Genomic DNA, 144,179 nt, shown 5'->3' on the forward strand with positions numbered 1-144,179 from the left:
GCCAAAGCCAAAGATCAGTCATGATCTTACTGAATAATGGAGTAGACTCAGAAGGCCATATGATCTACTCTTAATCCTTGTATTTTTAAATTACTCTCCCCATTTGTCCAAATTTTCTGTGTGAAACAACACAGCCCTTCCTCCAAATCCAGATTTCCTCACCTTTCTCGCCACAGTGCCCTACAAGCCTGACATCAAATATTATTTCAGTGGATGAAAAAGGAGAACTGAAGGTGCAAAATAAAATCTTTCTTTAATTGGAGTTCAAATGTAGTGAGCAGATTGAACAGTTTTTACTTCTTTTAAGTCTCATTGTCTCAAAATAATTAGAGATGCAATCTGTTCCACAGACAAATCATGGTTTAATGGGAGTTGAGTGCATATTGTTGAAATATATGTACTGCAGAATGAGCAATCAGATTAGATTATATTAAAAAAATGAAGCAAGAGAAATTTGCCAAGGTACATCAATTTTCTTTATCTCTTATGTTCTGACAGATCTGGAAACTGAATTACATATGCTCTAATTCCTCGTACCTTGGCATTTATTTCTGCTTAACCCCCCAAAGGAATAAGCAGATTTTGCAACAAAAAGCAAAGCTGGGATCCAAAAAAAAAGCAGTTTTTGTTCTGAAGCAAAACACAAAATAAGAATTAAAAAATACTTGTAGATAATAGGCGAGATTTCACTTTTCCATTGTAAGTTCACCATTTGATTTTCAGTCTTTAGTTTCCATTTCCTCAATACATATTTACATAACTTGCTCTTTCATGTGGTGTCAAATCATTTGGGGTTTTTTTTGTGACCTAGGCATTGAGATTCACATGAACTTTTACATATTGGATAACTGGGTCCCCACTGAATTCTCAAACTAATTATTTTTGTGTAACATTAATGTAATGTAATGCCATTTCTGTCAAAATTATACTTACAGGTGCTGTTTATGGCAGTGTTTTTTTTTTATTGTTGGCCTGGCTAAGGATTATTATCCTGCACGTTGATCAAAGCTCGTCTTTTGTCAGTCCCAAATTCTGTCCCACTCTAACGCGCGAATTGCTGAGAGAACAAAAGCACAGCTACTGTGGTAATGAAAATGGCCACCACTTCTTGATAATTGGCACTCTCCCCTCAGCACAGCTGTCGTTTTATTCCCATTTCCATTGGTACCAATAGGATAGGGTACTGCACTGATTATGTTACTGGACTCATTATTCAGAGGCTACGGATTCAAACCCATTCGAAGAGTTTGAATTATGGCATAACGATGATTATTGCGTGATTCTCAACCTGTCTGGTTTTGCAAAGCCCAATCAGTTCATTAATGTGTGTCAGGGATAGTTTTTTTTAAATTCATTCACAGATGTGGGTGCTGCTGGCAAGGCCAGTATTTCTTGCACACCCTTAATTGCCCTTGAGAAAGTAATGACGAAGTGCTTTCTTGAATCGAGGCTGCCAGTGTAGTGAAGTGTTCTCTGGGTGCCTTTATACAGGAAACTCTGAGACTCCGACTCAGTGATGAGGAAGGAAAAATAAAGGGCTGGGCTGAATTTTCCTCCTCCTCCACCACTACCCCAATCTCCTCCATGTTCCCTCACTGTGGATGGCTCACCATTGGCTACCAGCCATCAGTCCCACCAATGTCTATGGCATTTTTTATGGGGAGGCTTACCTGTTCAGCTTCCGGGGAACCCAACATTGGGGATTGCCTTCAGCCAGTTGGACAGGAAGATTCCACCAATGGAAAGGGCTGGAAAATCTTGCCCAATGTATAAAATAACTCCATTTTCCAACATAGGCATGCAGCCAGATTTTGGATTTCCTATATACCTTAGTGGCCAGGATCTATCTGCAACTTGCACCTCCTGCCATCTCGTCCCACAGAAAGGAAAAGCTGGATACTAATTCCTGGTGTCAAAAGATTCAAGTATCTAGTATCTAAATTAATTTCAAAACTGGTGAACAAGCTTCTGCATGCTGCACTCAGCAGAGTCTGTGTTCTATTTTGGGAGACTTGCTGATGTACTACTTCCTCTGCAGCATTTGCTTGCCATGTTATCCAGTACATTTTCAGATTTTTTTGCATTTGGTAGAGGTGGGTTTCTACTAAATTGCAACCCAACATTGTGGGATAATTCGATCAGTGAAGTTTACAATCCAAGCAGCAATTTTTCTCGCTTTCCACAGAGAGAGAATGGGATATTAATCCATCTGCGCCAAATAGGACAGAGGTTGTGGGGGTGTGAGAGGATCACATAATGAGCAGCATGTTCTTAACCCTGCATTCGTGTCCTTTGCAGTTTATATGTGGTGGGGGTTGTGTCATATGAGTGCACTGTATTTGAGAAGCAGGATATTTCTTTAACATATTTTACATCAAATTCCCACAGTACAGTTAGAGCCAGATTTAAATGTAACAGTCGTCTGTGTTTCCCAGGGCCCAGGAAACCTGAATGTGAAATTTGGGGGAGGAAAGTTCCTTGCTCCAAAAGACAAATACATTTTACAGCATTGCCTGTGGAAAGTTCAGCCATATGAACTTATTGTGAAAATCCCCTAGTTGCCACACTCTGGCGCCATTTCACTGAAGGAGAAGTTAGCATGGCCAATGCACCTAACTAGCATGCCTTTCGGACTGTGGGAGGAAACCGGATCACCCAGAGGAAACCCAAGCAGACACTGTGGGAACGTACAGACTCCACACAGACAGTCACCCAATCCAAGAATTGAACGCAGGTCTCTGGTGTTGTGAGGCAGCAGTGCTAACCACTGGGCCACTGAATCACACCAAGGGAAGGGTCCTCTTAGGCAGAAGCATTCCAGAACCAGTTGCAGACATGCTGCAGTTCATAGATCCTTGTAAATAGTGGAGCAGAAATGCTCCACTCTGCCAATTGTAGCCTCTATCTCTCCCTCTGCTACAAAAAAAAGTCCTTACCTTCAGTCCCTGATCGTTCACTCCTTCCCACGATCGGAGCCTTTGTCCTCTTCCTACATGTCTAAATCTCTCAGTCGTTACTCCCCATTGCAGATTGACCTCAAGGACCCATGGCTGTGCCCTCCTGCTGACACCCTGTGGTGTCAGGGCCTATACGCCAGTTACCTGGAGGAAGCCTCCCAGCAGACTGGGTGGGCAAGCACCTCAGGCAGTCTTCAAGGCCTCTGCTACTGCCTGGCCACAGGTCACCCACTGCCTGGGTGGTTCCTCCCTTCACAATGGTGGCCTAGCACCTATGCTTTTTTTTAACATTTTAAAGGTTGAAAACTCACTGTGAAGGCATCTTGATATGAAGTGTTCCTTCTGCCTCTTAACTGAGCTGCACATGCTTCCTGCTGAGGACCTTCCATCAATCCTCTAGCTTCAAGAACTTGCCCTGCTGTCCTTAAGTGGATGGTGAACAAATCTGTTCACTCCAAGGCCAATTCAGGGAAACTCACTGGCCGGTAACTGTTTGCCACACAGTAAGGGGACAGGACCCAAAATCCAATAATCTGTCCTTTGTCACTAGAAGAGTGATTAATACCCAAAGTGGTTTTCTGGGTGGGATCCTTGTAATGATGCACCTTCTGAGACTTCATTCATTAACAACAAAGGATTTATTTACAAGGATCTACAAGAACTGCAGCATGTCTGCAATTAGCTCTGGAATGCCTCTGCCTAAGAGGATCTTCCCCTTGGTGTGATTCGGTTGTACAGTGGTTAGTGCTGCTGCCTCACAGCGCCAGGGACCTGGGTTCAATTCCCAGCTTGGGTCACCGTCTGCACAGAATCTGCACTTTCTCTCCATGGCTGCGTGGGTTTCCTCTGGGTGCTTTGGTTTCCTCCCACAGTCCAAAAAATGCACTGGTTAGGTGCATTGGCCGTGCTAAATTCTCCCTCAGTGTTCCCGGACAGGCACCAGAGTGTGGTGACTAGAGGATTTTCACAGTGACTTCATTGCAGTATTAAGCGAGCCTACTTGTAACACTTACAAATAAATAAACTTTAACTTTTTCCCACAGAATCCTGATTGATCACCAGACCAGGTGATCTTCACACTGCTGTGATGCCCTTAAAGTGAGAATCACCACAGACCTGAAGGAAAGACTTTCAGAACACACATGAAACAATCACTATACGGGGCGGGGTTGCAGAAGATCATCGTAGGTTTTGAAGGTAGGATGAGCTCAGAGTTAATTGACTCCCTTCAGCTAAGCCATTCTTAAGTTTCAGCATGTAACCATGAGGAATATGACCTGCTTGAAGTTTTAAGTTATTACTTTTTACCATTACAGAGTTGGAATTGGAGGTGGGTTAGAAGTTCACATGGCTGTACTTTTCAACATGCGCATGTGTTGAACCCTTCAGACATTCATTGTCCTCAGCGGTACTGGAAGATCCCACTGGCAGGAGGGGCTGGGTATATTTACTGGCAAATTAACAAACAAGGCTAATGATGCTGACCTTCATTTATTGACAAATGCTACAAGCAAGGACAGATAGGAGATTAAAGGCAGAATCCAAATTTCCTGTCAGGGCTGCTCCGTTCCAACTTTAGCTACACAAACCTGCTTACTCACTGCCTGGCTCAACACTGGAATGCATGGAACAGCAGAAAAATAGCATTATCTGCAAAGTTCAGACTTGTCCACTTCAGCCCAGGTAGTATTTTAATATGCGATATATGTTAATTACTTAAGAGTCAGCTGGGCGGGATTTTCCAGTCCTTCCTACAAGCGTTACCTTTTGGTCCCTCTGAAGGTAGTTCCCCACGGAACTGAGCAAAACACTAGACATCAGCAAACTGGAAGGTCCCTCTGGTAACCAACTGATATCCAGAAAACAAGCCACGGCGGGTACTGGCATATAGTCCCTGACACCACAGGGTGTCAGCAGGAGGGCACAGCCATGGGTTCATGGTGACAGTCTGCAATGGGGAATAACGACTGAGATTTAGATTTGTAGGAAGAGGGTAGAGACTCCAATCATGGGAAGGAGTGAAAGATCAAGGACTGGTGGGGACTTTTTTTTGTAGCAGAGGGAGAGATGGGGGCTATACTGAAAACTACACTGTGCTGTCTCGTTCCTTAAAGTTGTTTGAGATTTTTTAAGATAGCAACTTTTAAAAAAACTTTTCCTCTGTCTGTATTTTGTCTCCCTGTCTGTCTAATTATTCTTTTCCTATTTTTATTTTCCTCTCTGTCTTGATTTGACACCAATTCTATCCTCTCTAACCTGCACTTATTTCTGTATCCTCACCATTCTCTCAAAAAGGGCAATGGTACTGCTGGATGCTTACTGTAGACCCACCCCCAAACAGACAGAGAGAGATCAATGAACATGTATGTAGGCAAATTGCTGCAAAATACTGAAACAGAATGGTAATTTCAGCTGACTTAATATTAATTGGGATAAATTCAAACGGCACAAAATTCTTCAACTGAATTCAATAGAACTCTTCAGTCAATACGTAAAACAGCTAATGAGAGAAGGGGCCAACAAGAGAACAGTTTTGGACTTTTTAAAGGGAAGCATCTGGGCAGATGGGACGGACATCAATAGGGGAGCATTTTAGTGGTACTGATCATAATGTAACAACGGCAAAGGATAAAGATAGATCAAGGGTAAAATTTTAAATTGAGGAAGGACCTATTTTACTAAGCTGAGATATAATTTGGCAAGAGATGACTGAAAAGAGCTTCTTGAAGGGTCAAAGCCATTCAAGGTGAAGCTGAAGAAGGTTCAGAATAAATAAGTCCCCACAAAGAAAAAAGGTGGGGCTCCCAAATCTAGAATCCCTCTGAATGTCAGAAAGAATACAGAGCAGCATAAGGCAAAAGAAAAAGAATGCTTATGTCAGGTAAGAGCTCAATACTGCAGAAAATCTAAAAGAATATAGCAATTACAGGGGTGACATTAAAAGAGTTATTAGAAAATCAAAAAGGGGGCATGGTAATATATTTATAAGTTAATTCAGGAAAATTCAAAGATGTTCTATGAATACATGAAGAGCAAAAGGATAATTAAGAGAAGAATTTGATCCCAAAAGGTCATTTGTGTGCAGAAGCACAAGAGGTGAATATAGTTTCCGATGTATACTTGCATCCCTTTTCACAGCAGAGAGGAACAAAGTAGATATTGTAGTTAAGGAGTGTGAAATATTACATGGGATAAACGTAGTAAGGAAGGAAATATCAAGAAGTTGAGCATTCTTGAAAGCGGGCAAATCACCAGGCCCAAATAAAATGTATCCCACGTTTAAGTGAAGTAAGAGGAAAAATAACGATTGCTCTTACCATAATTTTCCATTTCTTCTTGATCATAATGTAACATTAGTATACCTTTAAGAAATGTTTTTTAATCGTGCTCTCTGCAGCTCTCCCAGCCTCAGTTTATATTGTTGTTACTGAGTTGTCTGTAGAAATCCTTTTATTGTTACTTAAATGGGATTTGTTTATTTTAACTTTGGGATCTTTTATGACCTTGCGTTGTGAGGAGGAAGGCCATGTGTTCTGGACAGTCTTTTTTTCTTTCCTAGTGAATTTATGGTTTCATTTTCTGTTTGAATAGCAGCAGTTTAGTTTAGAAGGAACATCAAGCTGAACAAAATTGTTTCTCTCTTTCCCTGGTTTTGGAAACAGCTGATTAGCTGAAAGCAAGGCCTCTTGCCTTCCTGGAGTAGAAAATCTGCTGTTGGTGTCTTGACCAAAGTCTCTCCCTGGAGTTCTGGGAAGCTGTTCTGGCTTCAAACTATTCTGGGCGTATCCAGAGGGTTGCTAGCAGTTACAAGGCTGAGAAGTCAGGGTTTCAATTCTCCAATCAAAGGTCTCAGTCTGAGTATAATGTGAGTCTTTGCTGTGTTAAATCTATGGAAAGGATTCTTTTGTCCATGGGAACTTTTTGTTTGATTGGAACATTTTAGATATATTTGTTATAACATTATCTTGGTTGTTTCATTTTTGTTTGTAATTTATAAAAGTTATTGCTAATTTTCTTTCCATACATGTTAACTGTATTCTTAATTAAACTTTGTTTGATAAAAGCTCCCTAGTGGGTCAATAGAATCATACCTGAAGAGAAACATATCATGCTCAAATTCAAGGTGCAAAACTGATGATCCAGACGGGTTCCATAAAGTACTTTGGACTTTTTCACCTGAACCGTAATAATGGACATGCTGTCAGAGGACTAGAAGATCACTAACATTGTACCAGTGTTTAAAGAGGGAGTGAGGCCAGACAGCCCAGCCTTGGTAATGAGCAAATCATTAGGAACATTTCTGAAAGATGACATAATTGTCATTTAGATGGGTATAATGAATGATGTACAGTCAGCATGGATTTGGGAAGAAAAGATCATGTCTGACTAACTTGATTGAATTTTTTGAGAGGTGACAAGGAGAGTTAATCTTTTTGATCTAGTTTTAACAAGGTCCCAGAAGGAAAAAACACAGTTCCATCCAGTATTCTTATTTCTCTGTTTTATTGTTTTTTTCCCTTGTGGAACAGCAGATAGATTGGTAAAATACAAGCTCATGGGCTCCAAGGGAAAGGGGCAAGTTGTAAGGTTGTTTCCAGTGGGTTTCACAGGGTTCAGTACTGGGTCTGTTGTTGATCGTGGTGTACATCAATTAATTAGACTTAGGATGTAAGGGGCATGATTGAGAAGTTTGCAGCTAATGCAAGGATTGAAATTGTGATTGAGAGTGAGAAAGAAAGGCGGAGATTGCTGATTGAATAGACTGGTCAGGAAGTAAAAAAAAGTGGCAATTTTGATCCGTCCAAAGAAGTGTGCATTAATGCATTTGGGGAAAGCAAACAAGGCAAGGCATACACAATAAAAGGTAGGCTTCTGAAAAGTGTAGGGGAGACAGAGGGAACTTGGAATGAATATTTACAGATTTCTGAAGCAGGACAGGTAGATGAGGTGGTCAAGAAGGCATAAAAGAAACTTTATTTTACTGGCCTCGGCTTAGAGTATAAGAACAGTAAGGTGATGATAATACAAATGAAACACTAGTCAGAGCACAGCTAGAGTAACGTGTGCAGTTCAGCTCACTACATTACAAGAAGAATGTGATCACAGAGGAGAGGATACCAGAGGAGATTTATGACTTCTGTTGCCAGGAATGAAGAACCTTAGTTCTGTAAAATGATAGATTAGGCTGGGCATATTTCATCTGGAACAGCGGAGCCTGATAGGAGATTCAGTTGAGGTATATAAAATTATAAGAGGGGCCTAGACAGCATGGCTAGGAAAGGATATTTCTGATAACAGAGAGGCCAATGAGCTTAGATTTAAAATAATTGGTGAAAAGCTGATTAAAGGGGAGTTGTGAAGCAACGTTTTTTCAACTTGAGGGTGGTGGAGATTTGAAATTCTCTGCCTTAAAGAGAGGCAGAAACCCTCAATACATTTAAAACATGCTTGGATATGAACCTGAGGTGCCATATCCAACTGGGCGACGGAACAAGAACCAGAAGGTTGGATTAGTCTCAAACCAGCCTGGGTACAACGAGTGAACAGCTCCTTCTGTGCTGTGGATGACTCTCTAAGAGCCTCGCAGTTACTTGCTTTGTTCCCTTACGTCCCAGACTGCCAGTTTCCCTTATTGTGACTTATCAGCCGACAACTTTCAGCAACTTGTCTTGTAAACACTTTTAGAACCTCAAGCTGCATCTACAGAATGCACTGGAGCTGCTTTCTAAAACGTATTTGGCAGTATCTGTCAAACCTTCTGGTTGGGATTTTCTAATCCTTCCCACTGGTGGGCTCTTCCACTCCTGCTGAAATCAACCAGGACGGGATCCTGGCAGTGGCCCGGGCATGTCTTGTAAATGCCCTTTGGTGGGAGCGGAAGATCCTGCCGGTGGGCAATCCACCGTGGGAAGGCCTACTATGGGAGGAACTGGAAAATCTTGGCCTCATTCTCCACTCACCTGGAAGGACAAAGTATCACCTTTCAAGTCACACATCGTATTGACTTGGACATATATATCACAATTTCTCTTTGTCACTGGACTCCATACTTAACAGTGCTGTGGGAGTAACTTTACCACATGGACTGTATTATTCAAGAAGGCAGCCCACTGTCACCTTCTTAAGGGCAACTCACAACTGACATTAAATGCTGGCATTCAGTGGTGTTCACACCCAAATAATAAATAAAGTAGCCAAAACCAGCCCAATGATCAGACAGAGCAAAGACAGAATAGGGCCAAATTATGTCCAGGAATAAATACTGCTGCCAATTCAATACTTTCTATGACAACAAGGATTAAACAGTTAGCAATTTAATCATCTGTCAATTTTAAGGACTATGACCTAGTTTAACAAAAGTTTGTAGACTGCAGTGAGACAGGTAAAAAGACTACCGTGACATGATGAATAATAATTTTGGCATTGCCATCCTGCGATTTTTGTCTCCAGTCCACATGCAAAACACTTGAAAAAAATGATGCAATGTTTGAGCCAAGTAGGAAGAGATGGAGGCAAAGGAGCTGCAGGACTACAGTTCAAAACTGGGGCTGAGATTGTAATGGGAAATTCCCAGCTGGAGATAGGAATCAGGATGAAGAGAGCTACAATACTATGGTTGGAAAGAACTGAGCAATTGTGTTAATCTGCGAGAGGTCACTGCTGAGATTGAGCTGGATTTGACCCAGTGTGCCAAATGTTCAGTAATTGTAATATAGCAGTGGCAGGGCACAAGAATGAGTTGACACACAACTGGACAGCGGGACTGATTTTCCCAACAGTACCAAGGATATTCTTGCTGTTTTCAGCAAGATTTCCCTGCAACAATTACTAATCATAACCATGACATTCTCCATGAAGCAGGGTGACTGAGTGTGAGAATGTGTTTCAGGAGGGGGTGTTGTCAGACAGATACTGTAGATTGTTCAGTAACCAACTGGCTCAGCTTCCCTCACTTGGAAAATTTCTCAAAGCAGAATCAGGCTCAAATATTTGATTCATTTAAATGGATGCTTGCCTGGGGCTTGACTAGAGCAGAGAACATGAAACACATGAAGGGATATGTGTTAAACAGAATGTGTTGAGTTGCACTTGATTGATGAAAAAGTCAAATTAAACATGCTCATTAAGTTATTTGTGACGGAGTTTGATCTGATCAGAAGACTGGTGTAGTTCAAACACAATCAATGCGTACTGCAAATGCTGGATGAATGCAATAAATCCACTTTGGGATGGAAGTATGCCATGTTCCATACATTTAAGCCATCAACCTTAAGTGTCTGCAATCAATCATAAATGACAGCTTTTACCTTTTGAAATTTTCAGCTTCCCTCCCCAACTCTTCACATTTTCCACATATCATAATATGCTTGAAAGATAAAAGGATGAACCAGCTTTTTATGTGAATAAAAAGCAGACAGTTTAGCCGGATGAATCAGTAGAGTTAAATTCCCAAAGTTTAACTCTCTGGAACATTTAGTATCAGAGCCAAGTTCTGACAGATTTTCAGCATTAGACTTCAATTTGAAAATAAGCCAAGCTACACATGTTGGGGCCTTGATCTTTATTGGTTTAGTATTATGTTATAATTATTTAAGATTATCATCTAGTTATCATTCTGGCTTGATATTCAGATCTATGGTTAATGCAAAGTATTACGCTTTTGATAGCTTGGTTTCAATACATTGAAATGCCAAACCACAAATAGCAAGACTATTGCACCCTAATTTTAATTCTAGTGTTTGGGCTTAAATCTAAGCTATTCTGATTGTCAAGAAGGAAGAAGGGGGCTAATTTCCTCTTTTGGATACTTGTAAGAATTCTACATAAAATGTGTTTGGGAGGGTCCCAGTATAGTGGACGCAACAAATAGATGTTCAGATTTCTGAATTAGCACAGCATTATCAATAGGAATGATCACAAAAATAGTTAACGCGAGTTAAGTTTTTTTTATATGTTGGACATGGACACCACTACCTGGCCAGCATTTATTGCCCATCCCTAGTTGTCCCTGAGAGTCAACCACATTGCTGTGGCTCTGGAGTCACATATAGGCCAGACTAGGTAAGAATGACAGATCTCCTTCCCTAAAGGACATTAGTGAACCAGATGGGTTTTTCTGACAACTGACAATGGTTCCATGGTCATCAACAGGTTCTTAATTCCAGATAACATTTATTGAATTCGAATTCCACCCTTTGCCATGGCAGGATTTGAACCTGGGTTCCAGTAACATTAGCTGATTTTCTGGATTAATAGTCTAGCGATAATATCACTCAGCCACCGCCTCCCCATTGTTACAATTTAGAGTCATAGATGTCCTACAGTGCAGAAGGAGACCATTCAGCCCATCGAGTTTGCATCAAGCCACCTTTTTTAACTTACTCAGGCCCTATTCCCTGTAACCCCATGTGTTTACCCCAATAATCTCTCTAACCTAGTGTCTTGAGACACGAAGAAACAATTTAGCCTGGCCAATCCGCCTAACCTGCATATATTTGGACTGTAGGAAGAAACCAGACCATTCGGAGGAGAAAGTGTGAAATCCACACAGACAGTGGCCCAAGGCCGGAATTGAACCCAGGCACCTAGTAATGTGAAGCAGCAGTGCTGACCACTGTGCCGACCCTGTGTGAAAAACTGGCAGAAAATGTAGAAAATTAATGTGGAGCTAACTGAGGTGTTTAAGATGATGGTGTCAATTGTTGCTTGGATAGATAAAGAGAAATTATTTCCTTTGGTGAGGGAACCAGATCAAGGGGTATAGACTTACATTTGGAACTGGGACATTGAAGGGTGATATCAGAAAACGCTTCACACAAAGATCACTGGGGATCTAAACACTCTCTCCCAAAGGCTGTCAAGGCTAGCTCAAGTGAAAATTTCAAATCTTGGGTTGATAATGTTTCACTAGATCTGGACATTAAGGGATATGGAACCAAGACAGAAGTTGTGATGCGGAGCAGCCATGATTTAACTGAAAAGCAAAACAGACTTGAGGGGCTGAATGGCCTATTCCATTCCAATGGAGAAATGAGAGAAAAGGAATGGAGATACCAATCACATGGAAGCAGTTAAGAGGTTAAGGGGCCTGAGTAAATATAGCTGGATGTCTTTTTGTCCTCCTCATCAGTGACTAACCTGCTGTATATTCCTAGCATTTCTTGCTTCTGTTTTAGATTTCCAGTTACTCCTTCTAATTTTGCTGACTCCAGGAAAGCACAGCATATCTTTTGGATTTTTCATTGATTTCAAGTTTCCCACCATCCCAAAAAAAGCAATTTTCCCATGGGGTCTATGTTATCCCACAGAGTCTCGTCCAGCCAGATGGATGGGACAGTCTGGACTGGGGACAATGACTAAACTCTCATCAATACAACTTCACCACCAACTGACAGGAAATATGTGCAAAGAAAGCCAAATCTGCAGTATCTCCTCCCTCCTGCAGTTTATTCACAAACAAAATTGACGGGAATTAGGGTTTTCATCTAATCCTGGGAATTCAATGACTTCACAAGTAGTTCCTCACTCACATAACTGGTGTGAAACTGTGTTGAACTCCACCGTGCAAAAATGATAAACACAGAGGCCGTTACCTCTTACCGATTAGGAACTATGATGCCAAGCACAGAGACGGTAGTTAGAGTTGTGGGGATGATTTTAACTCAATTCACCAGCAGAAACCAGGCAGATGGACAATGCAATCCCATTCCACCACTCCCCACACCCCCGATAACAGTCACAGCACCCCCATCCCATTCAAACCCCATTAACCACTACACCACTACCCCTGCACAACCACACTCTGCCACCACGCCACCACGCAATCACAATGACACACATCCATCTCCTCATCACACCCACCACCCAATCGCACCCCTGACACAACACACACACACACTCTCACACACACAGACAACCACCACCATCACCCAACTGCCCCCCCTCCCCCAGCACACACAACCACCCCACCATTCCCCACCACCCAGCCGCAACCCCCCGCACACGCACAACTACCCCACTATACCTCAACACTGAACCGCACCCCCCTACACACACACGACTGCCCCTCCCCCCCCACCACCGCCCCCCCCCCCCCCCGCGCACACGTATACACACACACACACACACACACACACACACACACACACACACACACACACACACACACACACACACACACACACACACACACCACCATCCCACCACCTCTAGGGGATTATGAAACACCTTTGAAGCTCATTCCCCACAAAGACCGTGAATGTTAGGTTTCTCGTAAGCCAATAAGCAACTAAAATAAAAACAAAATACAGAGGATGTTGCAGATCTGAAATAAAAAAAAGTGCTGGATATACTCAGTGGGTCTGGAGAGAAAAGCAGAGTTCATGTGGAGTGGAATGTGACTCTCCCTTGGAAAAAACAACCAACACCCAGTGTGTTTGGAAGACACTGGCCTCCAGCACTTAGCCTGGTGGTAAACAGGAGGAATAAAATTCCTGAGACAAAACGTAAAAAGTTAGAGTTTATTTATTTGTCACAAGTAAGGCTTACATTGACACTGTAATGAAGTTACTGTGAAGTTCCCCTAGTTGCCACACTCCAGCACCTGTTTCGGTCAATGCACCTAACCTACACGTCTTGAAACTGGCGCACCCGGAGGAAACCCATGCAGACACAGGAAGAACGTGCAAAGTCCACCCAGACAGTGATCTAAGCCAGGAATCGAACCCAGATCCTGGCACTGTGATGTAGCAGTGTTAATCACAGTGCCACCGTTGCACCCCAGACAGAGATATGAGTAATCAGTCAAATCATCAAAGATAAAGCTGCAAAGGAAGGCTTCAACCAGGCCCAAAAGTTTAATATGCAAGATAGCAGATAGAATCAACTTTGTTTATGAAAAGCAAGATAGCCTTCAGAAGTTCAAAAGTGTGGTGCGTTCATTTTTACTCACTAGCACACAGACAAGTTGCACTGATAGTCCTTGGGTGGCACGTTGGCACTGCTGCCTCACAGCGCCAAGGACCCAGGTTCAATTCCAGCCTTGGGTCACTGTATGTGTGTGGGGTTTGCACATTCTCCCTGTGTCTGTGCGGGTTTCTTCCAGGTTCTCCAGTTCCCCCACAGTCCAAAGATGTGCAGGTTAGGTGGATTGGCTGTGCTAAATTAACCCTTAGTGTCAGGGGGATTAGCAGGGTAAATGCATGGGGTTAAGGGGACAGGGCCTGGCTGGGATTGTTGTCAGTGCAGGCTCGATGGGCCAAATGGCCTCTTTCTGCACTGTTGGAATTCTATGGTTCTAAATGAATCTGTTACTTTGCTTATAGACTAACTGTTAAATTAAGCCGGTTAATGATTCAACGCTGGCCTCAACCACCAGTGTTCCTCGATCTGCCTTTAATAAGATTAGAGGAGCACACAATTCTTGACCTCCATAATTCAAAGGTTAGGGACAGCAGGTGTTTGAGCACACCACCACCTCTAACTGTCTCTTAAGTGGTACACCATCCTAACTTGGGTGTGTATGTTGCCATTCCCTCATTGTCACAGAGCCAAAACCTTGGAACGCACAACCTAACAGCGCTTCACCAGTTGGATTGCAGCAGTTTCAAAAGGTGAGCCACCATCAATGCCTCAAGTGTAATTAAAGATTGGCAATGCCAACCTTGTCAGCAATGCCCACATTCTAAGACTAATAATAAAGGAAAACATGAAGAAAAATGAAAATTACTGTGGATGCTGGAATCTGAAACAAAACCAGAAAATGCTGGAAAATCTTAGCAGGTCTGACTACATCTGTGGAGAGAGAATAGAGCCAACGTTTTGAGTCAGTGTGACTCTTCATCAGAGCTGGCTCAAAACATTGGCACTATTCTCTCTCCAACAAAGAAAAGCATTAGGAAATATATGAGTCAGAAAAAACAGTTAGAGCTAAAGGGATGCTTCTGATTAGGAACTGAAGTTGATAGATAACAATGTCATATCTACTAATAGGGTCATCTATTGACCAAGAAAAGATATTCACAGTTGATGCTAAGCTTGTAATAAATACATTAGGCTAACATCAGATGATACCAACAAAGTTGGTACTTATCTCCTGAAAATCAATAATTCAAATAAAGAATCTGTTTCTGATTTCATCTTTTAATATATATTTTGGAAAGAAGATGCCCAGATTAGGTGGCACAGTTTTAGCCATTCCTTGCCAGTAAGGGTGAAAAAAATTGATTCATATTCAACAAAAGCACAAAAAAAATCCGCTCCCCAATTCAGAGACAATGGGTGACAAAGGATATGGAAAGATCTGTCAGTCACATGATCTTTTGAACTTATTTTGAGACATCTCACTTGTGAAAGCAAATAAAATACAGCCTCAGTTATTTAGGGGTTTGCAATTTCTCTCACTTTGATAGCAACATCTCAGTCCTTGACTAACCTGCAGTGGATCTCCACCACAATATTAGTCCAGCAAATTGAAAATATAATTCTAAAACAAGGTAGATAATGCATTGCTGAATAGTCTTCCTGGATCCCTTTGGCCAATTCACTTGGATATGATGGTATAGCGGTGTCAAAATTATAAAACATCCAAGTTTCTATTTTCTTTAGATAGACAGCTGGGACAATCATCTGTGGCTTGGGGACTTTATCACTGGAAGACAGGTAATATTATTAAAAGCAACGGCTATACAAGTCTAGGGCGATAGAAACATCAAAACGTAGATCACTGAACTAGTTATAAAAGTGAACAGGAAAAACAACTTCCAGCTTGAAAAAGAGGTGAGCGGGAAGAGATTTTGTACTGCCATAACAGATGGTTAACAATTGAAAAGGTGAATCAAATAATAGATGTGTAGGTCAGATGGATTGGCAATGTTAAATTGCCCCTGAGTGTCCCAAGGTGCGTAGGTGAGGGGGGAATTAGCTGGGTAAATATGTGGGGTTATGAGAACATAAGAACATAAGAACATAAGGAATAGGAGCAGGAGTAGGCCATCTAGCCCTTCGAGCCTGCCCCGCCATTCAATAAGATCATGGCTGATCTGTCGCTGCTCAGTTCCACTTTCCCGCTTTCTCCCCATAACCCACAATCCCCTCTCTTATCAAAAACCCATCAACCCGCGTCTTAAAAATATTTAGCGAGGCAGCCTCCACCACTTCAACGGGCAGAGAATTCCAGAGATTCACCACCCTTTGAGTGAAGAAGTTCCTCCTCAACTCCGTTCTAAACCGCCCCCCTTTTATCTTGAGGCTGTGCCCCCTAGTCCTACTGTCTTTTTTGAGCGAGAAGAGTCTCTCCACCTCTATCCTATCCATCCCATTCATCATCTTATACGTCTCAATGAGATCTCCCCTCATTCTTCTAAACCCTAACGAGTACAAGCCCAGTTTATTCAGCCTCTCCTTATAGCTCAACCCCCTCAACTCCGGTATCAGCCTAGTAAACCTCCTCTGCACTCCCTCCAAGGCCAAAATGTCTTTGCGCAGGTGCGGTGCCCAAAACTGCACACAGTACTCCAGCTGCGGCCTCACCAATGCCCTATACAGCTGCAGCAAGACCTCCCTACTTTTATATTCAATCCCCCTCGCTATGAAGGCCAGCATCCCATTCGCCTTCCTGACCACCTGCTGCACCTGCAAGCTGGGTTTTTGCGACTCATGCACAAGGACCCCGAAGTCCCTCTGCACCGTCGCCTGCTGCATGAGGATAGGGTCTAGGCGGGGTGCTCCGTTGGAGAGTCAGTGCAGACCAGATGGGCTGAATGGCCTACTTCTGCATGGTAGTGTTTCTACGATTTCTATGACACAATTGGATGTGGGACACATATTCAAACCTGCAAAAGGAGCTGAGACTTCTGGTCACACACAGAATAGGTAGAATGGAGTTGCAGGAGACAAAAGCACACCAACAGTCCAATAACCTGACCTGTGACACTGCAACTGAAAAGATATCCTTGATTGTTTCCTAGCCACATTTCAGTTCAATGATGCCAGCAAAACACACTGGGAGCCGGAAACTCCAAAATAAAAGAGGTTAAAATTGCGCCAAGTAGCTTTATAGCTACACACCTATGGTGGAATGACTTGACGCCACACCATTGCTTAGGTTCTAGTTCGAGGTATGCAAGCCATCACATTTTTCACTTAGTGTCACATACCTATGGATTTCTAAAACATGAAGCTTCATTCTGCTACATAGTCAACACATATACTGGTATCTAATATTGTGACACAAGATGATTCAGATATAATGGCTGCAAGATTAGACGGGGCCAGGTCTCACAGTGCAGGGTTCCTGCTTGTTGCAAGATGCTAAGTATGTTGCAGAGTGACTGAAAAGGGAGGCCAGGTTTGTATGAATTGAACACCACTCAAAGCTAACCTACACTACATAAAGCCAACTGCGCCTTTGAAAGAGGTGGTGTATTTTAGCTGGAGCAGGTGCTGAACGTGGTTACGAAAGAATGTATAAAAACAACATTCAATTCTGGTTCAATGGCAGAACAAGTGCTCCAATATTCTTAGACACACTCTGGATGCTTTGCTAGAGGATTTGGATTGGAACAGAGGGGATCTCTACCCACAAGCGTTGGAGAACTCATGTGGAACTCTGAGATACCATGGGAGCAGATAACAGTGGTGGTAAGTACCAGGAATTTATGTTTGAGGACCTGCCGCAGGAAGATCAATGACCTCACATGAGTAGTCAAGGTCATTGAATTTATCTTCAAGTGCCACATCCCACCAATAGCATGACTAGACTCTCGGACTGTTCAATTCACCACTCATATCCCACATTCAAAATTTATCTCACCCTCACACATTTAGCTTTGCTGCAAGCCTGTCTCCCACATCACAAAGCTTGCACACATTGCCATCTATTTAATCATCATCATAGCTACAACAGCCAACCATATTGCAGCAAGTTTGCTGACATACTTCACTCTCCCTCCCTGGACAAAATGGTGCTGAAAAACAGGTTAACTCAGCACAACTGCATGTCCTCATTCTGATGAAGGAGAAAGAAATCTGTACATGGTGTGACACCGGAGATGCCTATTCTGCAGCAAGGGCAAGTGACAAGAGTAGGTGCCAACTCACCAAGGGCAGGGTCACACACGGGTTTTATTGCAGAGAACTTGGATCAGAAGTTCAATGGAAAGACCCATGGAAAAGGCTGATGGGGGAGCATAAGGACATGTTGGATGCTTTCACAGGCCTGCCGGAGACCATGTAATCAATGTCAAGGAACATAGAGAAGTCATACACCAACTTGGCACAGGGTTAAGTGCGGAGCTTGGAGCTCCATTCATTCCAGTATGGAAGTGGTGACCAATTCTGTGGGAATACTTGCAGGTCCAACCCTGATGGCTGATGTCTCAGATTCCATTGCAGAACAAGCAGAAGCCACCCAACATTTGAATACCGCTGTGGAAGCAAAGCCAGCTCTCAGATTGCTACCATTTTAGCCCTGGCTAGCAGTGTACAAAAGAGGTTTGCAGGGTGCCTGTTCTGTATACTTCTGGTCGTTGAGATAATTCACCACCAGCATGGTGTACAATACAAGAAGTGTACAATTATGCAGCCAAAGTAACATTCTGGTCAACCCTGAACCAACCAACAGACCGTAAGATGTAGGAGCAGAAGTAGGTCATTCAGCCCACCAGCACAACAGATCATTTATAGTATTGCTGCTCATGTTTTATATAGCTGTACAAAAAATTAGCACTTGTGGGTAGAGATTAGGAACAGCAAAGGGAGGAAGACGCTGGTGGGTGCAGTCTATAGGCCCCCCAATAATGATCTGGAGGTGGGGCGGGCTGTTAACGCACAAATAAGTGCGGCGTGCAGGAATGGGACGGCCGTAGTTATGGGGGATTTCAATCTGCATATTGATTGGTCGACCCATGTTGGACGCGGTGGGCTCGAGGAGGAGTTCTTGGAATGCTGCCGGGATAGTTTCCTCGAACAGTGTGTGTTGGAGCCGACGAGGGAGCGAGCTATCTTGGATCTGGTGCTATGTAATGAGGCGGGTAGAATTAGGGAACTTGCGGTGAAGGATCCTCTTGGGGAGAGTGATCATTGTATGGTGGAGTTTCTGGTGCAGATGGAGGAGGAGAAAGTGGGTTCCCGGACACGCGTCCTTTGTTTGAACAGAGGGGAGTACGGTAGGATGAGAGAAGAATTGGCGAATGTGGACTGGGGGAGCACGTTGGAAGGTAGGTCTGCTGAGGAGCAGTGGAGGATCTTTAAGGAGATCTTTCTTGGTGCTCAGCGGAAATTTATTCCTATGGTCAAAAAGGACCATAGGAGGAGAGGTAATAAGCCGTGGATAACGAAGGAGGTGAAGGAAAGTGTTAAACTAAAAGTGGAGGAATTTAGAGTAGCTAAGAGTAGTGGGCGAGAAGAGGATTGGGAGAGGATTAAATGTCAACAAAGATTGACAAAGAAGTTGATAAAGAAGGGTAGGAGAAACTATGAAGCTGGGCTAGCGCTTAATATAAAAAAGGATAGCAAGAGTTTTTATAAATATATAAAAAGGAAGAGGCTGGCTAGGGTGAATGTTGGTCCCTTAGAGGATGAGAAGGGGGACTTAGTGGTAGGGGATGGGGATATGACGGAGGTCTTGAATAACTTTTTTGTTTCCGTCTTCACGGAGGAGGACGCGAATAATTTGCTGGCTGTTAGAGATGGAAAGGTGGTAGGACTGGAGGGTCTCGATGACATTACTGTTACTAGAGAGGTGGTGCTCGACAGACTGGAGGGGCTGATTGTGGATAAGTCCCCAGGACCGGATGAAATGCATCCGAGGGTCCTGAAAGAAATGGCGGAGGTGATAGTGGATGCCTTGGTGGTTATTTTCCAGACGTCGCTGGATTCCGGGGAAGTGCCGGAAGATTGGAAAACGGCTAATGTTACGCCGTTGTTTAAGAAGGGTGCCAGGCAAAAGGCGGGGAATTATAGGCCTGTTAGTTTAACGTCTGTTGTAGGTAAAATGTTAGAATCCGTCATCAAGGAGGAAATAGCGAGGCATCTTGAGGGGAACTGCTTGATAGAGCAGACACAGCACGGTTTCCTTAAAGGGAAGTCGTGTCTGACAAATTTACTGGAGTTCTATGAGGATGTGTCTAGGGCGGTGGATAGAGGAGAGCCGGTGGATGTGGTCTTTCTGGATTTTCAGAAGGCGTTTGACAAGGTACCTCACAAGAGGTTATTACAGAAGGTCAGGGGGCATGGAGTTGGGGGTAGGGTGTTAGCGTGGATAGAGGACTGGTTGTCAAATAGGAGGCAGAGAGTGGGGGTCAATGGGTGCTATTCGGATTGGCGGATGGTGACTAGTGGAGTGCCCCAGGGGTCGGTGCTGGGGCCTCAACTATTTACCATTTATATAGATGATCTGGAGGAGGGAACCGAGTGTAGGGTGTCGAAATTTGCTGATGACACCAAAATTGGTGGAACGGCAAATTGTGCGGAGGGTGTGGAGAGTCTACAGAAGGATCTAGATAGGCTGGGCGAATGGGCCAGGAAATGGCAAATGGAATTTAATGTTGGTAAGTGCAAGGTGGTCCACTTTGGTAGGAATAATGGTAGGAAGGATTATTACTTACGTGGAGAAAAACTGCAGCATGCGACGGTGCAGAGGGACCTCGGGGTCCTTGTGCATGAGTCGCAAAAACCCAGCTTGCAGGTTCAGCAGGTGGTCAGGAAGGCGAATGGGATGCTGGCCTTCATAGCGAGGGGGATTGAATATAAAAGTAGGGAGGTCTTGCTGCGGCTGTATAGGGCATTGGTGAGGCCGCAGCTGGAGTACTGTGTGCAGTTTTGGGCGCCGTACTTACGCAAGGATATTTTAGCCTTGGAGGGAGTGCAGAGGAGGTTTACTAGGCTGATGCCGGAGTTGAGGGGGTTGAGCTATGAGGAGAGGCTGAATAGATTAGGCTTGTACTCGTTAGAGTTTAGAAGAATGAGGGGAGATCTCATTGAGACGTATAAGATGATGAATGGGATGGATAGGATAGAGGTGGAGAGACTCTTCCCACTCAGAAAGGATAGTAGGACTAGGGGGCATAGCCTCAAGATAAAGGGGGGGCGGTTTAGAACAGAGTTGAGGAGGAACTTCTTCACTCAAAGGGTGGTGAATCTCTGGAATTCTCTGCCCATTGAAGTGGTGGAGGCTGCCTCGCTAAATATTTTTAAGACGCGGGTTGATGGGTTTTTGATGAGAGAGGGGATTAAGGGTTATGGGGAGAGGGCGGGAATGTGGAACTGAGCCACGACAGATCAGCCATGATCTTATTGAATGGCGGGGCAGGCTCGAAGGGCTAGTTGGCCTACTCCTGCTCCTATTTCTTATGTTCTTATGTTGTCTTACCTTACATTGCAGCAATGACTACAATTCAAAATACTTCATTGCCAACAATATACTCTGAGGTTTTGAAAGGCTTGTTTCTCTTAATATTGTATCCAGTTCACATTAGACAGTGGGGAAGTTGCAGGAAGCATTTACCCAAGCTGTACAAAGCTGCTTTGTGCAATTTTCATCCTGTTCTGGAGTTATATTACTGTTTATTTCTGGCAATTAATTCATTTGCGTTTTGCAGATTTTTTAACAAAATAGGATTTGAAATTAATACTAGTCAGCTCGATCAACCCGTTGAGCAGTACAGAATTTAAACGGGGAATGTTACTTGTGAGATGGATCATGACGTAGTATATTCCAGTGCTAATGCACACACTACGCTTCTGCAGAAAGCATGCATCTTAGGCAACCTTCTTACAATCTGCTTCCACCTGTGCACACAAACAGCATCCGTAGTTTCCACTCCATCTGTAAGGTTGTGGTTTTCTTTTATTAATACAAATAAATAATCTGTCACTCATCCATTCCACTCTCTAATGATTTTCACTTACTTTAACCCTGTGATTAAGTTGCTACCATGTATTTACATTCTTTGCCCAGTTTCAGTCTCCCATTAATTAGGATTGCTATCATTTGGATGTACTGTAGTTCAGCAGCCTGAGTCTACCTAAAGCAGTCAGCTTTTCCCCCGATAGGGGTTCGTGCAACTTTTGCAGCCTCCATTAGCCGGGACTGAGTGCCAGAACTCAATGAGCTATTGTGGCCAGATCAGCAATAACATTTTAAATATAGAATCATAGAATCCCTACAGTGCAGTAAGGGATTGAGTCTGCACCAAACTCTGAAAGAGCATCCCACCCAAGCCCTCCCCTATCCTGTAACTCTGTTAATTAACAATGGTTAATCCATCTAACCGTCACGTCTTGAGACACAAAAGGGCAGTTTAGCACTGCCAATCCACCTAACTGGGGCACCTTGAAGAAACCCACGTAGACACGGAGAGAACATGCAAACTCCCCACAGACAGTGACCCAAGGCCAGAGTCAAACACAGGTCTCTGACATGGTGAGGCAGCAGTGCCAACCACTGTGCCACTGTGCCAGAATCCTAGCATTTCTTGGTATCCCTTTCCTGAATCTGAAAGCTGAAGAAACAATGGAGTGTCTGTTTGAGAATCATTTTACATTGATCAATTCAGTACATGGCCTTTAAAATGGGAATGGATCTTCTGAAATTGGCCCCCATGCATTGTGAATCTTAGAAACGCAGTACATGAAAACACGCATAGGATACCAAATGGCTCCTTGCTGCTAGTGATGATTTTTCAATGCCAGTGAAAATCAGAAATTTCGTGAGCGAAGTGACTATTCATTTCAATCAACAGAAAACGGTGGACAGTTCATTCTTAATTTCTCTCCAAAATTATGAACTTGTAAAAATACCCTGTTTAGATATATTAATTCCTTGTGCTTGTGCACACCTCCTGTCAATTTTTCTATGATATAAATCCCACCTTGTGCTGCTTTTATCAACATAATCCAGCAGAAATCAACCAAACCAATTTTTAAATGTCAAGAATATTGAGTTTCAGTTATCTTTAATAAGATTGTGCTATATAACAGCCCCAACCACAAAGCTGGTCACATCCCCAATTAAAACAATAAGCAAGGTATGTTTTCCACTGCTTGTGGCTATTCAGGGAGAATCTCAAAATTCAGGCTTTTCTGTTTACTATAGCAGCAGAAAGACATGTTGTCAAAGCTTTATGTCTGGCACACGCCAGGACAGTTTGCAAGAATACCAAATGTAAAAGAACAACAATTTATATTGCATGAGAAGAGGTTGGCAAGTGGACTCCAATTGGTAGAGCTACTGCCATGGAAAATGTTAGCTGACGACTTAACTGTACATTCTCTATTGCAAGGCCTCTACTAATCAGAGCCTATTGCCAACAAATCAACACTGACTTCTCAAGCGGTATAAATAGTTGTTTATTTTACAATTGGCATTCTTGCAAATTATCCTGTTGAGTGCAAAATGAAAAACTTTGACAACATGTTCTTTTTTCAGCAATAATCAAGTTCTGTACTACCAAATGACTGCTTAAGTGCAAAGTCACATGTTAAATGTCATTAAATATTTAATTTGCTAAGAACCTGACTATAGTGCTGCTATAATTAAACAAGAAAATAGTCCAGCAAGGTTTTCAGTTGCGTTCTTAAGTGTTTAAAATCAGATGATGCAAGAGATATTGATGAAAATGCTTATTTTTTATGATAAGCACAATTTAAATTGTATTATTAAAACAGCACTCAATCACCACTCATAAGTATATCAATTATGCCTGCACATCCTGGTCTAATCAACTCCAATCTTCGAACAGCACTTACTCTAAATTTCACACCTGGTTTCAACAAGCCATGTACGGCAATATTTTTGATTCAAAGGCAAGATGCGCTGTGCAGCACACATATTGCTTTTCACAATAAATATTTCCATTTAATTTTCAAGAATAAATAAGCAAAAAAAATCCATGTGGTGACCATACCACTGATATACAAGACTTTTGTCCCATTCCAGAATGAAATGCCCATTAGTACAATTCAAGGCTATATTGGTTATTGCAATAGAATTCAGTTTTAAATACATGAAGACATCAATGTTTGTGTGTTTATGCTGGGTTCTAAATGCCCCTTATCAGATCCTTGGAAACAGCTGCAAATTCTTTTTTATTTTTGCGTTGAAGCATTCCCCACCTGTGATGGAGGTTGATTTGGGTTAGTTATGTATATAAGAACATAAGAACATAAGAAATAGGAGCAGGAGTAGGCCATCTAGCCCTTCGAGCCTGCCCCGCCATTCAATAAGATCATGGCTGATCTGTTGTGGCTCAGTTCCACTTTCCCGCCCTCTCCCCATAACCCTTAATCCCCTCTCTTATCAAGAACCCATCAACCCGCTTCTTAAAAATATTTAGCGAGGCAGCCTCCACCACTTCAACGGGCAGAGAATTCCAGAGATTCACCACCCTTTGAGTGAAGAAGTTCCTCCTCAACTCCGTTCTAAACCGCCTCCCCTTTATCTTGAGGCTGTGCCCCCTCGTCCTACTGTCTTTTTTGAGCGGGAAGAGTCTCTCCACCTCTATCCTATCCATCCCATTCATCATCTTATACGTCTCAATGAGATCTCCCCTCATTCTTCTAAACTCTAACGAGTACAAGCCTAGTTTATTCAGCCTCTCCTCATAGCTTAATCCCCTCAACTCCGGTATCAGCCTAGTAAACCTCCTCTGCACTCCCTCCAAGGCCAAAATATCCTTGCGCAGGTGCGGCGCCCAAAACTGCACACAGTACTCCAGCTGCGGCCTCACCAATGCCCTATACAGCTGCAGCAAGACCTCCCTACTTTTATATTCAATCCCCCTCACTATGAAGGCCAGCATCCCATTAGCCTTCCTGACCACCTGCTGCACCTGCAAGCTGGGTTTTTGCGACTCATGCACAAGGACCCCGAGGTCCCTCTGCACCGTCGCCTGCTGCAGTTTTTCGCCACGTAAGTAATAGTCCTTCCTACCATTATTCCTACCAAAGTGGACCACCTCACACTTGCCAACATTAAATTCCATTTGCCATTTCCTGGCCCATTCGCCCAGCCTATCTAGATCCTTCTGCAGACTCTCCACACCCTCCGCACAATTTGCCTTTCCCCCAATCTTGGTGTCATCAGCAAATTTCGACACCCTGCACTCGGTTCCCTCCTCCAGATCATCTATATAAATGGTAAATAGCTGAGGCCCCAGCACCGACCCCTGGGGCACCCCACTAGTCACCAACCGCCAATCCGAATAGCACCCATTGACCCCCACTCTCTGCCTCCTATTTGACAACCAATCCTCTATCCACGCTAACACCCTACCCCCAACTCCATGTCCCCTGACCTTCTGCAATAACCTCTTGTGAGGTACCTTGTCAAACGCCTTCTGAAAATCCAGAAAGACCACATCCACCAGCTCTCCTCTATCCACTGCCCTAGACACATCCTCATAGAACTCCAGTAAATTTGTCAGACACGACTTCCCTTTAATGAAACCGTGAAAACCGTGAAAATAACCACCAAGGCATCCACTATCACCTCCGCCATTTCTTTCAGAGCCCTCGGATGCATTCCATCCAGTCCTGGGGACTTGTCCACAATCAGCCCCTCCAGTCTGTCGAGCACCGCCTCTCTAGTAACAATAATGTCATTGAGACCCTCCAGTCCTACCACCTTTCCATCTCTAACACCCGGCAAAGTATTCACATCCTCCTCCGTGAAGACTGAAACAAAGAAGTTATTCAAGACCTCAGCCATTTCCCCATCCCCTACCACTAAGTCCCCCTTCTCATCCTCTAAGGGTCCAACGTTCCAGTATCTTCTAGCCAAATAGCACAAAGCACTAGGTTTCCAACAGAACCACAAAATGATAGGATACAATCTGCGCCCCAGCCTCCCCATATATAAGGCTGCCTTCTTCAGACAGGATTTTAATGAAAGAATGGTGCACTTGTATCTCACCTCCATGATTCTTTACAAGGCTTTTGAAGCACAGGCACTGTTATAATGCAAAACGGTTCTTCTCGGCTGAGAGATTTTAACTGCATTCCCCACTTGATGCTACTTTCAGGCTAATTTTTATAGCCAGTTAATGGCAGCTGAAGTTCCATTCACAGAAGAACCAGGAATTGGTTACTTTTATTTTACATGCAGATGTTGTTCAGCATGAGAATGGGAAAGTAAATGGTGCAATAACTGTGTGAGTTGATACATTATCAGATATAGTACAAAACATGTTGAAAAGTACCTGCTTGCAAACATCAGGTAATATCAGTTTGTATTGTGTTGCTCCCACAGGTGGACCCCACTTTGGTTTGCTCGTTTTGCCCACCATGTGATGATATCCTGCCGGCCACAAGATTATTATCAGTGATGGTGGCATGAGGCCATTCCCATTAAGTGGGCATTTAAGACCCTCAACTGGTGACGTGTTGGGAAAACCATCATTGGGCCTTCCTTGGGAAAACAATCTTTGCACTTTGGGACTCAATTGAGATGAAGGCAGGAATGCATCAAGGCCCCACCATCAACCCCCCACCTGATTTAATGCCCTGAGGTAACAACTGCACCATGGGGGAGGTTACAAGATTCCACACACAGTTCCCATCTGTAATAAGTCTTCGGAGGCAGAAGTCAATTCACCAAAATCCTGTTATTTACAATTCCAACAACAGTACACTGAGTGCTATCAGTCAGCAGTTGACCTTCAGGAGTGGCAGAGGAACTGACACTCTCGGTTAAATACGAGGGAAAGATTCCCTAATTGTCCATCACTTTACTCCTTAATTAGGGAGTTCATTTTCCAATAGGCCAATCTCAATGGCCTGATTGGAGTCATTACACCATCATTTATTGATGTATTCAAGATCTAGAATTAATGTTCTGATTTTAAGAAGTTTGTCACTTTTTTGCACTGCTGCTTCATCAATTATTTACAATCTTCTGCAATCTCAGTACTTGCAAAAGATTGGCATTAAAACTGTGGGCGCGATCTTGCTGCCCATTCACGCTGCACTCCCACCGCAGCAAAGATGGTGAATTTGACAACAAGCCAAAACTCTGGTCACTGCAGAGGGGTGGGCAAACCCCATTGGCATGAACGGACAGAAAATTCTGGCTGCTGGCTTTCTGATCTGAAAATGCCTGCTAACGGGGCTTTCTGTATTCGGCAGTCTGGATAATTTGAACTAAAACCTCGAAAAGGATAACCCATGAGCCATCTCCTTCACTAAAATAAGGTTTCAACAACTAGCCTTCCATTTGGATTTAGCCAGTTAGATTACTGGGGTGCAAGTTATTCTGGCTAAGGAAAATGTTGGCCTGCCACAGTCATTTGAGGAGGAACTTCATAATCTGCTGAGAAGGAGAAACATTTAAAGCCATGGAGAGCTAACTGAGAAAATATTTGAAAAGAGAATATAAGAGGATTGCAGAGAAAGGTCAGGGAAATAGGATTTGGTTAGATAGCTCCAATTTATGGGTTAGAGTGAGCACAGGCATGATGGAATTAGGTTTTCTGAATGACATGTCATAGGTAAACATGGTCTCTTGGCTGGAACTTGCTTTGGAGTTGGGAAGGCTTTCCTGGAGTTTTACAAAATACTGTTCAGTTTCTTTCCCTTGCATTTTGGTTTCTCCAGGAATGCTAATGCATAGGGATGACACAATGGCTAGCAATGCTGCCTCACAGTGCTCGGGACCCGGATTTACTTCTGGCCTTGCGTGACTCTCTGTGTGAAGTTTGCACCTTCTCCCCATGTCTGTGTGGATTTCTTCCAGGTGTTCTGGTTTCCTCACACAATCTGAAAGATATGCGGGTTAGGTTGATTGGTCATGCTAAAATAGCCCCTTAGTGTCAAGGGAGTAGTAGGGTAAATGGGTGGAGAGACAGGAATAGGGCCTGGGTGACATTGTTGCCAGTGCAGGATTGACAGGCCAAATGGCCTCCTTTGGCATTGTAGGGATTACATGATTACCAAAACTGGAGGAGAGTGGGGAACAAGGTTGCCCCTTCAAATGGAAAGAGGCAGTACTGATGGTCCAAAACTTTTCTTGTTCCTCTTTTTAGGTGTACCATAGTTCCCACAGACTTACTTAACTAGAGCTATTTCCCTTCCCAATGTCCTTTTATAGTCATCCTTTTCAAGTGCTTAACAAACTCCCTTTTAAATAATGTTACAATTCCTGCCTCAAAAGCCACATTTGGTAAAGTACTGCATGTTCTAGTCTAGTACACCCACTGCTGGGAAAACATTCTTTCTGTTTCTCAATCCTTTGCTCCAGTGTTTTCACGTGCATGATAGCTACTGATTTAAAAAGCAATGGAAATATATTTTGACTATTCCTCTCTCTAAACCTTCTATAATCTGGAAAAACCTAGGGGTCCCACTTGTTGAAGTAGGAGAAGTAACTTTTTTCAGAATTATAATATCTCATTCTTATATAATTCCAGTGGTCTTTCTAGGTTTTGCTTAATGTGATACTCCATTAGACACTTAATAAACATTGTATGCAAATAATAATACCTGCTTTTATATCCCACTCAACCCATATGATCCCATCCCAATCATGTATTCAGTCTAGAACATATTTTCTAATTATTGGCCCTGTTACATATAAGATTATAGTTAACTATCTACATAGTCCTCGATCTATCTACTCCATCTGCTCACAGCATCTAAGGTATCCTTTCTTCACTATTTCTTTTCCCTAATATATTGTTACAACCGGTCCCCAAGTAAGGTCCCCCAAATTTGTTAACATGGCGAGATTCCTCAATTTATTGTCATCCGGCTGGGGTCTGGGATATACCCAGATTGTTATGCCCCAGGTGAAGAGGGATGAAAGGACTCCCTTTTTTTCTTCAACCCCCTCTGCTGGTCGCAACAAGATTAATCTTGTTTCGCGGGTTTGCAGATCCCTTTCCCCAGTCCCAATATTTATGTTTTAACAAGAGTCAATTTAACCTCTCTTGAATTAAATATAGCATAAATAAAGGCAAGAACATGATAAAAACATAAGCATATACGTTCATACAGATTGGAAATGAGAATTGAGTCCAAAGTAAGTCAGTATACAAATAATTCTTGACTCATGAAGAATAAATGATTGAGTGTTGCGGCCATTGCAATTTGATTTCAGTAGCGCTGACTCCAGCATCTGAAGTGGGTTTGAGATTCTGGTGCTCTGCAGTTTGGTAGAGAAGCTTCCCTATTTCCATTTCAGCTGTGGTCACTTTGGCTTACTTCAATGATCAGAGAGAGAAATAGAGATATACCTGCAAAATGTTTTTGTAGGGGTGTTGACTTCTTCTGTGTCACACATTCTGACACCACAGCACTGGTTCACCCCCACACACACACACACACACACACACACACACACACACACACACACACACACACACACACACACACACACACACATTGGGACAGCTTTTCTGCTGGCTTCTATCCCAGTCTATATTCTTGGAAGGCAAATTCCACAGAGTCGTCTGGACAGGATATTTTTAGATGAAATAATACTCATCTCCTATGATCTCCCATTGTCCCCACTGGAGATGACAATTAATTTCTGCATGGTTCAGAAGTATTTTTTGCTGTAAACAAGCTGGTGTTCTATTGAGTCTCAGAGTATAAGCCATCAGAAATTCAACCAGTAACTGGCTACACCCTCAGCATTTTTTTACTTGCATGCCTTTTTTTTAAATCACAGGTCTTACTTAAAATTCAATATTTCTGGATGCAATTTGGTGTTTTGCATAAGCTGATTCTTTCCCAATCATTACTTTCAATTTCTCTGTATCTGCCACATAACTGCCTCTTTTGTTACATTACCCATGTCCTTCTGTAATCCACTTCAATCATTTTCACAGTTAGCATATCTCCCCAAATTTGATTAATCAACAGAGCTCAATATCATTCTTTTATGTTTACAGCAAAGCAATTTATATAAATAAAAAACAAAACAAGACCTGACACAGCACAACTTCAGCATAACCCCCATCTACCTACATACAAATAATTTACTCCTTCACTGTCTTCCCTACATTACTGTAGCCAGCATTCGGCTTATCTTTTGATATCAAGTAATTTCATTTTCTTAACAAGCTTCTTATGTCATACCTCATGAAATGCTTTCCTAAACATTGATACTACCGAATTTATTTTACATTCCCTGGCTTGAACCTCACTGAGGTGACAGGGGCTCCTATTTGCCAACTGGATAGCTGGTGAAATGCCCACACTGCCCCTGTTTGAGAAGGTTCATCTAACAGCAAACTCATCAGGCATTGGTGAGGCCACTTGCAGGTCTTCCCTGGAATCAAGACCCCGAGGGTGGTAAGTCTTGCCTACTGAAATGTGCTCAGCAGAATACATGGAGAGTGTGGCTGCTGCTGGAAGGGCGGGCTCCGGAGTGTCAGGATCACTGAGCAGCCCAGACCATAGGTAGGTAACGTGGTGCAGTCTACTGGGGGGAGGAGAGGGGGGGAGAAGGAGAGGAGGTGGTTTTACAGGGTGGCAGTCATAGGGATATAAGTGCATGGGGGGAGGTTTTTTAATGTTCGTTCATGTGAAGTGGGTGTCGCTGGCTTGGCTAACATTTATTGTCTGTCCCTAACTGCCCTCCATTTCAGAGGGCATTTAAGTATCAACCACATCGCTGTGGGTCTGGAGTCACATGTAGGCCAGACTCGGTAACAGTGCACAGGTAATGTTCCTTCCCAAAAGAACATTAGGGAATCGGGTGGGTTTTATGGCAATCAACAATGGTTTCATGGTGATCATTAGACATTTAATTCCAGATTGTTATAGGATTCAAATTTCATCATCTGCCATGGTGCGATTCGAATGGGCTCCCCAGAACAACACCCTGGATCTCTGGATTATTAGTCCAGTGACAATACCACTATGGCACTACCTCCCCTGGCAGCAAGGAAAGGAGTTGGCTCTCAGCAAGCTCTCCCACTTCCTGATACACAATCCCCAAATGCCTTTGATTAAGGAATCCCTGACTCCACCCCACACATCCAACTCCAATCCCAGCCAAAGTTTACAAGCTGAGCGTATGAATTTAACTGCCACGCACAATGCATGATGAGAGGCCTGCCTGAAGCTAGATTAATACCAGTGGCAGAGTGTGGCGATTAGGGGATTTTCACAGTAACTTCATTGCAGTGTGAATGTAAGCCTACTTGTGACACTAATAAATAAATTTCAAACTCCCACTATGAATCTTAACAAGCAGATGATGATGAATGGCAGCTTAAGATGTCTTGGTGGATAAGTTAAGTTTTCCAATCTGGTGTATCCAGGATCCACTGTTCATGCGATTAACAACCTTGTTCTAAGGCCGTATTGGTGTCCTTCATCAATTAGTAAAGCTTCTTCTCTCTGTTGCTTCTCCACCCATACAAAAATCTTATAAAAAAATGTTTGGTTCTGAGGCTCACCCAATTGATATCAAGTTGCTACTACATGTGTCCTCCTATTCTAATTAATCCTTCTTGTAATCCAAGTTTACTTCCTGTGCTTTGTACAGTCATGTATAGACAGAACAACCCTGACTATTTGAAGTTCTTCACTATTCCCACTGTACATCTACTTCACTGTACTGCTTCTCTACCTTTTTAAATAATTTTCTGGATCATCCTTTTTTTGTACTTCTTCCACTTCTTTGAGGCCTATTTTTCTTGAGCTTCGAACATTACATTGCTATACATCTTAAGGGCGGCACGGTGGCACAGTGGTTAGCGCTGCTGCCTCACAGCACCAGCGACCCAGGTTCAATTCTGGCCTTGGGTCACTGTCTTTGTGGAGTTTGCACAGTCTCCCCATGTCTGCATGGGTTTCCTTCTGGTGCTCCAGTTTCCTCCCACAGACCAAAGATGTGCGGGTTAGGTTGATTGGCTATAGTAAATTGTCCCTTAGCATCGGGGGTGGAATTAGTGGGGTAAATAAGTGGAGTTACAAGGATAAGGCCTGAGTGGGATTGTGGTTAGTGCAGACTCGATGGGCCAAATGGCCTCCTTCTGCACTGTAGGAATTCTATGATTCACAATATCCTCAGCTCTTCCTCTCATGCAGTTTAAGATTCCCTCCTCCCTTCTGCCTCAACCTTGGTTCAATGGAGAGTGTAGGAGGGCATGCCAGAAGCAAAATCAGGCACATCTAAAATGAGGTGACAACCTGGTGAAGTTACGACAGAGGACTACTTGCATTCCAAATGGCAGAAGCAGCAAGTGATAGACTGGAATCATCAGATCAAATCTAAACTCTGCAGTTCTGCCACATCCAGCTGTGAATCTGGCAAAGAAATAAACAATGCATTGGAGGAGAAGGCTACACAAATATCCCCGTCCTCAATGATGGGGGAGCCCAGCACTTCATTGCAAAAGATAAGGCTGAAGCATTCACAACAATCTTCAGCTTCAAGTGTTGAGTGGATGATCTATCTTGGCCTCCTCCAGAGGTCCCCAACATCACAGATGTCAGTCTTCAGCCAATTTGATTCACTCTAGGTGTTATCAAGAGATGGCTGAAGACATTGGATACAGCAAAGGCAATGGGCTGTGAGAATATTTCAGCAATAGTACTGAAGACATATGCTCCAGAACTTGCTATACCCCTAGCAAAGCTGTTCCAGTACAGTCACAACACTGGCATCTACTCAGCATTATGAAAAAGTGCCCATGCATATCCTGTATGCAAGAAACAGGACAAATCCAACCCGGCCAATTAACCCCCCATCAGTCTATTCTTGATCATCAGTAAAGTTGTGGAAGGGGTTATCAACAGTGCTATCAAGCAGCACTTGCTCAGCAATAACCTGCTCACTGACACTCAGTTTGGGTTCTTCTAAGGTCACTCTCTCCTGACCCTATTACAGCCTTGGTTCAAACATGGGCAAAAGGGTTGAACTCTAGTGGCGAAGTGAAAGTGAATGCACTTGATACCAAGGCTGCATTTGACTGAATATGACATCAAGGATTCCCAGCAAAACTGGAGTCAATGGGAATCGGGGGAAAACTTTCCACTGGTTGGAGTCATACTTAGTACAAAGGAAGATGGCTGTGATGGTAGGAAGTTAATCAACTCAGCTCCAGGACATCACTGCAGGAGTTCATCAAGGTAGTGTCCTAGCCCTGAGTCTGTGTAGGTTTCCTCCAGGGGCTCTGGTTTCCTCGCACAGTTCAAAATTATGCAGGATAGGTAGATTGGCCATGCTAATTTGTCCCTTAATGTCCAGGGATGTGCAGGATAGGTGGAGTAGTCATGATCAATGTGCAGGGATACAGAGATAGGGCGGGGAGTGGGCCAACGTAGAGTGCTCTTGTGGAGTTCCGGTACACACTCGATGAACTGAATGGCCTGCTTCTGCATTCTATAGATTCTATGACTCTTATATCAGGCCAACTATCTTCAGTTGCTTCATCAAAGCCCCTCCCTGAATCATAAGGTCAGAAGTGGAGGTGTTGGCTGAAAACTTCACACTAATCAGCACCATTCACGACTCCTCAGATACTGAAACAGTCTACGTCTCAATGCAGCAAAACCTGGACAATATCCAGGTTTCGGCTGACAAATGGCAAGTAACATTTGCACCAAACAAGTGCCAGGCAATAATCATCTCTAACAAGAGAGGATCCAACTTTCACCCCTTGACATTCAGTGGGGATTACCATTGCTGATGGCCCCAGTTTCCTCATCTTGTGGGTTACAATTGAGCAGTCATATAAATACTATGGTTACAAGAGCAGGTCAAAGGCTAGGAATCCTGCGGCAAGTAACCCACCTCCTAACTCCCCAAAAAAACTGTCCATTATTTGCATGTGTGACAAAACTGTGCCTTTAAGAAATGTAATTGTGTCGTGTTTCTTGTGCAGAATTTGTTTTAGCAGTTTGTTTTATTATTGATGTCATTTTGTCTGCACTCAGCAGCCCCTATTGTTACTGCAGCAGTATAATTGGTCCTAATTGCTAAAAAGTTTATTTTAATCTGAACAAATGCAGGGTTGTTATTGAAGTGTTTTCCCCTGGAGTTTTTCAGGGTGAGGTTTGATTCAGGTTTTGACAGGAAAAGTCATGTGAAGAGGTGGGGCTAGGCTCACAGAGAGGAACCCAGTTGAACTGCTGTTTGGGAGATGTAGAGAGAAGAAACAGTTTTCTTCCTGTCTCCTTCTCTCTCTGGAGATTGGTATTCGACAGGAAATAGATCTCTTTCTCTAGGGTGTTATAATTTAACCAATGAGACTATTAGGAATCTGTTATAACATAACCAATGGTGACATGCTGTGAGAGTCAGCAGACCAAGTAGATATGTAACCAATGGCAAAATGATGTGGTGATCAGCTGACCAACTGACCTGGTATAAATAGAAACCAGTTGGGGACTGTAGGAAGCTTGTGTAGCTCAGAGTATGGTAGAGTGCTGGTGTAATGAAGGTTCTTTATTAAACATTTTTCTTTGCTTTATTATATGAAAGTACTTCTTTTATTTCTTGTAACTGAGGTATCCTGACTGCCTGGTAAATATAGGGTTCTGCTACTTGAAAGTAGACCCTTTTCTGGAAATGTCTGGATGGGAGTCAGAAGGCAAGTGTTTGTCTGTATCTTTTCAGAGGGATTAAAAGGCTGGAAATCTAGTATCCATGTGAGCATAATTGCTTTGGTGCTAATTGGTTCTGAAGAAGGATGTATGTCTTGGGGGATATTTCTTAAATTGGAACTAGTTAGATAACTTATAAATTATACTTTGTCATGATTTAAGTGTTTTAATTGGTAAAAATTATGTTAAGTTTTTTGTTTATATTCTAACTGCATTATTAAAAATTTTTTAATTAAAAAAAGTGAGGCAATAGAATCACACCTGGGGTGAATCACTTTATGCCCACGTTAATGCCAAAATCAAATAAAGTTGGGGTCTAGGCTAACTCCACAATATACTTTGGAGTATATTGCTCCCAAACACAAGGCATAAGTCAGGATTGTAGTGAAATACTGTCCAATTGTATAGTTGAATGCAGCTCCAGTTCACTCACCATCCTGACTTGGAAATATATCTCTGTTCCTTACTGTCACTGGGTCAAAATCCTGGAATTCCCTGTGTAATAGCACAGGGTGTATCTACATCTGAGGACTATAGTGATTCAAGGAGACAGCTTACCACCAGTTTCTCAAGGGCAATTAGGGATTGGTAATAAATGCTTGTCTATCCAGCAATACCCACATCCCAGGAATGAATTTTACAGAAGTTCAATCTTCTCCAATTTCAACCCAGTTCCTGACAAACAACATGCTGCCTCTGACTTAACACTACTAGACATTCTCATTCAGACTGGTGTAGGGAATGGAAAATGTTATACTTGCACAGCAATGATTGAAGGATATAATTAAAGCAAAGAGGAGGAAGCTTCATCATTCTACTTTGAGCTAAAGTAAACGTGATGTGGAGTCGCTTCGTATTAATCAATGTCCTAAGTAGAAATATGTTCTTCCGTTCCTTGTTCTTACTAAGCACAAAATTTGACTGCCTCATACCACTAGGTAGATGGGTCATGTGTGGCCTTAAGATAGGGAGTCTTGCACCCAACTGAGTGCAATTCTGGCATTGACAAAAAACATACAAAATCATTGAGGAAGAAGTTTCCTTTCAATTCTGCAAGCACCTCGGGCAATATTGCCAAGGAAGGTGTGCCAGTGTCATTAACTATAGCAATAACGGTGGCATAATTATGTAATGGCACATAACCTCATCCTGTGGCCTCATTGCTTCATCACCAGAGATTTCAAAAGTGCAGCACAAATTGCAGATTGGAAAATGTGATAAGTTTAACGTTTTGAGTTAAAACAATAACTGCAGCCGCATTCACCCGCTGAGGGGATGGTTCAAGTTTATTTTTGCCCCCACCCAAAACGAGCAGAAATCTTTATAACAAAGCAAATAACTTTGTCTGGATCCACACCGGATTTATGCTGTCATTGTGATATTTGCATTATGAATAGCTGTTGCCCACTGTTATTTAAAACAGCGTGGATAGGATCTCCCCTAACTGGCACAGCCACTAGAATGACATTGTGTTACAATGATGACCATTGGTGGAAGTCTTGAGTAACACCCTTGCCTCTAAGGCTGTGTGCTCACTGTTCCTCTCCAACAACTTGAGTATAAGCTCTAGGCTCAGCCCCTCTGTGCAGTAGCAAGGTCACTCTATAAAGGAGCATCTTTTGATAGAGATGTTAAACCAAGGCTCTATCTTGTCTTTTCAACTAGATGTAAAAAAAATCTTATGGTACTATTTCAAAGAACAAGTTTCTCCCGTGTCCATCCAATATATATCTTGCAACAAACACTACCCAAAGTAGATTTTTCTGGCTACCTATCTCATTGCTGTTGTGGGGTCTTGCTGTGCATGCAAAATTGACCACTGTGTTCTGTATATCAAGAATGGCCAAACTTAAAGTACTTCATTAGCTATAATGTGAGGTCGAATGTCCAAAGGCTGTGAAATTATAAAGATGCTTGTCTTGTCTTGTCTTTTCTTTCCAAGGCATGCTTGCTGGTTTGGGTTGACTTAGCTCATCTGGGCACTGAGCACAACTGGCCATCGGCATGGTAGAACAAAGCCAAACACACAGCCAGTGTTCTAGTTTCTGACTTCAGATGTCGACTGGGAAGGTCCACCTGAAGACAGGTTTCCAACCTTCCTGAACTGAACTGCAGGCTCCACCCTTCCCCAAACATGGACGTGGCCTGCTATTGATGAGGACCAATTTTATCTCCTCTGTTAAGAGCTGTGCCCCACCCACCCTGCCCCATTTCTGGAACTCACTTTATGAGCCAGTTAAATGGTGACAAAGGCCCCTACCTTAGGAGTCCAGGATGGAAGTATCGCCTTGATCCTCAAAGGCAAAAATGCTCATTTGTAAGAACATTTCTTAATTTCAGCTTCCTTACAACTACACTACCCTCCAATAAAATTGCAATCAAATTCAACCCGTAACCTAATGACCTTAAAGCAATTTAAAAATGTAAGACTCCTGGGTTGGTGAATAATATTTTACAATGCAATGATTATATATTATACGATCTCATTTGATTTAATCCAGATTGCAGTTGAGTTTTCTGCTGTTTGAAAGTTATGAGAGTTTAGGATTGGGTTGATCAATCCCGCTCGTTCTGTCCGCAGGTTAGCCATTCATAAGCCAACAACAATGACGTGAAAAGATAGTCACTGTTATACCAGTTAAGCTGTTCATTCCTCCTCCTCTGACCTCTGCCTAATGATGGCTTCAGATCCTTTCCCAGCTAATTCCCCTGTCAGTCTAACTCCCACACAGTCATTCTTCTGCGGGAAAAAAGAGGCTTGGGTTGGGAGGATCTGCATGCCTTCAATCTTCCAGTGTGGCCAATGGAAGAAAAAAATGTCTCGCTTAAAGATTATCAGCTGAGCCAATGGCGTGCATCAATGTGTTTCACGTGACTACATTTCCCCCGTCTTTCACATGGGTATTATATAGTTCAATTCAGTGCAGCAGATAGAAGCAATACTAGAGCACTGGGATGTCTGCACACAAGTGCCCGACTAAAGTGACTTTAAACTGAAGCTTGTTTCTTTGTATAATTAATGGAACTTCCTGCTTCCTTTCCTTCTCAACTTGTAGTAAAACTAAACGCGGCACTGTACAGCTTGAAGAATATTCATAAGAGTCTATTCTAGCATCTGAACTGTAAGTATTTTCTTTTAATACGCTTGCCTTGAGAGACTGCTTCACCGCACAGCTCCAAAAGATTTGGCAATTGTGTGATTTCTATTTAAATGACAAATAAATATCCTGGAGGAACATTTGAAGTTTGAAAACGACTCACGTACTATACAGTGACCTTAAATCATTCTTTTTGGGGAGGGTGGTGACGGTTGGGGGGGTGGTGTCGTTGGTTGCTTGGTGGTGCGGGAGAGAAAGTAGACAGCCCGAGGGAACTGTCTGTCTGCTGACTGCAGCACAGACTCCTTTAAGCAGCGGCAACCCTCTGCATTATTCAGGGAGCAGGACGAGATGAAGTATGCTGCTTGTGATAACACATTCACCGTGTCCAATCAGTTCCACTGCAAGCACTAAGTAGAACAAACTCGGCTGACCCCATGACGAGGGGGTACGGCCCTGTCCAGCCAACTCAGAGTTTAGCTTGTACAATGAGTAGCTGAAAAAGCCCAGAGCTTTCAAGGGGCACAGCTGAAGAGCTTTGAAATTCAAACAAAGGGCAAGCAGGAGGGATTTTTTTTGTTTACATTAATTAATCTTTCCTACATATTTTTGCATGCAGCCCTGAGCAGTGCTCAATAAATCCTGAAGCAATCTGGACTTCTTTACACAGACGATCTTAAATCTGCCTTTCGTTCTTGGGAGACATATCAAATACATACATTCATTTAACATGGGAATATGTTCGTTTTTTTTCCTGAGCTGAGCTTTTTTTCTGTCTTTTTCTTTGTCTGCCATCATGTCATCCACAGCTCCTCCTCCGTTCCCTGCTCTCCCCCCACCCTCCCCATTCAACACCACCACCCACTGTGAGCTAAGACACCTGAAGGCTAGACATAATGATCAGAGCTCTCGCCTGTCTGGCCTGCAGCCAGCTTTTTTCTACAATCAAGGAGCCTGCACGCAATGCATGACGAGTCTGTTCTACTGCACTAAGAGAGCGGCAACTGTGGGCTTCCATATGCCACAGACAGCTAACTGAAGCAGTAAACGGGAGCCAGCCCTCCCTTTGAGCATTTTATTTTAATGCACAGATTAATTTAATTTTTGAGGCGTCCACACTCATAACGCCGGTAAGCTCGCCCCGCCCGTTATAACTATCGCCATAAACTTTGTGCAGAGTTTGACCAGACCAGATGGCCGTGTGTCCTTTTCTTATTTAGATGAGATTCTTCCTTTCAATAACATCATTCTTCCTGCTCATAAGGCCCTGCTTAAAATTTCCAGCAGAAGGAATCAGCTGAGTATTTTCAATACTAATTGACCATATGCAGAGGAAGGGATCGTGTGGCAATCACTGGGACCATTGTAAGGCTAACGGGATCAAGCCGGTCTTTGTCTCATCTGCAATAGCCGCGGCGGAAAAAAAACTGTACAAAAATTTAAATATTTTTGCAATGCTGACGTACTTTATTTCAGGGCTGTTTCATTGCTGACGACTCGTTTACACTGAAGTGCTTGGGGGGGGCAAACTGATTGGGAATGTCTGGAACAGACCAGTGAATTCATTCACTTGTTTTCAGTATTGCGACAATAAGATAAAATCCTCTTGTCCTAATGAGCTATTTGTTCTGGACATGCGGCTTTTAGCTTCAAAACTTTGTCAGCTATTTGATTTTGTTTCAGATGGGGGTGGGCACAGGGGTTGGAAGGGAGGGTATATGTCTGCGCGTAGAGAAATACTTAATAACCGCCAAATACAAACACTCGTACTGAGTGAAGCGTGCGATCGTAGTGCTTTCCAGTAAATTGATCCCCGCCATACACAGAGTGGTGTATCTCCACTATTTGCATTTTATTTAAAGGGTGTCTGGAATAACCCAAGGTTGACACTATCAATAGTGGACCTTTTAGAATTGCTGCTACCTTAGCAGGCATTCCATATCACCACTGCCAGACAAAATACCTACTTCACTGGCTAGCCTGACTGGGTCTTTGAAAGCAAATGACTCGCACCAAGGAATGAATTTAACCTCTTCTGTGGCGAACAACTGAATCTTGCTACAGCTGTGCTCAAGTGCACACAGACAATTTGGTCTTCAAAGAACACGGCGCTGCCGCAACTTATGGCCTTTTTTTAAAAAAAAGCCTTACAATACAAGTGTCTATTACCAGGACCCTTCCTTTTATTACACCTTCCTCCGCTACCTGGATTTGAATGCCTGTCAGACAGACGAGTAATTTGCTGGGCAATAGATTGTTTGTTTGATTTGAAGTGATAGGGGGGTGGGGCAAAGATACTTCATCTATTGTGGAACGTAACAAGGGAAATGTCACCGAGAAGGAGCCGTCATTTACATAACCTTCAAGCAGCCAGGTGTGCCCGAAGACGTTGGAAGGCACTGCACGTTGATTTATCGCAAGGTGGAAATCAAACAAAAGATATATCCCTTCAAGAACTCCTGCAACCAGAGTCGGCTTTAAATGATAAAAAAAAGTATCTTGACAGCTGAAACAAATCATCGCCATGCCCGAAGAGGAGCTGTGCCTTTTTCACTGTATTAGTTCTGCTATCAAAGCACCAAAGAGCATCTGCAATCTCTCCAGACTCCAGCTTCTAATAATGCGGATTTAGATCGGTTTGATGGAATTAGGAGGTAGTCATAACAAGAGGTTCCTGTGAAATCTAATCTTTGTTTTGGGAAAAAAAAAGCACTGCCTATTAATGCTCGGAATTCTTCCAATACTGAACGCGATGGGGAGATGGTGGGGGTGGGGAATGAGAAGCTGGTGGATAATTACGCTGCTGGTGATCTTAAGTATATTCTTTGGATTACCATGTCTGGAAAAGAAGAAAGGCGAGTGTCGCATGATGAATCCACAGGGGTTGTCTGGACCTTTCATACAGCGCAAAGTCTGTGTAGTCAGTGCCCTAGCCAGGGTCAGCCTTTTGCCCTTACTTACACGCTGCTCTGTACTCCAGGTGCAGCCACTTGCTTGCTGCCTTTGCATACACTGAGCAGGATTGTGATGCTAAGGCATGGGTTTCAGCCACCGAATGATGGTGCGCGGGCCGTCTTAGAGGTTTACAGCTGTACAAACCCCCTACGCAAACAACGTTAAGCCAGACGCAGTGCACGATGCTGCCATAGTTAAATCTGCTCCGCAGAGGGTCACATCGACCTGTTATCAGCCCATGCGTCAAATATCATTTTACTATTAGCTCAACTTTTTGTTTTCTCTCCACCCTAGGAGTTTAATCGCTGGAATTTTAACCAGCTATTTTTTTTCAGGCTAGGAAAGTTACCTTCGCTGCCCTCGCTAGTTCATTTCTTTATGAAAACTCAACACTAAAGCTACATAATTTTGCAAAGTAATTCCATTAGAACACAAGCCACAGTTCGCAAAGGGTTAAAATTATCCAGTGCCGCCTCCCATCCCCTTCCCCCGTGGGTAGGAGAGGCCAAACTTGGCTCAGAATAGCATGGAGGTTGTTACCATGGCAAATATTCTGTTCAGTTAAATCAAACATGGCGCTGGAAGGAGTCATCATCACTCATCACCTAATGTTGGACAGATCAAGTGGAAGATGTCCATTGCATGTCACCAGCGTCTGGAAAAATCCTTGTTGGGATTGGAGTTTTTTTTCATTTTCTCCACCAGTCTCAAACTATCTGGCCAGAACTTTCTAGATGTTCTATAAATTTTAGATCAGCCTTTTGTAAGAACTCACGCTAAGAGTGCAACAATGTATGAATTTCCATATTACTTCATCAAACAGCTCCCAATGAAGTAGACTTCTTCAATCTCAACCCCCTGACATGGGGCAGTTGCACAAAAATAGACCTACGGAATTTGAACAAGAACATTTTGAATCTGCATAGAATACCTTAGACAAAAATTGGTTACCTTGGCACTATTGAATTGTTTCCTATTTCCAAGCAACACCCACTCCCATCCACCCATTTCCAACAATTCACAATGATTAATTTGATGCCATTAATGGGCATGTTTCAAGTCAATACGTTTTTACCACGGATTTGATTTAACAGCAAATCTTGATGCATTTCTTCCTTAGAAATGTGTTCCTTGTAATCCATTTTGCCACCCTCTGTCTGGAAGATGAAGCCAAACCTCGTGACAATCAATAATTGAGCAGCCAGCAATTGAATTCTGTGAAGAGATGCATTTAAAATCAAAAGTTCAGACATGCTGTGAGCCTGACTGTCTGGTTGGATTGTGGCAGACATGCGGACCTGTCTAGAAAGCTTTTCACCGAAGCTCTGTCATTCCATCTAAACCTAATGTCAGAAAATTCCTCCGTCTAGTGCATTAATCCCATGCCTTAGTGCAATAATGCACAGCTTTTTTGCTGTCACTGATATGGAAAATATACTGAAATGGGCAGATAGAAATGAAAAATGCTTAACTAAAATCAGATTTAGAATTTTTCTTCAGGGCAGAATATGTGGATAGTGTGCTGCACCAGGGACACAGTCAGTTTTCCCAGTCAGACAACGAGGGTTACTGAATAACCTGCCATTAAACCATTAGACGGTGTATGTTTTTATTCATTGTCCCAGTTTAAGAATACATAATTAACATTTCAGTTCAATGGGTTAAAGTTTTAAAAATATATATAAATCTCAAGAAAATCAAAACACACATTCCTGACAATTCAAAAAAACTTGCACTCATTTCTCAACTGAATTTTGTAAATTACAAGAGCAGTCTGTGGCAAAATGTGGTGATTTCCCTCAGCTTGAGGTTTTCCCTATTGCTGGTTTATGTTGTGGAAATGCAAGGTAATGAATAACTTGGGTTGTGACTGAGGGGCATCCTGTATAGCTCGACCCATTTTCATTTGCACGTTAGTTCCACTCCTGGTCACGTAGTCTTTTCATTAGCCTTTCTACCAGGGTATTCAGTTTCCTGTTTGTGGATCATAATTTATTTTTTGAGGTTGTACATTACAAGAATCAACTTTTTGGGTACCCTGAAGCTTTTGGCCAGAAGCAATGCTTTTTTTAATTTGGCTTTTAAGTTGCAGAACTGACTGTGTGCAGGTACAGGCAAAGTTAGTGTTTTATTTCAAAGCAGGAAAGGGAAGGCAGTGACATTGAGGGTGTTCTGAAGAGCTGATGAGTGTGCCCAGGCTAATTGAAGAGCAAGTTCATCAGACATCAATACACTTGCATTGATGTCGTAAGATATAAACTCAATCTGCTTTTAATTTTTACTCCCTTTTGTCTTCTGAACAAGTCAAATCACGCTTAATACATTCAGAACAAGCAAACAGCCATTTCCCAAGTGATCATCATCCCCCACAAACTAGCGCATGGATTGGGTTTTTGTGCACTATGTAGCTAAGGGAGCATTGCAGTTAACCTGCCCTAATTTGCACACCATGCTGATGCAGGATAGTAATTGTGGGCAGGGATGCCAATATTGCTTTCCTCCCCACCAAAAGGATATTGGTGTTTATTTCACAACTACTCCACTGAGATCAAGGACTATATGCCAATGATTTTCCTCATCTATTTCAATAGGCAGGGCATATCTCCTGCCCCCCTCCCCTAATTGAGCCATCCATGGGGCAATAGTAACAAGTCCTAAAGCTTTATTTTAATCATTCATGGGATGTGGGCATCACTGGCTAGACCAGGATTTACTGCTCACTCCGACTTGCACTTGAGAAGGTAGAGCCACTTTCCTGAACTGCTGCAGTCTGTGTTGTTGGAACCTAATGCTGTTAGGAACGGAGTTCCAGGATTTTGACCTGGCTGTTTATAGTTTTTCCTCAGAGAATTCTTGAAATTCAAGCCCTTTTTTTAAAAAAAGAAACAAGAATTTGAAAAAAGGTTTGAATGAACTTCAGTTATATTTCCAGTACAATCAGTCTTCACTCCTGAGTGAAAGGGTAGAGACAGATGAGAAGATGTCCACTCCAACCAGCTCACTTCACTGTGCAGCCCAAGCATCTGCATGAAAAATTTCACCTCGTCCTGTTTAACACTCTCTCATCCTTTCCCACTTTTTATATTGTTCAGCTGGGTGAAGAGAACTGTCTGAAATACCATAGTATGTCACTGCATTGCAAAAATAGTAGCCAAAGGCATACAGGATAACTATAATTTGTCACATTCTTTAAATTAAATATCCTGATACAGAAAGCAAACGATTAAGAGAAAAAGTTCCAGATATGGACTGTCATACTGTAGCTCATACTCGACCCTTTATTTGACACCCGTATTTATTTTAGAAAAAGTGAAGTAAAAACATCAAGCATGACAGCAACCATATCAGTCAAACTGACCTCTTTGTATGGCAGTTTTATTAAAAACAACAGGAAATGGCTGGCTGGAAGGAAGAAAATTAAATAAAACTGTACCATCTAAGCATCTTTTAAGAAATCAAATTAAAACTGCAGTATTAGCTTTCATTGTACCATCCATTATATTGCAAAGGATTTCTAAAGCTGCGTATTGTCTTTTTGTTCAACAATATGTAGTGGAACCCACTAAACCAGTGTGGATCTCAGTTCTCTAATCACGGGCCACTCCATTCGTACTTGAATACTGCGACAGAAATTTAAGTAACAGTATAGAATTACCACACTGACTTTTCATCAGACTTCATGCCAAAAAGGCTACTAAAACTATGGCTATTAGATTATTCCGTAGGAAGTCAACTTAAAATAAATCTTAATGAACAGATTTTGATATTAACCACAAATTGCTAAGAAGTCTCATGCTAATAGTCAAAAGTTTGCTTAATTGATATATTGGATTCCCATCGCTTTTAGCCAAGACATCATTGTGGGAATAAAGTATTGAATATCAACTGAGCAGTAAGCTGGGTCAAAGCTTTGGCTCAGATCTTCCTGTAATCTGCGGAACATGCAAAACTTTCAGAACCGAAGTCGTCGTCATGTAACAAATTTTTCCATCACCAGTTACGAAGACAATAGTAGTTTTTCAAATTTGCAGCGCTCTGAAGTTTTCCTTTTGCAGATTTGTAGCGTGCAATTTTCCGCCCCTTCAATGTGGATGCAAATCCCGCTCAGGTGCTAACTCTACCTAGAGGGCTGAAACAGGACTTGAGCGGGGAAATCTCGGATTGAGACCTTCCCCCAACCCATCCTACTTACAAAATCATCAAGATCATGCCCAGGGCATGAACCTGATTTCCAACAATTTAAATTCAAATGCGCAGAAAGGCTTTATGCTGTAACTTCCGTGCTCCCCATGTGTTCCTCCCCCTGCATTGTGACATCATGCCAGTGGGAATCGTTACTGCTCTTCAGAAACACAAACCAGTCGTGATGGCCGTGCCGAGGGCTCGGGTGAGAATAGCCCCGGGGTGATACCACTAGCAAGGTCTTCAGGGAACCCTACTGGGGGCTTCCCGTCATTTAAAAAAAATGGTGCCCAAATTTCTGGACTCAGCCTTGTCCTTCCCGCAGAAATGGTGCAAAACCCGCCCCCACCCCCGCCTTGTTTTCTTTACAAAGTGTCAGAAGATCTGGAGGAGAAGCTGCCTGGGAGAAACGTGATGGTTTTCAGACAGAATCTGACTTTTTTTGGGGCGGGGCTGGTGGGAATTGCATTCCAAGTTCAACATACCCAATTGTTTTGTCTAAAGTGAAATATTTGCAGTGTTTCAGTCCACTGTTCACTCTTGCTCATTGACAGCCATAAGCTCAAGCTATTGCTGAAATGTACTGCCATCTCCCACTGCAGTGGAGGAGCAGGGGTCGATTGATTCTGCGATGGTTCCTATAACCAATCTTTTTTACAAATCAGATAAAGGATAAAAGCACATCCTCCTCCTGTTCTTCCTAACCTTCCTGATTAATGTTAATGAACTTGGTCAGAACAGCTTTCTAATGCCACAAATTGCAAACCCTACACACTCAACCCTTACAATAGTTGCCAATATCACCAAATCTTTGAACTACGAATTTTGCGTTAAAAATAAAGGAACTGATTTAGGGTGGATTTACCAGCACTATGGCGGGGGGAGGGGTGCAGGGGAACTTGATAGTCATCCCACTGCATTAGTATTGATTTCTGTCCATCAAGGCTGTTCCATTTATTATGTGGGAAAAGGGCAGGGTCACTTTTTTGATTTAACTACAATGCCAGGTGCAAGGCCATTACCAGGATTTTTAAAGTAAATTAATCCAGCAGGTCATCTTGGATTCATCTTTGGAATTGTGGCATAATTCTTCGTGCAACTCTTCCAAGATTGGAATTGCATTCCATCCTTTTGTGTATCTCATAATCGAAAACAACAGTCTGCAAAATTATGCAAATTATTACTTAAGCCAGAGGCAACCAACTGCCAGTCTTTTACCTGGGTTTTTGGTCACATTGAAAAGTACTGTAAAACGCAAGTTGTTGAAGGAACATTACACAGAATGTTACATGACTTTGACTACATTAGTCAATACAGTCCTTTTTTTTCCAAAAGGATTCTTCAGCCCAGAAGCTTAAACTAAAACCAGCTATAACCACACAAAGCTACCTTTCATTGGTTTGGGGCTGTTGCTGAGATGAAAAATAAAAGAAGGCTGTCAATAATGCATGGAACAACGCGTGCTTTCTCTGTCTAACAGCTTGCAGCCGAAAGGATAAATTTTACACAGTTCAGTGAAAACAGCAACAGTGAGAAGGAATTCTGATTTTTCAGGACTTTGCTTTCTCCCTCCTCCATACCATTTTGCAGTTATTTGAAAGCACTTGTAGATCCAGAGCTCTTTTAAAAAGTACAGAATGTCCTTCACTGGTTTCAGGATAGCCACATGTTTCCTATCAGACAACATCTGCAAAACTTGACTCTATGCTTAACAGTGCAGAGTATTGCAAAGCTGAACCAGAAGAATGTTTGAAACCAAAAAGGAAGACTTTAAACATGGTATTCTACAATGAAACTAAACATTTTTTTTAAATTCCCCCTTCAGTTCCCAAGAGGTTAATAAAACTATATGTTGGGTCACAGTATAATAACTCCTTTCTTTCTCAGCCAGTGTTCTCATGAAGCAGAACGCCATGAATTTGGATTAAAAACTGTTCCAATACTTGACCTTTGGCTAACTGAAGATGTGAGAAATCTTTCTGGACTATAAGGCAACATTTCATTTTAAACTTAGCCATTATGTACATATCATAGTCCTGTGTACTGCATGGGCACATCCTAATAAAATAACTCCATCTAATTAATCTCAGGACAGACTAAATCCCAGTTACATTTACTGTGCTAAAATGTCTTTTTGTGTGTCATCAATTTGACACGGATCACAACTAATTTTGGCTAAATTTTAGTCTAGAAATGAAGAGGAAAGTTCCTGCTGAGTACAGCAAGTTAACCCTTGAAATAGATTTCGTAGAATGTCACCTCATGCTGTTCTTTCACTATTGTCATACTTGGTCCACTGTTTAATCTTTGATTACTTAGAATAGGTCCAGTGACCATTTTAGCCAGTATTAAAAGCTCAGGATAAATCAATAATGTATTTAGAATAGAAGCTTAAGCAAGATTATGTAAACCAGCGTGACACAACATTCTTCCTTCTGAGCATGGACTTATCATTTGATCTGCAAAGGCTATAGGTGTGTGATGAGGTAGTGGAGCAGGTTTCTTGTGCACACCATTACCAAGCACTTCAGCATGGAATGAATTAACTGGCATTATATAACACCAGTTTAGTGCAGAATTAATGGAACTAGTATCGTGTAACACTAGTTTACACAATCAAGTTTCAGGTCCTCATCTAAAGATCAAGAGGGAACAAACGGATTTGACATGTGAAGAGGATTGAAACTGCACAAATAAATCGAAGTGAAAAGATGATAAAGTTTGGAACATATATTTTTACAACACATAACTAGGCCCTTTGACCCAACTGCTGATGCTGGTTTTATTGTTCCAGTCAAGCCTCTACCTATTTTAGAAGGAATATTAATCTGTTTCATTTCAATTAAATCTCAAGCATTTTAAGTATTAATTTACAACATCTGACTAAGATGAGACAACAGTGGTGTATGAGGGAGGTCACAAATGAGCAGTCTGTGGATGTAAAGCAGTAAAATATTGTTGCGATACACGAGCCTAAGAGACCTAATCTTTCACTCTGATCATTTAGCATTCACAGTAAGAAGTCTCAACACTAAGCTTATTTAGTAGCACAAGCCACTAGCTTTCAGAGTGCTGCTCCTTCATCAGGTAAATGGGAGAACCAAATAAATCTGTTGGACTTTAACCTGGTTTTGTGAGACTTCTTATTGTGTTTGCCCCAGTCCAACACCAGCATCTCCACATCATTAGCATTTACACATGCTTACTTCTGAAAATTCAAAGGTGACTTTTTAGTTTCAAATCCTTCAAGTTTTTGTAATGCTATCAATGTGAATAAGGATTTGTGCAAGTTGCTCCTGCCTTCAGTAAAGATTACGTGGTGGATCCTGTCAAAGCAAAGTATCTTGCACCTTATTTAGGGTGGCGTTTGATTTTTTTTTTCCATTTGCAGATCACTTTTGCGTAATGCCTACGTTCTATATTTAAAATAAAGTTTATTGCAATGGTTTTAGTTTGGTCTGAGTGACTGACTAATTGGAATGCTGATTACCCTTGATCATGTAGTTAATTATGCCTTATTTGAATGTCTGAGTGTCCATTTTTCCCTCCCTTGTCATTAGTACGGCTAATGACATTTTGAAGATATATAGTGTAAACTCATCTGGTAAACAAGGACAAAGTATGTGGAAAGGAATATCTTTCAATGTGACTAAATAGATTGCAGACTAGAAGCATGCTGTCTAGAAAATTGATTAGACTTGAAGATTGATGGACTTGACCTTCAGGCTTTTTCCTTAACCATTGAACCTGTAGTTAGTTAGGCAAGACAATATCCAAATGTCAATTGTCCCTTACTGATAAGAACAGTGCTGAATAGGCCAAGACATTCTAGTATGGAACAAGTACAAATATGACCCTGAGTATCAGGCTCCTATTACTTTAATGTGGGGGGAGCTTGAAGGAACATTAGGACTACAATTACATGCTAGGATTCAGTTTGGATTTTTTTAAATATCCACCAAATGGTTGTAAATTTAGAAGCATAAAATTCAGCCTATAAAACAAACGAGATTTTTTCATCCTTCTGAGATACCCTACCCTCAACGTACCAAAGTCCCTCTCCATTTCCAGAATTTAGCACAATCCTGAATTGTGCCATCATAGACCCCAAACAGCTGTGTGTGTGTTATTACAATATTATTTTAAACCGCTTCATTCTACACTTCAAATTAGTGTTATTCATGATGTTGGTGTTTCTGAGCATTTCACATTCTGAATTGATGTGATGTATAATCACTAACTTTTTCCTTAGGATGTTTTTTAATGTTAGACTTAAGATAGCTCAACTGCTGTGTAAATGCAAATTAATTTGATTTGATTTGAAAGTTGCCCATGGTGACATTTGGTTATTCTTGGTGGCTGTATATAGCTGTTTTGATTAGTGATGATCACATCTGTAAGGAAGACAAATCCTCTTGCATGCTTTCCATCCTTCACATTTGCTACTACATCATTTGACAGTACACTCATGTACTTGTTGGCACTAACATAACTGCCACTTTCTAAGCACTTCAATGTTATCTATAAAGTAACTTGGTTATGAAGCAGTGAGTTGGTTTTGTGATCCAGTGGGTAGCATCCCTGCCTCTGAGCTTGAAGCTCCCAAGTTCAAGTCCCACTTCAGGACTTGATGGCCAAGGAAGCAAGTTCGTAACACAGCCAAACAGTTTGTGTGTCAACCAGGAAAATCCTTCCTCCATACACCAATGGCAGGTAGTAAAAGTAGGAGATGTCCTAGTCACAACATGATGATGGAAAGGAAATTGGAGCTTTTTCCATCACTGTCCCTAGGTCCAGACTACATATTGCAAGTTTATCTTAGGAACTTGGACCCACTTGGATCAGATTGGAACCAACAGTGGGGGGGAGGGCGTTTGATCCCTGTTCTGGCTGGGGTGCCTCCTTGCATTACCCATGGTGTTCAGATTTGCCTTTGGACAGAGAATTGAAGAAGAAAAGTGTGTGTGTGTGTAAAAAAAAAAAAATAATAATAATTTTGGGTCCAACACAATTCTTCATGTGGTGCATAAGACAAAACAGCACAAAGAACAATCTACTCTATCTAATTGGAGAATAAAAAAACCTTTGCCAGTATATCTGACACTAGTGAATGGATGAACCAATTCTTCTACACTATTCAGTTTACTGTTGTGTGATGTGTACAGTTAAAAGTACTAGGTAAAGAGATTTGGCAGGACCAGAAGATCCTGCCATGGTACACCACCAGCTGGGGATTCCCTGGGAAATACCATTGACAGCAGTGGAACCAGAAGGTCCCACCATCCATGAATGGCATGTTGCCTCCTGCTATGAGAAACAAATGGGGAGGCCAGAGAATCTCACCACGCCCCACTCCCCCCCCCCCCCCCCCCCGCCCAACCATCATTTTCATCAGCAACTTTGACACGGTAAAGAATGATTGATTGATTTGGCCCAACTTAACTAAACTGATCTAATAATGTGACTTAAATTGATTTAAAATATTGTAACAATTACTGAGAATGCACTGTCAAGATTTATCTATCAATGTAATGTGGTACCACTAGTCCTGCCCATGTCGATTTTACAAGGATTTAATTCTATCTGACATGCTGTTGGCTTAAGATGGTATGTTGCTTTCAATATTAATGCTAACTCATCTAATGAGAAGCCAGATAAGTATACACTGGAGAAAGAAATAGGAGGATATGCTGAGAGCATCAGATGTGGTGGTAGTAAGGTGGCTTGGGTGGAGCATGTACCAGTTGGACTGCATGGTCAGGCTCTGCTGCAATTTCTTTGTAATCCTATGTATGTTTTTTAAAAAAAAAAAATTTGGGCACAGAACATGATGGAAATATTGCCATCAGGTTTGGAGTCATAGATGGAAGATCATGAGCTGGGCATTGGCTGTTCCACCCTAAGTGATCAGCTACACCACTGGGCAATAAGCATGGCCTGTGGATAACATAACACAAACCCAAGCACTCAGTGACTACAATGACAACCACTCCAGTTCCACATTATCTGATTTCTAATGCTCACATTGCATTCAACACTTAACGTTTTGCCCCCTTCCCCCCCACAATCGATAAAGTACTCCACTGATTTGCTAGGTAAGGCTGGAGGCTGGGCAGGGCATTTACTAGTTTTATTTGAGCAGTTTTAAAAAAAATTCTTATCCGGTCATTAAATGTGACCTTTAATAAAATGACATAAGGTAATAAGGCAACCAACAAAAACTGCTGCTAACCACAGGCATGTTTCCATCATAATAAGTAGCTGCACAGTGTAATCAGGGTGCCTAGGAAAAATATCCCGAGGACTTTGAGAAAGACAACCACCAGAACAAAGACATTTCGCTAAAGCAACAAAGGAGTTTCACTGGAAAACCATTGAATTCAAGGAAATCCATATAATCAAGAAAACACTCATTTCACACTAACTCAAAATTTTGGAAATGAAAGTTTGTTATAACTAAAGTAGGCTCGTGAATGAGAGCCCTTCCATTGGAATTAGATCTCTTTGGGGGTTTCTACAACTGATGATCCCGCATTTCCTATGGAGAGCCCAACAGATCAGAGAAACCTTCTGTAAAAGCAGTTTTCTGGAGATCGCTGGGTATCATAAAAGACAAAAGATATTTCTTGGGTGTCACCATCCTGCTGCAAAAAAAAAAGGAACCACTTGAGTCCATATTTCCAGATCAGATTGCTTTTAATGGTGACTTCCAGCATCAGCTAAACAGGTGCCAGGAACAATCTTTTTGGGAGTGTTTCAGAAAATTCCATTCATAGAATCATAAGTTATGTTGGCCACCTGGGTGGTTCTGAAAGAAACCAAAGAACTTGCTGTGAACTGTGGAAGGTTATGTTATCTGTGTCAGTAGAATAGCTGAACAACTAAAGACGGATGCCTTTAACCTGCCTGCAAGTAAACTTGCACCAGGCTCTCTTTTTTCACGTTTAAAATTGCATTTTCAAAACAGCAACATGCTTCCATTTTCTACGTTGCCCCGAGGACCATAGTATGAGGTTGCATCACGGGTGTTCATCAGAAGGAAACAATTGAACAGTGTGGTGGACGTGACTGTTTAACAGAGGGGGAGGAAACTTGGATTCTTCCAAGTATCTGCCACTCCCAGTTGTTAATTATTTACAGGGAATCATTTTCCCTACTTAATGCACTGTGAACCTAAGGGATTCCATTTCTGGGAGCGGGATGTGACAATAACCGTTCATTGACCTGTTGCATTAAGCAGTCAATCAATTCACCTCCAGACCGAAACAGCCCAAAAGTGGGTGGCTTTACTGTGGCCGTAAGCTGCAGGGGTCTCGCCTTTGCCCTGTGAGATGTTGGTGTGCAGAGTAGAGACACCAGGGATGGAGGCAAGGAAATCTGAAGTAAAAGCGGAGACTGGAGATATGGGATCAAGGTGAGGCCCAGCAGGTTGGAGGTGCAGTCACAGTCAAGCTGGGTTGGTGGGATATATTCCCACTTTTATTAGCTCATTCTTGTGACTTTCCCGAGAAGACCTTGATTGATGGACTCCCACAAGTTTTCTCAGAGGTTTCCAGATGTTTTCAGCGCCGGCTGTCTTAATTAAATTACACAGAAGATAACATTTCTGGATCAGTAATCTCATTATTACTCCTCCTATCTAAACAGATCGAAAGGGAGCGTTTCTGGAAATTATGATTCGGGGGTGACATCATCAATTCCCCTTTGCTCGCCCCTCAAATGGTGCTGAGTTGACAGAAATTTCAAGGTTGAGAGAGCTTGACAAATGACTGCCTGTCCCCTCCTCCACCAACTCAAGCAGCACTGAGCTCTCGTCAAGACATGCCTGAAAGCTAATAGTGAGACAAAAGCAAATAGACTGAATTTTTCCATGAATATGAGTGCACTGTTGCCAGCAAAATCCCACAGGGAGGAGGAAAGCAGGACAATTCTCCTTTGAACAACAATGGCCGCTGAGAGCTAAAATTCAAATCACTACTAAAAATCCATTTTGTGCAGGTTGAACGCTGAGGCAAGCATCAGTTCGCTCTTTGTCTTTGACTCTCTCTTTATTGTAAAACTTAAGTGCTTGGAATATCATAGGTTTTTAAGTTTATGCGTTACACTAATTACTAGCTCAATAGTGTGATTGTACATTCAGCTTCAAGTACAAATGCCCGCCTGCAATATTTATGGGATGCTATTTTCACCCTCGGTTTTAAAATGATGAAATTACAGAAATATGTTCTGACACGCAATTCCACTTGTTTGTCCTCCAGGCCACTCAAGTCGCTATGAGTTTGGGTCAGCGGTTAATTCAAGCAGAAGAACAACGTGACCGAGGACATCACTGTCAGTCCCACATTAAGTAAGTGGGGCATATTATCCAGCATACTCGCCCTGGAGGCACAGACGCAGATTAGTATGTTGTGTTGGAAAAGCGAGAACTGACTGAGCTCAGCCCCTTTATCCCTGACCCAAAGCTAAAGCAAATGGAAGGTAGAATCTTGTTCCCCTCTTATTTACTTTGCATCTGCTGTAATTGCTATTTACCGTCTAACAGACAGAACGTCTGCCATAAAACAGGTGATGTGAGTCATGGGCGCCTCCGAAAGAGAACGCATTGGAGGTGTCTGGCATTCCAGCAAGAGGGAAAGATATTCCACCTGCCTGGACTTCTGCCCCATGCGGCATTCTTTTCTATTTAGAATCATGAAAAAAAACAAACCTTTCATTAGAACATCTGTCTGGCTGGAACTTTTTGATCTCTTGCTCCCTTCTGGAACACAACACAATTTAGGCAGTATTATTAAAGGATTCATTTTACAGCCACATTAAATTGGACTCCAAGCTGTATGTTGAAAGGGTGCAACCTGAAAAGAGAAGAGAACATTTTGCCTTTATGTATTCAGCCTGCTCACTCAAAATATTGTCTGGAGACATGCTTTTATATCCATCCTGCCTGCATTAAATGTGAACATTTTTAAGCTGCCAGATACAAGTCAGATCATTTAGAGGCACTCTGACCATTTAGGGACATGAAGATTCTAGGTACAGGGGTAATAAGAGGAGTTGGATATTTCTGTGCTTGAAGTATACCTGGACCAACTGCTGCAGCTTCACCTGCTCTCTGGGAACAGAGAATGGCTGAACTCTCAGCCAGCAAATCCTGTGTCCCATTTTAAGATGCACAAAGTGTTCAGGGTCCTGTTTTTACAAGCTTCACACCCTCCAGCTGCTTTACATCCTGTCTCCTCATTCACAAAGCGATTCCACTTGCTGCTTCTGCCTTCCCCACTCCCCCCGTTCCGCCTCCCCCTCCCAAGCTTGTTTTTTTTTGTCCTCCTGATTTAACAGCGATTTTCAGCCTTTGACCACTGTTCCGTGCTGGGAGTTTCCAATCCTTGGCAAACAAAAGAGGATGTTTTAAAACATGAAAGAAAGAGGATGTGTAGACATCCACTTTACAATTCCAAGCCCCCTTTGGTCCAAGTTCCTGAGCATGTTCAAACAACTTTCCTCATGGCGGCAGATACACCAGCAACACACTGCTCAAATCAATCATCCCATCTCAACCTGGGCCTTCACTACCTTTTTGTTTAATCAGGAGGGGCCTTTCTTCACTGATTCACTTTTTTTTTGAGAGCCTGTTGACTTTTCAACCCTTCCTGAACCCAATCCTCTCTGTGGTTCACAGAATGTAAACTAAGATAATATGCCTTTAATTCATCAAAATATGTTGCAATTGTCTCCTTCAAAAAACAATTCTAGCTATGTAGAAACAGATCATTTTTAAGAATGCCTCCAGGTTCATTTAGGTGAGGTTCTCTTGTTGGGAGGGGATGTGGTTATTTCAGCAATCATTTGTATGAAAGTGGCTCAAATTGACTTTACAAGTATTTAAATGTGACTGGTTGAAAATAAATTTGTCTCTTGTGTATCCAGGAATAATACAGACAAATGCTGTGCTGGTTAACAGATGTAACTTTAAATATGGCAATGGTCTCTGTTAGATGTTTAAAATCAATGAAGGGGTTGCTAGCATGTTAATTCATTGACAAATGTTCTTCCTGATCCTCAATATTAAGGATGAGCGCAAATCTGGGCCCAAGTAGATCAGATCCAGAACTAATCCAAATCTGGTCCATTTGATTAAATTGGAATTTAAAAAAAGCTTTACTTGGACCCACCCTAGAGAAGGTTTTGATTTATTCATCTCATTATATGCTAGACATTTTAAATGCTAGAAACATCATTTTGATTTAGAGTTGGCATTTAGCTTTAGATAATGACTATTTAGTAGTTTACTCCTCGATTGTAAATTAAAAGAGATTGGGTTTGTTCAGAGTAGATTTAAAATGAAAATCTAATCCAGGACCAGTACATCATCTGTACTTAGGGAAAATTAAAATGGGAGCAGGTGCACTAAGATAACACATTTTATCTACAGTTCTCAACACCTATGGTGCAAGCAAGTACTTTGCTCCAGTTATTACAGATTGCTCTCAAACACTAGAGTTGAAGGCACACAAACGTAAGGGTGCAAATGCATAATTCTTACAAAGAGTGCTCACAAAATCATAACTGGGAGCATCTTGGCTTTTTGCAGAGCAAAGTGAGGTAACAGATTTATATGGAACACTGGCTGAGAATCATCTAAACTTTGTGCCCGGTTAAAGGAAGAAAATGACAACTGTCTAGATTCCTCAGGATGTGGCCATGATGAGAACTTACAGGAGAAAGACTGGAGATAGTGGGGTGACTTCTACTGCAGGAGAGAAGGCCAAGGGGTGATTTTTAAAATTTTATTTTCACTGGATGAATAGATTAGACCCAATTGTTCCTCTTTTTGAGTAGTTAAGAGAAAAGATTGTCAGTTTAAGGTGGTCATGAAGAGTGAGACAAGCTGTTGAGAGAAATGTACTTATGCAGAGACTTGTTAGGGCATGGAATAATAGAATCCATAGTATCCTCCAGGTGCAGAAGAAGTGCATTCGAACCATCAAGGCTGTACTGACTATAATCCCATCTAGGCCCTATCCCCATAACCCCATGCATTTACCCTAGTTAGTCACCTTGACACTAAGGCGCAATTTAGCATGGCCGATCCACCTAACCTGCACATATCTTGGACTGTGGGAGGAAACTGGAGCACCCATTGGAAACACACGCAGACACGGGGAGAATGTGCAAACTCCACACAGTGACCCAAGCCATGAATCAAACCCAAGTCCCTGGTGCTGTGAGGTAGCAATGCTAACCACTGTGCCCTCAGAATGCTTTGCCACAGGATGCAGTGAGGCAGAAGGAGATAAATACTTCACAATGATGTAGCAGACAGAATAGGCATTGGTGTAAGTCAGATTGCTTGAAATAAAGAAGTGGCACAGACATGACAAGTTGAATGGTCAACTTTTTTTGTGCTGCCTACTTTTATGGTATGATTTTGTTCTACTTCAGCTTTCTGCTCAACTTCAATAAATTTTGCCAATTCATTCATTCCTAATCTTTGCTGACCATGACCTTCCAGCTAGGGGTACAGGTAAGTGTAACCCAGCTTCAACGCTACCTCCATTCACGAGTCAGCCAGTAGGCGGTGTGTATATTTGCGTGAGTGTGGCAATGGGTAATTAGGAAACCTGTCAATTTTTCCCCCGTTTGGAATGCCCCCGACCAGCAGAGAATCACCAACACTCATCAGATTTCTGGTTGACGAGTTGAAAGGCTGACAGCTCAAGTCAGTAGCTAAGGAGCGGAGATGAACAGCCTAACTCTTCACCATCAAAGACGCTCAACAAAACTAAATCTTTTAACACTTTTTGAACAGTGAGGTCCAGCCTGCAGTCTGCGTAAGCATCTGCACACGTTCTGATGAATTGCAAGTAAAATGACACCATTTGCAAAACTTGAGAATCTGATTAACTTGAAGTTGTGTCAAGACAAAAGAACTGCTCAAAACAGGGACTGCACCTAGACCTACCATGCAAAGAGGAAGTTACCTGACCTTTCCAGATTCTCTCTCTTTTCAAAAAAAGAGTTTGAGTTCAGGCTGGTTATACTCAGGATGAAATTTTTACCCTTTTGTTGTTAAAAGGTGTAATTTAGGATGTTCATTTTACTACTGTAATCAACTTGAATTCATCATGAACAATTTGCCACCAGCAGCTCCATAATTTATATACTCTTGTGTGCCTTGGAAGCAGTGTTGAACTGTTAAATGCGCTGTGCAATAAAGAATTCAGCGAGACCCAACCGATTTATGTCTGTAACCTTATTGGACCTAACATGGAATCACTCCCAACTTGATTGCATTCCTTTGCTTTGAGTCTCCATTTTTGTATTGGGGTTCAGTCTCAATCAGTCATTCGACCATGCAGTCCTCCAAACTGAGGCCAATTCCCTCACTAATATTTTTATTTGGCTTTGTTGGTCTTATTTGGCAAGAGTTGAAGAAATTGGTTCTAAGATCAATTAGCACCTGCCATGTGCCTGAATCTGAGGTTCATTGTCACTGGCGTTTTATTCCAGCAGCATTTCATGTCATGCTTTTCATTGCCGTTGCAATCAATAGTCAGCTAGCACACTCAGTTCGAAGCCATCTCTGGGAGGGGTACTTTTTGGAGCTCTTTCCCTCTTGTGTATAAGGCTCTCTAATGCCTGACATCTGACGCAACCGTGATTATAGTTTTTGGGGAAAGTCTGGTGAAAGATGTGGATCTTGCCCTCTAATCCCTTTTTCAATAGACCTCACAGCTGCTGATACTTAAAATAAGAAAAGGAAGCCTGAGGAGGATAAACATAAGTCCTTAGGCCTCAAAAATTATAGAGTATGCAGAATATGTCAGGTATAAACTCCAATTACAGTACTTACAGGAAACCTAACTCTCTGAGCAAGAAATGAACTCAGCCAAAGATGATGCAGTACTGTCCATCAAAAAATTACTTTTTGGTTACACGTTTAGCTTGGTGCATGCTGGCTAAAAGTATTTCTTATGGTGCATCCATTCAGTCCCATACAACTCAATTGTTTGTGCCACATAATGTCTAAAACAGCATCAATGTGGGGATATCTTAATCACTTCCTGTGGGAGACCGTTTTCCATCTTATTGACAATGGGCAGGAATCTCCCAAGCCTCAGCTGCCAGGTTCAGTGGCAGGCATGGAGGGAAAATATGGCGCGAGGCAAGAAATCAGTTTCACGTTGTGTGCCTGTCATGGCCGATCAGGAAACCCACTGGAAGCCAGCGTGAAACTCATTTGCATCCTGCTAATTGAATGCAGATGAACATCTGACCACCCACATCAGATTCTCTGCAACATCAACGGAAAAACACATGGTTGTGAAACATGTTTGGAACAACGTGGCAAGTACATGTCGTGAAGCAGCTGAACAGCACCAGGGCTGCCTCCAGAGGTCTGGATGGAGGTCATTGGCAACTCTAGAACCTGGAAAACCCATGACAAATGGTGGCCACTGGGGGGAGGGGGAGCATCCATGAAAAGGCCCGTCCTTATTAAAGGTAGCAAGAGCCCAGATTGAGATGGGATGATTGATCTGGACATTCCAGATTTGGCGTCCCGAGGACATTCCATCTTTTGGTCTCAGGGTGCTCCTAAAGATCTGTCTATCTTTTTCACGAGATCCACTTGCTTTGACTACTATGGAAGGATTGGGCACCTTTTTTCAGTAATATGTATGGGTAGTGCATAGTCTGCTATCCCATTAGGACTACCCTGATGTGAAAAGCGGTGCCAAACATTCAGTTATATGGGTTGAGGCCAGAAGACTTGGCATATTTTCCCACAGGCCTCTGCACAATGCGAGACATTCCACATTCCCACCCTGCCATAGGATGGAGTCTCCAGATGGGAGAATTCTTCTGCCCAGTGCTACAGAGTCAAAAATGTTAGCTTAAACCTTCGTCTAAAAGACCAAGGCCTTGTCTTACTTCTTGGATGGACATTAAAAAAAAAACTATGATCTTTATTCGGTGAACAATGGTGGGGTTCTCTCCGATGTCCTGCTCAACATGTGGTAAAATACATTCGTTAAAGACCTCTGACCTCCCCTGAAGCTGGGATTCTCCAGTACTGCAGCAGTGAACGGAGTTTTGGCAAAGCACCAAATTCTCCATTCTCACTGGCAGCAGATGTGGTTATGAATGAGAGTGGAGAATCCCGCCTCCTTGTCTTGGCTTTGATCACAATGCTTGTTTGTGGGATCTTGCTGTGTGAAAATGGCTGCCACATTTTCCCTGTGTACAAACAGCCAGTACACCACAATGACTGAAATGCTTCTGTGAAAAGTGCTTTGGGACATGATGAGTTTGGACAAAGTGATGTTCATTCCCACTAGCACAGGAAGACTGAAGATGTTGTAGAGCTAAGTTTTTAAACCTTAAGAGTCACAGAAATACATGGGCAGTCTGCTGAACCATTTCTGCATTTATCACAGTCAAAAGGAGTTCCAAAGTTTCACCAACAAAGAGACCCTTAAGCAAAAGTCCCCTTATTTAAGTATACATGATCAAAGCTTTTGTGTCACAGGCAGTATACCCCTATAAATGATTGCTGGCTTTTAGCATGCTTGGGAAGGCTCAAGGGAGCACATAGTGTCTCTGGGCCATTTTAAGAAAATTCAGAAGAACAAGTTTTCTCGCTGGTGATTGTTAGTAACTTTACAGTCAGCTGATGTGGGTATGTGTGTGCTAAAGGAAATACCAGTGAGATTCATCATTTAATTGGTCACGTCATGTAAGTCACTTGGGACTTTTTACTTAATAAAGGCCTAGCCAATCAATGTTGAGAGAATAAGCAGTTACTGTACTGAACTCGATGACACTGCGTTCACATTCTTCATTCGTTCCTGAATGAGCACTTCTGAACTCATTCACCCCTGTGGTGTTCACGAGATATGGATCTTTCACACTACAGACAATGGGACCAGTGTAGTATTCAGCACAGTGTTCAAAGGATAACTTAAGCCCCTGTTTAAAAAAATAACTGGCTATAATAGTGACAATTTGAAACTGGAATATTAAACTCAAGATTTCACATCCATGTTGTGGATAAAGGAGAGACTTGGAAACCGAGGACAAGTTTTGTCATTTGCAGGACAAATTAAAAGCAAACTAATGCTGCCCAACTATCTGTGCTGAGTCTGACATAGTGATCAGAACTGAATTAATCTGCTTCAACAATCTGATTTCAGCGTTTCTTGTTGATGAAGCTACTTTGCCCTGTGGGCTCAGCGTTTTGTCTACCCGTTTCCCTAATACTGCATTAGTACCCTAATTAAATATTACTTAAAAAAATCAAAGGAATTAAACAACTGAACAATATCTTGAGTGCTGCATTTTATAAAGGCTCCTTGCCGATGAGAATTGTGGTTTCACATTAAACAAGAATGTGATATAAATGTAGGGTGGGATTTTCTACCCACTTCACTCCACCCTACGTATTTTCCAGCAATGGTCGTGGCTCAACCTTAGGCCTGCTGAGGTCCAAGCCATTTTGCATGGCTCATCCATCTTACATCAGGGAAACTGCCACGGGGTGGGGGGAGTGGGGGTCATCTTCAGTAGCACCAGAAAATCCTGCCTGTAGGGGAAAAGGGCAAAAGGTTCACTCACAAATATCGCGGGGATGCTTGGTTCATTTTGCACCTTGAGGCGAGATGGCCAAGGGAGATGGGAGTGGTAGGGGGAGGGGGTTGTGAACTCTCTGCTTGAAAAGTTCCAATAATTATAATTTGATTTTTTGGGGGGGGGGGGGAAAAAACCCACACAGAGGAGCGTCAGAAAAATAATTTTAGAAAATATATTTTCAGGGAGAAATTTGGCAGATCCTTCAGCAGAAACATGCCTGAGCCTCATGTCTCATTTATTAATTTGCTTGCTGAAAGGTAGAAATGAAAGCACTCGTGTTCTTTGCTAACACAAATACATCATCATTATAAAAATTGAACCTTTGGTTTCTCAACTCACTGAAAACAAAGACAAGTAAGAGATGCCAGCGGATGTTACTTAGCAGGATCCAGTAATGAAGGTCACTCCTTCACCAAGTTTTTGGCCCCAAATAATTTTGATTGAAAGGAAGAACAAGCAAGAAGTTGTTAATTCCATCCAATAGCCGATGGAGTTTGCTGGTAATATATAAACAAAATTGATCAATTTTCTTAAAAATCAGTGTGATTTTGTTTAAAAGTCAATAATTTACTGTCTGGTGATCATTTTAATTACATGTGGAAAGGATTGGCAAGTAACAACATTAAGATTTGTTTTCTCATGATATCTGATTATTAGATTACTGTTTGAAACTACAATATTTCAGAAGAAGCAAATGACAAGATGCTGGAGGAACTCCTGAAGCTTGAAACTGACATGAAGAGATTTAATAAAAAAACTTAATCTATCTTTTAAACAAAAGACATACAGCATATTATGGATAATGAAGGAATTAAATAAGTGAACAATATCTTGTAAGTGGTGCATTTATAAAGACTCCTTGCTGATGAGAACTGTGGTTTCAGATGGAACAAGAATATGATATAGAAGTAGGGTGGGATTTTCCACTCCCTTCACCCCGCCCTAAACATTTTCTGGTGACGGAGGTGGCTCAACTTTGGCTGCTGGAGGGATCCTCCAGTCCTGTTGACTCTGCCATTTTGAGTGGCTCGCCCATCCTACTTTAGGAAAGCTGCCATGGGATGGGGAGCTGGAGTTGCCTTTGGTGGCAGCAGCAGAAGATCCTGCCAGAGGAAATGTGCAATGACCTTGGCCTCACTAATGATACTCACATCCCAGGATCAAATAAAATAAATATAACGGTAATAACCAGCTTAGACAATCCTGTTTCACAAATGTAGCAGTGAGAGAGACTTGGCCTGTAAGAGGTGTAAGCTACTGCACCACTGCACCCACGTAAGATTTGTGTTGTAAAACTCTTCATCAGTATTGCTGTCAAGGCAGTGTTATATAATGTCATGGACTGGATTTATGCTTTTCCTTTCATTGCCCATTATCAGCATGTTTTCATGAGGTGAATATTTTCTCATCCTCAAAGTTAAATAATTCCAGCAGCAGCAAGCTTTTTGAGAGTTTAAAATAAATGGGTATTTATTATTCTCCACCTAGTTTGAATTTGGCACAACATCACACTCACTAATCCCACAAAGATTAGATACAGATAGTGGTAATAATCAGCTTATGAATATCTTGGTCTCTTTCCTGACAGTTTTGAACTTTCTTGGATGAAGTTGATGCTTTTATTGAAGTTAAGTTCTTGGTAAAGCAAATAATTGTCAGTAAGCTGTTAGATTTCCTCTAGGTAGATTTCCAAGAGGTTGGATCGCAGGTGATTCTAAAGTTGAAACAGACTAAGGATTCTGTCTCTGTCAGAATCTCCCACTTTCAAGGTTTATTGCCTTGGCTGCTTAAATGGCTTACAGCTAGTTTGATGACTTGCAGTGGAATTTTCTGTCTGCAAGCAGCTTTTTTGCTGCTTTTAAAACCAACAACAAAATGGTTCCCTTGTCATGTGATTTACTGAAGTTCAAAGTACTTTTCTTTCCCCAAACAAAGCAGGGTGTGTATGATGATTCTAAAAGTTTTTAGTGCTGTCATTTGACAACTTGAAATTCACTCGGCCTGACTTGAATGAGAAAACCATCATGATAGAATAGAAGGTTGATAAGATGAATGAAAACGGATCTAGAGCCCACATTCACCATCTGTGCAGAGGCCAGGTCTGAAGATCCAGAAGTTGAAGGTCTTGCTGGTGTTATCACCAATCTCAGATCTCCCTCGCCCCTCACTGGTGACATCATCAAGTTCATGCCCATGTTGAATGTGAACCTGTTTTACATGAATGTCAATATATTTCCATATCCTTAACCTGCCCCTTCACCAGATAATGACACCCCCCCCCCCCCCAAGCAGAGGGACATGGCCAGGTAGTGCCCTGGCACAGGTTTTCACCATGCTGATGCCAACCTGGAAGTGCCAACTTGTGCCAAGAGGCAGGCCCATGGGGGAGGAGGGAATGATGCTAGCTGAGAGTGGATGTAGGAGCAGGGGATGCTGGTGGTGGGAGGCGGAGGGTTGGGGTAGGGGAGATGATACCAGCTCCAAACTGTGAGGAATGGATGGGAGAAGGGACTCATGATCAGTTGGGGGGAGGGGGGCATGATGAGTACCAACTTCAATTGGTGTGGGAAAGGGAGCCCCTGAGACCTCTGTGGTAGGCTGGACTAAAGATTTACATATGTTCAGATCCGGTACCCTTTAAAGGTGGTATACCAATCTCAGTGCAGCCGGATTTTGCCATGTTGAGACCCCACTCCTGGCATGAAACATTTCCCCACCCCACACCTCCATTGGTTTTATTTTCTTACAAGACTCTGCCTAAAAAAAAAATCTGTTTCTGTGGAGAGAAACAGACCAGTTTCCTTGCCAGAAACAACACTTTGCCATTTTTTTGGGGTAAGATCCACATACCACCGCTCCCCCCCCCCCCCCCCCCCCGAGTTTCTGTGTCTCCTTTTGTCCAGGGTGAAACAGAGTCAGCTTAGCTTAAGTTCTATAGTCCTACTTCACTGATCCATCCATAAACAAAGGAAAGTGTACATTTCCTGAATAACTGTGAATGTCCACATTTAACTAAATATTCACTTGAAACCTAGTACTGTGAAGTTCACAATGCTCAAGGCTGTACAATTTGCATCAGCCATTTTAACAGAATGTTTGTCCAGCTTTTAAATACATATGAACTTTCAGTCAAATGCACTGGGACATGACAATAGCTGCATTTTACTTTTAAACCACCAACATCTATAGAACAATGTATGTGCAGTATGTATCACTCTGATGCAGTACTGAAGGAATGCTGCATTGTCAAAGTTGGCCTTTTTCCCAAGAAGTGTCTAAACTATGGCTCTATTTCCCTGTTGAGCTAGAAGCAAAAGATCTTATGGCATTACTAGAAGCTATTTATTTGTTATAATATATTTTCAGTTACCCTTTTCCCTCTGAATTATTTTCTGGGGCATGTTACAGCGTAGATTTGAAATATGCTTCATTTTGAGTAGTTGATGCGAACAGCCTGAAATTGTGAATGCTTTTTTTTTTGCAACATCATTGCGTTCCTTTTTATCACAAAGTTAATAATAGGGTGGAAATATTCCTTTGAGTGAATGATATTGTTTATTTTTGATAATGTTCCCAGTGAATCTATTGACTGCATTGATAGCGACAGGTCCTTGTGTATAACACGAGCATTTGATTTATTTGTGTTAATTGGCAATTTCTTCAATCAGTTTATTTTCCTGTGTGATTCATATGATAGAAGCTGATTTCAAAAGCAGGAAGTTCTCCCAATTTCTCGAGGGATGGCATTTGTCAATAATTTGTCAGATCCCAAACCAGTAGTCGTATACTACGACCTCTGCCCATTAAATAATGGGCATCATAAGTGTAGTATCACAAACATAACATTCACCTACAGGAAAAATTTTAAACTGAACTTGAGGCAAAATTCTTCAACAATGGTACCATTGAAAGCATTTTGCAGCTTCAGTTTGTCAGTGATGGATGATACAGCAAATGATGAGTCTGGGAAACTTCTGATCTGGAATACTAATCCTTTGAATATACTAGAATCATAGAATCCTACAGTGCAGAATAAGGCCATTTGGCCCATCAAGTATGCACCAACCACAATCCCACCCAAGCCCTATCCCCATAACCCCATGCCTTTACCCTAACTAGTCCTCCTGACATGAAGGGGCAATTTAGCATGGCCAATCCACCCAACCTGCACATCGTTGGGGCTGTGGGAAGAAACCAGAGTGCCCAGAGGAAACCAACGTAGACATGGGGAGAATGTGAAAACTCCACACAGACAGTGACCCAAGTTGGGAATCGACCCCAGCTGATTCTAATATCAACAGACTTTTTTCTACTGCGCATTGAAATTGCAGCTCAACCACAATCAGAATCTCTATCAAAAAAAATCTGGCTTTGTACATATTGCCAATTAACACCTATTAATCAAATACTATCTTAAACGCACGACCCACTCTTATCAAAGGAGCTCAAACTGTATAATTCACTGGGAACATTCTCACCAATGAGTTATAATATCATTCACAATGGTTCAATAACAAGAATACCTCCTACCCCATCATTAACTTCCTCACAAAAGAACAATTATCTTTTTAAGAAAGAATAAACAAATCTAGCATTCACAATAATTGACTGCTTGCATCAACTTGAACAAAACTTCCAAAACTATTGCTGTAATGTACCCCAGAAAATAAGAAAGCTGTCCAACAGTGAATGGATATAATGGGAATTAAATGACTTTAAAATAGATTTTCAGCAAGTACTTAGTGGGTACAGGGCAGCCCAGTGGCATCCATCACTGGCTCGCAAATACAAGATTAAATTGCACGCAAAGTCTTGTAAGTCTGCCAGAAAGCTCTTATGTGTGCAGTGTACAGTAATTACCAACATTACCTCCAATAAATGTGATATGATAACATCAGGACCTGACGAAGGTTTTAAACATTCCATCCAATTCCATGGCCATTTTCAAAAGATCTGACACAAAGACACTTTTAAACAAGGTATCAAATGGTCCTCCCAGAAGTACAGCCTAGACTCGATCTTTCACGCTGAATGTGCCCTTTCTTTGTGTCTAAATTCTCCTGTCTCAGCATCATCTCCATACTGCCTGGGTTTTCAAAAACCCAGGCTCAGCAAACTTCAACCCGTATCAATTATAGACAATTGTTTAAAAATGTGTACTGAAAAGTTAGCCTGTGCTTCTAGCTATTTAACAAGCAATGCATAATTATGAGTCGTAGTGATAACTGTTAAATCAAAATTTCCAAGAAAAACTAAATTTAAGCAAATTGCTAAAACTAATACATTTGTTTCATTATTCTCATCTGAGAAGTTTTTAGACAAGCAACCAACATTGGAACAGACAATGAATTGACTTTAAAAGTGGTTATGACCTAATATGTCTGTGGAACTTAGTGCTCCCCTGATACAACAGCAGAAAACAAAACTGATGACTTTACTACTACACTCAAAGCTATAAAATGCTTACTTAGAGACAATTCTCAGAGCTTTCAGACATTGCTTATTCATCATTGTCATTTCATTAGCACGCATGAGGTTTTCATACAATAAACCACATCATCATCTTTAATCAGACTGAATGCCAGGAGATGGGGCAAGATAAATTGTTTTTTTTTAAAGGAGAGATACTTTCTATACAGTCTCAATTCAAGGGCCCAGAATCTCACTGAGGGTGACTAGGCTAAAGCAGCTGTTTGCACACTTGCCTTCGAGTCTGAAGTGTTGGACTTGAACCCTGCACCGATTTGAGCTCATAATCGAAATTGACACGTGGAATGCTGCGTGGCTGCAGTTGCTGATTTTTCAGATAATATGTTACATCACGACCCTGTCTTCTAGTGATAATTAAAAGATCCCACACCACTTCTGGAAGGAGAGCAGTGACCTCCTCCAGGTGCGCTGAGAGATTCCTTCCTTTGCTAAAATCACAAAAGACAGTCAGTTTAAAGTTTAGTTCATTTATTAGTGTCACAAGTAGACTTGCATTAACACTGCAATTAAGTCACTGTGAAAATCCCCCACTCGCCATTTACTGGCACCTGTTCGGGTATATTGAGGGAGAATTTTAGCATGGCCAATGTCTTTTGGATTGCAGGAGGAAACCGGAGCACCTGGAGGAAATCCACACAGACACGGAGAGAGTGTGCAGACTCCACACAGACAGTGACTTGAACCTGGAATCGAACCCAGGTCCTTGGCACTGTGAGGTCGCAGTGCTAACCACTGTGCCACCCAATCAGCTGATCATGGACATGTTTGTTTATGGGACACGGTAACGTGCAGTTTGGCTGCTGCAAATGGCTGCATAATAACAGTGACTGTGGAGTGTTTGAGGTGTCCAGTTGTATCGAAATGAGGCACTCCCTCCTCTTCTCTTCTGTAATGAGTAGAAATGGTGGGAGAAATCTGAAAATCTCTCCTCTGGCTGGGATCGATAGAATTTGAGTAGAAAAGGAATTGAGGGATGTTAAGTAGTTATACAAGTTGCAGTATAGGTCAGCCATCATCTATCTGAATCCCTACAGTGCAGAAGGAGGCCATTTGGCCCATTGACTCTGCACCAACCACAATCCCAATGAGGCCCCATTCCCATAACGCCACTTATTTACCCTGCTAGTTCTCCAGACACTAAGGAGCTATTCAGCACGGCCAAGCCAGCTAACCCACACATCTTTGGAATGTGGAAGGAAACCGGAGCACCCAGAGGAAATCCATGCAGACATGGGGAGGACTTGCAAACTCCACACAGTGACCTGAGGCCAGAATTGAACCTGGGTCCCTGGTGCTGTGAGGCAGCAGTGCTAACCACTGTGCTACTGTGCCAGTCTTATCCCTACTTGTCCCTATGATTCTAATGCTGAAGAGATAGCTAATATAAAGTGGTGTCAAATAAACAAATACCCTAAAGTGATACGAGGATAAGAATAATTTAAGTAATCCAATAAAATGATGGTATTCATTTTAACAGGAAAAATCTGGTAAGTTTTGTATGATTGTATTTTTTGTATGATTGTATTTTTACCCATGTGTGTAGTTGGTAACATAGCTAGAAAGAAACAGAGTTGATAAAGCAGTGCATAGCTGATCTAAAATTGGAAAGAAATGATTTGCACCTAGTTTATAATCTTACTTTGGTCAGTATGATCTAAACTAATCAAAGAGATGTCAGAAGAGAAATAATTTACGGTGTAAAGAGAAGCAAAGAAACCGGGTGCATGTGATCTTCTCTTAAAATAACTCTTCATTATCTGACAGACATAATTATTCAGTGACAGAACAGCAGACACCGTGACAACAATATCTATTTAACTTGCTGCAAAAATCACAGGCACCAATTTGATCAGATATCTAAGTGAGGACTGCAGGCCCTGTCATCCCACTACGAGGCTTGTGTCCTTCTACTCTGTTGTCCTAATAATGGTATTTAAATTACAGACTTGCAGATGTTTCGCAGTCACAATAAAACCTCAGCATATTCTCCAGTCTCTCATTACAGTCTGTCTGTGCAGCAACAACCCTCTCATCTTCTTTTCAAGCTCCTCAGCTGCCTTCAACGAATAAAATATCCAAGGTATCTCAGCGGAATGGAAACTTTAATTTTTTTTTCTCTTTGAGCCAATATCGCAGTGCTGCATAAGTCTTATTTCAATTGCAGGCGAGTTATTTTACATTTCCTTTGAAGAGGTCTGAGGAATTTTTTTTTAAAAATGAACCCACGGCATCTTTCCGAAATATTGCTTGTGAATTTCCCCGTGGCATAGATTTAAAATTATATAGGTCAGCAAGCAATTTTTCTGCTTCCAACAGTGATGGAGCCTTCTAGAAGGATCTTTCTCTCTCTTTCTAACCCATTCCTTCTGCTAAAGTGTCTGATCCTTCACTTTGCTCAGGTTCAACCCCCACACATAACCAGATAGGAGTACCAGTCTCCTGTTGATGCAAAAGGATTTGTGTTTCTTTTATGTTTCCCTCCTCCAAATAGAGTTGGTCTCTGTATTTCCCTCTCCCTTTAATTTCATATACTTATATCACTGCCAACTTATTCATCTTTTTCAAAAGGATTTTCACTCCCTTCTCGCCTTTCAGTAGTGGCCATCTCTTCCATCATCATCTGTCCATTTCCCATATAACAGCAGTGTCAAAATAAAAAGCATTGCGGAATTATTGCAACAGAAATAAGCCCCATGCACACACCCAAGTTTCCTTACCTTTTCCTCACTTATCTATTGTAATTTTCCCATTCTCTATTCCTTCTTGCTGTTCTGTTTCACCTCTTCTTCTCCTGTTTATTTCTGCAATCTGTTTGCTAACCCACTTCTTGCAGTCAAGGTGTCTGTGCAGATTGCAAGGAAAAAGCTGTTTAAAATTGGATGAGCCATAGTCAAGTCTTATTGGAAAGATGCTCGCAGAACATTGGACATTGGGGCTGGGATACAAACAAACTCCAAATAGTTTTCTTTGTAAGCTTGAGGGAGGCAAAATAGTTGTATGGTGACTCTTGACCAGTTCTCCAGCTAAAGCTGTGATGCTGCTCAAAATTTTAGTCTTTGGATGCCGATGAACAAATGTAATGCATCCTTCGCCCAGTTACTTCCTAGGAGAATGTAATTCCTGGAGTCCAGGATGTCCAAAGACCCAGTAGGATATAAGGGTGGAGTGTTCTGGAGAAAGAGAGGATTGAATCAACTTTATATGCAACATGATGCATTTTTGTTTTATCTGGTATATAGCACTCAGTGAGGAAATGTAACGGTGGCTGTGTCTTGGAACGTATTTTGCCTTCACGTAGCTAAATAAAAATCTATGACGCATGAAGGAATTTCTTTTTAGGTTTAAGAATTCATTGTTTATGTGAATAATATGACTAATGAAAGTGTCACAAAATGGAAAATAGGGGAAAAAACTATAAAGAATAAAACTGTGTAGATAGACCACAATTGTCACAACAGGGGAGAATTTTTTAAGATTATATGTATTCTACAGTCCCTGAAATTCAAAAGCTTTATAGTTTTGTGGAAGTTGGATTGGGAATTATTAGGCCAGACAGAGTTTTGAGATGACACAGGTTTTGTTGTAGGAGTGGCAACTTGCAGTCTTACAGCCCCTGTGTGAAACTTTCAAACCATTAGCAATGACAACATTTCATACCACTGTCAGAATAGTGACCTTCGTCCAGTTTTAATTCTCCTTCATGCTGCAGAAGCAGGGTCATTTAAGTTCTGGTATTTGTGGAGCGATGCTGGTCACATCAGCAACTCAATTCCTTGTGCATTGAACTTAATAAATGGATTTCCCTCCAAACCTCTGCTCAACGTAATGATTTTCTTCAAAGCCACAGTTCCTTCCAGGAATGGAAGCACTTGAGGGAAATCAAAACTACTGATGGTGCTTGCCAGAATTTTCCTGGTGAACATTGAATCTCCACTTCAGGCCTACATTTAGCACCAAATCAACAACTTGGGAAGTCTTTGTATTTGGAGTGAATTTAGCGGGAAGTACTTTCCTCGGCATTGTACTATTTCTTTTGAAAAATGAGCTTGCTTCTCAGCAAATCCAGGGTGGTAATGGTTTGTTTTGTTTCTGCCCTTCCATAACTTGATTAAGGATACTAAATTGAAAAGGCCATGGCGAATCGTCTGAAAGTCAAGTTAATAGATTCTAGTGCCAAAATGTGTAAGCGATATGCACACAACATGCAATTGGGTGGATTGCTCTCATTTAGTATGTTTGTTCCTTGAAAAAAAAGGGATGATTGATACAATATCAAACACATGATTAATTTACCCAAAATTTCCTTTAGAACACCAATAGATGGGTATTGTGTCCCTGATGCGAGTCTAATGGAACTGTAACGGGTGGCACAGTGGTTAGCACTCACAGCCTCCCTCACAGCGCCATGGACCTGAGTTCGATTCCCAGCTTGGGTCACTGCCTGTGTAGAGTCTGCACATTCTCCCTGTGTCTATGTGGGTTTCCTCCAGGTGCTCCGGTTCCTCCCACAGTCCAAAGATAAACTGGCCATGCTAAATTGCCCCTTAGGATGACTTGCTAGGGTAAATGGGGATGGGTCCTGGGTGGGATTGTGGTTGTTGCAGACTCAATGGGCCAAATGGCCTCCTTCTGCACTGTAGGACTCCATGACAATTGCAGGGACTGGATACTTCAGTTTCTAGCCAATTCTGAAAATTTATCATTCCGGGTGGATCACCAACACAACCAAAAGCAGATAGTGCCAAGTTGGGCAATCCATAGATTAAGTAAGAACTTCCATTTTCCCGGTTCAGAAGGAAATTGCCACAGCATTGGAGAACATTGAGAGAAAAGCAGTGGCAGCCTTCAAAAGCACTCCATTTAGGGTTGAAGAAAGGGTTCTGACATGAACCCTGAAAAAGCAAGTCACATTTTTGAGGGGAAAAAAAACAAAACAGTCTCTTTAAATAGAGGGACAAGTGGCAGAGCTTCATTTGTTCATGTTGTGATGAGTAAGTAGCTATGATGCAACCCAAATGACCATCAGACATTGTTCAGAGGAGCTCTCTGTTTAACTAATAGCATGTGGTGTGAAGGAACTGAAGCTGTACTTTCATGTTAACAATAGCTGTTGAATCTTTGTAGTAAATCTGTCTGCTGAGCAATTCAGTACTACATTTACAAATAAATTGAATAAAGTGAACCCATGTTTAATTTACTAGTCCTGTGCAAGATTACTAAGTTTGTTTTAAGCAAACACAACAATCCAGAGAAAGGGTTGGGTTGGGGAGGGGGGTGCAGGGCAGGGGCAGAGGTAAACATCTCCCCGACCCTTCGTGGGCAGGCACTGAATTTCCTAACCGCAAGAGATGGGAAACCTTCAGCAACTAACTGACCTCAAGTTAAGTGTATTCCTGCTGGTCCCACAAACATCCTGTCACAGTCCAAAGTCTTGATTTTACCGGCACACCCACCCCGATTCTGCCCTAAGGCTCGCAGAATGGCATTCTCCGTTGGGCCTCGGGTGCAATCTTACGAGCCTCGGGCCGGCATGCTGGTAAAATTCTGGCCCCAGTCTTTGTCTCACCTTTCTCAGTGGCGTGTCCTGCTGAATGTTGATGATGCTCAATGTTCAAGAGCTTGCATTGCAGCTTAGGTTAGTCACTGGCACAGCTGCCATGATTTAAGCTTGAGGTCCTTCCTGAAGTGTGGCTTCTAATGACATCCTTGCAATCTGAAATCATGTTGCTCGGAATGCCCAGTGAACAGATTGGCAATGCAGAAATCAATTTGCCTGGTTCTCCTCTGAGGGACATAATAGGTACTTGTTTTTGCCCTGTTCACCGTGTCTTCCTAATGTAATCAATCTGCAGAAGCTGTAGAGCATTTACTGGGTTATATTCTCAAATTTAAGATTTATAAAAGGTACAAGACTTCCAATAAACCCCAGTGACTGATGGTCACTATGCTGAGAGTTAGAGGAGAACAATGAGGTTTCAGTGCTACCTGATCAACTTGTAATAGAATTACCTTTCTGCTTCCTTGTGACATTAAAATACCAAGGTTACCGTTTAAGAACACATCAATGGCCTTTGCAATATAAATCAAAGACGTCAGAAGGAAAAAGCTGCTTTATGCTCTCAATTACATGTGTCCTCCACAATTTAATAATACACACCGGACATAATGTACTTCAACACTTTTACCAGGAGCAAGTTGAAGACTTACTTTGGTTGCATTGTGAAAGTTAACTCCTAGAAGGAACTTACCAGGGAAACACATTTCAGTTGAAGTGCACAACATCTGTCAAAGCTCGAGTTGCGTGTGGGGAAAGAAATAACTCTGTATTGGAATTTATTGGTAGTTCACTCACTATTATAATTGTAAATCGCCTTTGATGTATGAGCTAAAGGCAGGAAGACTGTACTCACTGATAGCACATCATACAGACCATGCCACACGACAAGAAAATAAATAGCAGCAAAGTGGGCTTTGGGTTTTGAAATGACCTTTGTGACTGATATTAGCAACTGGCATCTTATTATCTGCACGCTGCATGAATGATAATTAAAAAGCACCCAAAATCTTGTTTTCAGTGGACTATGGTTAAATGCTTAAAACCTCTCTGACACAATTGGAACCAGTTATCAAACATTACCATCAGCCAGTGGCTGGCAGAATTCAGTGCCTTCCCTGCTGTCAGACTTCATTGTACAAAAAGTCTGCCTTCTGACTAAATACAATGACTGCGTCGGAATCGTTTCATTCCAGAGCGATGAATGTCTAAACATGTCTGCCCTGTTTCATTCAAGTGTAACATGGCCAGGGGTTTGTGATAATTACAGTATTAGATCGAGGAGACAGTTTTTTTTGGATGTACTGTATACACAGTATGTTTTCTGTATGTTAATACTGATGTTGATGTGTGATTAACATTCCTTCATAGCCAGCGAAGCATTTCCCCTTTTTGTTCCAAGTGGTCTAGAATTTCAAACATTGCCTTGTGAGAACGCAATGCTTACCTCACCTGGAAAATTGAGATAACTGAATCACTTCAGTTTCACACCTGCATAGCATATTTTTCTCCCTAACCCAAGAAATGTCACATGTGACCACCTTCCACTTCAGAGGTTCAAAAAAGTCTTACAAGTGTATGATAATGCCTGAACCTCAACCAGTTTTTCAGAGATTTGTGGAACCATCCTCCCCGCCACTGTACAAAGCACAAAAAGTGCGTCAGCTGGGAGAGTAGAGATACCCAAGAAAATCAAATAAAAAGCGGAAAATACTGAACAAAGCTTCCAGTCTCAGAGATTTGGTTTTGGTTTTCCTAATATTGACTCTTATTGATGGTTAATGAGACACATTTGTATCCTTGCGTATCTAAGCATTCACGATTTGAAAATGGGAGACAAAACCAAGTTCTTGACTTTACTGCCCCACCGCAGTGCATCTCCCCACAATACAACCTCCTCTGCCCTGCCCCCTTCCTCCCCAGAGGATGCACAATTAATTGGACAGATCATTAGCATATGAAGTGAGCTGCCAATTCTGCATTACCCCCAAATGTGTCTGGGAGGTGTGTTTTCCATAAGTCTTGACTGACTGATAGTTATATTCCCCAGCTGGCAATCCCACCTTTTTAAATAAGAACTTAGCAAAATAAAGTCAGCTCAACTCTGTGACGGATCCTGGCAAATAAGAAGCAGCGTTACTTGACAGCACATCCAATGATAGATTTGTTTCTCAAAAGCTAAGAAGTGAAATTGGACTTTGGCCAAGTCGTGGAAGCGGCAGTATTGCATTGATCACCCGTTATCCAACCTGCCAGATCTTCAGTTCCATCAACTTGGGTAGAACTGAATATTTGCTGTCATAATATGTGCAAGAAAAAAGATTCACCTGTTAGGTGTCCCCATCCATGTCTAATTCCACCTCACTTGCACTTACTCTTGGAATAATTAATACAATTTGCCGTACTCAAAGTAGAGTATAGACACATGGGGCCATCTAATTGCCTGACTGCTAACAGATGGATGCAAGTCTTGGTGCAGAGCCCTGAGCACAGCCCTGAGCACCAATAGAGCTATTTCTGCCTGTTTCCAATACTCTGAGGCACAGCTGTGTTGAGCTTTATTCTTCCAGAAGGGGAATAAGTCTGATAAGCCACCCATTCCAATCTGTCAGCATTGTACACTGAACAGCGATGGAGCAGCACCAACAGTTGCTGTGGAGGAGCTCAAAGTGTAGTCAGTGCCACCCTCTTATTTAGCAGACCGTGCAAGGATCTCCCGTTCTAATTTGATGGGAGAGTAACACAAATCCCAGAGCATGAGGTTTCAGTTGAAAGACTCGAAGGATAAAAACGCTGAGGAGGAAATTGATTCCATCTCAAGAAATAGAATCTTAAAGTTATTCATCTTCTTTTCAAACAAGTTCCTGATGTTCAGGGATAGCTCAATAATTATATTTTAGTACATTTTCAAATCTATGTAAACCATACATTTTTATATTGTAACTCCATCATACATAAATCAATTCCCCCTTTGTCTGCTCATTCCTCCATTCTGTTTTAACTTTATGTTCCATTAAGGAGTCAGGTTTCCGTATGTCTCAAGCAACACTGTACACACATGATACATTTGCTCCCATAATCTGGCTGAGGCATGATTGAAACATATATTTCTGGTGGGACGATTCTGCAATGCAATGCTGAAATTCTAACCCATTCAAAATGGAAGGGACGGAGGGGGGGGGGCGGTGCGGGGGTGAATATTTATGTGGCTGTTGAGTGATAATAGAAGATTCACAGAAGGCACTGTGAGGAAAACCTTTTTCTTTACTCAAAAATTACTACCAGACGTTCCTATGTGAAAAGAAAAGCAGTCTCAGTACTTACATACCATCTGATAACAACTGGCATTTATGTTGCACCTTTAATGGAGCTAAATGTAGCAAAGAAACTGAATGAAAATAATCAGACACAAGTTGACATTCAGTCAAAGCAGAAGGCATTAGGGGCAAGTGACCAAAGACTAATCAAAAAGGTAGGCTTTAAAGAGGGTCTTAGACGAGGAGGAGGCAGAGAGGCCCATTGTTTAGGGAGGGAATCTGATGTCTGAAAACATGGTTGCCAATGGTGGGGCAAAGGGAAGTTGGGAGTATACATGTGGCCAAACCAACCAAAGGTTCTTGGAGGGTTCAGGGCCGGAGAAGATTACAGCTACCGCCCCAGCCACCTAATAATGCTAACTCTGGGTGACAGAAAAGATTAAGAACTCAAAGGGCACGGATGGAGCAGCAATTCATCACACTGCAGTGTCCAATCAGCAAAGACGTGCAAGTCCGATTCCTACTTCGATGAACTGCTGATCTCTTCTGAGCCATTACTAAGCAGAGACCAGATACCTTGCATGCAAGAATGGGATAGTCAGGAGAAGAGTCACCCCTGAACTGATTTCCTGGAACAAGTCACCTCCCTGGCCTCTTAGACAGAAATAAACACCAGAATTTAAAAGAATGTTTAAAAGCCTTGTAAAAGACTATTACAAAGGTGACCTTAGCAAACAAAAGGTTTTATCAATATGTGTTTTTTCCATTAATGTTTTCTATTATTTATGCAAAATCATGTCAAAATGACAGAGGCTTAGAAGAATGCAGAACATTACATTTTTACCTATTATCAACCACACCTTGATACTTAATTACAGTATCTTTGATAAAAACTGCCAAAGGCTACAGTTCTCTTTGTTTTTCGGTAATTCAAAATTATTTACCTCCTTGCAGTCTGATCTGAGGTTTGTTTAGCCCAATTGAAGATCTTTTTCTCAGTGTGTATTCTGTCTCGTTTTGATTTTCTATTCCTTCATAGTTTGGTGTTGCATTCGACTTGTCACTCATGCAGCCCTATCCCTGTTCTCAAAAAAACCCGATGCAAATTTACAGATCTTCTATCGGTACTATCCCAGTGCTTGATGCACAAGAGAGTGTGGATCTGCAAATTTCCTGCAGGAAAGCGGGACCTCAATGTTGCATTTGAACACAGGCCAACAATCTGTCTTCCAGGGAATATTTCCCCAATATGTGCAGCATCAAGGATGAGTAAGAGAGTTGCTTTTTAGAAAACCCTCTTCTTAGTAAAGACAGAAATTAGACTGAATCAAGAATTGGAATGAAGCTGTGATAATTTTGTAAAGCAAGGGAGTGAATTATCATCAGATTCTCCCACTTTTATGCAGGAACTTTGGCCATAGTTTACAGAATTCCCAGAGAAGTAGCACAGCCGGCCCACATCACTCCTTCTCTAAATAAACCAGACAGAGGATCTGCTCAGAAATAAATCCCCAGAAACTTTCAGGAACAGAGAATAATCTTTATGGCTAATCAAACCTGTTTTATTTTTTAAAAATTACAATTCTTTGTGTATCTACCTTGGCACCAAACACTCCCACACCTTCCTTCACCAAATAGGGAGGTGGTGGCACAGTAGTTGGATTGCTAGTCCAGAGACACAAGGCAATGTTCTGAGGACCCAGGTTTGAATCCCACTGCAGCAGATGGTGGAATTACAAAACAGTCTGGAATTAAAAATCTAAATGATGATCGTGAAACCGTTGTAGAATGTTGTAAGATAAATTCATCTGGTTTACTAATGCCCTTTAGGGAAGGAAATCTGCCATCTTTACACGGTCTGGCTTACATCTGACTCCAGACCCACAGCAATGTTGTTGACTTTTAACTGCCCTCTGAAATGGTCTAGCAATCTTTTCAGTTCAAGGGCAATTAGGGATGGACAACAAATGCTGGCCCAGCCAGCAATGCCCACATGAAAGAATTAAAAAATATATAAATCTAACCTTGAATCCATATGCAATATATATCATTTATTTCAACAGCTTTCTGTGGGAACTTGACAAGTAATTCTGCCTGAGTTGCTTACCTATCCTGACTATAACTTGGTTCCTGGGATTTGAATTTCTCACCATTGTTAACAATTAGACTGCATCAATTCAGTCAATGATCTTCACATTCTCTCAGCAGCCCAGGCTCTCCTGCACATCATTAAATATATTAAGATGTGAATAAGGCTGAACTAAGCTGCACAAAGTCATACAATCTGTCCAATTTAGATGTTTGAGGAAGTTTAGTCTGCCAGCAGATTAAAAATAAACTCCAGAGGGGGAGAGAAAACTAATCCAAATCAAAATTGTGGACAAGTCCTCATCAAGTTGCACCAAGTGCTAAAACTGATGGAGGCTTAACTTGCATTTATTTATTATACAGGAGCAAGCACTTACAGAATGATTGGAATGGTGTGCACCATGTCTGAGTACACACAGAAAATTGTTCTTCATTTGCACAAGTGGCATGGTGGCACAGTGGTTAGCACTGCTACCACACAGTGCCAGGGACTCTGGTTCAATTCCTGGCTTGGGTCACTGTTTGTATGAACTCTGTACATTCTCCTTGTGTCTGTATGGGTGCCCTGGTTTCCTCCCACAGACTGAAAGACAGACTGGTCAGGTGCATTGGCTGTGCTAAATTCTCCCTCAGTGTGGCTGGCGACAAGGGGATTTTCACAGTAATTTCATCGTTGTGTTAATGTAAGCCTACTTGTGACACAAAAAAAACTTTGAAGAAAGTGAATGTTTGGGAACAAATATTTTCCCAAAATGTGGTGAGATAAAGTGGGAGAGGAGCCTAGTGGAGCATTATGCATCTGTGCAATTCTGATGGGCTGAATGACCTGACTTTTGCTGTAGCTACGACAAAATATTAATATGTCGAATTTTCATAGTTATTATTAACTCAAGTATTTGCTGTGTTGATATTCATTGGGGAGGGCCTTTTGGCTAATTCAACCAATGAAACAGATTTATATAGATGATCGGGAGGAGGGAACCGAGTGTATGGTGTCGAAATTTGCTGATGACACCAAGATTGGTGGAATGGCAAATTGTGCGGAGGGTGTGGAGAGTCTGCAGAAGGATCTAGATAGGCTGGGCGAATGGGCCAGGAAATGGCAAGTGGAATTTAACGTTGGCAAGTGTGAGGTGGTCCACTTTGGTAGGAATAATGGTAGGAAGGATTATTACTTACGGGGCGAAAAACTGCAGCAGGTGACGGTGCAGAGGGACCTCGGGGTCCTTGTGCATGAGTCGCAAAAACCCAGCCTGCAGGTGCAGCAGGTGGTCAGGAAGGCTAATGGGATGCTGGCCTTCATAGCGAGGGGGATTGAATATAAAAGTAGGGAGGTCTTGCTGCGGCTGTATAGGGCATTGGTGAGGCCGCAGCTGGAGTACTGTGTGCAGTTTTGGTCGCCGTACTTACGCAAGGATATTTTGGCCTTGGAGGGAGTGCAGAGGAGGTTTACTAGGCTGGTACCGGAGTTGAGGGGGTTGAGCTATGAGGAGAGGCTGAATAAACTAGGCTTGTACTCGTTAGAGTTTAGAAGAATGAGGGGAGATCTCATTGAGACATACGAGGTGATGAATGGGATGAATAGGATAGAGGTGGAGAGACTCTTCCCGCTCAGAAAGGACAGTCGGACTAGGGGGCACAGCCTCGAAGATAAAGGGGGGGCGGTTTAGAACGGAGTTGAGGAGGAACTTCTTCACTCAAAGGGTGGTGAATCTCTGGAATTCTCTGCCCATTGAAGTGATGGAGGCTGCCTCGCTAAATATTTTTAAGACACGGGCTGATGGGTTTTTGATAAGAGAGGGGATTAAGGGTTATGGGGAGAGGGCGGGAAAGTGGAACTGAGCAGCGACAGATCAGCCATGATCTTATTGAATGGCGGGGCAGGCTCGAAGGGCTAGATGGCCTACTCCTGCTCCTATTTCTTATGTTCTTATGTGCGGTACTGTAATCACTTTGGCTTAACCTGTGGGAGAATTCATATGACAATGATTTAAACCTTCAGAAAAGATCTATTGTGGCAGCAGTGCTGCGCCAGTGGCCAGGAGGTAACTTGAGGATGGGCTATTTCTAGATGTTAAGGCTGTCCAACAACTCTCCCAATGAAGTGAGGCAATCCCAGCACAACGTGCCAGTAGCACAGTAGTTAGGCTTTTGATTCATGTGCGTGGTGCCTGGTTGCTACTTGTGGCTGTAATCCAACATATGCATGTGTGGAGAGCTTTGCCAGTTTTCCGGCGAGGCTGTTACATTGGGGCCATATCCCAACCTTTTGAACATACAACAAAAGCTTCAACTTGAAACTTCTTTTCCCCTTCTGCATGGTTCCCATTAGATATCTGATATTATATTCCCATTACTCAAGGCTCAGACAGGACTCACTGATTCTCATGACTCCTGGTTCAAAGCAATACAGAGGATCAGAACAGGGAGGGAAATAAGAGAGTACAAGTTTCAGAAAGTACCTTAATTTCTGTATTGAAAGGTCTATTCATTCACCATGAAATAAAATGTATTTTTTGTAGGCAAGTTGTAGTTAGCCTCACCGTGGAGTACAAGTCATGTTCCACAGCTTGCCATGATATATACAATACTTAATAAAAATACTCTTCTGCATAATGTCCCTTTAAAAGTCCACATTATCATCATGTAACTACCAATCCATCAGCATAAATGACCAATACTAAGGGTAATTATGGCCCTGAACTATAGTAACTGACCTGGAGCTATTTTTAAATTCCTATCTTTGCTTGTTAAAAAAAAATGTTTGTTTGATAAACTACCAATTTGCTGCTTTGAACATTTTCATTATGTACCAGAACCTGACCCAAACTGCTGAATAAGAGACAAAACTGTGCTGCCTTTCTGACTATAATCAATGGGTGTACAAATATACACTCCTCTCTGCTGTAGCATGGGGATCCTGATTGAGACACCCATTGCCAATGTTAAGCTAATTCCACTCCTCGGTTAGGTTTAATTCAGTTAGCAAGACTCTACCCTTCGTCACAGAGGTGTTCCTCAGCGCTAACTATCTTCAGCTCTGCTACACAAATATTTCATGTTGTGTCCTATTTCCAACTATCCTCAAGTCTAATTCAATGACAATGCCTTTAATTTTAAATCAGAGGCATCTTCATGTTGTGGACTCCTGCACACTGGGAGTGCTCAAGACTAACCAAACTTATCTCTCACAAGAGTAAGGTTAGAGAGGAGGTTTTAGTCTAGAATAGTCTTGAATATAGGTCCTGCAAGACCAATGTTGTGCACTTTACATTAACACAAAATATATTCTTCCAGGTGATCTGGGAGGCACAGTGGTTAATATTGCTGCCTCACAGCGCTAAGAACCCAGGTTCAATTCTGGCATTGGGTAGCTGTCTGTGTGGAGTTTGCATGTTTTCCCCGAGTCTGCATGGGTTTCCTCCGGGTGCTCCAGTTTCCTCCTACAGTCCAAAGATGTGCAGGTTAGGTGGATTGGCCATGGAAAATGTGTGGGGTTAACAAGATGGACGGGTTAGAAGGCCTGGTAAATTGCTCTGTGTTGGGGGTTGGTGCTGACTCGATGGGCCAAAAGGTCTCTTCTGCACTGGTGGGATTCTATGATCTACTCTTGCAGAACAAATACCTAGCTGTCCCAAAAAGATAAACCCGGAGGTTCATACATCACTTAGTTTAGCAGATATTCTAATTGAACTTTTGAACAAAGGAAACTGATACAGATTCATCCACTTCTGCTGCGCACTGCAATTTTGCCACCAGTGCTTTCAGAAGGGAATCAGAAACGAAAGTACGGATGCCTATCACTCAGCCCATGATGTTGTATAATGCAGCTAATTACCCAAAATTTATTTTTATTCTTTCCCCAGAAACTCATAAGAAGTATTTATCCAATTCCTTCTTAAATGTTGCGATTGCCTCAGTATCTGTAGTGCCTTTTATATGCTAATAAGTCATTACATGAAAAAGTGTTTTTACCCTTCCTGTTTTTGCTTTGAATACTAATCCTAATTTAAAATCTGCTCCATGCTGAATCACCAACTCCCGGAAGTAACCTTCCACATTGTCTTGAGCGCTTTGATTACATCAGCCCTTAATCTTCTCAGTTGCAGTGAATGCGACACCAACTGTAGCAGCAGAATTGATCGTCCCTGCACTCTTAGGTTCTCTGCCGCATTTCATCATCGCTATCATTCAATGAAAGGGAGCCAATTCCTTTTAGATATGGCAACAAGAAACTTGGGTTTCCCAGATATGGTTCAGCTCCTAAAACAGTCTTAGGCGATAGCTGATGCGGAAGGGAATGCAGTAAAGCAGATTTCAGTTCAATGACAGTCCCAATTTTTCGCATTGTTGGTATTTCCTCTTGGTTCAACTATCGATAATAGTCAATGCATTCTGCCGTTGCTAACGGAATTCACTGAGTAACTGTGTACAACAGTATTGAGTACAGTATCTTGAAAGAGAATTCGCTGAGTGACAGTATTTCTGTAACAAGAACATCTCTCACCTGAATTACATACTTAACACATTGGGGATAAATTAATTTGGACTTTCATTCTGCATCATTGGTAAAGGAGCAAGCTTGCCGAAACCCACAGAGACTGTTCTCAGCAGTGTCCCCTGTGACTTAAACTGCAGCTAGAACATCTCTATTGCCTCTCTCCTGTCCAGAATGTTCAGACATTGGCCATTCTCATTGACTTATTGCTTTTTGGCAACCTTAAAATTGTTCCTTCCAATTCTATCTGAGAGCTACTTGAACCAAGGCAGAATTATCCAGACATGCTCCTTCTAAAGGAGATTGGTTGCTTAATTTTGTTTAAACAGTCTAGGCGAGAGAGTGATCCTATTTGTGTCACCAACTGATTATTTCTTCTTAACAATTTTTTTTTTGTTTTTTTGGTGTCATTCATCATTTTCAAATGTAAGTCATGGTGTACTGCGAGGCTCGTAAATCAAATCTAAGGAATCATGGAAAGAGTGCAGCTATGTCTGTACCCTCAGAAAATTATTATACTTCTCGCCTTTCTAACCCTGCGTTTCACTTTAGGACCAAATAGAAATCCCATTGTAAAGCTGTAAATGCTGCACATCTATTTGGATTAAATCCACTCATAAATCTATGGCTTTAATCTGTTCTCATCATTGTAGCAGGGTTTAGGTTATCTGAAACCAGCAACTGTCTTAATGTAGTACAGGAAGTGGGACAAGGCACAGTTGGAAACCGAAACCATCAAAAGTTTAATGTCATTAGCTAAGAATGGATCAACTAAGGGGGTCTAAAATTATCAAAAGCAGCAAGCCACAGACACTTGAAACTTCCGCGAGTCTCCATTTTCAATCTGCAGCAATCCCACACCTAGTAAATGACTCCGGGCTGTAGACAGTCGGCGTTTGATGGTATCGGCTGCAGCTGAGCCCCTTGTTGCTGTTTTTTATTTTGCTGCAGACACACTGTCTCGGGTTTGCTTGAAGTGCCTCTGGAGTGCTGCCCGTGTGGAGCCAGTATATCCCTGAGGCCATGCAGCTTGCCTTGGCTGTCAGTCCCAGCACCTGAGCGCTGTCGCGGTTCCAAAGGAGCAAAAGAGGTCTCTGGGAACAGGCACATGTACAAGAGTCTGCAGAGAATACATCTGCTGTGCCTTCTGCTATTTGAACCTTTCCTAAAATGAGTCACCACTGGCTTAGCTTCAGTAATTTATCATTACAGTCAGATCTTGTTTGCACCCTGTGCAACATTGCAACTTCAATCACACCAGGGTGAGTAATTGGGACCTTTGATCCATATCCTCAGTATAAAGTCTCAAAAGGGAGGGGTTGTATTTTACTCCCACCCACCTGACAGGTGGGCAGTTAGAAGTGAACGTGATACTTACCTACTCAAAGCCTGACTGCGATGTTCCGCTCCAGCATTTTGCAGGTAGAGGAGGCTGAGAACAGGCTGGGGCCATTGTGATCTATCCAACTTTTACATCAGTAGGATCTCCTATACAATTTTAACTGGAGTCTTGGCAGGAAAACAATTATGACCTTTCCTGTCTGGAAAAAAGTAACCTAAACATGGAAGATATCCTGTTTGGTGAAGTTATACATTCCCCACTGGATAGCACTAAGAAAGTTGTGGCCTTAATTTCTTTCCCTCTCTTGAATCATAGAGTTCCATAGAGTCATCAGCCAGAATTTTGCCGTCCCACCTGACACGGGAATTGCAGCAGGCAAGGGTCTGTTGACCTTGGGCAGGATTTTACGTTTTCGGGATGGCAAGGCTGTAAAATCCTGCCATTAGATCCCATAAAGTGCAGAGGAAGGCCATTTGGGCCATCAAGTCTGCACTGACTCTCTAACAGAGCTTCTTACCCAGGCCCACCTCCTATCCTATCCCCACAACCCTGTATATTTATCCCACTAATCCCCTAACCTGCACATCTTGGGACACTAAAGGGCAATTTGACATGGGCAATCTACCTAACCTGCATATCTTTGGACTGTGGGAGGAAACCCACACAGATACGGGGAGAATGTGCAAACTCTGCAGAGACATTAACCCAAGCCAGGAATCGAACACAGGTGCCTGGTGCTGCAAGGCAGTGCTAACCATTGTGCTGCCGTGCACCCTGCATGGCTCCAATACCATACATTCACTGAAAATAGTGTAGAATTTCTGTTCTTGATCTCAGCATCATGCATCATTTATTTTCAATAAAAATATTGAGAAGAAGAAAATAACTCTCACTGCACAGTGTCATGAGCATCTTTTGTGAAACAAAGTAAACTAACACAATGACTTTTCATTGATGTAGCAACATGTTCTGGAAGATTCTAATCCCATCAATTTATCACAGTGTTTCAGTAGTTGTTTCCTAACATACTCAGGATGAACAGAACAATAATTTTGTGGTTAGATTTAATGAATATGACAGATCAGAATACCAAATGGATACAGCGTTAGGATTTAGCTGCATAGGGAGTGATAGGAATAGGATAGCAATATCAGCATTAGGACAGTTTTGTTCTTACAGAGATAGAGGGGCACGTAGGGTTATTTGAATGAATTGTATTTGATTCAATACTTGACGCAATGTGCAACAAAACTCTCATTGATTTAAACCTACCGAACTATTACTTGCCTTGGTTGTTGGCAGCTGATATCTGTAATAAGCAGCCAATTTTCAAAAGCGGATAAACACATCTCCTGTATCCAAATCCAATGAGTGGAACCACCTTGATTTTTTTTTTCATTCGTGGGACATGGGTGTCGCTGACTGGCCAGCATTTGTTGCCCATCCCTAGTTGCCCTTGAGAAGGTGGTGGTGAGCTGCCTTTTTGAATCACTGCAGTCCATGTGCTGTGCGTTGCCCCACAATGCTGTTGAACCACAATGCCACTACCCTAATAACTAACCACAGAGATGTTACTTTAATCCTGCAAAACAGACCAATCCATTTTACCCATCTTTCTCAGTAAGCTTTTGAAAGAAATGGTGTGTGACTAAACAACCTGGAAGATTTTTACCAGAGGCATTTGCTATTTTTAAAAAATTCTGATAAAACCTGAAAACATGAACTTCAAACAATCAGCCAACAAGGAATAAAAAATCTCAGCAACTCATTATAATATCTGCTGAAATATTTACTGTGTTTGTGGGGGAAGGTTCAGGATTATTGTGGATATTTTGAGGGAATTGTGAAATATTTTCACATCAGATAGAAAGATGAAATTCGACTTAAAAAAATACATAACTGTCTGGGTAAACTCAAAAGTCTGAAATTTCCTACATAGAATGGGAAATTTAATAATGCGAAATGTAACATAATCCTGTGAGCAGAAATGGCCCAGTCTCTGTCTCTTGCTTCCTTGCCACCTTACGAATCATAGAAATAGAATCCTAAAATCCCTACAGTGCAGAACAAGGCCATTCAGCGCACTGCGTCTGCATCGACAATCCCATCCAGATCCTATTCCTGTAACCCCACATGTTAATCCTCCTAATCCCCCTGACACTAAGGGGCAATTTAGCATGTCGAATCAACCTAACCTGTACATCTTTGGACTGTGGGAGGAAACCTGAGCAAACCCATGCAGACATGGGGAGAATGTACAAACTCCACACAGACAGTGACCTGAGGCTGGTATTGAACCTGGGTTCCTGGCACTGTGAGGCAGCAGTGCTAACCATTGTGCCACCATGCCGCCATGAAGACATACAGTAGGATTGTTTCTGGTTGGCTGAAGAGTACTTTAGGATCATAATTGTCAGTTTTATTTGCCGTATCTCAGGATGATCATATCAGATATCTGGGCAGCGGAAAGGTAGGAAAGCCTAAAACACTAATGTGCAAAAGATGTGCCACTCCTGCTTCTTGAAGTAACATAGAGGGCAGGATTTTTCAGCCCTCCCCGCACATGCCTGCCGAAGGCGATCCCTGGCCCCCTTGCGGTGGGTTCCCTGGTGGCAGGGCCAGCATGTCATGTAAAACACTGTAGATATCGATGGGACTGCGGGTACAATTTTGTCTTTTTAAAAAGCATTTAGACAGTTACATGTGTAAGATTGGTATCGAGGGACATGGGCCAAACGCCAGCAACTGGGATTAGCTTAAATGGTAAAAGCTGGGCAGCATGGGACAAGTTGGGCCGAAGGGCCCGTTTCCATTGCTGTAAATCTCTATGGCTCTATCCCATTAGCAGCCATTGGCAAAGTGACTCTGCCTCCTGAGAATCCCATCCCAGAATTTTTTTCAGTAATTGGTAGCATTCACTGACTACTTGGGATGGGAACACAGATTTGCAGCTGTTTTAAAACAAATTAATTACAGATATGCTTTTAATATAACATGCTGCTAAATTTTTCTTTATTTCTCCTTTCAGAAATCAAAGGAAAAGATAGGCTGCATGTGGAATGAGACCAGATAACGGAACCAAGTGAAATGAGCCTGTAAACAACTGTGAAAATAATGGAAAAGGGTTTTTGTTTTCAATGTAAGTTTTTACTCTTCCGTACTAGTTGCCTTCAGAGTAAATTGAATAAAGACTTGATAGGACTGTTTTGATTTTCATTGTAAATCTTTGTAGGTCACTATGTTTCTTTATTTCAATCCTCACCAATTTGCTACAATGCTGGCAGGAAGTAATTATGTCTGGAAAACTGTAAAGGAGGCAAATGTGTTTTAGGAATGTACGGCTGGATCGTTTTGTTCTTCATTCAGCTCTTAGTCGAACATTTGGCTTCATCATTCTCAACTAGCTCATTTGTAGGACAGATTGCTCATCTATAGTGTCCCACGTGTGACAAAATGATACAAAGTCTTTTAACACAGTATGTGGAACAGGAAGAGGAAGAAAATCAATGACTCAAAAAGACCAATTCTGGAGACTACATTGGAAAATGGTGAGGGTTGGTGCGGGCAGAGGATGACAAAGCAAGGGAGGGGAGAGACAAGTGAGAATGAGGGGGGAAAAAAAGAGTTGGGTGGAGGGAAAAAGAGATACAATGAACAATGAGAATGAAATGAAATCCCCTACTCGTGACGTGGTAGTGACCTACCGAGGGTAGGTCCTCTGCTCATTATTTCACAACTTATGCTTTCCTCTTGAGTTGCTCAGAAGAGCCTCCCATTTCAAATCTCAACAAGCAATGAGGAAAGAAACAGGAGGTAGCTTCCTGTTGCCTTCCTCATGCATACTTAAAGGAAATACAAATCCTTTTCCTGAAGGAGCCTCAGCATAAACAGCCGTTGTCCCTTGGGGTTCTTGCTCTTCTGTTGAAAATTCACTTGTTCTGCCATATAAACAAGAAATCTAAATACTGCAGATGTTAGAGATTGGAAATAAAAGCAGAAAGTGCAGGAAAGAAACTCAGCAAGTCTGATAACATCAATGGAAAGAAGAGAGTTAACACATTGAGTCCAATATGATTCTTTGGAAGAGTCATATTGGACTCAAGACGTTAACTCTGTTTCTCTCACCGCAGATATTGCCAGACATGCTGAGTTTTTCCAGCACTTTCTGCTTTTATAATCATTGGTTTATAATCACCATTGGACATGGCTCATGACGCTGACTATGGGGCAACCCATAAAAGGGCAGTGACAACCATCCCCAGAAGTCTCACGTGACCATGCAACGTCTGATTATGACAACCACTCGGATCCCCAAACACAGAAAAGAACAGCAATAGATGAGGAAAGTAAAAGAGAAACAAGCAGTTGTCGAAATTAGGATGCCATCAGTTTACAGGTTGTCTAAATCTGGGTACTAATCTAAAAAACCACGCCTTTGTGCCTGAGTTGTGCCATCAATTGCCACCTTGTCAAAATTCTTGAATTTTCAAAGTAAAAACATCTGGTGCATCATGCAACATCTGGTATTTTGATTTCCAGTGCAATATGTTAGTAACGAGGAATGCTTTTTCATATACAAAACCTTTTGAAGCATCATTATAGGGTACCTTCTTTATATTACATCTTTCAATTTTCCCCCTTGAATTGAACATAAAAAAAGTTACCACACATGAAAATAGAAGGCTTCAGCCTGTTATTAAATCTCAGTTCTTGCTAACAAAAATCTATTGGTGGGATTTATCATGAGTTTTTAGACACCTGTTTTAAACATAAGTTTCTTATGTTTAAAACAGAAACAGGTCTGACAAAACTATTTTTATAGCTAAGTATTACTTACAGACAAAGCTCAATTTTAAATTTATTACTTGGGGCACAAATTCTGACTTATTTCTTCATCCAGATTAAAGTAAACACGAAGCTTTACAAGGCTAAATAATCAGATCCACACTTAATAATCAGAAGTGAGAGTAGGTTTAGTAGCATGGCATAAAGCAATGATCGTACAACCATAGAATTCCTACAGTGCAGAAGGAGGCCATTCAGCCCATTGAGCCTGCACAGATAACATAGAACACTACAGCACAATCAGGCCCTTTGGTCCACAAGTTGCGCTGATCATATCCATACCTACCAGGCCTATCTATAACTCTCAATCTCATTAAATCCCATGTACTCATCCAGAAGTCTTTTAAAAGACCCCAGTGAGTTCGCCTCTACCACCACCGACGGCAGCCAATTCCACTCACTCACCACCCTCTGAGTGAAAAACTTACCCCTGACATCTCCTCTGTACCTGCTCCCTAGCACCTTAAACCTGTGTCCTCTCGTAGCGACCATTTCAGCCCTGGGAAATAGCCTCCGAGAATCCACCCTATCTATACCTCTCAACATTTTACAAACCTCTGTCAGGTCGCCTCTAATTCTTCATCTCTCCAGGGAGAAGAGACCTAGCTCCCTCAACCTATCCTCATAAAGCATGCCTCCCAATCCAGGCAACATCCTTGTAAATCTCCTCTGCACCCTCTCAATATCTTCCACATCTGTCTTGTAGTGAGGTGACCAGAACTATGCACAGTACTCCAAGTGGGGTCTGACAATCCCATCCAGGCCCTATCTTTGTATCCCAGTGTAATCACATTGCTAATCCCCCTGTCACTAAGGGTAAATTTATGATGGCCAATCAACCTAACCCGTGGGAGGAAACCGGAGCACCCACAGGAAACCCACGCAGATGCAGAGAGAATGATTAAACTCCAGACTGACAGTACCGAAGGCCAGAATTGAATCTGGGTCCCTGGCACTGCGAAGCAGCAATGCTAACCACTGTGCCACCCTAGATGTTGATGTCATATGGTAACTTGAATCCCACCCGTTAATAGTCTTGGAGCACTATGGGGAGATAGGAATCGGGGAATAATCTATATCAATGGAGTTTTGGTTAGTAATGGTTAGAGTTAGCTTTAGTCTTTTGGGGCTAGGGATAGCCAAATATGTAGAATTGTCCACTCTGGATCAGCTTCCAATAAACCCCAGTGGTTAGTCCGATTGTGGATATTAAGCAAGACAGGGTTGCCCTCAGCAGTCTTTTCCTCTGTGGCTGAAACACTCAGTGCGTCAATCAACTCATGCAGAATGGGCACTTGGGACAGGTGTCACAAAACCAAACAGCAGTAAAATCCCACACCTTACGCCTTGCCAAAGAAGAGGACAAAGAAATTGGCAAAATGAATAAAGGCTTGTGTGTGGTTTCCCTCTTCCTGTATTTCCTTCCTCATGATGTGGAGATGCTGGTGTTGGACTGGGGTAAACACAGTAAGAAGTCTCACAACACCAGGTTAAGGTCCAACAGGTTTATTTGGTAGCAAACGCCACTAGCTTTCGGAGCTTTGCCCTTTCGTCAGGTGAGTGGGGAGTTTGTGAGCAGAACTCCCCACTTACCTGACGAAGGGGAAAAGCTAGTGGCGTTTCCTACCAAATAAACCTGCTGGACTTTAACCTGGTGTTGTGAGACTCCTTACTGTGTTTTCCCCTTCCCCAGACATGGCATGAGAAAAAGGGACTTTTAAGCAGTGACGTATGTTAATAGTAACCTGTAAGAATAGAAGTGAATTTCAGTTACATTGAAGTATTAGTCAGCAGCATACTGCTCATTATCACAGCGTCGAATGAATGTTTTAATGCAATGTCTAACACAATTGCCATTTAAACTAATGTGTGAATTGAAGATGGAATCTATTGTCTTAAGAAATCAAAACATGTTAAGCTTCTGAATTTAAAAAGAGCAAGCACTCGAAAATGCGACAAAGCAGGCATTCATCACTGGAAACAATAGGACATTGTTTCTTGCTGGAATAAATTGAAAGTAAAGACTTAGAGCTGTTGTGTGAGACAGTTCTTCAGGGGGTATTGTTAACTACGGTGTGTAGAGAGCCAAGTATATTCTAGACATCATTCTTTACAATTAGTTCCATAAAGAACTTGCTTTGTTTGCAATACATCTAATACTTTCCATTACCTTTTAATTGTCAATCCATTCAGGAACAAGTCTCATATATGTTTATTGCAAAAAAAAACTTTTAGTGTAATTATTTGCCCCTCAATGACATGGATTGATCAGTGCAACATATAGGAAAATGATTAGATCATCAGCTAACTAACTATGGAAATAGGATGCAGCAAATAACACAGGACCCAAGCTGGGTCTGGTAAAGATCTTGTTCCATGAAAAGTTTTTTATAAATTCTTACCTGCCACAAAAAATGGTTCATACACTAAAACAGACTGAACCACAATGTCACCTATCTCATGTTGTTATCAATGATGGATCCATCACATCTCCAATTTATCCATGTTCTCTTGAACTCTATTTAGTAACTGTCAAAAATGATCACTGAAAAAGACTGCCATCGAAAAAGACAACTTTAAATACTTTGTTTGGAGACATCATTGTATAAGAGGCCAATATACAATTTGTATGCACATTTTCAAAATTGTTCAATCAAAACTCTCAAAATTGGGTGCTATGTTATGATTCAGACCCAACTACACAACTTCTCCTTTTGTTGGTTAGAGAGCGCAAGATTCTATTAGAAGACAACTGTTCTCTTAACTAACACTACATAAATATTCATATTATTATTCCCAATGTGGTTTTTAAGGAGGTTAGGCACAAAATGTCTTTCCACGTTTGCCTACAACCATCCCTGCACTTTGAAAACATTCATTGTATGTGAAGCATTTGGAGTATTTTGAGGATGTATATCAATGCAGATTTATTCCTTTTTGCTTGTTAACTTTTTGAGGAAACAACAAATTATTAGCAGATAACCAACATCATTCATTCAAGTTCAGAGCGCGATATTCTCGCTTGCTATAAAATACTTAATTTACTCCACTTCCAAATACTGACACACCACCCTTTTAAATGCAGCTGTGACACAAAACAAACATAAATCTGTGCTCCTTAGACACTATGAACCTATATAAGGGGTTCTGTTTGTGTGTGTTGGGAAGAGCTGATGTCTGAGAGGTGGAGAGAGTGGCCCTGAGATGGTGGTGGTGGGAGGTGGCCGGGGTCGGGAGTGGGGAGTGGAGGGGTCACCCTGATGTCTGCAAGGGGGATGGGGTTTATAAATGGTACCCCGATCTTCATGGCAACAGTCTTGCTGGCTGGAGTAATCCCTGCCTGCTGATTTAGTTTCCCCAGAGAGGGTGAAGATCTGGACTAAAAAACCATGCTGTGTAGCTGGAGAACCACATGCCGGTTTTGAGTCAAAGCCTGACACTTTGGGAAAATCCCTCAGCTAAATTAGAATGAGCGGAGAGGAACAAGCCAGGGGTGAGCTCTGGGCTCCTGGTCTACACCAAGGAGAAGTTTATCAGAATCTTTACCCGTTAGATCTTAAAGTCTCTAAAACCCACTCAGTAAAATGCTGAGAAAGATTAGCATTGCAGTCGGAATGGATGAAAGCCTTTTTTTTATGAATGCTTTTATTTCAAATGGAAATAACTGTACAAGATACGTCAGCAGTGTGTGTATTGTTTAAGAGTATAGGCACAAAACTGCCTCCAACAGACCGAAGTTGAATGTATTTTTTTAAGAAAGGCCGAGGCAAGCAGCCAACTGGTTACACAACAGAATTTGTAATGATCCTCCTCCAGACAATGGAAATGTTCATCCACTGTACTCGGGCAGAGTAAGCGTCCTACGAGAGAAAATGTGAGTCAGTGGTGAGTTGTTCACAGACAAAACCTCAGTTGCACACATTTGCCCATTCCAAAAATCAGTTTGAATCACAGTTTGCTAAAGCAGCTGTGCTTGATGTATAAAGGTAAAAGACCCATGTACCTGGAACCAGCGTTACAGCCAACATTAAACTGCTGGGTTACAACCAGGTGATGAAGGGGATAAAAGGCTTCCCTCCTTGCCCTCTCCTCATTTCACCACAACGAGGATCTTTCTTCAGAAGCATATACTTTTGCCAATTTCCCAAGAGCTTAATTATTTCCACATTGTGAAGGTAAAAGAACCACTAGGGTAGCCTTTCTTGAGTTGAACAAAGAAAGTTAGATCGGTTAAGGACAATAAAACTAAGTAAAATAACAATGCACACACAGCATACAAAATACACACTCAATGGGCCAGGGCTTGGCCCCTTGCCCAAATTGAGGAGCCCAAGTGGGCAATTAATGACTGCTCAAGGGTCATTTCCCACTCATCCTCAATATTCCTGCAGAAGTAGTTCGGAGAGGGTTGGGATGTAAGTAACTCTGTTCATGCATCTGGCAGGAAGGCAGGTCACTCCTAAAGGTCTTGCCCCTGCTGGTCTTTCCTCCCCCATTAGTCTGTCCACCAATCCCACCGCCCCCCTCCCCTTCTGCCCATAATCCCAAGCCTCATCTCCCCTGTCTGAGACCCTCCAAAACTTACCTGATCCTGGATTGCCAGAGTTTACGGCAAAATTTTACCAGCACATCTGCTCAAGGTTCGTGCGATCCCGCCTGAGGGCAACGGAGAATGCCGTTTTCCAAGCCTCACAGGCGTGCTGGTAAAATCCTGTCCTTAGTCTCAGCACTGTTTGCAGTCTCGGTCCTTCTACTGCTGCTGTGACGATATAACTTTCAGATATAACTATGGCTAGCAATGCTCTAAGGTGGGACTTCTTCCTGAGGAAGGGGCAGAAGTCCTGCCACCAGCAATGGATGCGACTTGGGGTGTTAAATGACTACAGGGCAGCCAGTATCTGAGTCCTCAGATGGCAGGAAGAGAAACTCCCCATTCAAAAAATGCTACCTATAGCATTGTTGAAGTAGCTGGTGTCAAGTTGAATTGGCTGTTCTGAGTAATTCCAATTTAAAATGCAGACAATGGAGTTGGTTGCTTGTTGAGAGACAGTAGTGTTAGGTTGGAGTGTTTTAAGAAACCTCTGTCTGCAGCAGGATGATCACTGTCAGAAAACATGGCTTGAAGCTTACAAGTGGATTGAAGAAAAATGCTGGACCCCACTTCTGTCATCTCCCTACTTTACTTGTCAACAGTTCTGCTGCAAAAATATGTGCCAAAAACATACAAAGGGTTGGCTTGTCATGTGACCTTTCTTCGCCAACCACTGAGGAATTCACAAAAAAGTATCGTCCATGTATTCCAAAGATATCGTGATTAACTCATGTCTGGAAGCCAATTTAGCCACATTGTCCAAGCAAGTCTTAATAGTCCATCTCCAACAGTTGAATACCTTAAGTGATCGCCACAGAGGCCTTGCTAATGAAACAGATGTGAGTCCTTCACATTCCCACAAGTCATTGTTTTTGATGAATGAATTAATTTAAATATGGAATGTATTGAATGCAAATTGGCGTTAGCTATCTTGGACTGTGAGTTCAAGTCACTTTTTCTTCTGTGTTTTTAAAAAGTTTATTTTTAAAACTGCATTTCAACTTTCCAGCCAGCGGATTAAAAACCAATATTTGGCATAAAGCACATCTTCATAACTACTTATACACTTCAATGCACCTTTGTGCTTCAAATCACATCTCAGTACTTCGGCTCAACCATTGACATAGTGTTCCCTCTCAGGAACCACATGGCAAAGTTTGAAGAAGAGCCCCAAGGATGTCATCCTCAGTGTGCTGGGCAATATTTATCCCTCAATCAACATCACAAAAACAAACAGATCATTTGATCATGACCATGTTGTTGTTTACGGGCCATTTATTTATTCAATATGGCTGCCGCATTTCCTGCGTTATTATAATGACTGCACTTCAAGCGTGCATTCTCTGTAGACCGTCCATGAAATGTCCTGAGTTTGTGAAAGGCACAACATAAATGCAATGCTTTCCATATTGCGTTTCTATCTTGAGGTTCATAAGTGTGAGACTAGTTATTTTCTGCAGGAAAGTATAATCTGCCTCAATTACTACATTTCCCTTGAAAGGCAGGGGGTAAGTGAGGAGATGAAGCACACAACGAGGTACGTGCTATAAATAGTGCCCAGTATCAAGAATAGAAAGTAACTCGGGACATCAAAACTAGGGGCCATAAATTTAAGATAGTCACTGATAAGTTCAATAAGGAATTCAGGATAAATCTCTGTGCCCAGAGGGTGATAACATTGTGGAATATGCTGTCACATGTCACATAGATCTATATAAGGGGAAGCTAGGTAGGTGCATGAGGGAAAAAGGAAACAAAGTAGGTTCTGGTAGGGAGAGAGAAAGTAGGGTAAGGGAGGCTCATGACCAATATAGACCATTTGGCCTGACAGTCTGCTTCAGGCCTTGAATTGAATAAGTAATTCTTTGTAACCATGCAGTTTCAAAGCTATGGTATATAGCTGATAGCAGAATTAAACATTAGATGCAAAATGAAAGCAGCATCAACTCCATCACAAATCATCCATTACTGTTGTATTCAACCTGTGAGACAGCATTTGACTCGACTACCATCCTGTGCAATAGTCAGCAAAACTGCAGCAGAAGTGATCCAGAGAGCAAGGACACAAAACCAAAAACTTTGAAGACTCTCATCCCAATATTTTGTGTCTAGGTATATGATTTGTACCTGTAAATATAGGTGACAAAACAGTTACAATTATAGCTGGAACTTACACACATGCAGTTAACATCACGGAATGAGGCACCAGAGCAACAGCCTTCCTGCCACTCAGTATGTATTAAATAGGTCACTTTAATCTGTTTCACTGTGCAGTCAAACCAGAGCTTTTAACAAATGATGAGCTAGAAACAGCCTTATTCAATGCATAGGAGCTTAAAGAGGCTTTTCCACCTGAAGATGGGAGAGCAAGAAAATAACAGACGTACAGACCATTTGGAAACTCATAAGGGAGAAAGTAAATGTAACACTGATAGTTATACCAAGCATTCTCTAATCGTGCTGTAGATTAAATAAAGCTTCAAACAACACAGTGGGAGGAAAAGACCCATTGGCAAAAACTACACTTGAGCAGGCAGATTTATTTTCTTAAGCACGACACAACAAGCATTTAGCTTCTGCTGGGGAACAAACCTTACCACCCAAATTGTTTGGAGGAGGAAGGGAAAGCTGATGGTGACATCCAACACTTCTCCCAGTGGGTAGATGAAGGAGCAGCTCCAATTATATACTTGTTGTAGGTTGATCTGTCCCACTCTCACAACCAGAGCCACATAAGGCAGGACCTTAGACTGACAGCCTCATGCTCGATGGAAGTTTGAATCAGTCCAGATGACTTTGCTTCGATTATAGGACTGTCGGTAGCAATCAGCAAATATTGCCTACACTTTTTTTTAGGCTAAGGAAGGAAAGGGAAAACATTGCAGTCTTTGATACTTATGACTAATGGAGCTTTACTCCTCACTTTTTATAGTAGCTTTTAGCTTGTAAGGAAAACTGATCAAATTATTTTTAAAAAAATTAAATGTTTCAATGTTGCATTTCACAGCATGTGTCATCTTTGATGGACGATATTTTCCATTTGGAAATCCAACAGTGGACGGGATTTTCTGACCACACTCGTCTTGAAACTGGAAAATTCCTTTTCATGGTCTGCCCTTTGCCTGCTATGATTCCTGTGGTGGGCAGAATGGGAAAATTCACCCTGCAAATGCTACATACAACTTCAAGCACAGAAATGGGCCATTTGGCCCAACTATTAGCTTCCTCTACTGAGGGCCATTAGCTCAGTTGGCTGAGCAGCTGGTTTGTGATGCAGAGCAATAGCAGCAGTGCAGGTTCAATTCCTGTACTGGTTGAAGTTATTTGTGAAGGCATCTTAATCTTGCTCCTGCCTTTACGCGTGGTAATCCGCAGGTTAAATCACCACGAGTCAGTCTGTGGTCATCTAGATGACTTTACCTTACCCCCGTCACTGTATTGTCAGAAGTTGGATGGCACGGTGGCACAGTGGTTAGCACTGCTACCTCACAGTGCCAGGGACCTGGGTTTGATTCCCAGCTTGGGTCACTGTCTGTGTGAAGCTTGCACATTCTCCCCATATCTGCATGGGTTTCCTCCAGGTGCTCTAGTTTTCTCCCACAGTCTGAAAGATACGCTGGTTAGAATCATAGAAGCCTACAGTGCAGAAAGAGGCCCTTCGGCCCATCAAGTCTGCACCGACCACAATCCCACCCAGGCCCTACCCCCATATCCCTACATATTTTACCCACTAATTCCTCTAACCTCTGCATCCCTGGACACTAAGGGGCAATTTTAGCATGGCCAATCAACCTAACCCGCACATCTTTGGACTGTGGGAGGAAACCAGAGCACCTAGTGGAAACCCATGCAGACACAAGGAGAATGTGCAAACTCCACACAGTGACCCAGGCCGGGAATTGAACCCAGGTCCCTGAAGCTGTGAAGCCGCAGTGCTAACCATTGTGCTACTGTGCTGCCACGGTTATTGATCCGAACAGGCACCAAAGTGTGGGGAGTAGGGAAATTTCACAGTAAGTTCATTGCAGTGTTAATGCAAGCCTTACCTGTGACTTACTTTACACTCTATCAACAGATCCCTCTGTTCCTTTCTCAGATTTAATTATTTTATATCTCTGTGAGATGCCTTGGGATTTTTGTCTCCACATTAAAAGTGTTGTTGATCTTCCCTCCATTACATATTTAGTTTAACTGAAGTTTTGTTTCTTGCCATTCTCTAGTATGTACTTCATTATAAAAGGTCAGTGTATGCCAGCTGTAGAAACAGAGATGGCAACTAATATATCGAGGAACACACCACACAAATTAGGTTGGTTTGATCGAAATCCATTCCACTTTTTTGTTCACTTCTCTGAGTAACTGAAGATGTAAAGTCTGGATTCAGCCTTATTTGGTGCATTGGAGCTTAAAAAAGTCCTTCCATCAGCAGGGTCAAGAGGCAAAAAGTAATGGGTGTACGAATCATGATAGAAAATGCTGTCAAGATGAACAATCCACAATAACAGTACTACTATGAGTATAGCAGGCATATTGGCTGGAATTTTCCAATCTCTTATGTCCCACCGCCGCTGCCAGTGAGAATGGAGAATTTGGCACTCAGCCAAATTCAATTCACATCAGTGGGACTGGAGAATTCCAGCCATGGGTGAGGTCGGAGAATTCCAACCATAGTTTCAATCAGACCCATTGCTACTTCTACTTCATAAAGTTGGTCTCATGTTAATATGGAACTAATGCACTGTTGTTGCTCTGGGCACACTTTGTACACCAACAGTGTGATGTGGGGTTTACCAGTGCTCTTCGTTTGCTGCCATCTAATCCAGGCTGACAGCCAGGGTGATGGTGTTCTCTTTCCAATGGCTGTTGAAACAAGATTTGGGCAGCATTAAGCCAGACCCCCACAATGGGCACAAGTCCACATATTCAAACCACCCACACCCTCAGCATACTTAGCAGGAGTTCTGTGCTTTCACTCTAAGGTTCAATGGGAAGTCAGAATGCGGAATACAAAATAAAATCTTTTTGCTGTAGTGTCCTTTGGAGGCTGAAAGCAGGGGGTACGCAGGGCAGGAACAGTGAGGAGCTTTGCATTGTAACTAAGTCAGATTTGACAATACTTCAAATAAATTATGCTATCGTAGAAAGATTTCATCTTGGTAATGCGCTGCAATTTGACATTTTAAATACACACACTTATACAAATATTTGTAGCTTTTATTTCAAGCCCCGTGCTCCCTAATCAGAATGATTTTCCAACATTCATACAAAAAAAATCAGTAGCAACAAATGCACAGACAGATTTTTCCATTGCTATTTTAAGGCCAGCTCTCATCTTGTAGGCTGCAGAGGAACTTAATGTTAATCAGAACAACCTTGTTTTTTACCTTCTAGTGTCTCACAGAGGGTGACCAGAGCAGTGTACACCGATTGCAGGAGGTGATGGTGGCAGTGTTCTTGTTTTAGAATGAAGTAGACGGTAATCAAGCATAAGGGATCAAATAGTGGCCAACACTGCTGCCTCACAGCACCAGGGACCTGGGTTCGATTCCTGGCTTAGGTCACTGTCTGTGCGGCGTCTGCACGTTCTCTCCTTGTCTGTGTGGGTTTCTTTGGGGTGCTCCAGTTTTCTCCTACAGTCCGAAAGAAGCGCTGTTGGGTGCGTTGACTATGCTAAATTCTCCCTCAGTGTACCCAAACAGGTGCCGGAGTGTGGTGACCAGGGGATTTTCATGGCAGCTTCATTGCAGTGTTAATGTAAGCTTACCAATAGAACAATAAGATGCCATAAATTTAACATCATCGATTGTCAATAAAGGTTAGGAGAAAAGATGTGAAGAGAATCTTTATTAAAACAACCGAGAAGATTTTTAAAAAAATTATGCCACAAAAACCTTTACCATGAATGAGTTCATAATTTTGTTGCAAAGAATGCAACTTCCCTCGTATCCTTGGGATATTGTGAGAAATGATCCACAAGGTGTGACAGCCTTGTCGGTTGAAATAAACTGGGTGACTAACACAGCAAGCACTTCTGAAAGACGAACAAATGAGCAGTAAGGAATCATCAACAGGTCGAAGTATCAGTATCATGATTCAGATTTGCTCTCCTTAATCCCTTTGATCCCTGGAATTGTAAGCATTATATTCCAAAGAAAACATTGATTCACACAAAGTCAGATACTTGTATCATTTGACACTTCAATGAGGCTGAATTAAAAGGCCCAATGGCTGCCTCACTCTTCGGTTTGAGTTTGTTCCAGCTTCATCATGCAGCTTGACAGGTTTAATTTCAATACAGATTTCCATGCTCAGCCGTTGAGCGTGCTTTGCAACATCTTACAGTAGCAATTAGTCTAATCTCTCAGATCAAAGGAAGCAGACTGCTGGAGAGCGAGAAAGCCCAGGGTGCAATTAATAATGGGCAGTAAATCCACTTCAGAAATTACTTTTCAGTCAGAAACTAATTCTTTCTGCTTTGAAGTCATGTTTCTTTGCGGAATTGGTCAGTGGACCTCATTTTATTCCATTAAAGTGTTTCCGTGCCATTCCCTGCGTATCTGAGTCAAGTGGGCAATTTCTACTACTTAAGGAATATTGATGGGCATTTTTTCCACATCTGCTTAGAATTGAACAAGTCATTTTCTTATTGGTTAAGTTACAGTCTTTTGATCTATGTTGCTATTTCAGTTACAAAAAAGTGTCAATTTTAGTCGAGCAATTTTTTTAAGGTCTTTATATATGATTATTTTGACTCAAGTATCAGTAGTATCACTATCAAAATGCTCTTATATGAGGGGATCAGTGAATGATAGGAGTGAGGAATGGAAGATGGCAGTTAGTTTAAAGATATCTTGTAGCCCTTTGATCTATTCATTTGTTTAATTTAATGGAACAGGGAGGCCATACATAGTTGTGAAGGAAACATTAAGGACCAAGTATTAAATCATGTTTATCCAACGTACAATCACAAGGCTTTGCAGTCTTGTGCTTAATTCAACCCCTCTTGACATTTAAGACCCCTTCGCTCCCGCACACATCTCCACAGTGAGATTATGTTTCAGTAGAGGGGATCCTCATTGAATGGGTGTATCGTTATAGAGTTGAGTACTAGACCAGAACAAAGTTATGCATAATAAACATGTTAACATGTGGTTGCCATTTCTCTGCTAAAAGCATGAAAGTCGCTGACCCGCGAGTCTTAATGTTAATTAATAATTCAGAACCAAAATAAAAAACCTCTAGGTTTAGAGTTTTGTTTCTGTTCTCCGCTACATTTTGAGTTTTCAGAATTACTTTGCTACTTCTGTATGCAAAGTAGCAATAAAAATATCAAAAGGAGCCAGCATTCAACAGCATACCTCGTCATTGTTACCTTTCAAACGTAGTACTCAATATACCAGTACCTTCCCAGAAACTAGGACAATTACAGAATGACAGCACGGAAAAGAGGCCATTCAGGTCATGACTCTTTGAAGGAACTATCCAATTAGTCCCACTCCCCCACTGTTTCCCCATAGCCCTGCACATATTTTCCTTTTCAAATATTTATCCAATTCCTTTTTGAAAGTTACCATTGCATCGGTTTCCACCACAGTGTTGGGTAGTGTTTTAACTTTTAAGGTAAGTTCCTAAAATACTGAGAACATAAAATATATAATTTAAAAGAAAAATCAAGGGCAGAGCAGCATTGTTCCTGTGGCAAATATCAAAAGTTTATTTTACGTCTGCATTGTTACGGAGCCCACTAACTTCCCACATGGAAAACAGCTCATCTTAGTTCAACCCTTTATGATTCACCTACACAACCAGTATATAAAAGCTTTCTACTTCCCTGTACCATAATTCAAGCATATCTGAAGCTCATTTAATGTCCCTAGTGTGCTTACTTTACAGCACAGTATCTCAGCAAAAACTACTATTATTATACTAAAGTGCTTACAGCAAGATTATCGACACAGACAAGCACGTAATGGAGGTTTGTTCATTTTTCCTTAAGATATATTGTTGTATTTAACCCTAATGGATCCTGTACATCATTTGTTTGATTAAAAAAATGAGAAGTTTAGCAGCTAACAAACTCAGTGAGATATGAATGATTTTGGTGGAACTGTTAATTTGTTGGCCACTTAATTAGACTAACTTGCAATGACTAAATATTTTCTATGGGTATCTATTTTTGCAATTTAACTTTCTAATGAAAGCGTTCCCAACATTTGTGGAATTTTCTGTTATGAACTTGCTTAAACTTGATAAGATTGTTGAAGTGACTGAAGTAATGCGATATGTTCTGGAGGTGGGTGTGTAGCCTTTTGGGTGGTTACTGTGGTCAAATGAGGTGCCTGATTGGGGCAACATTCATCTAACCGGTTTAAGGAGAAAAAAATGACAAGTTCTGGAAGATGAGGGATGAGAAGGAAGTCAAAAGAAAATGTACATTTTTATTTTAAATATTCATGGAAAGTTGCTTCATTGGAATCAGTGGTATTTAAATATAGTTTTAGCATTGCAACATAGGGATTAAAACCTGGTGGTGTTCACTTTGATAGATTGGAACCATGCTAGGTGCTAGTTCCATACAAATCTCATTTCTCTTTGAAGTGGTTGTATTATGGACAGAACATGTTCATTTTAGTATTTAACCAATAAGGGACCTAAATGACCTTACTCCCAATTAATCAGCAGCAGGCAGGTCATGATGCGTTACAAAAAGCAGAGGGAAAGAAAATGGATCTACAAATTGAACTCACGATTTTGAGCTGAATTGGGATCTTGATTGGGATCACAGTAAGACACCACTGTGGAATGGCCTCTGCCGCCACTTTGGGTGGAGATAGAATCAGGCTGGGCTTCAGTTCTTACCGTGAAGTCATAGCTCAACACTCACTAAATAAGCTGATCCAGAGATAAAGAAATTGGTGGAACCAATACAGCGACTGGGGCCAAAGCCTGCCCTCTTGGGAGGTGGGTGGGGGGCGGAGGTGGTGCAGACGGGTAGGAGTAAACTGAGGGGAATTAAGTGCATGATTTGTTCATAAAGGCGCGCAGCAAATGACAAATTAACATGTTTCAGTTGAGGGGTTGAGATGACAGGATTGTCAACCTTCACAACAATCGCAGAAATGAGTGCAGTCAATTTTCATTTTGCAAGAGGTTTCATTGGAACACACAGGGGAAAAAAAATCCTATTCCTGAATTAAAGCCAGAGAGATTGTGACAAATCAGTGTTAGCTTAAAGATTTTATTTGTCTCGGGGAGTGGATCCAATCAGAGCTCATTACGTATGGATTTAAATCCATATTGACCAGAAAACAAATTTTAATTCAATTATCAGAAATGAAAGGATTTTTAAAAAATGTAACCAAAGATAACCATCTACGGGGCTAACTGAGTTCACATCTGTTTTGCTGGCAAATGCTTCGCACATGTCCTTTTGGCTGCAAACTGTTACTGTTAGTAATGCAACAGCCTGGGAACATTGGATATTTTCCCTTGTAGTAGCAAAACGTTCCCACCTCAATCACAGCCGTCGCAATGCTGGAGTTAAGCGAAGTTGCTTGAATCTGAGCAGAGCATTTAAAAATAATCACATTGCAATATGGAACATATTAACTCGAACGACCCTCCTGGCTGCTGGACTGCATAATCCTAAAATAGCACGACCACATTAAGAAGGACAAATCTGGCTTTCTTGATTGTGGGTGGAATGTGTCTTGTTAATGCAACTTCAAGCTTCTTTTATGTGGGGTGTTCTCATGGAAATACATCAGTCACGATGTTCCCAAAGGAATGTGGTATTGAATGAACTGTATTTTTTTATATAAAAAGAATTAAATGTTGGCACTTGCAAAATTAAAAACATTTAATCTCAGTCTGGGCCAGCATCTCTGTAGGAGAGACTTGACTCAGAACCAGAAAGTTCTGACTGTTGGAGTCAGTTACTCAATGACATTTGAATTTTTTTTCGCTTCACTGGGTGGGTATTCCTACTCAGTTTGAGCCGAACCACAGAGGGAGCGACAAAAAGCACAACTGTCAGGACCACCTGTTTCTCACTGCAACACATTTCTCCTCAACTTCTTCCTAGAAGATTCCTGCTGGTAATTCTGAAGAGGCCTGTCATCAAATTTATCTTGCCCTCCCAGCAGTAGGGGTCAAAAAAAAGGGAGATATTTTTTCGGCATGTAACCAGTTGATCTGAAAGTGGGTAAAACAACATTAATCCTCTTATAGCCAGTGCAGTGCAGTTGTGACCCAGAAACCCTTGGGGTGGCACAGTGGCCGGCACTGTTTCCTCACAGTGCCAGGGATCTGAGTTTGATTCCTGACTTGAGTCACTGTCTGCGTACAGTTTGCACATTCTCCCCATCTCTTCATGGGTTTCCTCCAGGTGCTCCGGTTTCCTCCCATCGTCCAAAGATGTGCAGCTTAGGTGGATTGTCCATGCTAAATTGCCCCTTAGTGTCAGGGGACTAGCTAGGGTAAATACATGGATTATGGGGATATGGCCTGGGTGGGATTGTGGTTGGTGCAGACCTGATGGGCCGAATGGCCTTCTCTGTACTGTAGATTCTGTGATTCTAATTAACAAATGAGATGGCCCAAGTTCTTAATAATCAACTGAGGGAGATCATGTTGATCCATTCAGGTACATAGATACAATCAGGGATAGAAATAAAGATATTCCACCTCCCCACCCCTCTGGGATTAAATCTCAGCTCTGCTTCAGTTAAAGCAGAACACATTGGTTAGAATATCTGAGATGTGCCATGCCTCATGAACCAGGAGGAGATGCTCTAATTCACAGACTCGCCCTTGAGACGGACTGGTTAAGACAGTTACTTCAATTTGGCACAGGTCACTGGCTATTTCTACAAGAGATGCCGTTAGCAATCCAAAGCCCCTGTGGAGATCAGTGATCAAACACAACTTGATCCCAAATTCACGTCTGTCACTTCTAGTCTTATGTCAGGTTTTAAGTAGGAGCAGTAGGGTGGGAGGAGTACAGCACAGGACCTGTCCTGGGCACTTGCTGTTTAAATTTACAAGTGACACACTTATCAAAGCCTATCTGGAAAATACACAATAATTTGGAAGGAGAAAAACATTATCCTTTTCGAATCATCGTTACAGTTGGATTCCAAATGCACCAAGTAACAGACATTCACTTACATTTCAAGGGAGATCATTATTTTATTGTTTTTCTAAGGAAATTTTTTTCAATGTTGCTTTGGGTCTCTGATATAATAATCCAACCAACTTTTTATCTGACTAATTTTAAAACTAGAATACAAAATGGAATGCTTTATATTTAGACATACCCCTTTCCAGAAGGAAGGTCCCTCTCCCTTGCACATTAAGTGCTAACTGAGTGTGTGGTTGAAGTATAAAGTGTTTTTGCATCATATTTGATCCCAAAGCATTAAGCCTATTTACTGTCAAAAAAAAGCCTGAATCACACCAAGCACTTAAGACTGGCTGTATTTCCAATCTTAACATAGTATTCCACTTAATCACTTGATGACTGTAGTTATTCACATTGGGTGTAATTTCCTTTGGTTTTTTTTGAATTTTTAATTCATTCCTCGTGTATTCCGTCGTCACTACAAATCTCCATCAGAGATCAAAATGCAACTTGCGCGTACAGTCACTCAAAACAATACTTTAAGCCTACTCCTTCCATTCAATGGCTTCAAGATTCATTTCATACTTCCTCAGAAAATGAATAAGTATTAGTAAATTAGTATGACACAGCACATTCAATGGGCTTTTGATGCTCTGTGGGTTTTCCCATTACCTGGCCTCCATGAAATTGTCTGAAGGTCAGTTGAGCTGATTCAAAAGAGGACTGAAACTTGACCTGCCACAGAAGCCACAGCTGTCGGCACTCGCAAGTGACAGAGTTCAGTGGGAGCCATGGCACTGTGCTGTAAGAATGAATCATCAGCTTTGCTGCAATTAATTCCACTGATCAGAAAAAAACCCCAAATCATTAGCCGTTCAGAAGTACAAACATTTGGCTTCCTCTTGGCGCAATCAGAAACCGTCTCCACAAGTCCGAAAGGACAACTCAGACAAGTTGGCTTTCTGTGCCACGCAAGGCAACAACCATTTATTGCAATGCCCTGCCACGGAGGTTTCTTTTGTGATGGAGAAAGTAGTTTGGAAGAGTATCTTGGTTCAATCCTGTCGTTTGTAAGGAAGCAAATTGTCTCCATGGCAGCCACCATCCAGATATCGCCAACAGACCCTCACCTAAAACGGAGCATTACCTTTTCCAACTCTTTGATATAATCCCAGAGGTTTCATTGCATGACACATAACCACTCACCCAGTTAAGGAATCTTTACCACCACCCCCTCCTGTAATCACCCCTACCATCTACAACATATTTCTAACAAATAAAAGAATTTTTATAATAAAAGAAAAATCAATTTTTGTAACACCTGGAACCCACACCCACATCTCTCCCCAACAACCCCCCCCCCCCCCCCCCCACCCCACCCAATACTCCCCACCCTACTGTTTCCTCTTGGATTGCTTACAGTAATGTCTGGATTAATTTTAAGCACTTGGAAACTGCAGGAGAAGTTTGGAGGGTTAGTAACCTTCCCCAGAATGCACATTGGAATTACCAAACATGTTCAAAGCAAAATACAGCAGACCAAGAACTCTGAAACACCAACAGAAAACAGCAGCAAGCTGAGACTTGTGGAGAGGAAGAGATAACTATGTTGCTGATATAAATCTTTCTTCAAAATGGATGAGGGTCTCAATAGACACTGAATGGGCTTAATAGAGGCAGCATGGTGGCACAGTGGTTAGCACTGCTGCCTCATACTCCAGAGACCCGGCTTCAATTCCAGAGTGACTGCCTTTGTGGAGCTTGTATGTTCTCCTCATGTGTGTGTGGGTTTCCTCCCACAGTCCAAAGATGTGCAGATTAGGTGGTTTGATTGGCAATGCTGAATGGCCACTTAGAGTTCCAAGATGTGTAGGTTAGATGGATTAACTATGGAATATGTGTGAGGATAGAGCAGGGGAAAGCACGTGAGTAAGTTGCTCTATTGTAGAGTTGGTGCAGACTCGATAGGCCGAATAGCCTTCTTCCCCACTGGAAGAATTCAATGATTCTATTCTGTGCATTTGTATTCTCTGGGGCATTTTTTTTCTGCTTTCAAAATCTGCCTTTTAAGGTTGACCCACACAGATTTCATTTTTTTTATCTCAGCAGATTCCTGCAGCTCCACCCTACAGTGTGGGTAAGTGTTGAGAGTGGACTTCATGGCTATGATCGATGTTGTCCCATGGCTGGCCAGCAGGAGGTGCACTTCTGCCAGTGTGGCTTGGAAGCAGGCATTCTCCACTTCAAAGTAAGTCGCTCTGTGCACTTGGTTCAATAGGTTCCTCACAGCATTGGAGGATTTTGTCTACTCTGGAGTTTGAGCCTATATATATATGAGGCATCATGTCACTGGCACGTGACCTTCAGGTTTCTCTATAGATTCACTACCCTATAATTTCAATATAATGGTCACTCTACTTGCACATTATACTAAATAAGGTAAACCAGTCCATTTGTATAGAAAAATACTGGAAATCTGAAACAAACAGTAAATGCCAATATACTCAGCAAATCAGGCAGCATCTGTGAAGAGAGAAATAGAGCTAATTCCATCATTTTTCTTCAGAATCGTTCAACAGATTTCCACAACTTTTAACAGCTCTGATGAAAAGCCACCAACCTGAAAGAACAATGCTGTTTTCTCACTCCACATATGCTGCCTGGCCTGCTGAGTATTTCCAGTATTTTTTCTTGTTTCCTTTTCTTTCTGTTCCATGACTTGGTTTGAAATCCTGACCTCTCCCTCCAACCGTTTGGAAAATCTAAGAACAATTTACAAAGTTGATGTACAAAACTGCCAGTTGAATGCAATCTGAATTGGCAGTTCACAATAGCTTTTTAATACTTTTTCACAGCTTGAACATTGTTCCCTCCTCAAACTTCAAATCGGACTCTGGCTAGAAAGTGCAATCAGTCAATTTTGACAGGGTTAGTTATTGGGCTAAATCTTACCAAAAAATGGCAGCATTGTTTCCAGTGAGAAAACTGGCTTCTTTTCCCCCCAGATCCGACTACACTCTGCCAAAAAAAAATCAAGGGGCGTGTTTCACGTCATCATATAGAGTGGGGCAGGACCTCCACACTTAAGCAAAATCTTAAGCACCCCCCCCAGCACTTCTCTACCCCTCCCCCCAAATTATCAGCCCCTTTCCCCAACCCCTCCCATCCATTGGCTCCTTCCCCAACTCCCCACTCGCCCTTCCAATCGTCAGCCCCTTCTTTACCCACACCCCCACCCATCATCGACCCCATTCCCCCTCCCCCAGTCATTGACTATTATCCCCTCCCCCCTCCTCTATCAGCACCGGTTCCTCCACCCATCCTCCCACAGTCTGAGCCAGCACCCACCTCCACCCATCACATTGGCTTGTTGCCAACATACGGTGCTGCAATATCTGGTAAGGGGCTGGGTTAAATATATTAAAATTTATTCAAATGCACATAAAACAAATTCATGCCCATTATGGGCGTGAACCCTGATGATGCCACCGGCGAGGGATGGGGAAGATTCAAAATCGCATTCTCACCGGCGAGAACTGCAATTTCCGCATCTTGAGACCCCGCTGGCAATCGCACAGATGGCGAGCATGGGCTGAAGATTGCCCCCACTCTTTTCAACATATCCTCTAAGGACTATTTGGTATCTAAAGGATCTTGAACATATTTTCACCGATTTGAGTGTCAGCTCCTGATGCATTGTACCTGAGTCTTCCTGAAGAAACAAGGCAGGGAAATTGTATCTTTGAAAAATGGCGGCGCGGGCTCGTTGGGCTGAAGGGCCTGTTTCCCGTGCTGTTTTTGTTCTTTGTTCTTTGTTCTTCTTTGAATCATGACCCTGGCAGCTGAACACTCGCCAAGACATCAAACTTTTGGGTGTGAACAATGGTTCTCATCTATCTTGTGGAGAACAGTGTTTAAGCTGCTTAAAAGTTCTGTTTGAACTTGCTAACTATGAAGAAATTATTCCTGAGCTTGATGGATTTAAAGCTCTCGTGTCAGCTGACAGGCAGCGAGCGGCTAGATCAAAACCAACTGTGATAACATAACTACTGAGCACTGACACCTTCTATCATCCTCTGAGCATGAACATTGCCTTTGGAATAGTGTCAAAGACAAGTTACTATTGGAAAGAATGCACTGGGCAGTTTCAGTGATCCAGGAAATGCTCTTGGTGATGGTGGGTCAGTTGAGCTTCTCAAATGGTGGTCAGTCTTTTTATTTTGTAAATTAATTTTCAAACCTAAAGAGAGCATTCCACACACAAATATGATAATATTTGAATCAGTTTTGCTTATTTTTTTAGCCAGCAATTGAATATCTTAATTATGTCAACATAAAGGGGACGATATTAGCCAACTGACCAAATAAGAAAACTGTGGTTTCAAGCCCTCATCCAGAGAACTCATGCAGAAAACTGAGATAGACATTCCAATGCAGTGCTGTAGGAGTGTTGCTGTCAGAGGTATCACCTGGCCAAATGCAGGTATTGTGGGGGGTAAGGGGTTTGTGAAAGAGATAATTGTATGCCAGCATAGCTTGGCCAAGATTCTACCCTAATTATCACTACTACAAACAAAGTAACAGGTAATTGTTCTCATTTTTGCGAGAGAAATGCTGCCTTTCGGTTGCCTGATTTTTTTCGCCTATTGTCCACAGAGCATCAATACATGGTGGCACAGTGGTTAGCACTGCTGCCTCTCCAGGGACCTGGGATCGATTACCGGTTTGGGTCACTGCCTGTCCAGCGTCTGCACATTCTCCCCAAGTCTGCACGCATTTCCTCCAGGTGCTCCGGTTTCCTCCCACAGGCCTGGTTGGGTGCATTGGCTATGTTAAATTTTCCCTCAGTATACCCGAACAGGCACTGGAGTGTGGCGACTAGGGGATTTTCACAGTAACTTCATTGCAGTGTTAATGTAAACCTACTTGTGATGCTAATAAATAAATTTAAAATTTAAAATATTTGAGCATCAGAAGTAATTCACAGAGCTATGGACTGCTTTAGGATATGTTTAACTGGAAGCCTTTTCATTTATATTTATTTTAATGCACAATTTATTTTTAAAAGGATTGGTATTCAGATAGAACAGAAGTAAACTCACCAAAAAGAAACTATGATCAGCGTCTCTGATAAAATAACAGTTCACATCCCATGAATTCTCTTGTGTGTCTACATTTTAACAGCTGTGCTTGCTGCCAATGGTGTGCCTACACATTTGTACGCCACACTAAATTTAATCTCTCATTTGGATATCATGTACTAACCTACAGTTTCCTGAGGATAAGACAAATCCCAATCCTATTTCTCTTCCATATCAAAATATTAATAGTGAATAACAAAGCAAAAATAGCTTTTTAATCCAGGACCTGAGGTCAAAATCAGCTCACAGATCACGGTTATAGAAATTGAAGCCATACGCTGTGCTGTGATTGGTATGATTGACATCCTGTACATGTATCAGCCAGTGCGTGTGCACAGGTGTGTATCAACGGCCATCTTTGTGGCCATCCCGCATTGTTTATTTCCAGCTAATCGTAAATACTAGGGTCGAGGATTTTTCTGGATATCAGCAAAGGTCGATATCAGGTGAGAAAAGCAGCGTTGAAGCGACCGACATCAATGGTGGCTTTCTCCGCAGCCCTTCGAATTAAGTAAGTCACAGGTTTCACAATATATAGCTGGCAGAGAGACCACTATTAAACAACACAGACAGCTGAGGATCAGAGCACTATTTTGAAAGGCTGCCTCAATGTAGAGTGTGCAAACCAGTTCATCCGAGAAACGCACCCCACCTCCCCCCGCTTACCAGCACAACTATGGCATCTCCCCATGCACTACTCATCACTGCCCATGCCCTGATCCTTGGCACTGCCTGGACACTACATGGCATTGCCCTCTTGCACTGCCCAGGGCCAGTACCCAGGAGTACCTGGCATAACCCTCTTCTCCCCTGAGCGCTGAACTCAGATAAGCTCTCCTGGGAGATCTGCTCACCAGCTAAATGCCTTCAGAGACCAGTTGTGATTAACACCGTTCTGATGTCATGCCTTCGTGGATGGATTTTCTGACAGTGCCAAGGGTGTTGGGCTGATTCTGTCATAGGGCCCTGACAATTGCATGATGGTTTATCATAATGTTTTTTCCAACGTTGAACATTACTAACAAGGGGGCGTGGAGACAATTGCATCATGTGGGTATGCTGACGTGAGACATGATTTTGCCATTCCTCGCGTTATTTTTCACTCCTGCCACCAATCCCGCCCACTGCTAACATGAGCGGAAAATCCCGACCCAATGTACACATGCGTTGGAATGCATACAGGATCTTGGGAATGGAAATGAACTTTCCCTTTCCTTCTGCCTTCCCTATTCCACAGCGTAATCACCTGAGTGAACATAAAGCACAGTTCCATGGAGTTGGCATCACCATGCGCACTAAGTGCTTTTCAAAGAGTTCCTCCTGTTCAGTGCTATTCAGTTCATGGAATGCTGTAGATTATATCACAAGAAGAAAAAGTCTCCTTGCCATTTATTTTTTTCCCTTTTTTCAAATTGAATCAAACATCTTCCAGCCTCCAGCATTTCCAACTAAAATAAGAAACAGGCAAATATTTGTGACTTTGCGGCAATGCGTAACACAAAGAGATGCTTTTAAAGCTTTTTGTTTCATTACAATGCCTGTTTGAGGCTGGAAATAACCGTTACAACGTATCTTGTGTCTGGGTCACCATAACCTTTAAGATCATGCCATACAAGCAACAGCCCAACAATTCCTTTATAATTATACATTGAACACAAACTAGACAAGTGGAAAATTTAGGTCATATCTCACGGTCAAGATGGATGCAAACCACCCACCTAAACAATGATTTGCTGTGATTCTCATATATTGGTTTATGAGCCTTATACAGTGGTCCACATATGTACCACACATGCTCAAACACTCACACTTTCACTCAACACTATATAAAGAGAGATGTAGTTGTAGGACATTCCATTGAACACTGACAACTCCTTACACAAAGCTGTCATACTGACTAACTAGTTGACATCCATGACAGAAATCCACCTAACAAGCCCATTCTATTCTCTACATCATTCCAACCCTCCAGGCAGGCAAAGCGATTTTCACCCGTTTACTTTTGCATTAGTCAGAGGTTTTTCCTTCTAAACTTCAGTGAAAAGACAATGTCCTTTTTGTTTACATGCTGTGCGCACTGGGAGTTTGCAATTATTTCAACAGATGCCTTTTCGTAACGTAAAACCCAGAAACAGAATTGGTCACGCTAACCTACTTTTACCATAAACAGACTGTAATCATGCAAAACAGCATAATTCACATGTGCTGTGGTCACACTGTATGCCATCTAACCACAGAGATCCAAGCTGATGAAAACTGCTGTGTGTTAAATATTCTATATGGATTCTGCCTTTGTGTGTACATTTTAAATACATCCTTTCGACATTTGTATGATTAATCATCTCTTTCCTTTGTGCAGATTCCAGACCTATCCACAGGCAACGTAGTGTATTATTCAAAACGCATGCCATTTGAAAAGGAATTTCTTTGTAAGGTGCTTTTCTTGCTGTCATTATATATTTAATTGCCTTAACGTTCCATTCTCAATGCTTGAAATTTTTGGGGGCGAAAAATGTCTTTTCAGTGAGCACAATCAATCATTGCCTTCTTATAGTTATGGGTGCATTGTGAGCACAAAAGATTTTAATAGCCAGAGATTTATTTTTCAACAAAACCATCCGATAACCAGTTATTCAACTGCAGAGAAAAAAGGAAACAATCAGAGGTTCAATGGATTCACCTGGTTCTAAATTTTCACCCTTTTTATAGATGTTTACTGTCTGGGCACCTTTTCAGCAAGAGTTAAACTGCTAAAGAATTGCAGTCTGCAGACCAAGGACTTAGGCTTCTCAGTTAGAAGTTGCACCGATTTGGACGGTTCCCCATTTAAAATTCTAATGCATTTGCTGATGGTTTCAGGGAACATTCAACGCTGTCGGTGAGTTTGATGCTACTGGAGAAACCATCGACCGTTGATTGTACCTTGTAGCCAGCCTCCTCCACCTCCCTTAGCCTTTGGGACAGTTCAACTAAGCCGCTTGGTTGCAAACACATTTGCTATGATAGGAGCTAACACAAATGTAGTAAAATAATTTCAGGGAATGCAGGGAAACAAGTGGCAGCAAAGGTCACAATCAACATTCATTGCTGTCGGTGGGTTCAACGATATGGTAAAGCTCGCTGACCAATGAATGCAACTGTGGCCCAGATTTTAGCAATGGCGCCAGTGGAATTGACATTGGAATGGGGCTGGACTGCGATAGCTTATGGTCCAAGGATGGGGTTTGTACAAAGAAATTAACCTTATCTGAGCTTTGTATTCTGTAGTGTGTGGATACGACATCACATTCAGTCTGTGATCTGTTCATAAATGACTATGATGAGCAAGTCCCCATCTCAATTGATAGAATGCTTGTTTCAGCTATTATTTATTTTTGAAATCAGATTTCAGTGCTTTGTTCAAACTTCCTGAAAGACTCAGTCTGTGCAGCTGAGATATTTAGTTCAGTTAGGAAATGGTGATTACAAAAGAGTGGTAAAGCCCAACCAGGCATCTGTATAGACATCATTGTGAAAATGGCTGATTCAACAGCCTTTCCAAATACTTCACCATTAAGAAAATATACTAAATTCTCATGCATTACAAAGCAGCCGATACAGATTGGGATGGCCATTTGCCAAGTGATGGCGTAGAAATCACTGAACCAGCCTAAAGCAACAAGGATGCATTGAAATAAAAGTAAAATATTGTCGATGCTAGAATCTGATACAGAAACAGAAAATGTTGGAAAATCTCAGCAGCATTTTCTCCATTGTGGAGAAATAATAGACCCAACGTTTCAAGTCTGGATGAAGGGTCAGCCAGTTCAAGAGATATAGGAGCAGAATTAGGCCATTCGGCCCATTGAGTCTGGTCCACCATTCGATCATGGCTAATATGCTCCATCTCCCCATTTCCCTGCCTTCTCCCCATAATCCTTCAACCCATTACCAATTAAAAATCTATCTAACTCCTCCTTAAATTTACTCACTGTCCCAGCATCCACTGCACTTTGGGGTAGTGAATTCCACAGAATCACAATCCTTTGGGAGAAGTAGTTCCTCCTCAACTCTGGTTTAAATTTGCTAGCTCTTATCCTAAGACTATGACCTGTCATCCTAGAGTGCTCCACAAGAGGAAGCATTCGCTCCACATCTACTTTATTCATTACTTTTATCATCTTATTTCCCTCAATTTGATCTCCCCTCGTTCTTCTGAATTCCAGAGAGCATAGGGCTTCATACGACAAACCCCTCATCTCTGGAATCAATCTAGTGAACCTCCACTGAACTGCCTCCAATGCCACTACATCTTTCCTCAAATAAACCTCGAAACGTTGGGTCTATTCTTACTCCACAGATACTTCAAACCTGCTGAGAATTTCCAGCATTTTCTGTTTTTGTTAAGGATTCATTAAAAATGTATTATCTTAAGAGTTGATCCCAATTGGACTGGATCATAATCCGTTTGATCTCAACCGTTTACCTCAGCTTTTCACAGAGTTCACGCTGGGCTTACCCTCCTTAGGGTTGGGGCTCCCACTTCACAAAGAGAACAACCTCTTCTGTTTGCCACAGCTCCCCGGTAATACTGCCTGCATTATCAGCTGAACATCACCCGCGTCTCCAGGAATTCCAACTGACTTCACAGAACGCACACATCTTTTACTGAATGTTTTCCTTCACTGAGTTATATATTTTTATGTAATGAAATTGTTACAGAAAATAAACTTTGGATTTGTCTTTAAAAACAGCTCTCCTCCCTTATTCTACACATGTGCCAGATGGCACTGTCATACATGTCAGATGATGATAATGAAATGCTTGTGGTAACCTTTTTAAATAGGCAGACTGATAAAGCAAATGTGCTTTGCTGGTATTTCACATAGTTTTGGGAGCTTGCTGCCAAAACAAATATTTAAAAGCATCAAACTGTATGATAGCACATTCAGCAGAGCTCATTCTACACCGCTGGAACTGAGATACAGTTAGGCAATCTTTTTAAATCTGGTATCATATTCTTTTGCTTTTCTTTAATGTGTGATTGCTAACTGAGTTAAATTCTATAAAACCCTGCTCACCTTGCTTTTCTCTCTCTTTTCCTGAAGGCTGCTTTGCTTAAAAAGCACTTTAGGAAGGCCTAAGTTCATGAGTTATATAAATGGAGAGGTCTGTCTTCTCTGTGGTTTCATAGAATTCATTCAGGACAGAAGGAGGCCATTCAGTCCATTGAACCTGTGCCAACAGCTATTCCAGCCAGGCCCTATCTGCTTCATCCTATGTAGTTAGCCTGCTAGTCTTCCTGACACTAGTGCACAGTTTAGCATGGTCAATCAACCTAACTCGCACAACTTTGGACTGGGGAGAGGGGGAATCAGAGGACCCAGAGGAAAGCCACACAGACACGGGGAAAATGTGCAAACTCCACACTAACAGTGACCTGAGGCCAGAATTGAACCTGGGTCCCTGGCACTGTGAGAGATCAGTGCCTCCGTGCTGCCCCATAAAGCGATCGCAGCAAGCCCTTCAGTTTCCCACAATCTTCCGAGACCCGGAGGCTTACATAGATGTAAATCAAGTGATCATAATTTCATATCCAGCAGAACAAAACTGACCACAATTCATTGACTATCAGTCGGTGCCATTTACAAAAACCGTGAACCAGAAATTATATCTTTTTTTTACAAGAAACTTTAGTTCTGTGCAAAATTGAGATAGAGACATCACAAAGGTACATTCACTTCCCCTCATTTCATTCACACTTGGGGTTTCCAAATCATTTTCACTATGAACTGCCTTTCTAATCATCCTTCCTGTAATATGTGCATTGAGATAGAATGATAAATACAAGATAGTTTCATTTTGTGTTCATATTTTATAAAGAATTTTCTGTCAGAATACCTACCAAATTGGAACAATTTACAGAACTCAAGGCAGGTTAGTAACATTTAAAGAGATTCAACTTTAATTGGTTGTTTCACACAGGTGGCGTGGGATTTTACAGCCTCGCTCAAGCCAAGACTGGAAAATCCCACCCAAGGTATAACACCAGGTTAAAGTCTGACAGGTTTATTTGGTAGCAAAAGCCACTAGCTTTTGGAGCACTGGCTGCCCCTTTATCAGGATCCCACTCACCTGACAAAGAGGCAGCCAGCGCGCCGAAGGCTTTTGCTACCAAATAAACCTGTCAGACTTTAACCTGGTGTTGTGAGACCTCTTACTACAATTTCACAGCCAGTGCTCACTTTTTTGTATCATGCACAAGTGACCATTAGTAATGCCTTGACTTTAAGGCTTAGGTTTTCAATTTTTTTTAAACATCAAGAGTAAGACATTAAAAATGCCTGAAGTGCTGGTGACACAACTGGGGAACTTAAAAGCCTGTCCACTTGTGAAGAGTCTCATAGGCCAGTTCTAATTCATACCCAAGCATTTAAGGTTTCACCATCGGCGCACAGCAGCTACAGTGTTTACCACCTACAAGATGCAGCAACTCACCCACTCTCACCATTTTCAGCACCCGCCAAACCCCCGACTTCTACCACTTAGAAAAACAAGAGCAACAGATGCATAGGAACAACACCACCTGCAGCTTCCCCTCGATGCCAGATATCATCCAGACTTGGAACTATTTCGCTGTCCTTTCACTATTACTGGAGAAAACTTCTACAACTCTTGCCCTAACTGCACTGTGGGTGTACTTACACCTAACTGCTGTTCAAGAAAGCAGCTCACCACCACCTTCTCAAAGGCAATTGGAGATGGGCAATAAATGTTGACCTTACCAGTGATGTTCACATCCCAGTAATGGAATAACATTTGGTAGTTGGTGATTCTTTATGCTCCTGAGGTGGTGGCTCATTGATGAGATTTTGAGGCTTGTGGTATTTAGAAATAAACACCTTTATTGGTAGACCTTAACTATTTATTATTGTAAGCATGGTCTGGCATGGTGTTGTTATTCCCACCATGCAGGTTAACTGGTTACCAAGAATGTTCTCAGACCATGTGACTACATACATCATACATAAGAACATAAGAAACAAAAAGGGCAGTGTCGCTCTTCAGTCCCATGTTAACCCTTGCTCTGTTAAGCACCTTTCCATTCTCATGCATGCAGGCATATATCTCCACAACCGCCACCTTCTCAAGGGCAATAAATATTGGCCGTGCCAGCAATGCTCACATCCCAGTAATTGAAAATGAAATTGGGGAGTTGGGAATTCTGACTAATTTTCAATTCACCAACTAAGGGACACTGCTGAAAAGTACAGTGTCCACATGTCGTATATTTAAAAAAGGTTGCAGGTTGTTTTAAGAGCTGATCACATGATTTGATGTTAATGTCATAAGGGTGGCAGAGACTGCAAATCCCTTAATGGCTGCTAGCTCTTGCAAGTGGCAAAAAACAGGTTTTGCACTGGCGTGATTCCAGAATGGGATCTCCCTCACCCTCCCTCTGATGATGCAATCTGGTTCATGCCCAGGAAAGTGATGAGCCTGATTAGCGTAGATTATATTAAAATATTCCTAACGCACTTAACGCCACTACTACCTCCCCCAAACGGTCATTCTACCCAGCTAGCAAGACGTCACACCGGCGCAAATCACTGCATGTTTTCAAAAACCAAATCTAGTCATAATGACTACACTGGAGACACACAGGTAAGAAGAACCCCCAGGTGGTGAGGGACGTGCTCAGGGAGTGCCGCCTCACATTTCTTCCTGGCAGTGCCAACAATTTAATGACTAATCAGCTTCAGCATTCACAAAGAAACTGACTTGATGGTGTTAAGGCAAGAACTTAGCTTCAGAGGAGCTCCTAGGTTAGTCACAGAGTGATACATTACATGGTCGCATGGGGTGACATTCTTCAGTGAGCATTGACATGGGAGATCTGTTAGGTTAAAAAGCGATGTTTTTTGAAAAAAAGGTCTACTGATGAGGAGTGTGTTTGTTCCAGCTGTAAGTACCAGGGCCAATTGCTGCCAGAACTGTTACTTCTCACCCAGCATCTAACCACATTCTTTCTCCTCAGCAGTTACAGGTGGCAAAGAAGTTTTTTCTTGGAAATCAGTCCTTTCTTTTAAGCATTATTCTTAAAACCACTACTTAGGCAAACAAAAGAGAGAAAATGTGCAAATCAACGTTTCCTGTCAGAGGTTGTCCAAGGGATTCTGCGGGTGCGATCTGCCTCCCCACACCACCTGCCATGTTTTGCGGGGGTGGAAGCAGCCTGCCATTGGCCAGCAGCAGGTTTGTCCAGTCCCACTGCTGTCAACGGGGCTTCCAGTTGTCCGCACTCCCACGAAAGGGGTTCACTGTCGGCAGGACAGGAAGATCCCAGCAGCGGGAATGGCCGGAAAATCCCGTTTGGTGTCTGCTGGGTAATGGCTTCAGGTTGTAAGATGCTGCTTAATAAGAATTAGATCAGAGAATCCACCCAGCTCACATCTTGGATCACAGGCAGTTCCATTCTGCAATCTTCACACTCGAGAAATGCAGCAAATCATACAGCACAGCACAACCAGCTAAGCCCAACAGTCACACATTCGGAAAGCAGCCAATCTTCAGAACAAAATAAAAACTAAATTTATCTTGTTTAAAACAATGACAACATTTTATTGAACTATTTAGTTTACATATTGCTGGTCAAATGCATAAAATGGTTTTTTCATTTACATTATTACAAAGATTAAGAGCTTGGGCATACTCAATGGAGAGATGATTGCACACGCACACCGAAAAAGCTTTAATTTAGGAAACAAGTTATTTTGAAACCGATTGCTTCAATGAACCAAAGCGTAACAAATGCAAATGGCTCTGTTGTAATTTACAGCTGTAAGGATATTAAACCAACATTTTTGGACAGCATTTTCTCAACAATCCTGATTGTGCTAACATGTACCCTGACAACCAATTCAAAATTATTCCTCTGGGCTTGCAATATAGCACATCTATGGATGTTATAAGCTACATTTTTAGTACACAAAATTTGCAAACTGAAAGAACATGTACAAACATTGCCTAAACAAAATACATGACAGCCAGCCTCTGGTTCATTCCCCAAGGCAATCCTTTGACCAGAGTCAACCTGCCTGATTTAAATTTAAACTAAGCTTGGCAGTTAACCATCAGTCATCAGTTAACTGCTACATTTATCATGGAAACATCTCTATCAGAGTCCACTTGCCAACTATGCAACACCTCCACTGATCAGAATCCACTTGCCAACAAATCGGCACTCTCTTCTCATGAAATACAAATTGTTGCTCCTTTTATATTTGATATCCTTGCAAATTGTCCTAATGAGTGCAAGACAAAAAGCTTCAACATGAGTCTTTTTTCAGCAATGTTCCAGTTCTGTACTACCAAATGACTACTAATATTTAAACGATAATTCCAAATTAATTATAAATAGACATAGCAATGTGGCAGGATATTTATTCAAAGGCAGACAGCATTATTTAAAGGTAGTGCAAGTTATATATAGATCCTCTTTGGTGTTATACAAGTTGCTTTATATAAAATATGAGTCAGATGACATGAGCAATGGGGTTTCATGACAACTTACTTACAGATGTTTACAGGCTAGAATTAACATACTTCATAGAATCCATATGTGGTAGGAAAAGCCATTCGGTCCATCAAGTCTGCACCAACTCTCAGACACAGCATCTTACCCAGGCCCTCTTCACCACCCTATTCCCATAAATACACACAGTCCCCATGGCTAATCCCCCTGACATAAACATCTTGGAACACTAAGGGGCAATTTAGCATGGTCAATCCAGTTTACCTGCACAGCTTTGGTTGATTACCTTGATTAACATCCTTGCTGCTGGACTTCATATTCACCCTTCTGTTTGACAGCATTTCTAGCCCTGGAGTCTAAACAGTCAAGAAAGACAAGAGAATTAAGATCACTGGGAATAGCACCTCCTCCAGAGAAATGGAGCACAAAATCTAAGCTGACACTTCAATGTGGTACTGAAGCAATGTTGCATTGCTGGAGGTGCCTTTATTTATTATGAGCTGTTAAACCAATGGCCCAGTCTGCCCTCTCAGGTGAACATAAAATATTTCATAGTACCATTTCACAGGGAGTTCACTCCAGCATTTGTTCCTTTAGCAGCATATCTAAAAATGACGATCTGATCATTAGTGCTTATTTTATCAGTGCACGGTGGCACAGTGATCAGCACTGCTACCTCACAGCTCCAGGGACCTAGGTTCGATTCCCGGCTTAGGTGACTGTCTATGTGGAGTCTGCATGTTCTCCCTGTGTCTGCGTGCGTTTCCTTCAGGTGCTCAGGTTTCCTCTTTCAGTTCAAAGATGTGCAGGTTAGGTTGATTGGCCATGTTAAATTTTCCCTTAGTGTCTCAGGATGTGTATATTAGAGGGATTAGCAAGATAAATAATGTGGGATTAGAGGGGTAGGGCCTGCATGAGATTGTTGTCCATGCAGACATGATGGGCTGAATGGTCTCCTGCATTGTATGGATTCTATGATCATCACCGCATTGCCATTTGTGCAAGTTTGCTGTGTGCAAATTGGTCATCGTGTTTCCCTGGGAACATTAACACTTCAAATGCGGTTCATTGATTTTAAGAACATTTGAATGTTTCCTGAGATCATAAAAAGTGCTAAATGGAAGTTCTTCCCCTCTCCACCCATCCAGGATCGTTCAAGATTACTTTCAAAATCAGGGATACAAATTTTCCTTACCTCTGCAAGGCTGTACAAGGGCAACCTGTTGTCCTTGAATTAGGGATCATTTCTCCTTGTGGCCTTGATATCGTCATATACTCCCTTCAGTGCAGAAGGTGGGCTGTTTGGCCCATCGAGTCTGCACCAACTCTCTCTGAGAGGGTACCGTAACAGGTTCTTTCTCTGATGGGGATCCCAAATGGGAAGCATGACAACTAAAAACACAGCCGAATGCTGCATCTAGTTTTTCTACTGGGAATTTAAGTGGTCAGAAAATAATGCAAACAGGGAGTTTGTCCAAATTTTTAATAGACATTCCCTCTGGGCAAAACACCCTCACAAGAGGCATCAAGTGCTGCCAATCACCCTTAAGTCACAAGTTGACGTTCCTTCACAAGAGGCCAGAAGAGTCCAAGTAAGCAGGGTATATTGGCAAACAGGATTCTATTTGTACAGTGGATTTGAACCTCTTTAAAACCGCTTAAGTCTGAAACGAAAGACGGAGGAAAGCCAAAATTAAATGAAACAGCAATTCCAGCTGGGATTCAAATCAAAAATGTGATCAAGATTAACATCTTTCATCTGTTTTTTTTTACATATGGTTAGCCTGTGTTTTTTTTCATCTTCCCGCCCAGTTATATTCAGTCACCCTCCTTCAGCCAGGAAGGTGAGCTAGTCTGTTACTATAAGCAATGGGCTTCTCCTGGTCATTAAGGGCTGGCTGGCAGGAGCTATAATTCAAGTCAGACAGACTGCAATCAGTCTCTCCCACCGGCCCCTCCCCCCACTAAATGGAGCACTGACTTCTGTGTGTTATTTGATCTAGAGGCACTGGTCTGAGTCCAGACAAAACAGACCCAAGTTCAAGTGCAAGGCCGCCTAAAGATCTGAACTCACAGCCTTACATCTGGGAGTCAAATACTCATGGCTGAGCCTCCAGCTTGAAATAATTCATCTCAGTAACTCATTGTTAAACATGTTCAGGCAACAGAATGATTTAGAGTCAAGGTTCAAAATGGCTGAGGCTGGTTTAGATAACTTCTATTCCTTTAAGCTATTCAACTTCGCTGCTTTTATGTTGTGTAGATTTTAACAAAGGTACAAAAAAAAGCAGGAACCGAAAACAGGCTATCCCTGTAATCGCTTGTAAAAGCCGTTTCTGCCTGTAGAAGGAATTTAACCGTGCTGATTCTTAATGCTCTGGAATTGCTTTATAACTTATTGCTGGAATGTGACCCGAACTCCCACTGAAACACACCAGACAAGAAGGCAGAGTCACGTTCCACGGTTTGTGCAGCTTCTTGTTTGAACTTGGCATGCGTCTGCCATTGAGGAATGTTCCTGTAGATAGGCGACAGTGATTTGTCAGGGTAGTTGTAAAAGACAATACAGTCGCAGACTGACAGTAATCTATGGCGAGTGGAGCTCTGGGTTGACAGTGCTGCTGGAAATGAGCTCACTCACACCGCCAATTCACCGCTCTGCCCTTTAAGAATATCATCACATGGAGAAATTTTTATTTTTTGTTGCTAACGCAGACAGTTGGACCTTAATGAACGAAAAGCGCCAGGCATACAACGGATGGAACCGATCTGTGCCTGGTTCTGCCCCGGGGCGTGTGTCTGCTACAGTAATGAAAACAGCTCTAGCACAAGCACATCTGGGGAGATGCCTGCTTCTTTTCATTTTGCTTTATCTGTCAGCATCCCCCCACCCGCTTGCCTCTTGCCTAGCCCTTCAGAGACGCCCCCTCCTCCACCAAGGCGGAAAACAAAAGTGTTTACTAACTATAATCCGGTCACTTGTGCAACCAGTCCAGGGCGAGATCCAACAGCTTGATAAATTCTGCTGGGGTGTGCTTCCGAGAGGGCGAAGAATTAACGGTCAGAGGAAGTGCTCGACACCTGCAGAATGGCGAACGATTCGTTACACAAAGAGCATATTGAGCAAAACAGATTTAAAGATACAGAGCCTCTTTGTGTGCCCGCATAAAGTTGCACATTGTTACAAAGGGTCAGCGCTCAAAGCCTACATGGCAGTCTCGCCTCTTTCACCATTCTTCATCTTTTTTTTAAAAAAAGGACAAATTCAGTGAGATAAGCTGGAGGAACCACGCAGTGACTGTGCCAAGGCAACAACATCCTCCACAGAATGCCTGTGAAAAATAATTCTTTCACAGCGTTGCTGTTAAATATTCATGGTCCGAAGGGCTTTTACTGCTAGATTGTCCACGAGGAAACCACAACTACGGAGTTGATACACATTCTGGGGAAGCGATTACACAGGGGGGAGTAAAAAATCTTCCCTCATGATCTCTGGCAACTTTGGAACAAAAAGAGATCAGCTCAAAAGAATACTTTCAAGGGAGGATAGAAGCAAGGGTTTGGTGTCGAAATCAAATTGTTTATTCATTAGCTGTACATTATAGGAACAGGGTTGGTCGTTCAGTGCCTCTCCACAACATAACTCACAGATCCAATGCGTTATTTTAATGAATGTTACAATAGCTTAACTAATGCACTTTTAAGTATTACAATGCCTTTCATTTGCATTTGTTTCACAACAGGATAGGGTCTCTTTTAAAACGTCCGCTGTTTGACTAGGGTGAGCAACATAAATCAGGATGTTCACAGAGTCCCTACAGTGCAGAAAGAGGCCATTTGGCCCATAGAGCCTGCACTGACAACAATACCATCCCACCTATTTACCCTACTAATGTCCCTGAGGCAATTTAGCACGGCCAGTCAACATAACCTGCACATCTTTGGACTGTGGCAGGAAACCAGAACATCGGAGGAAACACACGCAGACACAGGGAGAACATGCAAACTCCACACAGACAGTGACCTGCGTCGGAATTGAACCAGGATCCCTGGAGCTGTAAGGCTGCAGTGCTAACCATTGTGTCACCGTACTTCATCCAGCCTGCCTAATAGCCGGGCACTACTTCCACTATTTTCGAGTTGATTTTGGTTTTCGATAATTCTGCCTTTGTGGCAGTTGGGTAAATCTAACATTTTTTATGTTGATTGTGATGAAGAACAAACTGATACAATGTATTAAAATGGTTTCAAATAAGTTGCATGTGTGCCTTGCTAAATGAACGCAATATATGTGTGTGTACATTTTTGAACATATATACATTCACACACAGACAAAAAACTTTGCTGATTGATCTTAAAAGCAGTTGAACACAGCTGTTGAACTGTTTATGCCACCATGTGAATTTGTATGATATATCAACAATATAAATCTTCTGCAACCACCAGTTTAAGTTACATTGAGGTTGATCTTACACCTGTTAAAATAAATGATAGTGCAGCAGCAAATGCCTCCGATTTGGGCTCAGCAACTTCACAGCCCCAATTACTCTGACGGTTGGACCTTTGAGGTTTTCATGGGCCTACCATTGGGCAGACGAAACATTGACCAAAACGTTTAGGTAGCTGGTTGTAAAATTCACTCATAAAGAGGTCCAGAGGCTTGTATGATTAAACAAAGTGTTTATTAATAACACAAAACTATATACACACAATCTTATCTTCATTTCACCTTCTACCAGACTCACTCCTACACGCTACTACTCCCATGTGACTATATATCATAATGTGGGCAGTAGTCTTCTCAATTCCACATCAACCTTTACTACTCCGAACACTCTAATACTATCAGTCCTGTTTTAATACCATGCACACGGGACTCTTATTGACATTTTAGGATAGAACTGGTCAACCATTCCACCATTCAGCAACAGCGATTCGTTTTGTGAAGCTAGGGGAAGGTCTGGGCAGCCGTTTAGAGGTCTTTTTACAAAATGAACAACTTGCCTCTCTCTGGGTCCTTATCTAGCCCCCCTCCACCCTCCCCCCACTACAAAAATGTTCATGGAATCAAAGAATGCCTACAGTGCAGAAGAGGCCACTCAGTCCATCAAGTTGCACCAACTCTCTGAAAGAGCACCTTACCCAGGCCCTCTCCCCAGCCCTATCCTGCACATTTACCATGGCTAATCCATCTAATTTACACATTTTGGGACACGAAGGGACAATTTATCAAGGCCAATCCACCTAACCTGCACAACTGTGGGAGGAGACCAGAGCACTCAGAGGAAGCCCACAGAGACATAGGGAGAACATGCAAACTCCACATAGAAAGGTCGATTTCCAATTATTTAAAACATTATTCCAAGAATATTTTGGAACCAGGAGAAGCAGGAATTCCAATTCCCCATTTTGGCACTACCGCCTCTCCCAGAGCGTACTCAGTGCCCCCTCCCCGCCCCCGCCGGGCAGGAAAATGGTCTAAACATCAATCCTGGAGAAGGCTAATTTCCCTGTGGAAGTGAGTTTGCCCAGAATATTTAAGATGAGGCTAAAGCCCTATCTCCTGTCTGCCCTCAGGCCATAGGCCCCCTTGCTAAGCTGTACGTTGCCGCTCCAAAGTATACATCTTCAATGCTGATCTTAAAACAGTGTTTACACTTCTCTGGATGAGAGATTCTTGCTCCATGCTACTCTAATCATTTGCAGCTCAGGGTCTTTCTAATGTATTCGATCAAATTCCCGCAAAAGGATGCCAGATTTTTCTTGAAACTGAAGCTCTAGATTTCTTCGAGGCACAAATGCATCTCCCTGCCGTGATGGTTGCTCCGAGCTTCTCAGAGTAATTGTAACCATCCCTCAGTAATGGCAGTTGCAAAATTCCTAGACTAACTCTCAGATTTCCCTATAATTGATGCTATAAGCTTCCTGTGTTCCAGCCTCTCTAGACGGTCTCTATGGTTACAACTTCAAATTTCCCCACACCATTAAACTTTCAATGCTTCTAATTTCCTACAGTAAGGCAACAAAAGATTACTGGATAGGGACATACCAGGCTTCCCCTATAGCTAATCTCCTGATTTCCCCAGCTTCCTGTGATGATCTTTCTTTTTCCCTAGTGGACACTTGAAAGCTCTAACCTGGCAAACATCCAGCATAATTATGCATTTTTGAGTCCCCATTTTGTTCCAACTGGAAACCCTTGTGAGGTTCAACTATGTATACAACCGGGACTGTTTCAGCATTGAAGTCTCTCACTGGCAAGAATGTCATTGCTGACATGGCAGTAGCGTGCGATCCTTGGCCCAGTTGCTGTGTCACAATGATTGATGCGTTACGGGGATTTACACTGCTGCTCTCGAATGGAATATTGCACAGAAAACACACACTGTTGTGTAGTGCAGTCGAGCAGTGAAGTTCTCCAAGCAAAATGTAGCTTGATGGTGTACATACATAATTACATGTAATTCGATATGATAGATATCCACTCATGAGAATGAACTCAGTGACTTCTATCCATGGGCAATTAGATCATTGCTGTTCCATATACATGAAGCACTATTTAAAGAATCATCAATTCTACAGAGGGCCAGGAACTGAGCTTTTTAAACAAACATTTATTCCAGTCTTGCATCTCCAAGCCAAGTTGTGACTGGCTCAGTACTTCTGCCCAGATCTTGATTCATGACTAATTGAGAATGAAATACAGTTGTCTGAGAGGAGTTCGAAGAAAACCGACCTTCAGCCTGATTTAGTAGCTTATTGCTAAAGTTTATGAATCAATTGTTGAACTTGTGTCTTGCAATAAAATGCTGCTGCTATTTCACTTTGTTTCCTGTTCAATCATTCTGGGGACATTTGTGTTAAATCGGGGGCTAATAGGTGTGTAAAAATAATGTTATGTCTGCCTCTAAAGAAGCAAATCATTATGAAAGTCTATTTCTACCTGGTTGTTATTTAAAAGCTCCGGAAGCATCCCAATGCCGCAATTAAAATATTATACAAGCATGGTTTCCAAAGCTTTCCTTGTTTCTTTTTCCACCTTTGAAATAGGTGGTCTAACTGGCAAAGTAACTCTACAGTACTGAACAAAGTATAAATGCTAAGATACTGATGGTAACGTCAACAACAAAGTGTCACTGGTGACAACCTTGGATTAACGGACATTGTGGCCGTTTGGTTACTGCGCTGAAGAATAACTACCCGTGTAACATTCTATTTACAGCATTCCTTCAGCCTGACTTGCAGCAGTGAAACACAATGCTGAGTTTCTCCAATCCCGCCAATTCCAACGTTACCTAATCAGTTTGTGAAACAGTTGCTCCCCATTCAAGCAGCTGAGACGTTTGGAAACAACAGTGTAGCCTAGTGGTCAAACAGTAGTGCTCGTGAGGAGGATCGCAACTCGGGTTCTGCAATCTGGACTCCAAAACTCCGACAGCCAGCCGCACAAATACATTCCAACCAGGAAAACAGCTTCAAGCTAACTTGGGGAGATTTTGGATCGGGTTTCCTTTTTTTTTGCTTCTATGTACAAATGTAATAACTGAAGTAAGAGGGTGTTGCATTCTAAATATAGGTGAAAAACTTTCAAACCTTCAGTTGTACAATACTTCTACGTGTGTTTCTGATTGAAGTGTTATAGCTGCTAATGTTTCAAAGAACAAGCCCGCTATCGTCATCACTAGGGTTGCCAACTGTGATTAAATATATTCCTGAAAGTTTCACCACATGCCATGCCCTGACACTTCAGCAATTCAGCGGCCAAACACATCCATCTTTGTGAGACTCTGCCTTCCTGCACCAAGTGGAAAGCAACAAAACTCATTCCCCAATTGGATGATGTTTGGTTGTTATCCAAACAGCCTTTCCCCGCCCCTATTTTCATAAGAACATAAGAACATAAGAAATAGGAGCAGGAGTAGGCCATCTAGCCCTTCGAGCCTGCCCCGCCATTCAATAAGATCATGGCTGATCTGTCGTGGCTCAGTTTCACATTCCCGCCCTCTCCCCATAACCCTTAATTCCCTCTCTTATCAAAAACCCATCAACCCGCGTCTTAAATATATTTAGCGAGGCAGCCTCCACCACTTCAACGGGCAGAGAATTCCAGAGATTCACCACCCTTTGAGTGAAGAAGTTCCTCCTCAATTCCGTTCTAAACCGCCCCCCCTTTATCTTGAGGCTGTGCCCCCTAGTCCTACTGTGTTTTTTGAGCGGGAAGAGTCTCTCCACCTCTATCCTATCCATCCCATTCATCATCTTATACATCTCAATGAGATCTCCCCTCATTCTTCTAAACTCTAACGAGTACAAGCCCAGTTTATTCAGCCTCTCCTCATAGTTCAACCCCCTCAACTCCGGTATCAGCCTAGTAAACCTCCTCTGCACTCCCTCCAAGGCCAAAATATCTTTGTGCAGGTGCGGCGCCCAAAACTGCACACAGTACTCCAGCTGCGGCCTCACCAATGCCCTATACAGCTGCAGCAAGACCTCCCTACTTTTATATTCAATCCCCCTCGCTATGAAGGCCAGCATCCCATTCACCTTCCTGACCACATGCTGCACCTGCAAGCTGGGTTTTTGCGACTCATGCACAAGGACCCTGAGGTCCCTCTGCACCGTCGCCTGCTGCAGTTTTTCGCCACGTAAGTAATAGTCCTTCCTACCATTATTCCTACCAAAGTGGACCACCTCACACTTGCCAACATTAAATTCCATTTGCCATTTCCTGGCCCATTCGCCCAGCCTATCTAGATCCTTCTGCAGACTCTCCACACCCTCCGCGCAATTTGCTGTTCCCCCAATCTTGGTGTCATCAGCAAATTTCGACACCCTACACTCGGTTCCCTCCTCCAGATCATCTATATAAATGGTAAAAAGCTGAGGCCCTAGAACCGACCCCTGGGGCACTCCACTAGTCACCATCCGCCAATCCGAATAGCACCCGTTGACCCCCACTCTCTGCCTCCTATTTGACAACCAATCCTCTATCCACGCTAACACCCTACCCCCAACTCCATGTCCCTCGACCTTCTGCAATAACCTCTTGTGAGGTACTTTGTCAAACGCCTTCTGAAAATCCAGAAAGACCACATCCACCGGCTCTCCTCTATCCACCGCCCTAGACACATCCTCATAGAACTCCAGTAAATTTGTCAGACACGACTTCCCTTTAATGAAACCGTGCTGCGTCTGCTCTATCAAGCAATTCCCTTCAAGATGCCTCGCAATTTCCTCCTTAATGACGGATTCTAACATTTTACCTACCACAGACGTTAAACTAACCGGCCTATAATTCCCCGCCTTTTGCCTGGCACCCTTCTTAAACAACGGCGTAACATTAGCCGTTTTCCAATCCTCCGGCACTTCCCCGGAATCCAGCGACGTCTGGAAAATAACCACCAAGGCATCCACTATCACCTCCGCCATTTCTTTCAGAACCCTCAGATGCATTCCATCCGGTCCTGGTGACTTGTCCACAATCAGCCCCTCCAGTCTGTCAAGCACCGCCTCTCTAGTAACAGTAATGTCATTAAGACCCTCCAGTCCTACCACCTTTCCATCACTAACACCCGGCAAATTATTCACGTCCTCCTCCGTGAAGACAGAAACAAAAAAGTTATTCAATACCTTAGCCATATCCCCATCCCCTACCACTAGGTCCCTTTTCTCATCCTCTAAAGGACCAACGTTCACCCAAGCCAGCCTCTTCCTTTTTATATATTTATAAAATATAATTTTCTTTATTAATATATTATTAAAATATTTTAATAATAATTTATAAAATTTATAAAAATATTATTTATAAAATATTATAAAATATTTTTATAAAAATATTATTATTATATTATATTATTTATAAAATATTATATTATTATTTATAAAATATTATATTATTTATAAAAATATTATTTTTCTTTAGCGGATATAATATTATTTTCAATAATATTATATCCGCTAAAGAAAAATGTAACTTTTCTTTTAAAAAGTGCCCTTATGATTTTTCTCCAAGGTTGCACACAACAGTGTCCTCAATTCCTGGAGACTCCAGGCTAATCCTGTTGGCAACACAGGATTACTCAAAGAATTGCTCAAAGACTATGGACCTTTACGGCCCAGATTGGTGCCTTTTAGGCAGAGTCTTTGGTCAGTCTGATTATTAAGAAGTTTGTGAATTTCTCCACCAAAAATATTAAAATCAGGAAATCCGCTTCAGTGCAAGTTTAGGTTGGATGCAAAGGAAGGAACTAATAAGTTCAGGATCACAAGTGACAGACCGCCCCCTTGTGGAGTGGAGACAAACATTGTTGTATTGTGGATGTACGCCCAGTAAAAATACACATTAGAAAGATCATAGAACAGTGGTTTGGGATATGGCAGAATGACAACATTAGTTTGATAGTGTAATGACCCATCATGGTTGGAGCTGAGATACATTGCTGGGACAGAGGGAGAAGCAGCTTACATTGCGTACTCCTTGCTTGGGAGTGCTTGTGGATGACACAGCGGCCAAGTCAAAGCATGTCCCTCATAAGAGGCGGTTATCTAAAATTGAAACCCATGTAATTAAAGGCAAATTATTGACTTGGTAGGAAACTGGCTAAATGGCAGGATATACAGAGTCGTAATGATGGGGAGGTACTCAGATTGACAGGATATGACTAAGTGGTGTCCTGCAAGCATCTGTGTTGGGGCCTCAACTATTCACCATATTTATTAGTGACTTACCTAATGGAATGAAAAGCCACCCATCCTAATACAAAAAATAGGCAGCATTTGAAGAAGCTTCAACATGGCAAATGGATTCCAACATGGACATAAGTGAGGTCATCCACTTTGGACTTCAGAAAGATAAAACCAGTTACTTTAAATTTTAAAATGCTAGCAACTGTTGAGTCCAAAGATATTTGAGAGTGCAGGTACATAATCATTGATACGTCATCAACAGGTGCTGAAGATAATCAAGAGGATAGTGGAATGTTAGACTTTGGGCTGAATTCCCCCAAAAATGACTCAATATCATTTCCAGTTGGAGAAGTGGGAAGAATTCGACGAGGTGGGTCAACACAACCCAAACCGCAACATACCCACACTTAGCCATTTTTTTGAGTTGGGGCGAATACCGTCGGCAAAGAGATATGTGGCACCAAAAGACACTGGCAAGATGGAATCCTCAGAGACTGAAAAATGAACTAGATTACGTTGCCGCAAGGGTGCAGGAAGAATCCCAAAAGGGGTTCTCCCTACCACAAATCACATTTGGCCCACCTTGCATGATTCTCTGGTCATAGTAATCTCAAAGTTCAGTTGAAGGTTCACGTCAACCTCAAAGACCCCTGCAGATATGAGCACCAACCTTTCAACCCAAAGGTGCAAATTTCCAGCCCCCAACCATCCTCAACAGCATTGAGCTCCATCCAAATTCACTGGCATCAGCACACATCTAAAGTGAACGACACCCTATGGGATCATCTATGGGCCTGCCCCTTCAGGGACGCCTCAGGCCCCGCCCTCTTCAGGCACCCCATTCAAACTCCACCTATATTAGTGACCACCTTCAAGCCCCACCACTTGCCAATGCCACCCTGGCACTGCTAATTAGTGCCAGGTTAGCAGTGCTAAGGTACTATCCAGTCATGTCCCTGACCACTTGGGGGCTACAATCGCCTCTACATTTGCAGAGACCAGTGGTGATTCCTGCCAGCTTCTCGTTGCACCAACGGTTTGGTGAATACCAGGAGCCAGGTGACTCTGGCTAAAACCTAGTACTGAATATCTAAATTGATTTAAATATGCTAATCTGATTAGTGCTCGCTGGGCATGAACCAGAGTATGTTGCCGCAAGGGTGCGGGAAAAATCCCAGAAGGAGGTTCTCCCCAACACAAAACACATTTGGACCATCTTGCACGGTTCACTGGTTATAACGCCACTTGCACCAAGTGTGTGGGACCAGAGATTCAGAGATCTTAGGAAGAATATACTGGTCTTGGAGGGAGTTCAGCTTCGATCTTATTGGAATGATATCTGAACCCCAAGAGATAACTTACAAAAGAAAGATAAGAAAAGGATGACTCGATCAAAGTATTCAGGATATTAAGGGGAATAAAAGACAATTGCTTCTGAGAATCTACAGTAGTCTGGGTAATCTAAAATTAGAAAACGTGATTTCATGCAAAGCTTGAGTAAAAGTGTACAACAACACAACTGTAAATCTTACATCTGAGAAATAAATTTTTGTTATCAAAAGGTGTTAAAAGGATTTAGGGCAAAGGTGTGTTTGAGAAGTTCAGTCAACAATGAATGGTGAAACCATGGCTCGTGGTGCTAAAATGGCCCGTTAGGTTACCAAGTTAAATAACTTCCTTGAGGATTCCTAACTATAGGAAATGGTTTGAGACTTTAACGGTACATTTCACATTGCACCCTCACAGACAATTGGAAATTTTCAGCACATCAATCTGGTTCACATTCAGTGCAATACTTTAACAACACTTCACCAAGCAGTCGGCCATTTTCACAGGAACGATGTGAACAGTACGCAAGCTTAGTTAACCGATTTCTCTCCAAACACATCATCAAGAGTTGCAAGTGGAAAGGACTAAAGGGTTTTCTTTCCAACTAAAGTTCAAGCTTTTTAGAGTAGAGAATGGAAGAAAATTTGTTGCGACAATTCCCATTTTGATCCTCTACCTGCCATCAGCTACTGTTTTTCCAATCCCGCTCTCATTCTAATGCTAAATTACATTACACATTATTTGTTTTAGTCATAAATTCAATGTGCCACACAACAACATTTACTATCAAAACTCAAGAAAAAAGGAAGCACAAAACTAAGCTTTAGGTAGAAATGACGTGAAGGTTCTTTTTCAAAGGAATGATTTGTAAGAGGTCCTGCTGAGGGAATAGTTTGTGCCGTCGATAACAGGGTCTTTCTTGGATTTCAGTCCAAAGCTGAACTCACCAAACATGTCGGAGCCAATCCAAACACTACATATACTCTAGCCTTTTATTAGGAAACTCTTTAAATGTACAACCCCTTTGTGTAAGATTAAATCAGCAGCGGTGATTTAGCTTCAGAGGTTTTTAGCTTGATATGAACTCACCCATTCCCATTGAATCTGATGTAGCTGGCACAGAGTTGAAATCATGACCATATATGCAATACCGTGCGACACTGAAAAAGGACTTCTCTATTCAGCTGTCTGTTGTGGCTGGTAAACAAGAGTGGTTATTGTGAAGGGTATTTTGCAGAGATGGCGTAGTTAGGAATTTCCCAACAGCTGCATGCAACTTGTGCCCACATTGATTGGAGAATGAGCACTCCTCCCCTGTCCTGCTCTGGAGATCGTGACCCCTGCTGGGGTGTGGCTCAGCAGGTGTCATCAGCCCCAGGTAGCAAGTCACAATTCAACAATGGCAGCTATTTCAGCACAAGAGACTTTGCAGCTGTACTTGAATCCATTCCCATCCCAATCTTCACAGACAGATACTTCTCAGTGGTTTCACTTTCCCCTTCTGAAACCCAGCAGTGTTGAGGCCAACCCACAGCTAAAGCAGCGCAAGACTTGGGGGAATCAAATCTAAAGGCTGTTAAACTACATGGGTTGGCATCAGTCCACAGTCTTCAGAGAAGCTGAGCTTTATTTTCATAGAATAGAATCCCTACAATGCAGAAAGAGGCCATTTGGCCCATCCAGCCTGCACCAATAACAATCCCATCCAGACCTTATCCTTGTTGCCCCATGTACTTACCCTGCTCATCTCCCTGACACTAAGGAGCAATTTAACATGGCCAATCCTGCACATCTTTGGGCTGTGGGAGGAAACCACTGCATCCAGAGGAAACCTATGCAGATACGGGAAGAACGTGCAAACTCCACACAGTCATCCAAGGCTGGAATCAAACCTCGGTCCCTTGCACTGTAAGGCAGCAATGCTAACCACTGTGCCGTCCTGTACAGTATCTTTCTCTTTTGGAAGCAGGCTATTCTTCTATTTTCCATTGTATTGTGAATTAAACTGGATGCCTGTCGAGCTTTTGAACCTAAGGAACAGGTTCAGGTTCAACCTGGCCAAAACAAACCATCGTCAAGTTCTGGTCAATAAGATTGCTTGGCCTGTGGTGCACAGGATGCTATAATTTCAGCACATCACTGACACTGAGGTAACATTTCAATAACAGCTGCCAAGAAGGTGATATACAGCTTATACACTTTGAAACAAATAAAAAAAAATTAGGAACAGTATTTAAATGGATGGCTGATTTGCTATCACCCAACTTGAGGTACCATTAGGACAGATTTCATTCCCCTGGACATTCTGAGGTGCACTATCATGGCAAATGTTAAAGTCTCACAGGATTTAAAGAGGATTAATAATAATGAATTGGGAAGACTGACCACAATCCTCTGTCCCCGTTAATCAAATGACTGAGGGGGATGAGCTGCGCCTATGCATGAATCTTCACGGTGGCACAGTGGTTAGCGCTGCTGCCTCACAGCACCTGGGTTCAATTCCGGCCTCAGGTAACTGTCTGTGTGGCGCTTGCACATTCTCCCCATGTCTGTGTGGGTTTCCTCCAGGTTCTCCAGTTTACTCCCACAATCCAAAGATGTGTAGGTGAGGTGGATTGGCCATGCTAAACAGCCCCTTAGTGTCCCAGGATGTGTAGGTTAGGGGGATTAGCTTGGTAAACACAAAGGTTTATAGGGAGAGAGCTTGAGTGGGATTGTTGTCAGTGCAGACTTGATAGGCCGAATGGCCTCCTTCTGCACTGCTTGGAATCTGTGATTCCATGAAAAACTGTGAAACAAGGAGCAACAAATGTCTTGGTAACTGCACAGACACCGCTCTAGAAATAACTCTGTCAAATATATCTGCACTTAGAAATTCAGACTGGGAAATTCTGCCATGCACATTTTTTGCTGCAAGTTGTGGTGTGTTTGGGGTTGGGGCAGATCAGGGGGTGGTGGGGGTGGAAGGCAGGGTGTAGGTGATGGTTTTGTTTAGATAACGGTATGCCTTAAGCAAGGCTATGTGTCAAGTGCTGGAAAATAGGGTTAGAATTGTTAAATAGTTGTTTTTGACCAGTGCAGACATGATTGGCCAAAGGGCCGTTATTGTATTGTAGAACTCTGACTCATTTACGTTGTTGTTACAACATCTAAAAGGTAAAGGTAAAGCTGCCATTGTCCCAGATGAGCAAAGGCTGTGACTGATGGTGATTTAACCTGAGGATCACCATGTCTCAGGTGAGGGGCAAGGTTGAGAAGGCAGTGGGCTTTCAAGAATAACTTCAGGCGCTATTGAAATTGAACCCAAGCTATTGGTGTTGCACTGCATCACAAACCAGCTGTCCAGCCAGTTGAGCTAAACCAACTACATCTCTTACTGCATTATTGCTCTCACAGTATTGATACAACATTCTCACCACCTTAATACCAGCCCCTCCCCCCTTCACATCCTTGAAGTCACAGGTTCAGGCGATCAGAAAGCCTTTTAAGCCTTCCAGATCTCATTCGCCATTCTGTTGGCGGAGTGGTAGACTTTGTTGCTCTTGGTTTTTCCTGTTGGCTTGCTGGTTGAGCTGGCCAATGGGTGTGCTTTCATTCTTTTCCATTCCTTCTGGTTGAACTGCACGTGGTCGCGTGGCTGTTGCATCGGTTGGTGGTTGCTACTACTCTAACTCTAACTTGTGGGGGTGGATGGACATTGTGTTCATCTCTTTGTCACTTCTTGCTGCTCTTTCATCACGTGGGAGCTCTCAATGAATATGTACATTCAATTTTCAACAGTGGAACCTTTATTCCCACCCTTTTCACAAATTTTAGACAAATATTTTGATTACTTTCTTCTTTTCCAGTTGTTTTTTGAGCTTCTAAATCTTTTCATTCGGCTCAGCAGCTACTCTGGTAAGTTGAGTTGTTGTTGTCTCTGTTATCCGCAGAACTCTCTTATAAGCATGATAGCTTCACCTGGGCGTTCAGTTTGGAATGTTCCTTGCCTGGCCACTGATTGCTGTTTCAGTACATTTGTTAGATCCTCGGTGTGTTTTTCAGAATTCTTCTCATCTGCTTTCAAAGTCTGGATTTACTCTTCCATACTACACATTTCGTCAATCATGTTGTTCAGGTTGGATCAGCCAGTCAGTTTTGGTTATTAATTCTGCATTCAAGCATCTCTTCTGATTCTTCAACCATTCCTTCTTCCGTTCCAGACAGTTCCTACCATGTTTACTAGAGTCTTTGTTGAATTTGTTTGTACAAGTTCATCACTTATGTTTCAAGTCCTTTATCAAGTGTTCTTACTTCCAGTGAACGCCACTCCAGTGTTCTCACTAGTTCTTTTTTTTCTCTTTCCCTTTAAAAAAAAATTCATTTGTGAACAATCTACACTGTTCAATTCTCCCCTCAGAGTGTACTTGCTCAGAACACAACTCCACAGAGCACAGACCCCAACTTCACAGAGCACAATTCTGCAATGCTATCCTTCAAACTCACATTTTGTAACTGCACTTCTGCCAATTGTTTTTTGAGATATCTCATAATTTTGTTTGAAATTCTACCTTCATTTGCCATTCAATGTTCTTGATATTCATCTTTTTGGAAATTCAGGGGTGAATTTTCCCACACTGTGTGCCACAGTAATCATAGCTGGTGAGGGGTGGACCAATGGAAAGGTCTGTTGACCTTGGGTGGAATTTTCTGGTTTTGGGGCGAGGGCTGCTGGAAAGTCCGTCCCATAATGTTTTTCCAAGCTTCCTCCTAAATGTGCAATCATTTTCTTCAGAGCTGTAGTCTTCCTTGTACCTCTTTGCTTCTTTCTAAGATAGAGAACAATTCCATGTCTTTGCATTTTGGTTCTTTAATTCTTTCAGTGTGGCATTAAATTCATTTAGTTCACTTCATTTCATGCCAGAGGAGCAAAGTCTGACCTGAGGGATCTTTGTAATGTGTGAAGGTCCTTCAGCAGGTTTTCATTCTTGTTTGAACGCTCAATTATTTCATCTTGGGATTTCTTGTAATTTACCAAAGCCTCAATGAGTTTGTTTTGCCATTCTGCTGTTCTTTATTCTGTCATATTGCTGAAGGGTTATGTACTGTTTGTGAACATGATTCTGGAGGACTATTGGCTGTATTTCAACTGTTTATTTCCTTGTTTATCTCTTGTCTTCTCACTGTGTTTCAGTGCATTGCTTTGTCACTGCCAATAGCTCCAATGTAGCTTTTTCTGACTTTTTAAAACACCTCATTGTTTTTCTTCAAAGAGCCTTTCAAAGCCACAACTTCTTTTGCATACCTTTGCTGGCTGCTGTTGTACCTGGTTGAATTTTCATTATTCCTGGTTCAATTTGCCACATGTGGAATTGAGGATCTTTATGACCTCCTGCTGCCTTTGTAACATCTCCAAAACTAATTTGCTCTTCAACAGTTTGGTTCATTGAACACTTTAGTTTATCAAAGGTGCATATTTAACTTGAATCTTGCACTTCAAGTCTTCCAGTTTACCTTTCATACAAACATTTTTTTGTATTTATGTCTGTCTTTTCTTGCTCCACCTGTTGCAGGGCTGGTTCTTTGTCATTCGCCACCAGCTGCTGATACAGTTCTATAAACATGTTGGGGCCTTCAAAACATATTCCTTTTGGCACTTCTGGAAAGTTTCTTGCCTTTTTGACACCCTCGCTTGGTTACTGCCTTTTGCTCATTTGCTGGGCATTTTCTACACTTCTCCACACTTTGAAGATCAAAATATTTGTCAAAGGTTGTTAATAGTTCCAAGACTGGTTGCACATTCATTAATGCCTTGCATTAGGATGACATGATTTACAAGATCACCAATCAAAATTAACAGACAATAATCTGGGCTTCCCCTGATTTTTATTTTACTGAGATCTGATGTACTCCAGCAATGTGCAAAGTTGCTTCTCAAAGATGCCACTTTTCCTATTGATTTGGCCTCTGGTTCAATCCCAATTGATGTGCTCATTTTGATTTTTTATCTAGGGTCATTTAATATTTTTATGCTGTTTCAGCTTTAAATGATATTGTACTTTTAAAAATGGCTGTGCAGTAACTGCTTATATCCAAAATTTTAACTTGGCACAGAAGCATCAAAACAAGAGGCTTAGGCCATCTAGGGTTTTTTTTAAATGAGAGAACTGCGCTGAAAAGCAATTTTTATTTTGGTCCTGCCTTCAGTTTTAAAAACTTCTCTCTGGAACTTTTCTTGGACTTCAAGATGGTATTGTCTTTGGCTCTGACACAAAGTGATTTCCCACACTTGATCATTTTGGCAAGTTTAGTGGGTTCAGTAAAATGGTGACTGTGCATTTTTTGAAAGAGATTTTTAGCAATAGCTGCTTGAATCAACTGACTTCATTCTCTCAGCTCTTTGCTATGATGAGTAAGAGGTATTAGAATTTAAAGTTATGCTTGCCATTTTCGGAGCGATGCATTCGAGAGATTTAAATAAGCAGTTCTTTTTAAATCTCCTTACAAGTTCAGAAGTCACATGTGTGGACTCCCAACTGGGGAATCGAGTTTTGGCAACAGACTTTCCTTCAACGGTACCACTGACACTGAATTAGAGAAAGGTTTCTCAAGACTAGTTGCAGTCTGGAAATTTGAAAGATTTTGCTCACCTTTGTAGACTCTATCAACTCTGCACTCTGAAGCTGCTACAATAAGGATTAAATCTCTGCCTACAGCTTCCAGGCCTTTCTCTGTTTCTTAAAGTCAGAATGCTTTGTTGAACTTGTTCTCAGTCTTCCAGCATTTTGCTTTTTTCAGCATTTTAGTGAGATTTTGATCCCCTCCTGCCTCCATGTTGGGAGAGTGTTGGTGACAGAACAGTGTGTCTTAAAGAAGTCTTCATAGTCTTTGGTAGGTTAACTGTAAATGTGAATTCTCCCATCTGGGACTAAGTACTTTGGCGGGGCAGGAATGTGGTGTATTTCCCACTACAGAGGCCTGCAGGCAAATATATCATATCTTCCAGCCTCGACCTCATTAATTATGCAACCAGTTGTCTTGTGCCATATTCTGTGGCAGGGCAGGCCTAATGCCGCATAATCCCCCATCCAAACCAGGCGTCATATTGAAAAGATACCTAAACCCAACGTCACTGACCCACTATTGAAGAAAGAAGGTGGACCTCTGAAACTGAAGATGGATCTCCGGGAGCACTTGAAGACCGGATGAGGACCTCCTGAGAAAGATGATGATGTCCAGCAATATTGACTTCCTCCAGGACACCAAATATGGAAGATCTGCCTATAGATGCACCCACCTTCCCACCCACTGCTGGGGTGTTCCCAGGTCCAGTGTTGACAATGGTGTCCACAACTGAACTCTGGACGCAGATTCAGGCATTATTCAGGTGAATCATGCTTTTCCCGACCTGTTTTGCACCTATTTGTTTTCCCAATGGTTTCACAGATATTCAGGTGGTCAGGCCTTCATCACCATTCCATTAGCGGGATGCTAATCAGTTTCACACTCGCCTCCAGTGCATTTCCAGATCTTCCACGGCGGACACCAGTGGAAGATCCCCAGGAACTTGACACCAGCATTAAACTGAATTTTGGTCTCCCGGCGAGTTCTCTCCCCCCACCCCGACCATTAAACCCTCCAGCAGGAGCATGGGAGATTTCCACCCCAAGTCTTTATTAATTACTCGAACTATTTATACATGTACTGTAAATTTGATTTGATTTATTATTGTCACATGTATTAACATAGTGAAAAGTATTGTTACTTGCACACTGTACAGGCAAAGCATATCATTCATAGAGAAGGAAACAAGACAGTGCAGAATATAGTGTTACAGTCATAGCTAGGGTATAGAGAAAGATCAACTTAATACAACATAAGTCCATTCAAAAGTCTGACAGCAGCAGGGAAGAAGCTGTTGAGTTGGTTGGTATGTGACCTCAGACTTTTGTATCTTTTTTCCGAAGGAAGAAGATGGAAGAGAGAATGTCCGGAGTGCTTGGGGTCCTTAATTATGCTGGCTGCTTTGCCGAGGCAGGGGGAGGTGTAGACAGAGTCAATGGACGGGAGGCTGGTTAGCGTGATGCTTGCAAGCATTTCCATGTTCTGGTCCTAAACTGGTTCTAGTCAACACCAAACTAACCCCTGAGTCTGGATCATGTGCCTTCTTGAATCATTATCATCAGAATGGCCCATGGGTAAGTGAGCCTGAAGGTCGGTCTGAAGTTAAGAACAATCCCAGTAAAGGAGTCAGTTTAGGGCTCAGAATCAGCATCAGGGGGGTGGCTGTCGGAATTAGCAGCATGTTTTTATTAATCATGCTGCCAAGTAGAGCTCCTCTGCTCTTTCAACCTTCACAACCAGGTAAATAAACATGAAACGTTTATCATGTGGGTCATAGCTGTTAGATTTGGTTTCCCTGAATCTGCAGCTTGTGCTGGCATTGGCTGCCTCAGGGTAAACCAATCCTGAAGCGTGGCCTCGAACACAAATTAGACCCATTAATTGAATATGCAAGAAGGCCTAATATCTGCTCCAGGTGTGGGTAAAGGACAGCTTTTTAAAATCTGAACAAGGCAGCTCGCACACCTCTGATTACAATATGTGCAGGCATTTGCCGGCCATACTGGGAGCTTAGTAGGCCAGCTCATGCCTGAAAAATAGGATATGCAAGGCTGAATGTGTAGTTTCCTATACACAAGGGATATTTATTTCAGCAAATACTCCAGTTAAAAACATTTAACAACAACATATAAACCCAGGCTCCACACACAATTACCTCAATACACAGAATCCACTCTCTTTAACCACAGGCTAGTGGTCTTAAATGCTGTCATACGTTAACCATTAGCAGCATAACTCACATTAGTTGTAGGCATTTGACTTGTTCTCTAGACCTCGTTGACCTTATAATAACCTCAGCACCATCGCTGATAACATTAAACTTAACCAAGGAAGAGATTATGAACAAAAGGCTAACCAAAGTTTGAGTAAAAAAAACTAACAAAAGTCACCAGACTAAGATAGAAAGGGTACAGAATCTTGCTGTGTCCTGTACGCATCTTCATAAGACAAGATTCAAAATAAATAGATTCAATAATTCAAAGTTGGTGTCTCACATGACCACGTAAAATAAGTCAAAAATATAAGAGAATTCGATGGCACTGTACAATAGACTTTCCAACAAATGAAGTTTTATAGTTTATTTATTATGTCACAATTAAGCTTACATTAACACTGCAATGAAGTTACTATGAAAATCCCCTAGTCATCACACTCTAGCGCCTGTTGGGATAATACGGAGAGAATTTAGCATGGTCAATTCACCTAACCTGCACATCTTTTGAACTGTGGGTCTGGTGGACTGAAGTGCATTTGTTTCAATGCAAGAAGTGTAACAGGTAAGCCAGATGAATTTAGAGCTTGGATTAGTACTTGGAACTATAATGTTGTTGCTATTATAGCAACTTGGTTATAGGAAGGACAGGACTGGCAGCTTAACATTCCAGGATACAGATGTTTCAGACAGGATAGAAGAGGATGTAAAAAGGGCTGTGGGAGTTGCGCGACTGGCTAAGGAGAATATCACAGCTGTACTGCGGGAGGACACCTTGGAGAGCTCATACAGCAAGGCAATATGGATAGAGCTCAGGAATAGGTAGGGTGTAGTCACAATATTGGGGGTTTACCATAGGCCTCCCAACAGCCAACAGGAGATAGAGGAACAGATATGTAGGCAGATTTTGGCAAGTAACAGGGTTGTTGTGGTGGGAGATTTTAACTTCCCCTATATTAACTGGGACTCATTTAGAGTTAGGGGCAAGGATGGGGCAGACTGTGTAAGAAGCAATCCAGAAGGGCTTCTTGAAACAGTATGTACATAGTGCAACAAAGGAAGGGCCGTACTGGACCTGGTATTGACCACTGTTTCAGTAGGGTAGCAGTTTGGGAACCGTGACCACAATTCAGTAAGCTTGAAGGTACTAATGGATAAAGATAAGTGTAGTACTCAAGTGAAGGTGCTAAACTGGGCAAAGGCTAATTACAACGATATTAGGCAGGAATGAAGAATGTAGATTGGGAGCAGATGTTTGAGGGCAAATCAACATCTGGCATGTGGGAGGTTTTCAAGTGTAAATTGATAGGGATTCAGGACAGACACATTCTTGTAAGGATGACATCTTGGAAGAGATTAAAAAAAAGCATTTGCCAAGGCTAGGAGACCAGGAACACATGAAGCTAGTGTGGAATATAAGAAAAGTAGAAAGAAACTTAAGCAAGGAGTAAGGAGGGCGAAAAGGGGTCACGAAAAATTATTGGCCAGCAGGATTAAGGAAAACCCCAAGGCTTTTTATACATATGTAAAGAGCAAGAGGGTAGTCAGGGAGAGGGTTGATCCACTTAAGGACAGGGGAGGGAATCTATGTGTGAAGTCAGAGGAAATTGGCAAGGTATTAAATGAATACTTTGCATCAGTATTCACCAAAGAGAAGGACTTAGTGGATGATGAGCCTGGGAAAGTGTGTGTAGATACTTTGAGCCATGTTGAAGTCAAAAAGGTGGTGGTATTGGGGTTCTTGAGAAACATTAAGGTAGATAATTCCTAGCCTGATGGGATATATCTCAGAGTGCTGAGAGAGGCAAGGGAGGAAATTGCTGAGGCCTTGAGAGAAATCTTTGTATCTTCACTGGCCCCAGGGGAGGTCCCAGAGGATTGGAGAATAGCCAATGTTGTTCCTTTGTATAAAAAGGATAGCAAGACGTACATCAGTTGGAGGCTTGGGCAGAGAGATGGCAGCTGGAGTTTAAACTGAACAAATGTGAGGTAATGCATTTTAGAAGGTCTAATACAGGTAGGAAATATACAGTAAATGGCAGAACCCTTAAAAGTATTGATAGGCAGAGGGATCTGAATGTACAGGTACAAAGGTCACTGAAAGTGGCAACACAGGTGAAGAAGGTAATCAAGAAGGCATACAGCGTGCTTCCCTTCATCAGCGGGGCATTGAGTATAAAATATGCAAGTCATGTTGCAGCTTTAATGAACCTTAGTTAGGCCATGTTTGGAATATAGTGATCAATTCTGGTTGCCACACCACTAGCAGGGTACAGAAAAGATTTAGCAGGATGTTGCCTGGTATGGAGGGCATTAGCTATGAGGAGAGGTTGGAGAAACTTGGTTTTTTCTCACCAGAACGACGGAGGTTGAGGGGCGACCCGATAGAAGTCTACAAGATAATGAGGAGCATGGACAGAGTAGTTAGTCAGAAACTTTTTCCCTGGGTCAAAGAGTCAATTACTAGGGGACATAGGTTTAAGTGCGAGGGGCAAGATTTAAAGGAGATATATGAGGCAAGTTTTATTTTTTACGCAGAGAGTGGTGGGTGCCTGGAACTCGCTGTCAGGGGAGGAAACTGGAGCGCACGGAGGAAACCCATGCAGACACTGGGAGAATTTGCAGACTCCGCACAGACAGCGCCCCAAGCCGGGAATCGAACCCGAGTCCCTGGCACTGTGAGGTAGCAGTGCTAACCACTGTGCCACCGTGTCACCCCCAAGTAAGGAAGTTGGTATCATTCACGCCACCAATTTGCAATGCCTATTTCCATCACTTTGGCTGTGGGACATTCAGGAATAGGATAATCACCATTAACGCAAAAAACCTGCCCTGGGTCTCAGCATTTCATTTCTTATGCAGAAATGACCCATTCACACAACTGCAACCAGCTCAGTAACATTAGGCCTGAGGCTGTTTTCCTCAATGGCAGAAGTCCTAATGGCTGCCTGAATGTGGATAAATGCCAGTGTTTCAGCTGGTTACGAAACCTTCACCCAGCACATTCCCCCATCAAATACACCAAGGCGAAGCTAAACCACTGAGTGACTTAATAAAACTCCATCCTGCTGCCTGCTCAAGGAGTCAAAGATGGTCTCCAGCACAAACTGCCACACAATTACATAAACTACTTCATCCATCCACCAGCTGACACGTTACACAACACACATTCTTGTAGCTCTAAACATATTTACGGGATATGTTTTCCTGTCCTCATCATTCAGCTTTAATATAATGGCACTGTGGAGAGATATTTTCTGGAAGAAGTGGTAATTTGAGCAATGCTATTCAAGTGCTCCTGTATTTATTTGCATCCTCTACAAAGGTTTCTTTTTATTGGAAATCGGTGAAAAGTAAGAGCTCTGAATGAAAACACAGGCTGTTTCAAATGAAGACCTCATGATTTGTTGATTCTAACTACCTTCTAAATGGATTGGGGAGTTCAATGAAACCTCTCACTGTTGAGGCTTCAAACCAGATCGAGATGAATGGCCTCAATCCATGGTGGCTGCTAGTCTCATCATTAACTAAGGATGTGAGGATTTAGAGTCAGACTTTGCGGATTTTGATGGCAGGATGTGCGTAGGAGGATGATCCTCAGGTTGGGAACCTGATTTCCCATTGATGGAGTTTGTAGAGGCTTTCCTCCATGTCTTTTTTTTAATCCACAGGTGATTCGGTCCACCTTGTTGTCCAATAAGGGGCATACACGCGGTGGGTTGTGCGAGGGCTGCTCTTGGATGTTGCTTCGAGAGTTGCCTAGTGCTTCACGTCGTTAGTGTACGCTTAAATTGGACCATCTGACAGGCAACATGACAGCTCAGTGACTATCACTGTTTGCTGTGCAAATGCATGGATTTGGGCCAGTGTCTGCGGGAGTTTACACATTCTCCCCGTGCTTGCGTGGGTTTTCTCTGGGTGCTCCGGTTTCCTCCCACACCCCAAAAATGTGCTTTTGGGCTGATTGGTGTTAACAAATCGTCCCTAAATTAGTCTCCCCTTAATCCGGTTGTGGTTCCTTTATTGTTGAGTGCAATAGGCATAGACAAAGGTCATACGTAGAAGAGGGCACTCACAATGTTAAAATGGTGGTGCGGGCTCTTTGGGCCGAAGGGCCTGTTTCCCATGCTGTGTTGTTCTTTGTTCTTTGCTCTTTATTAATCAGGAAAGGTAAGTGAGACGACACATCCATTCTGTCAAGGGAAGGATTTCCAATTCGAGGGACTATGCCATGGGTGATAAGGGTGCAATAGCACTTGAAACTTTGAATTTGTATTGAACATAGGAAATATAGAAAGAGGCCTGGTGTAGGGTCCATTCATTCCTTAGAATAGACATAGGCAGCACTTGGTAAAAATTTATGATTTTCTTTATCTAATAAAACTTAAAATTATTTCTACAGAAGTGAAGAGAGAGAGAGAGAAAGCGGTGGGGGGGGGGGGTGGGGGGGTGGTGGCGGTGTGTGGAGGAGTGGGAAGAGAGATTGGGGACTGGCTTCACAGCCAGACCCTGTGCTAGTCTTGAATATTCACTGAACTCAGAAATTGCTGGTACAAACTTTGACCCCAACTTTCATAAACAATTGGCAGCTGTGGCCATGAAAAGCCTTATTCAGTCATTTCTGCTAGCATTGTATTTTCAAAGAATGCAGTCAATTTCTAAGCTTATCCCAGAATTCCCAGCAGAGTTTTAAAATGTGGCCAAGCTAGCTTTAAAGCTTAGCACAAGTAGTTACATGGGCAGAAATTTCTTAAAATGAAGCCTTTTAACTGAATCACCATTTAGAATGCTGTTTGTAGGTCAGGAGGATCAGGAGTGTTAGCACTGCTGCCTCACAGTGCCAGGGACCTGGGTTCAATTCCGGCCTCAGGTCACTGTCTGTGCGAAGTTTGCACCTTCTGTCTGCATGGGTTTCCTCTGGATGCTCCAGTTTCTTCCCACAGTCCAAAAATGTGCGGGTTAGGTTGATTGACCATGCTAAATTGCTCCTTAATGTCAGGAGGATTAGCAGGGTAAATATGTGGGGTTACAGGAATAGGGCCTGCATGGGATTGTATTCGGTGCAGACTTGATAGGCCAAACGGCCTTCTCCTGCACTGCCAGGATTCTATGATTTTATAAAAACAACATTCCTACACAAATCCAGCCTCAATGATAAGCTTGGCTCCCAGTCAGGTGGGAGCAGCCAAAGCTACCGGGGCAGGTAAGAAACCTACTGCTGTGTACTGTGAACATGGGGATGTGATCCAATCGCCAATTCTAGCAAGGTGTGGGGTGGCTAAGCCTAAAGCCTAACCCCGGGCGTGGAATCAGAATATTTTAGATGCAGGAGATGTGGATTGGTGGTGGCAGGGAGACACTGATGGGTCTAGCCAAGGAAACAGCTAACCTTTGGCCCATAAACATCATTCTAAATGGTAACTTGTTTTTTCCTGAAGTTGTCCTCATCTCCCTTGAGCCATTAGGTTCCTAGAGTTTGGGAAATTCATCCATGGTTAAATGTGGAAGATAGATGAAAACAGAGGCTGCCA

At 42.1% G+C, this 144,179-nt stretch overlaps 1 long non-coding RNA gene across 3 annotated transcripts; it reads left to right on the plus strand.

The window, feature by feature from the left end:
* The first annotated feature begins 37,434 nt into the window (after positions 1–37,434).
* Positions 37,435–112,998, plus strand: LOC145347887 (uncharacterized). 3 transcript variants are annotated; one of them, XR_013887871.1, is made up of 7 exons: positions 37,435–37,636; positions 53,008–53,096; positions 85,634–85,744; positions 105,270–105,411; positions 107,467–107,646; positions 110,664–110,733; positions 112,775–112,998. It is a non-coding gene; the product is annotated as an uncharacterized LOC145347887 (long non-coding RNA). The 3 variants fall into 3 exon arrangements; XR_013887872.1 differs by lacking the exon at positions 107,467–107,646 and having other exon boundaries at positions 110,664–110,738; positions 112,775–112,996; XR_013887870.1 differs by lacking the exon at positions 107,467–107,646 and having other exon boundaries at positions 112,775–112,996.
* Positions 112,999–144,179: the final 31,181 nt, after the last annotated feature.

The sequence above is a fragment of the Carcharhinus amblyrhynchos genome, chromosome 9, assembly GCF_965287045.1.
Source record: "Carcharhinus amblyrhynchos chromosome 9, sCarAmb.v2.hapA, whole genome shotgun sequence".
Lineage (NCBI taxonomy): Eukaryota > Metazoa > Chordata > Chondrichthyes > Carcharhiniformes > Carcharhinidae > Carcharhinus > Carcharhinus amblyrhynchos.